The sequence below is a fragment of the Catharus ustulatus genome, chromosome 18 (genome assembly GCF_009819885.2).
Source record: "Catharus ustulatus isolate bCatUst1 chromosome 18, bCatUst1.pri.v2, whole genome shotgun sequence".
Lineage (NCBI taxonomy): Eukaryota > Metazoa > Chordata > Aves > Passeriformes > Turdidae > Catharus > Catharus ustulatus.
In genome coordinates this window covers 9,663,480-9,785,375 of record NC_046238.1, presented here as the reverse complement: position 1 = coordinate 9,785,375, position 121,896 = coordinate 9,663,480, and the positions used below count along the sequence as shown (strand labels likewise).

The 121,896-nt window shown below is 52.7% G+C and overlaps 1 protein-coding gene across 2 annotated transcripts; it reads right to left on the bottom strand.

Moving 5' to 3' along the window:
* Positions 1 to 8,333: 8,333 nt before the first annotated feature.
* RBM19 (RNA binding motif protein 19) lies at positions 8,334 to 59,186 on the bottom strand. Of its 2 annotated transcripts, none has more exons than XM_033075935.2 (25): positions 59,075 to 59,186; positions 58,260 to 58,442; positions 57,690 to 57,821; positions 57,455 to 57,493; positions 56,794 to 56,995; positions 55,602 to 55,861; positions 55,103 to 55,171; positions 54,784 to 54,862; positions 54,063 to 54,134; positions 52,832 to 53,032; positions 52,148 to 52,278; positions 51,667 to 51,791; positions 50,882 to 50,978; positions 50,345 to 50,455; positions 49,719 to 49,919; positions 49,208 to 49,325; positions 48,843 to 48,991; positions 47,837 to 47,897; positions 46,489 to 46,568; positions 45,704 to 45,759; positions 44,300 to 44,416; positions 26,083 to 26,188; positions 20,545 to 20,665; positions 15,303 to 15,416; positions 8,334 to 8,773 (listed from the first exon to the last, which is right to left on the bottom strand). In XM_033075935.2, the coding sequence occupies exons 1-24, from the start codon at positions 59,108 to 59,110 to the stop codon at positions 15,325 to 15,327; spliced, it is 2,838 nt and encodes a 945-aa protein (XP_032931826.1). In that variant the 5' UTR covers positions 59,111 to 59,186; the 3' UTR covers positions 8,334 to 8,773; positions 15,303 to 15,324. The 2 variants fall into 2 exon arrangements, with proteins under 2 accessions (XP_032931826.1, XP_032931827.1); XM_033075936.2 differs by having other exon boundaries at positions 15,308 to 15,416.
* Between the last annotated feature and the right edge of the window lie 62,710 nt (positions 59,187 to 121,896).

The following is a 121,896-nucleotide window of genomic DNA, read 5'->3' as shown; positions in this document are numbered from 1 at the left end:
AGAGCTATCGATGCCATTTTCCTCTGCCCCGGAGGCGTTTTGGGGATGGAAGATGCCTGCATCAGCACGAGGGGAAGTGGAAAATGTCTAGAGATAAAGAAAATATGTTTAGAAAAAAAAAAAGAAGATAAAAATCAGGCAGGTTCAGGAGGTGGATCCACAGAGGTTGGGGTGTGGGAAGGGTTAAGCACAGGCCTGCTTTGGGAAATGGACACCTGGAAGGGATCAGAAGAGCTTCAGTGATGAGAGGAGCTGCTCCCCTGAGTGTCCCAGCCTTGCTGGTGTGTGTCACCCCCTCCCTCATTCTGCCATTCAGCCAGAGCCAGGCTGTGACAAAGGGACATGTCCTGGTCACAAGGAGGTGACAGGCTGTGGTGCTCCAGGGATGGTCCAGGCACACAGAGGTGCTGCCAGCCACTGGCCCCAGCAGCAGCTCCTGGCTCTGTGCTTTGCTCAAAGCCTTCTCAGATGTTGAGCTGGGACCTCTCATCTCTGCCAGGGACGTTTGCAGATTGGAGGCTCAGAAATCATGGCATGGTTTGGGTTGGAAGGGACTTTCAAGCTCATCCCATCCCACCCCTGCCATGGCAGGGACAACTCCCACTGTCCCAGGCTGCTCCAAGCCCTGTCCAGCCTGGCCTTGTACACTTCCAGGGGTCCAGGGGCAGCCACAGCTTCTCTGGGCACCTGTGCCAGAGCCTCCCCACCTCACAGCAAGGAATTCCTTCCCAATATCCAACCTAACCCCATCCTGTCAGTTTAAGGCCATTCCCCCTTGTCCTGTCACTCCAGGCCTTTATCACCAGTTCCTCTCCAGGTTTCTCAACCAGTGTTTGCACCACCCCTGAACCAGCCATGACCCCTCCCAAGGATCAGCTTTTCCCAAGGCCACCACACCCAGAAGCACCCCTTCCCCTTCCCCTTGCCAGGAGGTTTGTGATAGAACCAAAGGCACTGACCATCCCAGATCCCTGCACAGGTATTTTCCCAGTGGGAAAACCCTCTCCACACCCAGCCAGGTGCTGCAGACCTCAGCTGAGCTGCAAACACAGCTCTTCCCAGGCAGGGAAAAGGGAGCAGCTGGTGCCAGGGAGGTGACAAGGGCTGCTTTCCCCTGTCCCTGTCCCTGTCCCCAGCCCTGGGTGCCTTTCCCACAGAAGGATGCACCAGTCCTGGGGGTATTTCAAACGTCAAACTGAAAAGCTGAAAGGAAATAAAGAGATGTTCCCAGGAGTGCTGAAGTGGCTGCTGTGCTACTCCTGCTGGAACATTAATATTTGCCAAAAATAATTTGTCTTTAATCAGACACAGCCATATATTGAGTTTTATGTCCGTTCTGCATCAGTCTTTATTACCTTGGGCCACTCCAGCTCCTTAATGGTGTGCCAGGGATCAGAATCCAGGAGGATGCAGGAGCTGCTGCAGGCATCCCCAGGGAGGTGCCCCCAGGCCTGTGTGTGCAGGGTGACCCCCAAAAGCAGAGTGCTGCTAGAGAACAGCCACAACAACAAGTAGTTTTGCATTTCTGTGAAGTGGCACAAAGCTTGCAGTTAATCAGGTGGAGGCTGTATTTAATTCCCTTCTGATCTGGAACAAACCCCGTTGCTTTTTCCTCCTGGCCCCACCCAGAAGTAACAAGTCCTGTCTGTGCTGAGCTGCAGGACACCTTCCCAGGCGATGACAAGCCCGTTCCTGCCCTGGCTTTGCACTTCCAGCTCGTGCCAATTAACGAGGTGTCACTGCCAGTGCCACAGTGGGGCCCTGAGCCAGCCCTGCATGGTGCCTCTGCCCACACCTCACCCCCCTGCAGGGCTCTCTCAGCCCCTCTCCCCAAACTGGGGGTGCCCAAATCCCAAAGGATGGGCTGCAGGAGGAAAATCCAGCCCCTAAACCCCCTCTGGCTTCACTGCCCAGCCTTCCTCCCAGAAGAGAAGCTCCAGAGCTGAGCAGAGCACCTTTAATTCAAATGCTGCTCCAGCACAGGGAGGATCAGCCCTGCTCTGGCCCTGGAAGCAGAGAGGGACCTCACCCAGGGAGTCTCTGCTCCAAAACCCATTTCCAGAGGCAGAGCTATGGAAGGAGGGCTCCAGTTGAGCAGGTTCCTGTGGTCCTGTGAGACCCCTGAGCTGGGCTGGCTCTGCAGCCACACACGAGCACAGGAGCAGCAACTTTGGGCTGGCAGAGCTTGCTGGGGTGGTTTGGGGAGCACTGCCCTGCCCAGACAAGAGCTGAGCTGCTCCCTGAAGGAAGAGCTCACACCGCTCCAAATACAACATCTGTCAGTAAATGTCAATTTATGTCAATAAATCCCAGTGCAGCACCCCAGACCTGGCTGGAGATAGCACAGATGTTCACCAGGGATTTTATAGTCATGGGGGTTGCCACCAAAACCACCTAGAGGTGTCCAGGAGCAGCTTCCAGCCCCTAGACCCAGCCCTGTGCATCCCAAAACACGTGCACATCCAGAACCTGCGTCACTCAAGGCTTCTCCTCCCACCCAGTTCATCCTGCAGACACTCAGAGTTCATTTGAAGTAAAAGACCATCAGCAGTGGGGAATTCTACAGCAAAGTTCAGAGTCTGCAAGACAAGGCCAGGCTGGATGGGCTTGGAGCAAACTGCTCTGGGGAAGGTGTCCTTGCCCACCACAGGGGATGGGATGGGATGGGATGGGATGGGATGGGATGGGATGGGATGGGATGGGATGAGCTTCCAGGTCCATCCCAGGACAAAACATTTAATGATTTTAAGATCCAGGCTCCCCTCGGCTGAATCCTTCCCCCAAACCCACACTTGAACCTACAGGGTGGTCACAACCATGAAACAAAACTCAAAATATTCATGACCAAGGCTCCTGACCAAAGCAGTCAGGAAAGGTTTGTTGAATACATTCACATAATTAATACATATGAGAACATTGCAATTCCCCTCTTTGCTGGTCCACAAACAGAAAGAAGCTAAATTCATTAGATTAATATTTGTTGAGACTTATTAGTTTAGCTCTAATTTCATGATCAGATGGCATTTTTGGGGAGCTGAAAAGCAAGCTCTAAAGGTTCATTGGATCTAAATAATGGTATTAAAGAGCAAGGAATTTTAAAATTTTCCAGGAAAAGAGCTTGTGCCCAGTTGCTGCTTTGCTTCTAACACTGTTCTCCCACCAGCTGGGGAATCAGGCATTTCTGCTCCTCACTCAGTCTCAGCCCTGCTGACCCTGATGTGTGAAATCCTCCAAGCCCCCAGAGCCTGGAGATATGTTTCATCCCAAGGAAAGCTTTGTACAGCAAAAAAGGGGCTTCACTGTGTGTTCCAGGGAGCTTGGAAAAGCAAGGAATGCTCAGGGGATTGTTGTCCAGCAAAATTCCTGCCCCCAAGCAGCTCTGGATGCTGGAGAGTTTCCCAGGCCTTGGTCTGGAGGTGCTGGGGAAAACCTGGGCACATCCCCAGAGGAACCTGGGGAAGGGCACTCTCCTTGGAGGGGACACCACGCTGCACTCCCTGCACATGAAGGAAACTTTCAGGGAAGCAGAACTCATTCTGAAGTGTCTTTATCTCAACTAAAGCACGGAAAAAGCCAAGGGTCTCAGCCGGCAGAACCAATGGTGGCTTTGCCCCAGCTAGGGAGAGACCAAGCTCAGGTGACACTGCCCAGATGCCAGGTGCATTCCAGAGTCACCTTGCTCCTCCCGTGCCCTGTGTGCCGTGTCCAGAGGCTTCCTCCGGTCCCTTGGAGGGGTCAGCAGCCTGGCAGGGGCAAGATCCATCCCAGGGTGACCCTGGGCATGGTCAGGATTCATCCCAGGGTGATCCTTGGCCCGGTCAGGATCCATCCCGGGGTGGTCCCAGCCCTGTCAGGATCCATCCTGGGTTGATCTTTGGCCCGGTCAGGATCCATCCCAGGATGATCCTTGGCCCTGTCAGGATCCATCCCAGGGTGATCTCAGTCCTGTCAGAATCCATCCTGGGGTGACCCCAGGCCTGGTCAGGATCCATCCTGGGGTGATCCTTGGCTCGGTCAGGATCCATCCCGGGGTGACCCCGGCCCTGTCAGGATCCATCCTGGGGTGACCCCGGCCCTGTCAGGATCCATCCCAGGTTGATCCTTGGCCCGGTCAGGATCCATCCCGGGGTGACCCCCGCGGGTCCCCGCGCTGACAAAAGGCCTATCTTCTCTCCGCCTAAATGATTTAAATTCTAATCAAACATCATTTATAGCACATCTCGGAGCCGTCTCCCGGGAGCTGGTCCCACGTGAGCCGTTGCCAGGGCAACCGGGGGGTCTCATTTCAGAAATGTCAGATTGCATTATTGTCTTCACACTTCTCTGATAACCCGGTGTCTCTCCCTCCCCTGCCGGCACCCCCTCCCCGGCAGCCAACCCCCACTGCCGTCCCTGCCCCGCTCCCCGGAGGAAATCACCGGCTCCGTTTCATCCCCTGCCCTGCCAGCACCACCCTCCCTCGGCAGGCTCCGTGTCCCGTTCCTCAGGATGGAAGGGAATATAGGGCTGGCTTTGTGCTGGGATGGAGGTGATGCTCCGTGCGGGGGGCTGCTTGCTGCCTCCCAAAACATGAAGGGGAGAAGGGTGGGCAGAGCTCTCAGAGCAAGATTTGGGTTTGTCCGGGTGAGCTGCACTCTCTGCAGCTTTCACAGGGCATCTCCCAGCACATCCAGCCCCGAGGGGACAGATCCTCCTGCCCCGTGGCAGGGAGAGCACCAGGGCCCAGCCAGGAGAGGGATTGATCCCATGGACACCTTCTAGAGCAGGGCTGCTCCTCTGCTCCGTGGTTTTCCCTTCCTCCCTCCTAGGGGAAGGTGTCCCTGCCCATGGCACGGAGTGGAACCCCCTGGTCTCGAAGGTCCTTTCCAACTCCAGCTTCTCCTCACTCCCCCATCTTCTGGAGCCACCCCGACTCACTGCAGCCAGCTGAGCTGCTCTGGCCCCCTCCATGACTCCAAGGACCCCCCAGAGATCCTTGTTCCCAGGTCCCAAAGGCCAGCCTGGAGTGGTGACACCACAGACGAACCTTCAGTGAGGTCATGCCCATCCCTGAGATGTCAAAACCCACAGAGCTGGGTCTGGCACAGCCATGCTCCTCACATGCTGCTGGGAATAATATCCTGGGGGAAAACAGTCCTGGCAAGGGTTTGGCCAGGAACCAGTGACCCCAGGAGAAAACTGAGGTGCTTTTATGATTATTCTGCCACAACTTAGGGGAGCTGGGGGCATAAACCGTGCCTGATGTTGTGTTCCAGGTGGTTTCCTGCAGGAGCTGTCCCTGCTCATCTCCCACACCATCCCAACAGCTCCAATTCCTCTGCTTTTAACCCTGTGTCCTGCTGGAAGGTGACAGGGCCGTGCTGGTGTCATCCCCCCAGTCCCCAGGCACCGTCAGGAGCCCACATGAGCTGTCCCACATCCTTCCATCCCTCCATCCATCCATCTGCCTGATAAACCCCTAATGAACCTCCCAACTCTGCCTCTTCCCAAAGAATAAACCAGCCCTGGCCCAGGCGGTTAATATTTAACTGAATAAGGGCCATAAATATGGAAAATGGGACTTTTAATTAAATAAGCAGCTTTTAAAAGGGCCCTTGGGCCGAAGAGGCTTTTGTTTAAATATGATTGATTTGACACGTCCTTTCCCTCCCGCTTTCTCCTGCTCTCTCCCTCTCCTGCTCGGTGCAGGGTGGGAAGCAGGCTGCAGCACAGTCCTGCTGCAGGACCCTCTGCCTGCCTGTGCCCCAAAAACCTGCCCACAGCCTCGGGCACCCAGCTCTGGGAGTGTGGGAGCACTTGGGTGGGCACCCAAGCAAGGGCAGCTCACTGCAGCTGCTGTGCTTTGAAGCTCTAAATGGAAGCAGAAGGTTTTCCCTGGCTGCTGAGCCACCCTGGGCCACCCCAGCTGCTGGATCCTGGGAACCTGGGGCAGGTCTTGTCCCCCATCACATAACCTGGGATTTCCCCCACGGAGGATGTGGTGGGTCCCTGACAGGGGGGATGGAAGGGAAACTGAGGCAGGCAGCAGATGGGCAGCACAGCCAGGGAAGGGATTTTCCCTGTGCTTTGGGGCTGGAGTCACCCCCCAAAATCCCTTCCCATACACACACACACTCTGGGAGCAAACACAGAGTAAAACCAGGTCTCAATAACTTTTTTTTTCCCCCTGACATTTGGGCATTGCCTGCTGGAGCAAGCGGCACTAATTACTTCTCCCTCAGCCAGGCATGACAGGAGCAGGGGGCTCATGGAGTGCCAGGGGCACGGGGGTGTTTCCAGCCTTGGGGACACCCTGGGGAGCTGTTGGGGTGTGGGTGGCCCTGCCCAGAGCAGCAGTGACACCCCTTGAGTGGGCTGGGCTGATGGATCCCCTGTGCTCCCCCAGCTGCCAGGAGCAGAGTCAGGCCTGGCTCTGCAAGGAACAGGAGTGGGGGGAAGCCATGGGAGCCTGAGGGGCAGGAATCCTCGGGGAAGGGTGGGAAAGGACCATGGATAGAGCAGAGCTGCACCCAGAGAAGCTGGAAAAGGGCACAAAGGATGTCCCCAGAACTGAATGGGGGACTGAGGGATGAGTACAGACCAAGAGGCAGCCCAGGGAGGGTCACTCCCAGCTGGTTCCTCCTGTGTGTTTTCCACCCGTGGTTCTCCCAGTCCATCCCCCAAGGATGGCACAGGGCTGGCTCAGTGCTGCCATGGCAGGTTTCAGCTGAGAACACACACTTAATTATCTCCACAAACAACTCAGGGCAAGCAAAGCCTTCCCTAGGCCCAGACCTGTTGCCTTGATGGGACTTCATGGGTGAAGAAGTGAAAATGGTGGGGGAGGAAGGAAAAATTTGGAAAAGAGCAGGTAAGGATTCACATCACTTCTGGGTGTCCTTGGGTGTGGAAATGCCCAGCACAAGGTGCCCAGAGCCAGGCTGTGCTGCTGAGGAATGATCCCACAGGAATGTCAGTGAAATCTCCTCAGCCTGGGTGGATCCAGGGCTTGAGTTTCTCCCTGGGTCTGAGCATCCTCAGCGGTGACAGCTCAGGAACATCCAAAGTCTGCTCAGAGCTGGGGTCCCCTGAGGGCTCTGGGAGCAGCCAGTGTCCATCAGTGGTGACTCCAGGTCTTAATCCTTCAAACCCACCACTAAACTTTTTGTGTTTCCCCTTTAAAGCAGCCAAGGCACTGCCTGGATGAGTTGTGATGAGCTGCCCCTCTCCCAGGGCTCCTCCCTTCCAAGCCCCCACTCTGGCACCCCCACTTTTGGGTGCCCATTCCAAGGCCCTGCAGTGTGATTTTCCTCCCTCTGAAATCTGGGCACGTCTCAGCCCTGGTGTGCAGCTTCTGAGCAGTGAAACATCCCTGAATCCTGGTGTTCCCTTCATCCCTGGTGCTTAACCCCACCTCCTCCCAGCCCTTCCCTCCAGGTGCCAGGGCTGCTGGGAGGACAAGGGATGATTTTTTTGGAAGGGGCAGCTCAGGGGACAGAGCCAGGGGACAAACCTGGGCAGGAGTTTCTCAGCTCTGCTGGTGCCACCTGAGGGTTCTAAGGTTTTCAATGCCTGATTTGAAAAGCAAATTGTAAACCTATCCCAGCTTGCATCCAGCTAGAGATGGGAGAAACCCTTGGCCCATGGGCTGGGAAGGGGTGTCCTGGATGTCCCTGAGCTGCTGAGCTGATCAAATGTTGTTCCCTGCCGTGGCTGTCAGGGTGACACTGGGAGCTTGGCCCTCAGCAGCACAGGGGCATCACTCTGAATCCCCCAGGGATGCTGTGGGTGCAGCATTTTTGGTCCTAAAATCTCTTGAGCCAGCCCACCTGAAGTGCTCAGCCCTGATGGAATCAGTGGCATTTTCATGGATTCAGGCTCAAATTAACCTCAGTGAGAAAACCAGTCTGGGCAGAGGCATCACGCAGGGGGGCTGGTGCCACCAGCAGATCCCAACACAGGGCTGCTCCTGGGGCTCCAGGCAAAAGGCACAGCTCCTCCTGGCACTGCAGAGATAGAGATTTATTTTTTTTAAAGGAAAAAAAAAAGGGGGGGAGGGGGGCAAAAAAAGGCCCTGTGTTTGCAGCCAACACGTGTAATCTGTTGCAGCCCTTGTCAGACAAAACAGTTTTGCCGTAAGACAGCGATTCCCAGAGGGGAAAGGGGCGAAGTGAAAATACTTTATCAGCTGCCTACATATGTAAAGCAGTACCCTGGTTGAAAAGCAAAGCCTCTTTCCCTTTGAAAGCTGGGAAGGGAGAGACGGGAGGCGACTGCCTGGGAGCGGGGACAGAAATGACACAGGCACAAAGCCCAGCGTGGCAAAGCCAGGCCTCCCTCCTAAAACGTCCTTATCTCCCCATCAGCCCCAAAAAACTACCTGGCTGTGGAGAGGAAACAAAGCCAAACAAAACCCAGATGTGGCTCAGTTTGGGAAACTAAAAATACGGTTTTTAATGTACAGAATGTGGTTTTTAATGTACAGGAATTATTTAATTCAGACATTAGGGGCAGGTTCTGTCAGAGTCCCCAGGTCAGCAGGGAAGTGTCCACTGCTCCAGGTTCCTCTTCCCTCAGGCTGGGCTGAGATGAAGGGAATCACTCCCTCCCTGGATTGAAGGTGATGCTCAGGAGCTGCCAGCACACAAGGAATTTAAAGTGTTCAAAGGCTGGGAATTCCAGGACCTGGACACAGCATAAATCAGCCCTTGGGTTCACCAGAGTGGATTCTTCTGGCAACAAGTGGGCTGGCTCCTCATGGAGGCTTCTCCTGCTCCATCCATCAGCCAGAGACCTGGAAAGGTGGGGGAAAAAAAAAAATCAATTCCATGTAGCAACTCCCTCAGTAAAACAGTGAAGGGACATGAAACTGGGCTGGAGGGGACACCGAGCTCCAGGAAGAGCTGAGATCCCAGGCACTCCCATGGATGGGGATGCACAGAGGCAGCAGGGAGATAAGGAATGGGATGGGGGAGGAAGGGGAGCAAGGAAAGGAGGGGAGCAGGAGGAGAAGGGGGAGAGGGAAGGAGCCGCGCGTGCCCATCTGCGCCATGCCTCACATTGAAATTGTCCCGCATTAAAAATTCACCAGCCAGGGAATTTTCAAGGGATTTGTAGTAATTAGATGACAAAATGCTGGCAAATCTCAGGCTTGCCAAAGATGTTACTCAGGGGTCAAAGACTCGACACTTTTGGCTGGGTAATTTGTAAGTGTCAATCACACTCAGCCATCAGAGGGAGAGGAGAGATCCAAGGGCTGAATCCTAACGAAGTGCAAGGCTCCTGCCTGCTGTGGCCCCTCCTGCTGCCACCCAGGCCTGCAGACCCCAGCTGAAACCAGCCTGGCCTGACTTGCTTTCTCATTTTTTACATGAAAAGAAGGAACTTGCCAGGTTTTGGTTTTCAGCACTGATTCTGGCAGAGGAGCTCCTGCCTGGGTGATGTGCCTGTGCTGTTTGTCTTGCGGGGGGGCACAATGGGCTGTGATGTCTCTGCAGCCCCTCCTCAGCTCTTCTGGTGGCTGGAACTGCTCCTGGGACAGCCCACCCCGCTGTTTCCTGGGGCTGAAAATGGAATTAAAGCAGCTCCTGCCTGCTCCTGCCTCCCCACTGGGTATCACAGAGAGTTTGGGGGTACCAAAGCAACCCCATGGTTGTCCCTGCCTGTGCTGGCTCTGCTGAAAACCCAGGGTAATTCAGATCCAGCAGGACACTCCCAGCCCTGGGCTGGAGGGGGGTCCTGCCTCAGGCTGAGCCCATGGCAGCAGCTCATCCCACACACCCACCCAGAGGCTGGGGGAGAAATTTCAAAGTTTTCTATGTCATCAGCTTAAAACCAGAACACAAAATGCAAAATTTATTACTTTTTACCAGGAGAGATCCCTGTCCCAGCCAGGTGCAAAGCTCCAGTGTGGGCTCAGCCTTGCTGAGGCTGAGGTTAAGCCTGGGCTTTGCTGCCAGATTTTGGGGACAGAGGATGGTTCTGAAGGCATGGCTGCCTAGCCCCAGATCTCTTCTGGACAGATTGTTTTGCCTTTTGTGGTCTGGTTTCTAAGCTGATGAAACAGAAAAGCCCTGGATTTCTCAGCTGTATCAGCACCAGTGGGATGGCTGCTAACAGGGGCTTATCTCCAAAAAGATTTGGGGTCACCAACTGTGGGACAGGCAGAAGCCTGCTTTTCTCTCTCCATCCCTCATGGCTTATAAAGCTGTCCCTGTAAACCCCACCTCCAGTTTTGGGCTGTGAGGGAGGACTGAAGCTGTAGGGAAGGGGTGGGGATCACACCCCAAGGAAAAGCAATCCCATCCCCAACCCCCTTCCACTTCAAGCAGCCAAGTCCCAGAGGAAAGGAAGCTAAGAGAGGTTGGTTTGCTCCATCCCTCCCCATGTGCTGAATTTCCTGAGTGTTCTTAACCCAGTGGTGTGGGGAAGGAAAGGGCAGGAGGGAAATGCCTCTGGACAGAGCTGCTGTGGTTGAGCTGAGTGCTGAGCCATTCCTTGCTGCAGAAGGAGGCAGCAGCAGAGTGGGGCTGTCCAGGCACTGTGCTGCCCTGACAGGGAGCTGAGGGCACTGGGAATGTGGCTGGAGGCTCCTCCTCAATTTCAAAAGTCATTTAGCAGCTGCAAAACACCTTGCAGGGGCAGCCTTCCTCCAGCTCCTCATCAGCTGCACTTCCAGCTCCTGCTCCACGTATTTAAACAGCCCAAATCATGGGCTGAGGGCTTTTCCCATGGTTTTATCTTCTCTTGATCTAACAGTGCCTTCAGATGCTGCTGGAAGAGTATTTGTTGGGAAGCAGCAGGGAAGGACTCTGCCTGTCACAGTGCTGGGGACTTGGGAGCCATTCCCTGCTCCCAGGGGGTGTCCATGGGATGTTTTCTCCCTGCCAGAACCTGCTGCTGGCAGATGAAGACCCCCAGCCCCACCCCATGCATCCCAACACAGCTCCTGCCTCTGCCCTGCTTGCTCTTGCAGGAGCAAATTAACCAGAAAACACCAAATTTTAGTTGAGAGAACACAAAGAAAATCTTTTTTTCCCCAGAACACCTCTCCTGACACAAACCACAGTGCTTACTGCCCTCCCAGTCTGTCCCAGCAGCTTTGCTAAACCCCGAGCTGGGGATGATGTCACATGTGGTGATGCTGGCTCTGCATCCCCCTGGTCCACACTCATCCCCAGCAGCCCACCATGGTCCTGGGGCTGCACCAGACACAAACCCAGTGACATGGCACTAATTATGGCCTGTGGAACACAGGGACTGTGCTCCTGCAGCTCCCAGGGGAGGAGAGACACTCCCTTCTCCAGGCTCCTTCCCACCTCCTGCTCCTGGGCTGGCACCACTTCCCCTTTGTCACCATTCAGGTCACACCCTGCACACCCCCAGCGCCTGCTGTGCTCTGCCTCCCTTCCCAGCTCCAGTTTGGGGTGAAAGCCTCCCTGATTAGCCAATTTGGATCCTTATTTACTGTGAATTACTCAGCCTGATTATTATTCATGGCTGGCGAAGGCTGAGATCTCAAGCCCGGCCATGCGATTGCTCTTCCTCTCCAATGCATATATTTAGGGAAAACAGGAGGCAGAGTGCCTCAGCCAGGGAAGCTGCACGCTGCCTCCTCCTCCTCCTGCTATTTCCTGCTGAGGAAGGTGCTGGTGGAAGCTGGAATGTGCCGGTAGAAGCTGGAATGTGGTGCCAAACACTGGTGGTGCTGTGAAGTCCAGATGTGTTGGAATATTGGTCCCTTCCAACTCAGCTTCTCCTGGGATTCTGTGATGAAGGAGAAGCACCCCAGATCTCCCAGCAGAATCCAAATCAACTCTCTCAATCTGCATTTGCAAATTCTTCCTGAACCTCTCTCTGGAGATTGCAGAGCTCCTGGAGTCAGCAGTGGGGAGCAGCAAGCAGGACACAGGGGATGGAAGATCTTCCTGCAGCCCTGGCAAAGGGTGGGTGAACAGCATCTCCAGGGCTTGCTTGGCCCTTAAGTGCTTCCCAGACCTCATTCCATGGGATAAACTTGGGAGGAAGATGGGACTGAAGGGATGAGAAGAGCTGGAATTCCTGGTGTGGGCAGGAGCAGTGCAGTGGTGATGAAGAAAGCACCAAGAGCTCACAGATGCTGCCTGCCTGTCCCTGCCAGCTCTCCTGTGGGACAGGGAGGAAAACCAAGAGTTTTCCAAAGGGGATGGGTCACCTGGGGCACCCACAGGGCACAGCAGAGGGGCTGGCAGTGCCCAGCCAGCCCAGGCTCCCTGCAGATGCTCTGTGCCTTGCCTTGCTTGGCTGGCTGTCCCCACAAGGAGATAAAAGCCCAACAGGCAGCAGTGAGGGAGAGCTGCTTCTACATTCAAACCCCTTAACCCTCTCATTCAGCAAAAAAGCTGCATTTGAATAATATCCTAATCCAATTGCAGAGCTGGCCCTGGGGAGGGGGATCTGCAGCTGCAGCAGCTCCTGCTCTTGTCCAGCTCGCCGGGGTCTCACCCTGGATGAAGCTGTCACAACCTGACAGAAACCCACAGAAAGGGCAGAGGGCTTCACCCCCAGGGCCCTGCAGTGTGTCCCAGCGGGCAGCAGTGAGGGCAGAGCACAGCTCTGAGCTCTCTGCAGAGCTGGGCACAGCCCAGAGCCCTCAGCCCATCGGGGGGCTGTACCCCAGCTCCCACCTGCACAGCCAGGCCTCATGGATGGCTCTGCATGGGAGCTGCTCATCTTCTGTGCCACCAGCACAGCCTGGCTGCAGCACTCACACCCCAAAAAGGACACTGAGATGGGCACCACACCCTCCCTGTGCCCAGCTGTGCCCTGGGAGCACGGGGGACAGGCACACAGGGTGACACTGACCCTGGAGTGTCAAGAGCCAGCAGAACGAGGGGGACAGGGCTGCAGCTCATCCCAGTTACAGCCATCACTGTGCAATCATTGGGGACAGACCAAACCTTCCTGAATAATAGAAAAGAAACGATTCCCCCTCCCAAAGCAAACCAGAGCATTGCAGCAGCAGTGCTGAGGTTAAGGAGCAGGGGAGGCTGTTCCCTGCTTTACTCTGTGGACAGGTAAGAGAGTTTGCATTATTTTATCATTAGGATTGCTTCAGATCAGGGGGAAAAAGGAGAACAGCCAGTGGGGAGTGCTGAATTTCTGCAGACCTACTCAAGTGATCATTTTAATCCAGGTGTATGCTCGTTTTTAGAAAATTCCTGCTGTAATTTTAGGGGTGCAATGGGTGGGATTCTCAATACGTAACAAAGAAGTGGAGCAGGAATTAACTCCAACTGCTCTCCAGAGCTGTGATCAGCACTTCCATAATTAATGTCCAGGCACATATATATCTGTGTACACATACACAGCCCCCCCCTGCTCACATCAAACAGATTTCCTTGATACCAAATTGCCTGAAAAATTAACCAATGTCAAACTGCTCCACAAGATAAGTATCATTAAGGGAAAAAGAAAATCTTCATTATGTTTGAAGGTACAGGAGAAAAAAAAAAAAAAAAACCCTCATGAATGTTTTCCCAGCTTGGGAAATAACATGTTTTAAAACATATCAAAGGGTTAAATTAATTTTCATTAAAATTTAAATTTGAGAAGGCTCCCTCTCTTCTTTCCTCCCTCCTCCCCCTTTGAACGTTTGACTGGCAACCATTTCATATTTCAATCTCGGCAGAACAAATTGAATTAGATGTTGAAACCAAACTCTGCTCTGTTCTCTAAAGCCTACATGCTCTGCTTGTGCTAATCCTTTTCGTCGCCGCTGCAGACCTCAGAGACACTCAGCAAGAAACCTGCCCTGCCACAAAAGACAATGAAGGGAAAGAGGGGAAAAAAAAAAAAAAAGAAAAAGGAAAAAAAAAAACCTCACAGGAAAATCCAAGCCCAACCTGCAAGGCTGCAGAGCTTTGCTGAAATCATGTGCTGGGTGATGCATGTGCTGGACATGGGCTGGTCCTGCACAGCCAGCATGGCCAAACATCCCTGCCAGACTGAAATCTCATTTAGCTGAGGCTGAGGTTTCCCTGCAGTGACCCCCTGGTCAGAGCTGTGACACTGCTGGGGCAGTGGGGAACAGGGACAGGGATGCCACTCACCAATGCCAAGCAAAAAAAGGAGAATAAAGCTTGTCACCCCCTCTGACAGCACTGCCTCCACACCCGTGCCTCAGTTTCCCCACAGGAAGAGGGTTTTACACCCCAGCCCTGAGACATCCCTGAGTTGTGGTCTGTCCCCAGGTCCTGGCAGGAGAGGCTGCTGTTGGGTTTGGGGAGCCTCTCAGTGGCAGCAGCAGGGCTCTGGAGCTGCAGCACAGTTTGGGGAAGCAGCAAGGGCTGTGACACCTCTGCTCCCTGAGCAGGAGCTCAGCCTGGCACTGCAGCCTCAGCTGAGCCCTGTTCTGGGCAGTTCTGCTGGGACTGGACACTCTGTAAGCACAGAGCTGTCCTGTCCCTCCAGGGCTGCTCCACCCTGGACAGGAGCTCACAGCACACACTCCTGGAGGATCCCCAAAGCACAGCTGGACAGATGTTACCCCAAAGCCCTGCAGGGAGCAGGCAGTGCTGCTTGCACCCAGCTCAGATCTGTGAGCAGGGCTCCCAGCACATCCCCAGGGTTTCCACTGGCCACAAACACACACAATGGACACACGAGCCCATCTCACCTCTCCTGAACCCACACAGGGTGAGATGAGCTCAAAAAGATGAGAAGGGCTCAGGAGTGCAGGGTGTGACCTCAGGGAGCCATTTCATCCTGGTTCCCTTCTGCCATCCCACATTTTGCAGCCTTGAGATGCTACCCCAAGACACAGCCAGGAGGAGTGATGGCAGCCAGGACTCACAGACCTCAGGGTGTGGTGCTGTTGGAGGGAGAGGAGCTGTGGGGTTTTTGGTGCTGGCAGGGAAAAGGCCTTTGCCAAACTATCTGTGACATGGTGGCAGCTGCAGGTTGGTGTCCAAACAGGATTTTTTGGGAGCCCATCTGTTCTCCCCAGCCACAGGGAGGGACAATTCAGCAGAAATTCTGCTGCCTTGTCCTGGGGGGATGCCAACAGCCAGGGGAGCACACAGAGCACACCCAGGGCATGCACTCGCTTCAACACAGGGCCCAAACTGAGCCCAAATCTGGGCTGTAACCCCTGGGACACAGCCAGGAGCCTCTGGGGTCACAGTGGGGAGAGACAAAGGGTGAGATCCTTGCTTGGAGGCTGCTGAGCCTTTGGAATTCCACTTTTTCTTATCCCTAGTGCTATCCAACCCTGCATCAAGCCAGGACACTGTGACCTTTAGGGCCAGCTGTCCTCACCCCAGCCCCACTGCCCCAGTACCCACCTCACCAGAGCCCAGGCAGCTGTTACATGTCCTCATCTTTGTTATTCTCCTCCTCTTCCAGGTGCTCCATGATTTCATCCAATATCTCCGATCGTTTTTTCTTCTTCGGGGAGTCTGTCCAGGCCCGGGTGGGAGCGAAGAGGGGAAGAAGAAAAGCAAAAATTACAACTTGGAGCCACCTTGGGAGGGGCTGGAGGTAGCAGGATACCCTTCCAGGGGAAGGTCATCAAGTACCATCTACATCTCCTGCCCTCCTGGGATTCCAAAACCTCCCAGCCGTGCTTTAGTTCACTGGCTGGGAGCAAACAGCATCCAAACAGGTGATGGTGATGCCAACCCTTCCTGCTGATCCCAATTCACTGAGGAATTCACCACTGCCCCATGGAAAAGTGGCTGCAAGCCTAACCAGGGGTTCATCAGAGCTCTTGGCAGGACACAGCCCCACCAAGAGCACCCCATCCCAGCAGCAAATCCCTCACCTCGGCAGGACATGTCCCTGCTTTGTCCCTGCTGTCCTGGCACTGCCCAGCTCCCTGGGACACAGCACCACGCACACATCCCTCCCTGGGGATCATCCCAAGCCCAGCACCTGAGGTGACAAAGCCATTTGGTCCCTGATCTGAGGCTGACCTCCTCCTTTATGCCGGGCAAGCAGTGCCCTCCCGGCAGGAGCCGTGGCACAGCCCCCTCTCCCCCCCTGGCTCCCCAGCCTGCTCACAGCACATGGAGAACAGCTGTTTAAATCCTGCTTTCAGACATCAAAAGCCTCGCTGGGTTTCTCAAACAAACAAACATACCATAGGACTAAAGAAAAGGTGTAAAATAAATAAATGGAACAAGCTGTGCATTTTCTTTTAGTATTACAGCTGCTGCGGGAGATAAACAACAAGTAAATGTCACAAAACATCAATACAGAAGAAATTAACCTGACAAAAGCTCACATCCCCCCCCCTCCGCCTCCCCCCAACTCCCAACAATTTTGCATTTCTGGAGTTCCCATCTAATGATTTTATTTTTCAATTAATTCCTTGACAGAGAGCCAGAGCCTGCCTCCCTTCTCCCTGGGGGCTGTGGGGACAGGAGGGGGATGAGGGTGCTACCACCGAGCTCAGGGGGGCTCAAGGTGCCACCCCAGACCCTCCAGCAGCTCTTCCCAGTTCAATCACCCAGAGGTACGAGGGATAACCCACCCTGGAGGAAGGTGCCAGCTCAGCACTTCTCCCCCTCCTTTACTCTGCTCCCAGCTCTCCTGCTTTGGAGAGGCACCAAACACGGTCTGATCTCCCAAAGCCACAGTGGGAAGCGTGTCCTGTACCTGGCAGCCCTTCCCAACCAGCTCCTCACAGAGACCCTGCAGTGCTGGGGCTGCACAGCACAGGAGGAGCTGGAGATGGGTGCTGGGTGCACAGGGAGCAGGATTGCTCAGGGCATGGCACAGGCAGGGACATTCCCCCTGCTGCACCCCCACATCCACCAGCTCAGCCACGGGGAGCACCAGGAACATCCCCCTCTGCTCTGAGGAGGGGAAAATAAAAACCCAGGAGGGTGGGGAAGCAAATTGGTTCCACTTCCTTCCGTTCTGCTGCTCCAAGCTGGTTAAGGTTTGCCCGCTAACGATCCCATTTGCTTCCTTTAAACAATGGGCAGAGCCAGCCCATGGGGTGGGCCGGGAGGGGGATTACCACGGGATTAGATCGTGGCAGGGCTGCGGATGCCACGCTAATCCTGCAGGGTTTTACTCTCCGGCTCCGGCATGTGTTTGCATTAGTTACAGATGCTCTCAAAAAAAAATTAAAAAAAAAAAGAAATAGGAAAGGACAAAGGAGAAAAAAAGGGAGCCCAGTGGTTGGGAGGTGAGGGAAAAGGAAACCTGGGGAGCTGTGGCTGAAGGAGGAGTGAGCTGGCAAAGGTGATGGAGGTGGGAGGAAACAGAAAGGTGATGGAGGCGGGAGCAAACTGGGAAAGGTGATGGAGGCAGGAGCAACAAACTGGAAAGGTGATGGAGGCAGGAAGACTTTCCCACCCTGCCAGCAGGATCAGGACCATGCCTTCTTTCCCTGGCAGCCCCCTGTTTCCAGCACCAACTGTAAATAAGCAGGATGAGCCACAGCAGGGCTGGGCTGCTTTCCACCCTCCCACAGCCCTCGAGCTGAACCCCCTCCTCACACACTCCTCATCCACCCTCCCCATCAAAGCCCCCCCACAAGTCATTCCTTCCCCTCCTGGCGTGGTAAAATTCCCCATCTGTCAATTTAATTCTTTGATGGATGGGAAGGAGCAGGAAAAGCAGCCCAGCACAGCTGGCTGCCTGCGTTAGGCCTGGCAGGAGAGCGGCTGAGCGCGGCTCTGCGCTGCGCACCGAGCACCAGCCTTTGGCATTTCCTGGGACTGGGAGCCAGAGCTTTCCCTGCACGGCCCCGGGCTCCTGGGGGACAGCAGGGCATGCCCAGGGTATGGAGCTGGGGAGGAAAGGGGATGGAGCTGCTCCCAGCCCCTTGGGCAGCTGTGGTTCCCTATTTGGGGATGCAGGGGGGAGCCTGGAGCGCTCCTCCTGCACAGGGTACAGCTGCTCCCTGCCCCAGGGCTGGCAAATCCAGCTAGGGCAGCAGGAGCCCTTGGTCCCAGAGCCACAAGAGCCACCCTGCTGGTTTCCAAAGCATCAGTGATCCTTGTTTCCCAAAGGGAGGATCCCCTGCCCAGCTGGGGCTGAGATGCTGCTGCTGGAGGGTTTGTCCACAGCAGCACACAGCCTGTCCCTCAGCAGCAGTGGGTGTCACAAATTAAAAGTGGGGTGCAAACACAACTCTAAGTGTCTTTTTATTTTCTAATGTAAGAGCCTCCTGGCCCAGGATGAGGAGCTGATGCTCTCAGAAATGAGCAGAAAGCCTTAAGGCTCTCCCAGACTGTGCTGGGAGCCAGCGTGGGGTGCAGGGCTGAGGTCCCAGGCCTCAGGGCTGGGCTGGGGCTGCACTCCCGACAGAATTACTGAAACCACCCCTGGCAGTCAATGACCACTCCTGGGCTCCTCACTTTCTCCTGGAACATTACAAAGCCTCAGAACAAGCCATAAAGAATGACCTGAAAACTACACAAAATGGAAGGAAGCCTATTCCATTTTATTGCATCTATTAGATCTATTGAAAAGACGGCTCAGAAGTGGCTTGATTGCCATGACAAACACCTGCATGGAGAAAAGATTTGGGAGACCAGACCTCTCCTTCACAAATGACAGCAGAGACCTGGAACTGGAAGCCCAATCTCTCTAAATGGTCTCTAGAAATGAGGTGTGTAATTGTAGCAGAGAGCAGTCAGAGGTAGGACACGTCTGCCACAGCCCGGGTCGGGACTTGGAAATACTAAGACAAAGATGATGGGGCTGATACTCGAGCTGGGGACACCACAGACCTTTGGTCTTGACTGTTTCCAGAGGCTTGAAGATCCAAAATCATCTTTTCTTTCCCATTCCCAGCTCGGGATAGGCACCTGGCCACTGCAGCTGTGGGAAGACCCTCACAATTCACCCACACTGTGCTGGGAGAGCAGAACTGATGGGACATTGATAAACAGCACAAGGATGTCTGAGCTGCTCCTGTGCCCTGTGGGGAGAGCAGAAGACTTGGGGAAATGGGGATCAGTAGGAAAATGCCTGGTTTCTGCTCTGTACCACCAGTGAAAAGAGATGGTGTCAGCCTGGCTGTTGGGTGCTGTGTGAGCTCTGCATTCTCTCCATCCCTGCTCCATGTGGGAAAAGCAGCCTCTAGCCACACCAGGGAGGAAAGCTGAAGGAGCATCCCCTTCCAGGGGGCTGCAGGCAGTGGTGACAGCCTTTTCCCTCACTCTTTATCACTGCCACCCTCTGCACACCCACAGCAGGGACAGGGTGCAAGTCCTGCCTTGCCTCAGAGCCACTGGCACCCCACAGTGCCTTGAAATCAGGAGCAGGCACTTCCCAAGGGAATAAAATCCCACCCATGACCCTCCAGCCTGCCAGCATGGTACAGAGAGGCTGAGACCTGGTCCCAGCACCAGTCAGATCCTGGTGCCCACAGCCAGCCCCAGCCTGGCTTTCCCTGCACAGATCCCCTGCTGGCACATCTGCTGCAGGATTAGCCACTGGCAGCTTTGCCAGGCCTGGAGTCACTGGATGCTCCTGAGACAGGATGGAGCAGAGCAGGGATGGTGCTCCCATCCTATTTCCCATCCCTAAAGATGAGGACTGGTAGCCTTGCTCCCTTTCCTCAGCTGAGACCCCAGAGCCACTTCAGCTCCAAGGCTGCATTCCTGCTGGGATGTGAAAATGCTCCTCCTGCTGCCTGACCCAGGGCCCAGCTCGGTGAGGAAGAGCCCAGACAAGGAGGCTGGAGCAAAGGCAGGCAAAAATCAGGAATAGGCAGAGCCTGGGGGAGGTGGCAGAGCTCACAGCCACATCTGTGAGAGTCTGCAAGAACCCTAAAGCCAAGACTTTATTTCCCCTTCACTGAGCACAGTGGAAAGGGGGGAAGGATATCCTGAAGATAAAACTGGGTCCCTGAAACATCTCACCTGCTCTTTTCTCCACCCAGGTGGAGCTTCATGTGCTCCACTCCAGTGCTGGGCTCTGGGTGGGCACATCCACCCTCAGCCCTGCCACCACCAAGCTGCAGCTGGGAATTCCCAGCCCTGCAGTATTCCAGGAACAGGGGGATCACTGATCAGTCAGGATCCCTCAGTACTGAGATGTGCAGCCCCACAACTGCTGCCAAACCCCGGGCCACAGGCACATGGTGATGGAGAGGGGAAGCTGGGAGGGGATGCAGGAGGAGAAGCATTGATCTCCAGCTTAGCCCTGCAGCCCAGGGGAGCCCTTCCTACATAAATATTTGCCAAGCATTGCATTTGTGCCTGTCGATGGCTGTCGATAGCAGCCTGCAGTGCTGTCATCTGCAGGGCTGTCACTCCCAGCAGCCTGAGCCAAGCAGCCCAGCCCATCCCCAGACAGTTGTCCCTTTTAAATCCCTGTGCTGCCTGCACAGAGCCTGTCCCCAGCCCAGGAGCACCCAGGGGAGGGAGCACAGGCAGTGTGGCTGGCAGGGGGCACGGCTGGCACACGCAGAGTTAAGGGCTCGCAGGCAGAGCTGTCAGACAAAGCCCTGGATGTCTCCAGGCTGCAGCACGTAGCTGGCAGCCCCCAGCTGTGCCAGGAGGGCAGTGCCAGCAGCAGGGCAGTGCCAGGAGGGCAGTGCCAGCAGCAGGGTGACCTTACCGTGGAAGTGCTGGGCGGTTTTGCGGCGCAGGGCTTCGAGCGTCTCCTCCGTGTCCGCCCACTCCAGCACCAGCCTGCGGCCGTACAGGTGAGTGCTGTGGCACAGGGCATTGAAGGCTTTCTGCAGAGTGGAATGAGAATAACAGAAATTAAAGGAGAAAATCAGAACAGGCTCACAGGAGGGAAGGCAAAATGTCCCTCCCTCTGCCCTGGAGGGAAAGGCCATGGAGAACACGGTGCTCAGAGTGCTTTGCTCTGATGGGGCAGGATCCATCTCCATCAGGGGCTCTGCCTTGGTCATTTATCTTCTCTGCTCTTGCAGCAGAGCACATTCCCATCACCATTGCTGCTGGCTGCTGCTCGTGGTGGGGCAGGCTGGAATCCAGCACAGGATGGCACCACCCTGGGCTGGGAATGCTGCAGCCTCTGGAGCTGTGGGTCAGCACCTCGTGACTGCCCAGCACCCTGTTCTGCTGAAAGCTCAGCTGGGAGAGACAAGTTCCTATCTGCTCTGGAAGCAAGCTGGAAAACTGCCTTTCTCCTGCCAACCATTTGGTGACTTGGCCATGCTGGCAGCAAATTTGGCAGAGCAGAAGCCAGCACAGAAGTCCTCTGTGCTCTGTGCCTGTGGTGGATTGCTCCACTCCAGAAATCCAGAGGTTTCCTGGGGTTCAGTAACACCCACACAGTTGTAATCTTGTGGTGATGTTGAACACAAATGTGCCAGCCAGCCCAGAGCTCAGATGGCTCTATCTGTCTGTAGGCAACCAGCAGAGACACCCAGAAAACACTGCCTCAATTTTGGAAGTTCAATTTTGTCTTTGCTTCCCACAGAATTTCAGGGAAACTCAGGAGTGAGCAGGATTGGGCCCACAATGCAAATACACAAACACACTGGCCAAATATTTTTATCCCCAGGGACCCACAAAGTGCTCCACAGTAAAGGCTGGGCACAGGGGGAGAGAAATGCCCCAAATGCTTTTTTAAAAACCCCAGCTGGGATTAGCTCAGGTTTTGAGCTCTGCAAATTCCCATCCCTGGAACAAAATGGCAGCTCTAGGATCAGACACACATCCTGCTGTCCAACAGGGAGCTGTGCTCCCATCTGGAGCCCCAAACCAGCTCCCAAGCTGTCCTGTAAAAGCCCACATCCCTCCTCTGAGCCACTGCAGCTGTCCCCAAATGCCACATCTCTGGGCAGAGGGGCTTGTCCTGCTTTGCTGCCCACAGGACCCTCCTTGAGCTGCTGGCTTATGAACTCATATAAAAACCTCATTTTCAGTAAGCAGCACCCAGTAAAAGCTGAGTTTTCCCCTTTTCCCAAAGTCCTTTCACCCATACAACCCCCATAACCACCAGCTCCACCTGCTCCATGGGGAAATTCCCATTATTCCAGCACCCCCTGCTGCCTGGGGTGATCCCAGCAGGGCAGAGTGCTCCCTTTTCCAGGGGCACATTCCTCCTGGAAGAGCTGCAAGCTCCAGCTGTTTTGATTTGCTGCTGCTGTGTTTTCAAGGCCTATCTCCCAATTAGCAGAGCAATGTGTTGGCTTAAACAAACACTGGGGGGAGGCAGCAGGAGGGAGCTGGGAGGGCTGTTTACATTGGCACCAGGAGCCTTTTCCAAGGCCTGGCACACAACCCACGGCTCCAAACACTGCATTTCCTTTGTTAATTCCTATTTTTTGGATTTCTCCTTCCCACAGCACGAGGAAGAGGAAGGTTGGGTGACAGCACACAGCCTGTCTGTGCTCCACAGGTCATGGAGGAGGGCAGATCATGATGAACGTGGCACTTTGGTGAGATTTGGTTCTCTGAGCCACTTCTCTGCCCCCACCTCCTCCTCCTCATAGGATTGCCATCCTCTAGTTTTGCTGGCAGCCCTGGGAGAGGTCATGGAGCAACAAGGAAGGCAGACATTGCCATCATGTGCAAGAAACCTGCTGGGTGAGACACACCTGCCACCAGCCTGGTGACATTGGCCCTTCCTGGCCAAAAACATTCCCAACATGAGTTGGTTTGCACCCAGGATGAAGGAAAGCTCCAGCCTGTACTGGGATCCCTGCTCCCTGTCATCCAGATGGGCTCCAGGAGCTGGGAATGCAGAAGAGAAGCTGCACATTTCAGGTGCCAAACACACGGATGTCACTTCTTTGGAAATGAGCTAAAAGACAAAAGCTGTTCATTGCTCTGAGAGGAATTAAGACTTTTACAGGGGGGTAAAAAAAAGAAAAGAGAAAGCACTGATGATTTAAAAGACAAAGGGATGAAGGGGAGAAATGCCATTCCCATACATCCACACTGCTGGATATCTTCCAGGGAGAGGAGGAAATCTGCTACTGCTGCTATTCCAAATGAAATGATAGGTAGGGAAAAATATATTTTAATTAGGTGACAAGTATGAAATGAGGAGAAGCAGGCTGGCTTTCACAGAAAGCAGGAGCTATTTTTGGGGTGCAGCTCCTTTATGTGAGCAGCTGCCTTCCCAGGACACCTCTTAGGAACAAAGAAGGGCCAGGGGTATGTGGAGTTGTACCCAAATGAGGGATAAAGGGAGGTGTGCTGTTTGCTCACCCAAAAGAGAGACTCACCACAAAACCCCTCTAATTTCCAGGGCTTCATATGTTTCTAAGCCTTTAAGGGGAGCCTTTGCCACAAAAAGCTCCCTCTGAAATGCCCAGACCTGATTCTGATACAGCTGCTGAATTTGGTAACACAGCCTCACCCCAAAGCCTGAAGATTCCTGGCAAACCTTCTCCCAGGCCTCATTTACTTTCCAGGTGCTTTAGGGGTTGCATGAAAACCCTACAGACTTCTCCTCCTCAAGAACAGGATGTGAGCATGCTTAAAAATGCCATTTCTGAGCATTTTTTGCAAAGTTTAGTTCAAGCTTAACGTTATGGCTCGGCATGGTGGGAAAAAGAGGGGAGAAGCTGGAGCAGCAGCTTTAAAGTATCTGTGGGATTCAGAAAGAGAATTTCCAAGTGAAGAGGTGGCTGACAAACCCCCAGGAAGGCCAGGCTGTGGGGATGAGACAGCCAGAGCTGTGGAGCAGAGCCTGCTGTGCTGGCAGGGCCGGGAGCAGCGTCTGTCACCCCGGGAGTGACAGTGCCAGCCCTGACTGCTGCACTCATTTGGAGGACAGTGCTGCTCTGCCTCCAGATTCCCCCCTGCCCTATTAAACACTCAAGCCAAAGAGCCTCCAGGCTGGAATCATTAGAGGGACAAAGGGTCAACAACATTAGGAGATTGATAAATATCCCTCCCTCGCAAGAGCCGGTCCCAACTGAGGATGCTCTCCGCGATGCCAGCTGCACACAAGGATTTTTCCTTCCGTGTGTGTGCATTTTGAAAGCCTTGGCTGTCTCTCCCAAATGGGCAATTTCTATTTGGAGACCAGATGTATTTTTATATCAACAGGGGGGAAAAGTGGGAACTCGGCTTCCCAGTTAATAGTTCAAAAACAAAAACAATTCCGCACCAATTGTGCGCAGGGAACGTCAGGAAACGGTTAGTGCTTCCTTAAGGGGAGCTAATTTGGTATTGGGGGTGCATGGGAGCTCCAGGGGAGGCTGAGGAGATCAAGGCAAGCCTGATGGGGCAGATCTGCAGGCACAGCATCGGGGAGTGGGAGGAGGAGCCCCCATCTCCGTGCTGGCTGTGGAAAATCTCCATGTGCGCTCCCACAGCAGCCGTGGCTGTTCAGAGAAAAAGACAAACACGGGAGGTCACAGGCTTTAAATGCCCAACAAAGGCAGCCTAACTATTCTATTACAAACCCATCATGTTTTATAAGATGCTTATAAGCAATTTCCAGATTACCACTCTGAGCAAAAGCGTCACTGACAGTCAGAGCTATTCAGCTCAGAGGTCTCCAGGCCCACTCCCCTCCTCTCTCATTTCACTCAGCAATAAACTCTAAGCCAATTATGAGCGTGTTTACAATATTCAGGATCCTATTCATCAATACACCGTGCATCCTTTTCCAGACGGCCAATGGAGTGTACTTGATGTGCCACTTGTGAGACAATTAAATCCCTCAAAGAGACGAGGGTGGAAAAAAAATATGAAGAAGGAAGAAGAGCTGCTTTGCTGGGAAAGAAGAAAACCCTGCTGAGAGCTCTTCCACAGGGCAGCTCTCTCTCTGCATGCTCCCCTCCATGAGCTTAGGGAGCAGTGCCCTGGGCCAGAGCCCTGCCTGGCTGTCTCCCCTATCACTGAGATCCCATTTGTCCAGTGCAGCTGGAATCAGCCCCTGAGGGGATGAAAAGGGATGGGAGGCAAACACTGAGCCTGTGCCTGTTTCCCCCAGAGAGCAGCAGGAAAGCAGGTGCTGCCTCACACCCCCCCAAAACTGAGCAGCAGTAAAGAACCAGTCAGGTCCCTCTACCTTTCCATCCAAAGCCTAAAATTTCCTTGTGAAAACATTAATTCAAACCCCAGGAACAAAGCCTGAATGACTGTGGAGTGAAGCAGAGGTGAAAGCAAAGCTGCTTTGAGCAGAGCCACAGGCACAGCTCAAGGTGCAGGGAGAGGAACCAGGCTCCTGGGGGAACCCTGCACCCCCAGCTGACCCCCAAAGGGAGGAGGGGAAGCTGAGCAGAGGGAAGTTTGAGTTAGGATCAATACAGGACTAACAAAGAAACTCCATGTACTGTGCTATACAGGAGGTCAGGCTGGAAGGGATGATCTAATAGTCCCTTGTGATCCTGGATCAATGAATGCTGTCTAAAAACATAAACACAGGCTCTGCCTGGCTCCCCCCTCCTCTCTCCTTCATCTCTGCTCACAAATCTGGAGTTTTGGGGGCTCATGTGGTCCCTTCCCTCCAGCAGTAACATCCTGTGGGTTGTGCTTACAGCCACTCCCTTCCAGAGCCTGCACAAAGCACCAGGAATCAGCAGCAGGATGAAATCCACCCTGCTCCAGAACCTCTGGCAAAGGATAAGAGCAGGATACCATCAGCCAGGCTGTAATCCCCTTGTTTCTGCTGAAAGCATGGAACTCGAAGGTGTAAGAAGAGCTTTCAAAAACAAATGAACTAGGCCAAGTCCTACCTACTGATCCTCTGGCACAGTCACTGGGAAAGCAGCAGGGTAAGGCTGCTCACAGGGGGCTCTCAAAACACACACAAGAACTGCTGAACACAAGCCTTGCACAGGTTACAAATTAGGGAACAGCCACAATATCCTAAAATCAGGGTGGTGGTGGGACATGTGCAAAGGTTTCCTGATGTGTTAATGTTGGGTCAAAACCACCTTGTCTCACCTTGCTGCTGACAAACCTGAAAAATAAGCTCCTGCCCTTCTGCATTGCAAGAATTTGGAGTTATTTTATCAGTTGCACCAAAATTATCCCCCATTAGGGTTTGGGTTGAGGGTTTTGTTGCTGCCCACAGAGGGGTTTGAGCCTGCGTGCAGCTTTCCTGGGGAATGCTACCAGCTGCCCCAAAGCTGGGCTAAGCCTCAGTGGGACAGAGGCTCCAGGGTCCCCTCCCAGCTGGGGCAGTGCCAGAAGGGCAGGGAGGAGCACAGCTCACCTTGGCATCCTGCTTGGTGACAAAATCCACGAAGCCAAAGCCCCGGTGGGATCCCGTTCCTGCCATCTTCTTGGGCAGCCGCACAGTCTTGAGCTCTCCAAAGGTGCTGTGGATGCAAGGAAAAGCAGGGACAGCATGAGAGGAAGGGAAAGGTTGATACAGCACCCAAAGGTCACCCCTGTCCCACAAACCTGGGCAGTGCCAGCTGCAGAGCTACACACTCACATCAGGTGCAGTGCCCTGCAGCCACCCTGCTTCCTGCAAGCCCCATTTCCAGCTAAAAACTCGGCTTGGATTTCAAGGATTGTTCTGGATATAAAACTTAACAATACAGAAAACTTCTTTAATGTAACTGCATTCCTCCCCCTTCCCTCAGGAGATCCAGCCACAATGCCATGCCCTGCTCAGGGAGGGCAAAGCAGGGCTGCTCCAGATCCCACCCAAACAGATTTATTTGCACCTTTAAAGAGGGGCTGGAGTGCACAGGGTGCACAGGAGACAGAGCATGGCCCCACAGGGAATTATTCTGTTTCCAGAATAGCTCCTCCATCCCCAGAGGTGTCATCCCTCCAACTCCAGGGATCCTGGGCATTTTTTCTGATGGGATTTCCTCGCTCTAACCCTTCAGCCTCTCCCATCCTGCAGCTTCTGTGCTGGAATAAACTGGTTTTATCTCAGCTTTCTGGATGTAGAAAGGGAAACAGGCGAATCCAGCAGACCACAACAACCTCCATATCCAACAGCATTTCAGACAAGTTTTGCAGTGCCAATAAAAAGCCAAGAATAGGGAGGCTTGTCCCACAGAAGGAACTTGAGCACCAAAGCATGCAGCCACCCCACTTGGTCCAAAACCCCTAAAAACAGCCCCAAATGCAGCCACCCCTCTCCAGTGCCATCCCCTGGAGAAATTCCAGGACAAAGCCGACGCTTTCCCTGCAGCCAAGCTCCTGCTTCCCCTTCTCCTCCCCTCACACCCATTTATCAAACACATATGCACAAACTGCAGGCAATAAATATTTAATGTGGCCCAGGTCTGAAGAGATGTGTTATTTTATTTGAAAATCTCCACACAGGCGTGCATACACAAAAGGAGCCTGGGATACAGCAGAGCCAAAGAGCACCTGGGAATAAACACAGTAAAGGCCATAAACGCTCTCGTGAAATGATATAAGCTAAATCCTGGGAGTTAACCTGCTGCACTGGCAGCATGACCAGGCATTCATCCACCCAATTTCCTTAGGCAACGTGGTGTGTAAATGCACCATTATGAAGCTTCAAAATGAATCCGCACGTCTCGCGCTCGGTGCTTTCCCTCCCTCTCCCTCCTGCCCCCTCCGAGCTGGAGCTACGCAAACAAACAAACAAACCCCAGCACAGGAGAGGGAGCAGCCTCAGCTGCTGGGAGTGCTCCCAGCCTGGGGGTTCCAGAGGTCCTCCTGCAATGGGGTGGGGGTGACAGGGACTCCCAAGATGCCTGGAGCATCTCAAACGCTGGGGTTGGGTGAAGGGAGAGGCGAGGAGAGAGCTCCTGAGCCATGGAGGTGCCCATCTAGCTAGGGAAAATGGGAGCTAAGAGCCATGGGCATGCTCTAGTCTCCCTCTCCATGAAAAATATCAAGGACATTGCCTGGGGGCAGCAGAACATTTGCTGAAGGAACAGGAGCAGAGATGTTGCTCAAAGGGAGTCTACAGACACCGAAACACCAACGTGCCCTTTTGACACCAGCGCCCAGGATGGGCCAGGAGGTGCCCACAGGAGCAGGATGGCTCTGGATTCAGGGCCCCAGGGAAGCTGTGCTGACCCACAGCAGCCTGGGCAGAGCTGGAGAAACTGGCTCTTCCCTCCTCCCCAGCTCAGAGCCGTCCAAGCCACCCGCACACAGAGAGGTGTGGAGGGAGCAGAGAGCTGAGCCAGACCCAGAGCAGGGCTGGCCATGAGCTCCTCCTGGGCACTGGGAGCTTCCAGAGGGATGGATGCAGGGAACAGGCGAGGTGGAGGGGTGAGGGAAGCCGAGGGGACAGGGCTGACCCCGGTGGGGCCGTGCAGGGGAACAGTGTCCCCCCCACTGCGTCGCTAATTAGAAAGCACAACACAGCAATTACCAGCCCGGGAGCTGCGAATGAAGCGCAGCGCTCCGGCCTTTAATGTTCTCCTCTCCGGTGCCAGGCACAGACTCACACCTCTCTATTCCAATTATTTCTCCTGGCTTTGGGGGGAGAGAGAGGCAGAGGCAGAAGGAAACCCAATTACCCCCGCAGTGCCAGGCTCCCGTACCCAGGGAAGGCAGAGGGAAGGCAGAGCTGACAGGTTTGCTGTCATGGCCATGCATGGATGGTGCTGTGGGGATGGGAGGAGGAAAAGCATGGAGCACATCACCCAAGTGACACCAGAGCATAATGGCAAGGGACGGCAGAAAGCAGCTTTTCCAGAGGATCTCTTGGAGCTGTTTGGAAAAGTGCTCCCAGGGGCTGGGATGGCTGTGCAGGCAGGGGGGTCACAGTAAGACAGACCTGGTGGCACTGCCAGCTCCTTCCCCTTCCAGCACAGATGGAGCCAAAATCCCCCCAGGCAGCCCAGGGTGGGGCTCCTCTCTCCTCTCCAAGTGGGTAGAATCAGCAATCCTGATGCCAGCACAGAGCACAGCACCAGGTCAGGCTCCTTCCCTCGAGCAGGATGGTTTACAGGGAAGTTTCCAGCATCAGAGAGTGTCAAATCAGAGTGGTTTCTGGATTTATACTCACCCACCCATCCATGCCTTCTCCAAGTGCTCCTGAGCCCCTGCAGCAGGGCTGAAGGACCTGCTGGTTGTGGGAGCAAAGCCCTTTCAGGTTTGAGACACTGTTTGCAGTCAGCCTGGCTTAACTTTGCACAAGACTTGAGCCTCAGTCCTGATGAGCCCTGTGCCTGGCCTGGAGCTGCATTTCTGGCAGGACACCCCCACAGCTCCCAGTGGCACCACATTGGGATGGGATTTCAGTGTGGCCAAGGTGTGCAGCAATCCCAAACCTCTTGTGAAACCCCCATGGAGCTGCTCACAATCAGTACAGGAAGGTTTGGGGGTGCCAAAAGTGAGTTTTGCTGCAGAGGCCGCAGGATGGCAGAGCCCCTGGTGACTGCCATGCACAAGGCTGCCCCAGCTCCTCCTGCCTTCCTTCCTGCAGATCCACGGAAAACAGTGTCCACCAGCTCTTCTCTGAACTCCCAGGTGCAATCAGGACCAGGAGGGGAGGGCAGAGGTGCAGAGGATGTGGCTCTGCCTGGGCTCCCCTGTCCCTGCAGGCCCTGCCAGCCAGGCTGGCAGATCTGTCCTCGCTCTCCAGGCTTGGCAGTTTTCCTGCTGTTGGCTGGGAGGGATGACAGCCTCCACAAACACTGCAACTCCTATTTCCTAAATGAGAACCTTTGTTTTGAACCCATCCAGATTTGCTGGGAAACCAGAAACAGCCTGTGCTGGCCCTGGCTGAGCCACAATCCACAGGGCTGCAGAACAGAGACAGCCCTGAGCTCTCCTTTGACAAGTCACCCATTCCCAGCTCAGCAGAAACACAGGGTGCACCCCAGAGATGCCAGCAGGGACATGCCCTCCCTCCCACCCACAGGAGCTGCAGCATTTCTCCATGGCAGTGCTGGCTATCAGCTGCTCTCTGCTGCTCTGGCAGCTCTTCCAGCTGCCATCCTGCTTCCCTGGCTGAACACAGGGAGGAAAAGGAGATTTCTCCTCCTCCTCACTGCAAGCTGGCTGCAGGTCAGAGGAACATCACTCCTTGGGATTGTAATTATATCCTTCTGGCACAGGCCAGCTGGGAGGCAAGTCCTTTGCCTGCTAATTATAGGACATTATATTGCTATTAAACAGCACATTCCAGCTCAGGAGACAACACACGGAGCACTTGGCTGTGCCTGGTCACCAGAAGGAGCCTGCACATCCTTCACAACACAGCCATGGGACAGAGGACAATGGGCATACAGGTGGGCTCCAGAAAACCTCTGCCCTCCCCTTCCTTCCTCCCTGGGATCCAGAAACCCCCAGCTTCAGGCAGCTGGTTCATGGGACAGATACCTCAGAGCAGGGTAAACGTGGAGTCACAGGTTGGAAGAACCCTTAAAGCCCACCTGGTTCCACCCCTGCCATGGCAGGGACACCTTCCAGTATCCCAGGGTGCTCCCAGCCCTGTCCAGCCTGGCCTTGGACACTCCCAGGGATCCAGGGGCTTCCCCACCCTCACAGGGAACAGTTTCTTCCAAAGAATTTCTTCCTAAGAAATTGTAAACATCTCTCCAGCTGCGAAGTTCTCCCTCCTTTTCAATCCCTTCCCTGTCTCAAAGAGCAGAATTTAAAGTGCAGAATCCTTGGGACAGGCCAGACCTGTCCATCCCTGATGGGTGTTTTCAAGTCCCAAACACACAGATGCGTTCATCTGACTCGATCCTGGTGCACCCCAGGCCATGAGCTGATCAAGGACTCTTGGCTGCCACGTTCTGAGGGAGAAAGCACAACTGACACCACGAATCTGTCCACTGCCAGAAACTCAGAACACCTTGGAAAACAACCACAAAAACCACCCTGAGTGTTCTGTACATGTGTACAGAGTTCTCATTGCACAGAGCAGCCCTAAATCCGCTTCTCTGGTTTATATTCCTTCAAGAAAAACAAAACAGCAAAACCACGCTGAAAAACTGAGTATGAAACCCTTTACCAAGGCTGCCAACCTTCTCCTGGGTTACCATTTACTGCCACCACCATCTCCTCCTCTCTGCTCTGGCTGTGCCAAGCCCTGCCCAGAGCCCCAGGCTGAGCTGGGGTGGCTGAGCCAGGCATTGTGACCGTGACCGCTCATCCCACATGGCTCTGGGCAGGGATGAGGAGCCCAAAAGAGACACAAGCCTTTCCTTCCTCCCCTTCCCTCCCTGCACAGCCTCAGCCCCAGGAGCAGGCTGCAGCACACACAATTCACTCAATCCCTTTGCAATGCTCCTCTTCCTTTTATTCCTTTTCCCCCCAAACAGGACCTTCCCCCCTTCAGAAAACCACGGCTCTGCCACTGCACCCATTTGCTGATTAAAAGGGGGAGGGAAAAAAAAATACAGTAATGGTCCTTTTTTTTCTTTCTTCCTCCTTGAGGAAGGCAGGACCCTGGCAAATGGTTTTGCCCCTGGGCTGAGCCATGGCCAGTTCCACCCCCTGCATGAGGGAGTTAATGGAATAGCAGCAGAAGGGCCCTCCCGCCTCCCTCCAGGACTTCAGCTGACTCCAGGACGGCTAATCCCATTACAAGAAAATAACGTGGATAATTCAAGCTAATGAAATCGTTACAAGAATGTGGACAGCCAGGGGTGGACATTCAGAGCCAATTTAACACTCCTTGGTGTTGTTATCCCCAGCACAGGAAATATCTGAAAAGGAGGAAGGGAAAGGGAAGGAGGGAGGAAAAAAAAGCCTTCCTCTCTTGTTAGCTTAAATCCTGTTAGAGAGTTCAGGAATTATCTGGCACCCATCTCCCCTATTACCATTATCAGCAGCAGCATCAATAATGTCTCCTTCACCTCTGAAAATCAGCAAATGAAGGCACAGAGAGACAAGGTGGGAGGGAAAGCTCTGGATCCCAGAGCCAAGTCAGCTCCAGCTCTGGTGGAGGGGTTTGGGCAGCAGAGCAGGGGTCCCAGTGTCCCCCGATGAAGTGACAGCAGGAGCCAGGTCCCCAGTGCTGATCCCTCAGTCCCTGGGTATTCCTGGATAATCAAAACCCAGCAGGAAAAGCCAGCAGGACACAGGACAGCCCTGGCTGTGCCTTGTTCTCCCCTCCCTGCAGCAGCAGCTTTTCCAGCTCCCTCTCCTCTTTGCCAGGAGCATCAGCTTTGTTTGGAGGCCCCTGGAGCTGCTGCTGCAGCACAACTGGGTTTTGCTTCATGGGATTCCTTTTTTCCTTGTGCTGCTGCCTTGGATCCCTGCCCAAGCCCAGTTTTCTGGGAAGACCTGGCCCTGCTGCCAGAGCCTCCTGGGGCAGTCAGAGCTGCAGCACCTCACACCCTCCCTGAATAACACTGCTGGGGCCAGCTCTGACCTCCCTCCTGCTGGAGGAATGAGATCCAGAAAACAGTCCTGGGGAAGCTGCTCCAGCTCCTGGGCTGCCCTCACTCTCTCAGTGCCTGTGGAAAACTCCAAGTTTAGCTCTTCCTGAATTTTGGCACACATCTTCAGAAATTATTTAGATCCCCAACAGCACAACTACTGCAAGTGCCAGGGATGACATGGACATAGATGTGCTTCTTCCAAGGAGCTGGGAATTGACCCACAAATGCCATTTTTAGGGGACAGTGGCAGCAGCCTCTCTTGGAGCTCGTGGCAAAGCAGCATCAGGAACACAACAGCTTTGGCCCCAGAGCAGGAGGCAGCCAGGGGCTCTTCCCTCTCCTCAAGATGCTGGATCAGGAGGCAGTGGCTGCTTCCCGTGGCTTAACTGGCTTGTTTAAAAACACAGCAAAACATTTTATCCCTTCTCGATTTATTTTCCTTAACAGTTGCTTATGAGAGACCTTATCAAAAGCGTTCTGAAATTCCAAGTAAATTAGTCATTAGGCAGGTTTTCAGAACAGTAATTAGGCCACTCCATGCCCCTGATGTATTATTTACCTGAGAAGATCTACATAATTAGGGCTCTTCTTTATAACTGGTATTACACACACTAAATTCTACTCCAGTCTATCGTGTAATTACGCAATTAGGCCGCACGCTAAACAGAAACCAATCCTGAAAACCAAGCAGAAAGGAAAAAAAACCAAACCCACAACAGTAATTATTATTTTTTTAAATCCTCCATCAGCAGCACAGCAGCAAGCCTTAAAATTTTAATATCCCTCCACTTAAGGCATCCCTAAGCAGGTGCTGCAACCAGGTTTGGTTTCTTAATTTTGCCGTGTTTAATCTGACTTTGGAGGTTTTAACATTGGGAGAGAACGATTTAAAGGCTGGTGGGAAAAGGGGCCTTTCCCTGGCCTGGATTTGCTGTGCTGGTGGGAGCAGTGTCCCTGCAGCCTCCCTCTGCAGCTCCTCCCTGGCCATGCAGAGGTTCCCAGCTCCTGGAGGCAGCCAGGTACAGTTGCTATGGTGTGACTGTCACTTCACCCTCCAGAGCCGGCTCCCACGCTGGAATGTGAGTGTGGAAGAAAGGAAGGAGAGCCCTGGAGCCCCTGCAGCAGCAGAGGAGATGTGCACAGACCCACCCAGCAGCCCCACAAGCCTTCAGGACAAAGGGATGGACATGGGCATCTCCTGATTTGTTCCCATCTTTCTTCTTGCAAAGCAAGAGCCCAGGATGGCCCTTCCCACCTGTGCCTGCCCCTGGGGCATTGCACAGCTCCTGCTTTGTTTCCTGCTCCACTGGGAAGTATTTTTTAAATCCACTTCTTGCCATAAATCTATTTTAGACGTGGTGACATCAAGGAAAAGCAGCCAGGACTCACTGACACCTCCTGGAGAAGACACCTGCCTATTCTCCACATTTATTTCCATGCTTTAAAGATGATGATTCACTGTTTAATGAAAGCAAGAACAGATTTCCTCCTGAAATTTTACACCTCAGTGCCCACAATTTCCAGTTCCTAAGGGCCAGGGGAAGGTGCAGAGCTGGCACAGAGAACACCACAAGCTTTAGGAAGCCCTAGGTTTAAGCAGCACTGCTGAACTTGAACACTGACACGAGTTTGGGAGGTCAAAGCCACCCCAAAAGAGTTTGAGCTGGTGACTCAGAGGATTTAAAGATAACTGGTGGATGTGTGATGGAAGAGGGCACCCCAAACCAGGATGGAGGGGGAAAATCCCACTTTCATATTATTCAGGTTTTATTGTTGCTTCTCTTGGGCCATCTCCTGGAGCTCTGAGCTGGTTCTGGTCACAGCAGGGCTCCTGTCCCCTCTGCTGTCATGGGCCAGCCATGTCCAAATTCACCCATCCAACATCTTCCTTCTTAATCCTACTAATAGTAATTACTATTAGGAGTAAGTAGTATTTTAGTTTTGGGTTTTTTGGTTTTTTTTTTTTTTTTTTTTTTTTGTTTGTTTTTGGTTTTTTTTGCTGGGGGAGACAAAAGGCATGCAAGCCTGGTGGAGAAAGGACCAGCTCTCTCAGGACATCTTGCCCCACATCCCCTCCCTGGAGCACACCAGGACCAATCCACACTCCCTGGCAGCTGCCCTGAGATGCACAAACACAGCAGCCACGACCCCTAAATCCCAACCCTCCTGCAATCTCAATCCTTGCACAGCCTTCAACAAGAGCCTCCCATGCCTGCAAAGCCTTTCTCAGAGCTCACACTCCTAAGCCACAATTCTCCCAGCACGCAGCACCTTGCAGGACCAGGGCTTAGGAGGCACCAAGTCACTGCCCTAATCACCAGAGGGTCAGGATTTCAAAGGACCCCGCAGCTCCCACAGCGCTGAGATTTGGGGATTTATCTCTCCTGGGCTCCTTTGAAAATCCTGATCAGAGTGCAGCTCTGGTCAAAAAAATAAGTTATGCTAAAAATAGTGCTCACAGGAGGGTCTGGTGCAAATCTCTGCTCCTGGAGGATTCTTCTGAGTCAGCTCCTTTCAAAGACAAGAGGAAATTTGTACAACTAGCAACTAGGAAACACAGAAGGAACCCAAAGGTGTACCCAGGGCATCCTTGCTGTTAAGATACCAGCTGCATCAACAACCCAAAAAAATAAAAATATATCTCATATTCAACTGTAGAACCTCCTGCACCGAGCTGAGAATAAATACAGAAGCAATGTGATATTTATAGGCACACAGCTATTTTAACACAGCTCTGCTTTAAAGAGAATCCTTATTTAAGTCTTGTCCCTGTAAAGCTGCAGGATGACTTAGAAAAAGAACCTGATTAATTATTTTCATCAGGAGAACAGAGAAACACAGAGGGGAGATCAAATGCACGCAAGCAGAGCGGGGACTGTGCTGGTGCCTCAAACACAGCCAGGCTGCCGAGCTCTCCTGGGCTCAGCTCGTCCCCAAGAGCCCAGCTGGCCACCAGTGACACCTGCCAGGGCTCAGAACATTAAAAGCAGGCACAGAGCAGCTCCTTGGGAGGCACTATGCTCCAGAGGGAACATCCCATTTTCTGCTCATGCTGGAAAAGCCCTGGGAGCAGAGCTGCGTTTCCAATTTGTCCATCCCAGACAGAAACTGGAGGTGTGGCTGCTGTCACCTGCCATGACCACAGCAAAGCTCAGAGGCCACTTTGCACAGTGGGATTTGTCTCTCCAGGTCACCTGGGAAAGGCCCAAAAGGCAGGACAGGGAGTGAGTGGTGCAAGCACTGCCTGAGGCACCGTGGGATTCAGGGATGTTCCTTTCCCATTTCATGGAAAGCTCATTGCTCTCCTGTCTCAGAAATGGATGAAGAGGACAGGGATTGCACAGGATCACTCAATGGTTTGAGATGGAGATCATCCTGCCAAGAGCTCCAAGAAGTGTGGCCACAATGAGAGAAAATGGGATCATCCTTCCAGCCACAACCCACAAAAAATGCAAAAACAAATGAGACACACTCGAGGGGTAATAGCAATCAAAATGGCAGGGGAAGAGCAGAATGCCTGCCATGGAGAGTGAGCTTCAGCCAGGCTGGGCTCAGCAAGGCTGAGCTTGTGTGGGAGCTGTCAGAGACCCAGCTGATGGCAGTAAGTCCCTGCAGAGGTGACAGCTCTGGCAGATGCAGTGAGCAAACAGCAGAAAAGGGAGAGAAATCAGACAGGAGGCAAAGGCAGCTCCATCCTCACAGGCAGAGCTGGGCTGTGCTGGCTGGCATTCAAAACGGGAGGCAAGTGGTTAAAAAGCAACTTTGAAGCAGCATCCTTGCTGAGCACAGGTAGGGCAGGGCAGGCTGGCAGCTCCCCTGCCTCCCTCCCTCCCTGCTGCAGCAGACCCAATTTCATGGGGCTTTTGCACAGGCAGCAGGGTGGAAAATGATGGTGGGGGAGGCAGTGCACGGATCCCCCTGCAAGGTGAGCAGCCCCAAACCCACCTGGGCAAGGAAAGGGGACACAGAGATCCCAAATGGCACCCATGGGGGGATGGGGGACAGCCACAGGGGGATGGGGGTACCCATGGAGGGGATGGGGGACAACCATGGTGGGGATGATGAGGAGGGGCACCCACAGTGGAGGATGATGATGAGGAGGGGCACCCACACTGGGGGATGATGATGAGGAGGGGCACCCACAATGTGGGGGGATGATGAGGAGGGGCACCCACACTGGGGGATGATGATGAGGAGGGGCACCCACACTGGGGGATGATGATCAGGAGGGGCACCCACACTGGGGGATGATGATGAGGAGGGGCACCCACAATGTGGGGGGATGATCAGGAGGGGCACCCACAGTGGGGAGGATGATGAGGAGGGGCACCCACAGTGGAGGATGATGATGAAGAGGAGCACCCACACTGGGGGATGATGAGGAGGGGCACCCACACTGAAGGATGATGAGGAGGGGCACCCACACTGGAGGATGTCAGGAGGGGCACCCACAGGGGGGTGAGGGGCAGCCACGCTCCCCCCAGCCCCGTCACCCTGGTGGCTGCTGACGGCACAGACAGCGCAGTCCTGCGTGACAGCGTGAAATTAATATGATTTTGGGGGAAGTTGGCAGTGAGTAATGAGCAGCTGAAGCACCTCGTCCCCACCCCCTCACCCCCCAGACTCTTTTAACCCCTCAGCTGCTGGCACAGGATCAAAGAGTGGGAAGAGCCAGAGCTGGGTTAAAGGGAAGCAGCCAAGGGCCATGCAGCCCCACCTGAAATGGGATTTACAGGGTGAATTCTGGCTCAGATCTCAGTGGTGCTGCTTGTGAGTAGCCTCAGCCTGTTCAGATACTGAGACTGGCTCGGAAAAGTCAACATTGCTGCTTTTCCAAGTGAGGTTTCACAAAGAGATGTCAAAAAAATGAAGAAGATGAGGGGCTGGAGGAGGTGCAGACCTGTCCTGCAAACTCCCCTGGGCAAGGCCATGAGGGGACAGATGATGTGCACAGACCTCTGGTGGGCAGCAGAACAAAAAGTGCTTTTCTGGCTTCCCTGGTAGCTAATAAATGGGAATGTGGGCAGAAAACCATCCCATCTTCACAGGCAGCTGATGTGAAGCCCTGGGTGCCTGGGAAGGGTCAGTCCCACAGCAGCACCTTCCTGAGAGGACAAGGCTCAGCAGCTTCCTCCTGGGCTTAACTGCAGCAAATTTAAGATCTCCTGTCCTCTGCCAGATGCCTGGAAGTGCTCAGGATACTGCTGGGGGAGGAGGAAAGAGAGGTGAGAAGACAGATGGTCATCCTGATCTGCCTTAACTTGATTTCTTCAGGACAAACAAGGCACAGGCAGAAATGGTGCTGGTGCCAGCAGCTGCAGAAGGCAGCACAGTTCAAAGGCCTTGGGCACAGGGACTGCCTCAGGGGAGCTGAGACACTCTGCAATGGAAGGGCTTTAATTGCAATCACATCCCAAGGCTGAAAATCTCCTGCATTGGGAGAGGGAGAGAGGCTGCAGCAGGCATGAGGTTAAAAAAATAATGATGCAAACAGAGATGCAAATAAAGGACACGATGTCACCGTGAGGAGAAAGCTGTGATTCATTAGAGGCTTGTTCAGGACCTTCTCGTGAAGTGAGACTGAAAAATACCCACACAAGTGAAAGACAGGGGGGTGGATGGATCAGCATCACCAGGGAAGAGCTGCAGTCAAGAAATCCAACAGACAGAGGAATTTTAAGAGCAAGGAAATAATCATCTTGACTGTACCTTGATGAAAGGCTGAGACACAAGCTCAGAAGTTAGTCTGGTGTAATTTCAACATTCTAGATTGTGCAATTCCCCAGCTGCCAGCCCCCAAAGGGCCAGTTCTGAGAATGAACAAGACCTGGCCACAATATGAGGCAAAAACAAAAGAAATCCCATGTTTTTCCTTTCTTAGACACACACACGCTTCTTAATTCAGACAAAAAGAGACCTCCTAACACTAAGAACCCCGAGTGGGTTATTTCCAGGAGCCAGCACAAGCAGGTTTTGCTTTTCCTCCCTATAGAGAACCACCTGCCCACATTTGAATTTTTTTTTGCACTGAAAAAACAGCAAAAAACCCCAAAGCAGAACCCCAGAGTGGCATTTGAACAAGACATTCCAAAAGCAGCCCCTTCCCCACCTGACTCCACCTCCCTGAGCCCCTCCACGCTGCTGAGCAGCGGAATTTGTGTGGAAAACTAATTAAAGTTCCCTGGGGAAGCTCGGCTGGATGCCCTGGAGAGAGGAGTCAGGAGAAAGCAGCCCAGAAATTCCCTTTTTGCACAGCAGAAATGCAGGATTTGGGTGAGCAGAAAAGAGTATGGAGTACGTGGAGAGCAGAAAAGGGGAAAAAATAAATATAAAAATCAAGTATGTAATGAATATTCAAACCCAGGAAAGAGATGTGCTAGGGAAAAAAAAAATCTTCCTTCTGCTCTTGGGAAGAGCCACCTTTTAAAGCAACTTTGCTAAGATAACACAGAGTTAAACATTTCCTTATCTATGTTAAACACCTTTATGATTCAAACTGAAAAACAGCACTGCAAACCCATTTCCCTCTCCCCCACCCCATGGCTTGCTTTGGAGAGTGGCCAAATTAAAGTGGCCAGTTCCATTTCTGGGCTCTGAATATCAACCCAATTCTGCTGTGTTTGGGTTTCCTGCACTCAGGGAGAAGACTTGAAGAGGGCAATAAAATAAAATGAGTTTAATTTATGCTGTTTGAAAGAGTGAGAGAAATAAAGCAGCCCAGCAGCTCATTCCTGCAAGCTGCTTCCCAAAAAGCTCCTGCACCTTGTATTTTCCTGTGCAACACCCCCTGGCACTGCAGTTTGGGCATGGAAACATCAGGATTGGTAAAAGGCTGAAGGATGCAGCTGGGAGCAGCTGTGCAGGGCACACAGTGCAGGTGTGGAGGCGCACAGGGCATGGGCTGCTTCAGGGGCACCCTGTGCCAGGGACTACCCACCCTCATGGGGGGAATTCCTTCCCAATATCCCATCCATCCCTGCCCTCTGGCAGTGGGAGCCATTCCCTGTGTCCTGTCCCTCCATCCCTTGTCCCCAGTCCCTCTCCAGCTCTCCTGGAGCCCCTTTAGGCCCTGGAAGGGGCTCTGAGCTCTCCCTGGAGCCTTCTCTTCTTCCCAGCCTGGCTCCAGCCCTTCCACCAACCCTGGGCCTCCTCTGGACTCCAAGAGCCCCACATCTGTCCTGTGCTCCCCCTGCAAACCAAAGGCACACTAAAGCAAACAGTGCAGCCAGGACAGAGGGAGCCACCAACCAGGCAGCTTCCTTTTCCCCAAAAACACAAACTCAACACATCCAAAGGTGCAATTCTTGTATAAACCTCCAAAGAGCGTGGCTGGGACCCCACAGCCAATGGGGACAGGGACAGAGGCATGCCAGGGAGGAAAACCTCAATCCAAACCTCAATCCAGAGGAGCATCCTGCAGCCCCCAGAGCCAGGCAGGCTCCTCCTCAGACACTGAGCAGCCCAGCACAGCCCCTGCATTGCAATGAGGAGCTGGAGCCTGGTGTTAATGCAGGCACCACATCCTGAGCCATCGCTGTCCTTTGTGCCACCACTGTCCCCTGAGCCATCACTGTCCCCTGTGCCATCACCAGTGCCTCAGGAGCAGCCCTGGCCCAGAGCTGCCAGCACAGGCTGCACCCTGGGAATGCAGCCCTCAATGCTGTTATCCCAGAGGAAAGGGCACAGCAAGGCTTGGGAATGCAGCCCCGTGCTGGGATGCCAAGCACCACCCTGCAGCAGGAGCCTGGGGAGGCTCTGGACAGCTCATGGCCCCTCCTGCTTGCTGGAGAAGGTGATGTGGAGATCCTCCTCACCACACATCCAGCTCAGAGCACTGAAACACCTTCTGCTCCCTGCTCTGGGGGGGACAGACTGCATCTGAGCTGTGCCTCCAGCCCAGGGCACATCCCAGAGTCCTTCCAGTCCTCAGGGGAGCCAGGACAGTGGGATCCAAGCCCTGGTGCTCAGCTGCTTCCCCAGGGCCTTTCTGCTTCCCCAAGACTCATTTTTGGGCTCTCCCTTCTTTCAAGCAGAGGTGCCAGCATTGCAGGGAGTTCAGTGATTTCCCTGCTCTGCCTGCTCCTTCTGCCAGCCCAGCACCTCAGCAGCTCCTCCCAAACATCATCCACGCCTCAGCTACTCCTCTGCTAGTCCCTCACTGCCCAGGGAGATGGTCCCAGCTGTCCCCAAGCTCTTGGGCCATCTGACAGCATGGAGACAAAATTCAAGCAGCTAAGGAGCAGCAGCAATTGGTTTTGAGCCATTTCTAGCACAACATCCAAGGTTTTAGAAGTGAAACCCAGCAATCCTGCCAGCACTGGACATTCTGTTTGCATGGAAGGCTCTAATTAACTCTGCCCAGCACTTGCTTAACAAACTCACATGTATTTCCTCAATTTTTTTTCTCCTCCTCTGTCTTTCACCAGCACAGATTTTCCACATCTTCAACAGGGGAAGGAGAAATTGTCTCCAGTCATGTAGACTCCATTACTGGGAGAAAGGTGTGAACAGCAAGCATGTCTGGCAGACGGATTCATTATCCCACCGTGTCCTTTATAATGGGAAATGAAAAGCCCATTCTGGTAACTACACTTTATTATAATAGGTCAGAAGAAGTGAAAGGCATCATCTTATAAAATTAACTTCATAAAGACTGCTTTAAAAAAAAAAAAACCTCTGCCAGTTTATCCACTGCATCTCCCTGCAGAGATTTTTTCCCTCTCCCAGAAGGGGCTGACTCTCAAGTCTTGTCCCACTTCACTTTTCCCCTCCATCAGAGGGAATAGTTCTTTTTCCTCCTAATCAGGCCCAGACACTTGCTTTGCCAGATGCAATAAATGCCATGTCTTTGTCAAGACAGAGAAAACAGTCAGCAAAGGAGTTAAAATTAAAAGAGACACGCACCCCCAAAGGTCTTTGCAAGAAGCAGTGCTACTTTCTCTGTAGGAAAGTCAGACTATGGAGATAAATGCACCTGATAACCTGTTCTTTGCTCTGCAATACCTTCCAATTGCTTTTCTGCTCACTGCTTCTTCAGTTAAACTAAAGTCCAGTCTCCCAGCTGATAATAATTTGTGATTTGACAGCTTTGTGCAACGTGTTTGAGTGCAGTTCCTACAGGTGCAAGGCAAGGGATGGCCAGAGGGACAACAAACACCTTCCACACCGAGTCCTGATCTCCCCTGAACCTTGTCCCCCACAGCTAATTGGCAGGGCAGGGCTGGAACTAACAATTGCTGCAAATTCCACAGAAATCAAAGACAAAACCAAAATGTTAAATTCAGATATATTCTACACAGAAAAGAAGAAACAACTTCATCCCCCAAACACACAACTCCAAGAACTGCATCCTTTGGAGGGATGAGCACCAAGAAGTGTTCTTCTAAATTTCTAAAACTTAAGAAGTGTTTTTCCAAATGTTATCATTCCCTGTTTGAGGAAAATGAAACCTCCATCTCCTAAAAACATTACAAACCACTTGCAAAACAGCCTGATTATCAATCTTCATGGAGCCAGAGGGAAGGAGGATGGAAGGGGCTGCTCTGAAACAAAGAGTTAATTGGAACTCCCAATGAAGGCTGCATGGATCTCATGTGATAGATTCTTAAAGGAGCCCAATTTTCAGAAATTGCCAGGGCTCCAATCTGTGAAAGTGTGGCCTTTCACAGACCTCCAATTCAGCTTGCCACATCTAGAGTTCCTTTTGAAAAAAAAAAAAAAAGTCTTGCCATAAAAGCCCCACAATTTGGTAGCAAAAATTAGCAGCCTTCATGGGATAGCAATCCCTTTGTCTCTCCTCCCCTAACTGTGGCTCTTTGCAAAGAACTAAGCACCATTTACCTTTTGTTATTTTTCCAGGTAGTAAAGAGAAGAGTAGGATCTAATCAAGAACAAAAATGGGTGAAAAAAACACACCCACAAAAGCTAAATCTTCACACCTCGCCCAAAAGCAGCCCCTATAATTGAACAGCATTTCTCCCTCTGAAGAAGATAACACCTATCTTAAAAAAAAAAAAAAAAGATAAATAAATCCCTTGAGGGTGCAAGAGAGGCCAGAACCTCCAGGAGAACGTGGCAGGACATGCTCTGAAGCAGTGTCACAGCCCAGCAAAGCCACTGGGGTGGGAGGAGGGCAGCACCTGAGGCTTGTGGAACTGCTAAAAGATTATTTTGCAGGCAAGGGACCTGAGCTGTTGATCAGAGCATTCCTGACTCCCCTCAAACACTTTAATTAGGCACCACCTTCCTCCAATCCAAGAAACACAAGCTGGTATCCCTAAATTCTGAAATTTGAAGTTCCTGCAGGCTGCTGTAGGAACACAGGAATGGTGCAGGGCAAGGCTGAGCATTCCAGTGATGGATCCATAAACAAGATCCCAAAGTGCAAAAGCAGCCAGGGCTGAAGTGGCAGTGCTGAGAAATGCACCCTGGGTCTGCTGTCCCAGTGTCATCAGCACCTTCTGTGGGGCCATTTCAGAAGGGATGAGGTCCTTGACAAAGCTCAAGACATGGAAATATTTGTTTGGGAGGAAAAATTAAATATATCTACACACATATAATGCGATCTAGGTATTTTTTGAACAATATTGGCATAATCTATGTATTTTTCTGGGGTAATACATACATATGTATAGATTATATGAGGATATATATGTGTGTGTACATAAAATAAATATTAATTTATGTGTGTATTTATTTCTAAATTAATATTTCTTTATTTTTAAATTAACATTTCTTTATTTTCCTCCTGCTGCAGAGCTGGAAGGAGGCTCTGGAGCAGGTGAAACAATAGGGAAGATGTAAAACCCGGGGGCTGTCACCCTGTGTGGTGATGCCTGGCTGAGTGGCCTGGTGCTCCCAGGCTGGCTGTCCCTTGCTGTCCCCAGGCTGGCTGTCCTGGGCAGGCTAAGAGTGCCCCCTGCAGCCCTGCCAGCCCTTCACTGCCAAAGGATTGGCTGCCATTCCCAATCAATCCCTAACAAAAGGCAAACTAAGGCAGAGCAAGCCCAGAGCTCCAGGCAAAGGCACAAACAAAGCAGTCCAGGAGGGTGAGGTGCTGGGCAGGTTCTCTTGTGCCTGTTCCAGAGGAAAGGAGGGGTGGCAGGAGTGAAAGGAATGTGTCCCCCAAGCTGCTGGTTTTTGTTCTGAGGATAAACCCCCAGCTCTGAACATCCCAGGTAAATGAAAGGGATGCTCTGAGAGCTGTCACCAGCTGGAAGCTGCACATTCCCTGCAACATTCATCAGATGTTCCCCTGCCCCTCCCCTCCACAGCTCTGAGGTGCTAGACAAGACAGGAGGAAAAAACCCACACCAAAAACCCCCCACAGGCTCTGTGCTTGTGATGTACAAACCCTCCCAGCACCTTGAACTTCACCTCAGTCCCAGCTTTGCTGGCTCCAGCTTTACAAGGGTCACATCTGCAGCTCAGAGTGTGGGGATTTAAATTAGCAGAGCTCCACGTGCTGAGGAAACTCAGCATGGGAACTGAGTCCAGGGGCTCTGCCTGGATTCTCAGGGTAGAACTGAAGCAAAAGCATCCAAAAACCTTTTGCTCTTCTAGAGGCATCTTCTTCTTGTGACCATCATCACACCCCTGTCCAAAAGCTAAATCATGCTTTGCCTTTGATTAAATCCCTGGAATTCATCCCAAATGAGTGGTGCAACACAGAGCTTTCCTCCCAGCCACACAGGAACCACATATTCACACAAATAATTCCATGAACACAGGGAAACACAAACAGATCACTGCCAGGGGCTCAGCACTGCATGGTCTGAGGAGGTTTTAAAGGGTTAAGCAACATCTCAAATTTCTCCTTTGGAAAGAAATGTCCCATCTGTGACAAAAGCACCCCAAGCTCTGCCAGGACAGGCCCCCAGAGGCCACCTGCCAACACAGCACCCTGTGCATGGGAGCTGGAGAAAAATCCCTCCTGCAAACCAACAGCAGAGCAGGGAGCACAAGGAAAACACTCCTGTCCTGGGAGCAGCACAGATGCTTTTCCTTTTACAAAGTCTCACTTGTTTCCAGGATGGAACAAGGTTTAAATCCCAGCATAAAAGAACAGAGGTGATCCCAAAATCCCAACAACAGAAAACCCCAACATTTACAATCTGAGAAAGACCCAAGAAAGCACTTTCCTACCTGAAGAGCTCCCTGATCTCCCTGGCAGTGGCCTGGAAGGGGATGTTTCTCACCAGGATCTTGGAAGTTTTCTGCTTCTTGGCAGTCTGCTTCTTTCGGGCTGATTTCACAGCAGGCCTGCAAGGGAAGGGCAGGTAAAGACCAGGGAGCAGCAAAGTCCCTCTCAACTGGGGCTCCCTCAGGATTTGGAATGTGGAAAATTGAGGCACCAGCTCACATTGGCACCCTTGGCTGTGACAGTGGCAGTGCCACACAGGACACCAAGAAGGATCAAATTCCAAACACCCTCAAACCCTGCATCTAAAAATTAAACAGCCCATCTTGCTCCAGCTGAGGTCCTCATCTCACATTTGCCACCAACTCCTGTTTTGTCAGCAAATCTTGCCCTTTAATTGTAAGGAGAATGCATTAATGAATATCTTTCTAAAAATTAGCTTATTGTAAGCTAATTTTGATTCTTGTGGCTTATAAAACAGTAAATGAAATGTTGTAAGAGAGTATTAAGCTTTTTTACCTCTGGAATTGCATTGCATTTAGACAAGGTCAGAATTTACCTAACACAAAAGACAGCAGCTTATTCCATAAAGCAAAGCACTCCCCATTGTGGTCTGGATACCTGCTGAAGGGATTTTCAAAATCAAACTGGATAAAAATGGTTCATGAAAGAACTGAAATACAAAGTGCAAGACACAGGGAGCTGTCACGACTGCTTGTGGTCCCCAGGAACCAGATTTTCAAACAAATTTTGACATTTAACAGATATCACTTCCAGCAGGGTTTCCAGAGTGTCTGAGGGACACTGTTTAGGTGCCAACATTCAAATACTTGGATTAATTTGCAACTTTGCAGTTAGAATATTCTGTGCTGAATAAGTAGGAAGGAATCCCTAAAATCAGAGGTTGACTCCAGGTAAATTCACCCACAAATAACCAACTCCTCTGTGCTGACTGCCCAGACAAAAGGAGGTAAATCCAAATTTTTTATCAAGCAAGAAACCTGTATTTGTCTTGATTTGATCAGATTATTCTGGAGCTCTTGTTCTCTCAGAAGAACAGGTAAAAAACTTCATTACCCAGAGATTTCTCTCCAATAATTTTTCAAACCCTTGGGAACCTGCAGTGCTGCCTGAATTGTCACCAAAGCAGAGAATTTTTCCTTGAGCAGGGAAGAAAATTCTGCCTGCTTCTCACTTTGGGCTCATTTTTTGGGCCCCACTTCAACTCATTCCTCATTTTATTTTTCCTTTTCAAGCAAAGCTGAGTACAGCAGAGCAAAGGCTGATGTGTTCAACAGCTGGAGCTCTCCTGGTCACATCCCCCAGGATGCAGATGCTGGGGAAGAAGGGGAGAAGCTCCCAAGGATGACTGCAGCTGAAATGTTCATGAGGTGAGAGGTGAGCCTTACCTGACAGCTCTCTCTGAGAGCTTCACTTCCAGCTTATGGCCATCCACAGAGCAGCCCTGGGAGTTCAAACAAAGAAACAGCAGGAAAAAAGCAGATAATTAATAGAAATAAATATATAAAAGCATTAGAAGTCAAAGCAGCACTAAATTAACATTAATCAGTATTTGTTCTGTGAGGGGACATCTGGGTCTCTGCCCCCTGCAAGGGGCACCTGACAGGAAAACCCATAAAAATTCAATCCTTGTGCATTTTCCTGGGATTTCCATGTTGGATCAACCACAAAAAACACACTTTTCCACAGTTCTGACCCTTTACAAAATCTCTCCTCTTCCCTCAAAATCCTGGCTCATTTTAGACAGTGCAGCCCCCAGCTCTGACATCCCCAGCTCCATTTGGAGCTGCCAGGCTCACCCAAGGCTGGGCTCAGCCCCAGGTTTAGGCTCACCCAAGGCTGGGCTCAGTCCCAGGCTCAGGCTCACCAAAGGCTGGGCTCAGTCCCAGCCTGGCAGGCCCAGGCTCAGGTTTAGGCTCAGGCTCACCCAAAGCTGGGCACAGCCCCAGGCTCAGGCTCAGGTTTAGGCTCAGGCTCAGGTTTAGGCTCAGGCTCACCCAAGGCTGGGCTCAGCCCCAGGCTCAGGCTCAGGCTCACCCAAGGCTGGGCACAGCCCCAGCCTGGCAGGCCCAGGCTCAGGTTTAGGCTCAGGCTCACCCAAGGCTGGGCACACCCCCAGGCTCAGGCTCAGGCTCAGGTTTAGGCTCAGGCTCAGGTTTAGGCTCAGGCTCACCTGCAGCTGGCGCAGGGCTTTCTGGGCACTCTCTGGCTTCTTGTACTCCACAAATCCAAAGCCCATGGAAAGCAAAGTGCCTGTCAGGACAGAAAGGGACTTGCTAAGAAAGCAGTAATAATAGAAAGAGATAAAAATAAACCAGGAGCAAGCACTGATTGCCAAAACTGGGGGGACAAAAACTTGATATCCCATGAAAAGGGCCAGCCTGCCCATGGCTGGGCTTGGATGCTCCTCATGAGCACCCCTGGCTGAGATTTTTGAGCAAGGCACTGCTCTGGATCAGCTGCTTTTGGTGCTGATGTGAAGAGGGATAACATCAGTTTGTGTGCAACATCTGTTTTCAGTGCAACTTCCTCAAACAAAACTCTGCAAAGCAGCTGCTGGTCACATCCAGGGGCAGTGATCCCCTTGTGGGGACACATCCCAAAAGCTGGGGTGGGGCAGCTGCCACTTCCACCACAGAGACATCACTTCCCCTCCTGCACAGCAAAGGTTTGCAGCACCTGCAGTCACACCACTCCCCTGAGGAACTCACTGCCTAATACAGGAGCCATAATTAAGGGATAATTAATAGTGAGGGGAGAAAACAACAGCCCATCTTCAACTTCAGAACCTCAGTGGTGGCAGAGTGTAGAGATCACCCCCAGTGCCAGAAGGGATTAGGTGCTACAAAATCAGCTCAGACTTGCTCAGACTCCAGTCAGACCCACCAGCAAAACTAAAGACTTCACTTTATTTCTTTATCTCCCAGGGGATCTGAGTTTTCAAATATCACCAAACAGGGGAGCTCTGTCAAGGGGACATGCCACAAAGCTGGGCACTCCCAGAGAGAAGCCTCCAACCAGCACTTGCCTTAATCCAACTCCTTGGGAAGCAGGAGCAGCCAACAACAGGCACAGCCACTCATCCCTGCAGCCTGGGGGGCTCAAGGCTGGCAGGGAGAAGGCAAACCAAGCCCACTCAGCACAGCTCTCACCAGGCATCCTTGAGGATCTGGCATTTCCAGGAAAACGCAGGGTTTAATCATCACGGGGCACCAGCTCCTCTCAGCCTGCATCCCACTCTCCTCTGTCCTCCTGAAGGAGTTTGGCTTCTCCCATCTCAAGATCTCAAGAGAAGGCCACATCTCCATAAACCCCACAATGGAGTTTAAGTTTCTAGACTGAACCCTGGGGGAAGGTTTGGGTGCTGCTTGCAGCCATTTCGATGGGAACACTTCTGGGAGCACTGAGGATTTTGCCAGCAGGAACACAAATGCTCAGCCAGATGAATGCTGAAGCAATGCCACACCTGAGCCCTCAGCAACCAGCTGAGGGAAAGAATTGAGCAGCAACATCTAGAGTACCTGCTTTGTCTTTCTTCTTGGATATTGTGCAGCTCTTCAGGGCTCCCACTTTGGAAAATGTCTGCAAGGAATTTGGACACGTGATTCAGCTCCCTTTGTCACAGGCTTGCAACTCAACTGCCAAGGTGGCCCTCTCCCCCAGCACACACCTGCCAGGCACTGCAGCTGAGCCTCTCCTCATCCAATTATTTCTGTGCAAATATACACACACACAGAGTCTTAAAGATATTCTCAGAAATCCTCCACCACCCTCAGGAACAGTGCACAGATCTGACTGGGCTCTGGAGGAACATTCTGGATTACAAGATGCCCTCAGCCAGGCAGGGGCCCTGAGGGTGGGTGGTGCCTGTGATGTCTCTAGAACACAGCTCTTCCCAAAAATGGGGGGCTAGAGGGTAGCCAACTGTTTATTTGACTCCCTTGTAAAGCCAGAAAAGGAAGAGGGGACAAGTGCCAGCCCTCCTCTGGATGTTTGCCCACAGCTGGACCTGAGTCTCTCCCCAGTCTCACAGGTCCAGGATCCTTGGCCATGGAATTGCATTTTACATGGCTATAACAAGTGCCAGAGATGGGAAATTCCAGCTGCCTTTCAATATTTTGGTATTAACACCCCACAGCTTCAGGAATGTCAGGCTCTCTCCCAAGTGCTTTGCTGAGGTGAAGCAGCACAATGTCAGCAGAAGCTGGGAGGAAAAGCACATCCAGAAATCATCATTTATTTATTCACTGCCTCTCACACATGAAGCAGTGACAGAGCTGCAGCAGTGCCTGTCCCAAGGAGGAGCATTACAGAAAACATGGGAAATCAGCAATGTTAGATTTCCTACTGCCTCCACCTGTCTCTAGGTGGAATTAAACCCCACCAAAACAGTTCCAGATGCATTTATCTTAACTGACACCTGGAGTGATGTTCCCAGTCCCAGCAGAACCCAGTGCTCTCTCATCTCCCACTAGGTCACACTGGCTGCAGCTGAAATCCTTTAAAGACTGTGTCCTTACTGCTCACCTCCTTCAGTGTGTCTTCTGTGGTGGCAAAGTTCAGGTTTTTGATGAATAAGGTACACCCAGGAGTATTTTCTTCTTCTTCCTCCTCCTCTTCCTCCTCCTCCTCTTCTTCCTGTGCTGCTGCTTCTTCTGAGTCTTTTATAGCTTCACCTGAAACAAGAATAAACCCAACTTTGTAAGATGCAACAAAGCCAAATTTTGGGGGAGTTGCCCATCCAAATAGTGGGAAAGAGGAGAAAGGTGATGTATTTAGGGAGGGAAGATCAGCCCTCACAGCAGAAAGTGACCCAGACCAAACATATCCTGCGGCTTGACACAACAGCAGAGAAACACAGAGACCCCCAGCAAGTCAGTCACAATTCTCACCTGGTTCCAGCCCTGCTTCATCCTCCTTTCCTGGAACCCCAGCTTTTCTTTTCTGAGGGGCTGGGCTGAGGAAAACTCCCATTGGAGCCCACTCCAGATACAAGGGGGCAGAATGGAACTGTGAAAAGACAGGAGAGAAATGAGGAGTGAAGGGGAAAGCCTGAAGGAAAAACTCTGCTCTCAGCTTCATTTTCACCTTGCTCTGTAATGGCAAACAGCAGTAGAAAAGCTGAGTAGTATTTTCAAGTGGCCAAACCCTGACACAAAAGGATCCAGCCTTACAGGACCAGAGCCTCCATGGGTCACTCCTGGATTATGAAAGGGAAAAGAAGCCCTCCAGCTGTGTCCCAGCCCCCTTCTCCAGCATCCTCTGCCCAGGCACCTCCCTAAATCCAAAGGGCACAGGCTGGAACACCAGAGGCTCTGGGATAAAACCCTTCCCACGCTCAGACTGAGCCCTTGTGCAGCTTCCCAACTCACCAAGATCCCACTCCCCAGGCAGTGCCCCCACCTTGGAGTAGGCCAGCCTGGTGAAGGCTTGCTTGGCCTCTGTGGGCTCCAGGAACTCCACGATGGCTGTGATGCCTCCCTCTGGCAGCAGCACCCTGCCCAGGCTGCCGTGTTTGCCAAACAGCTCCTCCAGCTCCATGGGGCTTGTGCTGGCTGGCAGGTTCTTCACCAGGATCACTGTCTTGCTCCTCTCACCAGCAGCCTGACACAGCCAGCAGGGAGAGAAAGAATATGGGATGTAAGAGAGAGAATCCAGCAATTTTCTAACTGGAGATTCCAGATCTAACAGGCTGTGCTCTCCCTCTCTCCGTGTCACCCCTGTCCAGGATCCAAAAGGATCAAGGGTTGTGTAGAAAACCCTCCCTGGAAATCACATCTCCTGGAAGGAGGTTTCAGCTGCAGATCCACAGGGCTTCTTTTCCCTGCCCACCATCCTAAAGCCATCACAGTATGGATTTCACCCATCCTGAGGGCAGCTGCACTTTCAAATGGACACATCCCTAACTCATCAGGGAGGGTTCAACCCTGCAAGATGCTGAGGATTCAATTACCAGTTCCCAAGAGAGCTGAGAACAGCAGGACTAGAAGAGGTGGATCCCTAGTGGTGCCTCCAGCTGAGCCTCTCACCTGGCTGAAGGAATCCAGGCTGACTCCGTTCTCCACGAGGAACCGGCGGATTTCCTGGACCAGCTCCGTTTCTCCCAGAGCCACTCTCACTGCCACGCTGTCTTTGCTCTCCTGCAAGCAAGAATTCAGTCACCTGCTGCTCCCAGAAGGACATACAAAGGGAATGTGGCAGGCAGCTTGAGGGTAAAATACTACAGCTCCTCTGGAGCTACTGGAAATTGTACTGTTGGAATTTGAACACATTTCAAAGTAAAATATAATTTCCAGGAAGGCTCTGAGCTTTAGGATGTAAATTCCCATCAACTTCTAGTTATGTGGAAATGCAAAACTCAGCCACAGGGAAGCAGAGTGGGAAGGAAGGCTGGGGACCAAGGCACCAACAGGCTCAGACCCCACAGAGGTGCCCCACAGCTGTGAGGTGCCAAGGACACACACAGACTTGTCCTGTACAAGACCAGGAAGGCCCTGGCCACAAAGAAACAGGCAGGAAAGTGATGTCCCACCCCAGCTGATCCATCCCAACCCAACCCAACTCACAGCATCCAGCACTTGGCTTTTGGAAGCATTGTACTTCTGGGCCATGGCATCAGCCACAGCGTTCGTCCCCACGAACAGCGAGTTCCAGTTGTGGGAGCTGGCAAGAGAAGACACAGCCAGGGTCAGTCATGGGCTCCCTCCAGTCAATAATCCTGGGGAAAAGCAGCTCTGAGCACCACCATGAGCAGGCAGGGTGAAGAGAGAGGGAAAGAAGGGTGGAAGATCCCTAGAGAAGGGAAAGGATGAGGGAGGTGTGACTGGAGAACAAACACAAAGCAGTGCAGCTGAGCTCTGCTTCCCCAGACCTGACTGGTCACAGCCCTGCAGCTGAAGTTCAGGAACTGCCTCACAGGAACAAACCTTTCCAACTGGTTTCCTAAACCCACAAACCCCATGCAAGCAAGGCTGCACCTTTTTCTTTTCAAGACAGAAAACATCAGCCACTTCTTGCAAACTGATTTGTCACCCAGTAAGAAAGCTGCTACAAGCTTTAGAATTACAGGTGGCCAAGCAGAGGAGAAAGGCCCAACTGATCTGAAATCACCCCCAGAAGAATTACAGACTTTTTTTAGAGAAGGAACTCATACCAAAGCCCTGCTGCTCTCAATTTCTGCTGCTCACTGAGCTACTGCAGCTACCTGGGCACAGGAGTCAGGTAGGTAAGAGAGAAAGGAAACAGAGCTGCACAGCACATGCTTCATCAACTCTGGGAATGTCTGCAGCTCCTGTGAAGATCCTACATGCATTCCTGACACTCCCTGGGCATCTGGCAGCTCGTGTTGTACCTGGCACTGGTGGCTTTGTCCTTGGCCTCTTTGCGCTTTTTGTAGGAGGAAGATTCCTCTGCATCCTCTCCATCTTCCACTTTGTCCTTTCTGATTGTGGAGGGTAAAAGATGCATCATTCTGCCCTGCAAGACAGGAAGAAGATATCCAGCAGCTCTGGAATAACCCACAGATGTCCACATGGAGAAAATTTCCTGGCACCTTTCCTAGTCAGACAGCCTTGGTGGAAGGAAGGAATTTTTCTTCCCAAAGGAGCCACAACTGCAAGTCAAAGTGGCCACACAGCATGAGAAACTCAGAGCTCCTTCCCCATCCCTTCCAGGATTTTGGTGTCTGCACCAAAATCTGTTCAAACCAAAACAACCTGCAGGAGAGCCTCAACATTTTGAACAAAGCCCACAAGCAAACTCTCAGCCCCATTCCCAACAAGCACTCCCACCAGCTGCAGCCCAAAGCACAGGGAAAGCATCAGCTGCTGTACCTGGAACACCTGCCCATCCAGCTCTGCCAGGGCCTTCACAGCGTGCTCAGGGATCATGTAGGTGATGAAAGCAAATCCTTTGGGTTTCTTGGTGAAGCTGTCTATGGGGAAGTGGATGTCCGACAGGGGTCCTGCAGGAGGCAAGGCCTGGTGCTCACACATCCCTGCACAGCTCTGAACTGGCAGCTCCCACTCACAGTCAGGGATGAGGGGAGCAGCTCTGGATGTGTGCTGAGCCACCAGCCTGGGCCAGGAGTGCACAGGGACAAGGCACAAATACCCCAAGTCAGGTGTGGCAGTTCACAGGCTCTGACAGGTGACACAAACCAGGCAAGCTCTGAGCAGCTGCCTTCACCTCCAGTCAGGGACACAGATTTCCACAACCTCACCTTTGCCCCAGGATGCCAAAATAACCCTAAATGTGTTGAATTTGGAGGTAGAAGAGGAAAATTTCAATTTACACCCCAAGTTTGGAATGCCAAGTGGATCTTAAGGGTTCACCTCTCACCTGCAGGCCTCCTGCCAAACAGGCTCACATTATCACACCAGAAAATGAACAGGATGGCAGCTGGGCCATGTCCAGATGTGGGACACAGAGCTTTGTCCATTCCCACCCAGCAGGAAAACCTCTGGACAAAGGAAAGATGTTGCCCTGCATGCTCCAGCCCCATGGCAAACACTCACCATACTTTGAAAAGATCTTCTCCAAGTCCTCCTCAGTGCTGGTGAAAGGCAGATTCCTGACAAAGAGTCTCCCTGACTCAGACAAGTCCTCTTCCTCCTCATCATCCCTCAGGGTCCTTTGCCAGGGCTGGTGCTCAGGTTTTGCTGGAGCAGTTTCTTTTGCAGTGCTCCTGTACCTGGACACTTCCACACAGCACCCACCTGACCCCAAACAACACAGAGGGACCTTGGACACCTCCACACAGCACCCACCTGACCCCAAACAGCACAGAGGGACCTTGGACACCTCCACACAGCACCCACCTGACCCCAAACAACACAGAGGGACCTTGGACACCTCCACACAAACAACACACAGGGACCTTGGACACCTCCCAAGGCCACGAGCAAACAGCACCCATGGGCAATGCTGCCCAGAGAGGCTGCCTAGAACACAGGCTGGCCAGAGCTAAAGGAATAAAGGATTTATTTATTCCAGTACAAGAGCCTGGCTGAGGCTACACCCAAGATGGATGATGGGTCACAAGTTTTCACACTTTTGGCAGTTTTGCTTCATTTATATATTGGGGTTAATTGCCCAATTACAGCTCCAGGTTATGAAGTCCCATCTCCCAGACTGCTCTCCTCAACTTGCTGTTATGTTTTTTTGGGCCTGAACTGGAAAAGGATTGTTTTGTCTAAGTTGTGAGGAGAACTTGCTAACACTTTATATGAAGTTCAGAGTTACATACTAATAATCTGGATAATGTAACAGCTAAAACTGAAGGCATCACAAAGAGCTCAGGGTTAGACACAATTACAGCCCCACAGGCTCTGAGCAGGACTCAAAATAAGGGGGAGGTGGGGGCTGTAAGAGTCAGGCCTCATAAAATTCTTCCCTTTCAGAGAGCCCCAGCCTGGCTGTGCCAGCCTACACTATATTTGCAAACAGCATTTCAGAAGTTACTCCAAGGGTTAGGCCAAGCCCAGGGCTCCAACCCAGCCTTGCAGCACTGTCTGTACAAAGCTGGACTCCAGCAGTGTTATTTTTATCCCAACAAGAACCACCTCGAGCACACAGCAAAACACGAGGGCCCCCAAACCCCACTGCTGCCACAGCACCTGGCTCATCCCAAGGAACAAACCCCCCATCTGCCAGGGAAAAACTCCAATCACAGGAGCTACTTGTGCAGGGAACACTCGAGCAGCTGAGCTCCCATGGCTGGAACAAGGAGGAACAAACAGCCCTTACCCAGGAATTCTTTTTTCCGCTTCAAGGCCCTTTGCATTTCTGCTTCACTCTTCAAGTCAACAAAGATGTAACCTTGGAGGAAGGGAAGGTTCAACTGAGCATCATGTGGGGAACACACACAGCCACTAATTGGGTAATTAAGGGTGAATTGGGCTTGCTTTAATATAGATTCCTATAGACAGAGCATTCAGCTCCCATGAAAAGTTTCAATCCAGCCTGGAAATGGCCATGTCAGACTGGAAGGCTGCCTTTTCAATGCTTATTCTCCATACACAAATCAAAAAAAACTTGACTTAGCAGCTGGAAGAGGCTTTCACAGGTGCCTCTGAGAGCAAATGAAAGCTGCATCCTTGTTGGACTATTAAAGTAAAGAGCACACAGCAAAGCTCCAAGGAGCTGCTCCCACAAATCAGCAGTGCCCTGGCTGCTGCAGCTATCCCAGAGGAACAGGCTTTTCCTTGGCATAGTTTGGGGTGTTTAGAAAAGTTCTGGATGCAGCTCAATAAAAAAACAGGCTCCTGCTGCTACTCCTAAGGGAGCCCAGCCAACATTCCTCTGCCCACGGCATCCTGTGGGCAGCAAGTAGGGCAGGAGAGCTGCAAAGTCACAGAAAGGTCCCAAAGAATCAGGCCACGAGCCAGGGATTTGGAACTGCAGACTCAAAGAGCAGAGGGGTGGTCAAGACTCCCAGAGCCCACCCCCTTCCACACACAGCTCTTACCTGAATTCTTCCCCTGGGCTTTTTTTCCCATCCGGACTGCCACTGGTTTCAGAGGGAAGAAAAATTCCCGAATTTTTTGCTGCAGGAGGAATTAGAACTGTTTGAATAAGTTCTCAGATAGAGGAAGCAGAAAGCTGCAGGCTTAGGTTTTTATATATAAAACACACTGCTCAACAAAACAGATCTCTGCACAAAGACAGCCCAGAAGGTCCTCTGATCACCCACACAACCCTCAAAAGAGTGAAAAGTGAAAAGTTCCTGCAGAGGTGCCCTGGGAGATTCCCCTGAGCCTCCCTCCCCAGCTGAAAAGCAAACTTGCCTCAGTGATGTTGGAGGGGGCCCCACGGAGTTTCACTGTGAAAGGAGTGCTGGCTTCCCCTGAGCTGCCCTGGGGGGAAGAAAAGGGAGAAAAAGCTGCATGAAAGAACAAAAATCACAGCACAACCTGGGCTCAGCCAACAAACAGGAGGCTGAGGATGGGAGGGAATATCAGGAGATCCCCACAGCTGCAGCAGCCTGGGGCAGGAGGTGCCAGCTGAAGGTGCACTGCCATGAAAAACTGAGTTCTGCTCTTTCCAGGACAGCATTTCCTGGAAAAAAGCCTCTGACAAGGGCACTAGCAGCACTCACCTGGAAGCCCCATCTTTGGGAATTTAGTCAGCCCTGAGGAGATTCAACGTTTGTAAATGGGTCATACCAAGAATGCCAAGAAAGCTGGTACCCAGTGGGGGCTGCAGCTTTCCCAGCCCCTGCAGGGACTGACAGACACCTGCTATCCATGGAGCTGCTGCAAAGACAGAAATCTAATTCAGCTGTACCTCCAGTGTGGATCCTTTTTTCTTCTTCCCCCCTGCTGTTTTTTGCTCTGTTTGTTGGGCTTTTGGCTTCCCCCTCTTCTCTGGGTGGGCTTCTGCAACGTCTGAATCCTCCTCAGTCTCACTGTCCTCTTCTTCCTCCTCAGCCTCTGTTTCCTCATCTGTACTGGATGAGGAGGAAGAATCCTTCACCACTTTAGATTTCAGGTAATCCATATCTGAGAGGTCTTTGCTGGTAGCTGCCTTCTTCCCTTCCTTCTTTCCTGGCAGAGAGGAGAGAGCAGAGAAGTTTTTCCACACAGATGATGCTGCTGCTCTCCCCCCAGGCCAGGAAAAAGCAGAGAACTGACACAATCATGACCATCACCTCCTTGTCCTCTACCTTTCCATGGCAAAGGCTTGGGAACAGCAGAGCAATTTTATCTCAGCACTTGCAGACTGACAGCCTGGATTTCAAAGCAACAGTTCACATATAAAGCATGTTAGAAAGGGGTTTGAGGTACTCCAGGATGAAGTATTTTGTCACAATTTTAACTCAATACCCCAAGCAGGCCTCAGAGAAGGGTTTCAAGTGTTTAGTTTTACAGGGAAAAGGACACAATCACATCTGCATTTGAGTTACCCAAGGAGAGATGAGGAGCAGCAGGGGAAACACCACTCACTCCATCAGGACAGCCTGAGGAAATCCCATGGAGGGAGGCAGAAAAGCTCCAAACACACACCCATCCCTGCTGCAGGGACACTGCATTCCAAAATACACACAGCAGTCTGCAGCCCAGACTGGCGAGTCTCCAGAATGAACCCACAACTCCAGATTTCCTCTCAGGAGCCAAGATACTGAACCCTGTCCCTTCCCATCAACCCTGGCAGGCCCAATTTCCAGAAATGTGCTTCAAAGGCAGAGCAGACAAGTTCACAGAGGTTCCCAAACCAACAGTAACCACATCCAGCCCTGGAAATGCTGGAGATGCAAGGGGCTGCAATAGGAAATAGGAAAGTTGCAGATGTTTGTTACTCCTCCCTAATGACACAGGGAAAGCACAAATGGCACCCCTCAATATCAGACACTGCATTTGCCACATCTCCCCAAATCTGGGGAAGCCACCAGACATTCCCAGCACACAGAGAGGTGACACTGAGTCCAATCCTGTCACTGTGACTGAGGCAAGCAAAGGGTGTCAGCTCCCTTGGGTACCTTTAATCTCCTCATCCTCAGAGGGGTCATCCCCAGCCTCACTCAGCTCCTCAGACTCATCTGAATCAAAGTTCAGGTAATCATCTGCTGCTGCTTTTTCCTTCTTGGGCTCCTCTGCCAAAGTGTCATTGGCCCAAGTGGCCACCTGGGACCGCTTCTGGTGAACCACCAAGAACTCCTGGAATGTTTTATCTTCCTCCAACTGTGGGGGAAAAATAAAAAAAAAAGAAAAAAAAGAAAAAGACAAGCTGTGAAGAGAGACTCAATGAATGTGAAATCCAAGTTGTCACCTCATTTCCAGCAGTGTAAAACCAAAAATCCCTTAAAGGGAGCCCAATTTACACTGACAAGGTGATTAAAAGCGTCTCATTCATACTCTTTTTTTAATGATTAATGTTTAGAAAGTACTTTAAGGAGGAAAACATAACAATAAAAAGAGAAAAAAACCAGACAAGTTAAATGTGACAAAACTCACATATGGTTAAGCCCCAGAACTGCTGAAGCAGAACTGACCTGGATGCAGTGTGTGCTCACAGGACACATTAAAAAGTTGAAGCCCCATGTTGGGGTTGTCCAACTTGAATTAACAGCATGAGGAGTAGGACAGAAAGGAACTACTCAGCAGCAAGAATGCAGGGACAGCAATCCAATCTCAACTCACCTTCTTTAAGTTATCCACTGGATCTTTCTTCTTTTTATCCTTGGGAAAAAAAGCCAGAAAAATTTATCAGAAGCACAGGCAATTCCAGGAAACCCAAGAGCACAGGGGCAGAGATCCTGAAGCAGAAAACAGCAGCATCTGATGTCCCAGCTGCTCTGTCCCCTCCCCACAGCCCAGGCCACCCTTCTGTGGCACTGACACACATCAGAGCCTCCAGCACTCAGGCAAGACTCACTTTCTTCGTGCCTGCAGGAGCTGCACTTGCCAAGGGCTCCTTGGTCTGCTTTTCTGAGGCAGGGGCTTTCTGAGAGTACTTGCTCCAGGCTTTGGGTTTTGTAGGATCACCAAAAGACTTGCATAGCTCCACCTGGAACAAGTCAGGTTTTAATCAAACACATGCTCAACACCCTAGGTTGTAACTGCTGGGTAACTTCACTCAGGAATTATTGTAACCCTGATGGGATGCAGGGCATGTGCAGGAACAACTTTTTACAGAAGATTATTTTAAAAGCACAGAGTCACACTTTCAATCTCCATGGGAAAGTCAGGAGTGGACAGGCACAGAATCCCAGAATGGCCTGGATTGCAAGGGGCCTTAAAGTGCCACCCCCTGCCATTGGCAGGGACACTTCCCACTATCCCAGGGTGCTCCCAGCCCCATCCAGCCCGGCCTTGGACACTTCAGGGATCCAGGGGCAGCCTCAGTTTCTCTGTGCCAGAGTCTCCCCACCCTCCCAAGGCAGAATCTCTTCCTAAGATCCCATTCCTTAAGAATCTCAGGGAGGTATTTGTGAGATCAGCTCACCGTGACTCTGGAAGTGTCTATGAAGCTTTTGTTGAAGTGGTTCAGGGCTGTTTGAGCTTCATCCTCAGATTTGTAGCCAATGAAGCCGAATTTGCGGAACCTTCCATCCTTGGTGTACTTCAGGCAGCAATCAGTGAGGGTGCCAAAGGCACCAAAGAGCTTCCTGAAGCGCTCCTCCTTCATCTGGGAAGGGAGGGAGGGCAGCAGGAAGGGACATCAGCCACAGGGAGGCTCTAAGCACAAGTCCAACCCAAACTATTCTGTCTCAAAGGACTTCTGGAAGGCTGCAGGAACCACTTTGTGAACCAAACCCCCACTTCAGCCACCAGAGCCACTCATCTGCCCCACGAATCCACACATGGGGACAGAGAACAGGCGGGATCCTGCCGGGCACAGCAGCACCGAGAGCACCTGCTCCCAACTCCCGGACAGCGAGAGAGGCACAGTGACCACAGCAAGACCCACTGTCCCCCTCGAGGGCCTGCTGCCTGCCCAGCCCGTGCCCCTCCTGCTGCTTCCTGCACCTTCCTGACTCCTCCAGGAGCTCTCGCACCATGCCAAGCGTCCCCATGTTCCCAATCCCAGCACTGACCATAACCCCTTGTCCCCTCACAGCCCCTTCCCCCGGGATATCTCACCGTCCCTCCTCCAAAACCTCATCCTCCCACCATTTCAAACTTCTCCGTGGGAGTCTCCCCGCTCCCCTCCCGGTGTTTCTCCCTTCCCGGTATCCCGCTTCCCCCCGCAGCGTCCCTTCAGACCCTTCCTAGGCCCGACACGCCCCCTGCACCCCCGACACCGCAGAGACTCCTCACCCCATTGGGGAGATTCTTCACGATAAGCCGCGACATGGCAGCGACAGACGCCAAGGAAGGAGCGCTCAGCACCGCGCACGCCGCCCCATGGGCGCCGCCATCTTCCCCGGGTCACGTGGCCTGTACGGGCACCGCGCATGCGCGGGGCAGGACCCGGATGTTGGTCCTTAGCAACGGCCCCTTAGCAACGGGGCCTGGGGGCATCGCGGGGACACCGCGGGCAGGGAGCGGCGGGGCCGGGAGGGAGCAGGGACACCGTGAGGAGGGGTGACAACCGCCGGGTTACCCCGCAGAGCGCGGCTGCAGCTCCCGGCCCGGCCGCGCTGCTCGGCGGGGCCGCAGGAGGGAGCTCCGCGCCCGCCGCTCCCGGCTCCGGCCGCCCGCTGAGCCAAAGGGCTGCCAGAGATACGGAGTTTGTGTGGGGACATGGCGCACTGGGGCTCCATGGCACGGCTTAAAGTCGTGCGGGAGCGAGGAGGGAATGGGGACAGAGGGTTTGGTCCAGGGAAAGTCTGGACACCTGAATCTATTCAAGGTGCCAGGTTGGACATTGGGGCTTGGAGCAAGCTGGGAGAGTGGAAGGTGTCCCTGTCCATGGCAGGGGATGGAATGAGATGATCTTCAAGGTCCTTTCAATTCCAAACCATTCTACGATTCTATGAATAAAAGCAGCTTCCCTCCAAGGAATGGTTAAATAACCCACAGCCAGAGCATGTTGTGTTGTGAGAGCTCCAAAGGATAAAAGAGCAAAAACCACAGAATAAAAACAAACCCCTTGAAGGTTACTAAATACTGCAGGTCCTTTCCTAGCTGAACATCCATCTCCAGCTTCCTCATGAGGGGCAGCTCCAATCTGCTGTGGCCCGAGGAACATCTGGAGCTGTGCCAAGGAAAATTAGCCTGGGCATCAGAGAAAGACTCTTCCTCCCCGAGAAGGACCAGGACTCTGGGATCCTCACAGCTGCCTTCCAACTCAGGATATTTTATGCTTCCATGATCCATTGCTGGAGGCTGAGCATACCTGGGGGTTCTTCAAGTGTCTGCTCCTGCTTGCAGCCCCTCAGCCCTGCTCTGCCTGTCTCCCACGAACTGGAAATCTGATTTTACACCGTTATTCCCAGAGGAAGATGCTCGGGGCAGCTCTGAGCTTCAGCACCAGCCCTCACCCACTCTCCCCACAGTTTGGAGTTACCCCAGGGATAACTTGGAGCAATTCCACCCCCTCACACCATCTCCTAATGCCCCTCTGAGGCTGGTCCAGCTGGCTGAGCCCATCCCAAAGGCAGGAAGGAGACAGGACAGGAACTGCCTGGGGGAGGCAACCCCAACCCAGGCACATCCCAGCGTCCTGGCAGGACTGGGGTGCAGCCCCTCTGTCCCCTGGGTGAACAGCGAGGGAAATGCATTGTCCCGGGAGGGAGGGCAGAGCCAGTGGCCAGGGGGAGCAGGAGAGAGTGGAATGCTCTGGGAATGCCATCAGTGCCCTGCTCCGAGGGAAGGTGCACAGCACAGCCCCCTCTCAGCCCTGACTGGGGGCTCCCAGGGGAGCTGCTCCTCTGTCCCTACAGGAGTCTCCATGAGGTGTCACACACGGGGACTGAGCTCCCTCCCCCCCTCGCCCTCTGCTCCTGCCTTGTCCTTGTCAGGGCTGTCACTCGGGATGAAGGCTGGCACTGACAGCACCCTCACGCCATCACTAATGCATCCAGACCTTGCCCTTGTCACTCCTGTCCTCTCTGAGACACTTGTCCCCCTGTCTCCCTGCCCATGTCCCCCTCACCCTCTGTGTGCAGCTGGCAGCAGTGTCCAGCTCCTGCCCACGCCAGCCCTGACCCTGCCTGCTCCTGCCTCCTGAGGCTGCCCAGGGATGGAGCCTGCCTGTGTCCAGCCCTTCTGCTCCCTGGGTGTCCTCACCTCCCAGCACAGCTCAATTTGCCTCCTCATTGCCTTTTCTGCACTCAGGGGTGATTTTGCCCAGGTGGGAGCATGGCCCCAGCTCTCAGTTGCTACAGGAGTGACCCCTAAGGATGCCTGGGATCAGACAGAGCCTCTTCTCCAGGGGAGCTTGGGGGGCAGTGCTTAACTGAGACCAGGCCAGGCACCCAGCTGACTCTTGATTCCAGTGGCCATGCAGGAACGTGGGTTTGGCAAAGTCCATGGAGATGTTCAGCTCTGCTGGTCTCACTTAATTGAAAACAACTGATTTTATCCCTCCCTGGATGCAAAGCTTCACTACAGAAGCACAAGATTTACACACACTGATTCAGATTTGATTTCCTTTGTGGGTTCTGCTCCTCAGGGTGGGTCAAGATTTTAAGTTTGCAAATGTAAGACTGGGAACATCATTTTTTCTGGAAATCTGGGGATTTTAAGGGGATCAGAGAGATAAGAGAGCTGCCTCTTCAGCAGGTGGTTGTGCTGCACCATGGAAGGCCCTTCCTCAAGGCAGGCTCAGTTCCACCCTGAGATCCCAGCCTTGAGGAGATGAGGGAAACTGAGGCCTTGTCCTGAGTAGGCTCACAGGACATTTTGGAAAGCTCCCAGTGCTTGAATGGCTGCTCTGAAAATCGTCCTTAACCCCTCTGCTGCTGGCACAGAGCAGGCACTGCAGAGCCAGTGAGGAGGGTTCACTGGGGACAGGTCACCCAGCACATACTTCGAAACAGAGGCAGGGGAAGATACATATAAAATAAACAAAATCAATCCTTTGGGATGTTTTCCCCATGGAACCGATTGTCTTTGATGGTAGCAGTATGAGACACTCCGTGTCCCAGTGTCACTGTGTGTCACCTGTCCCCACTGCAGTGCTGGGCTGGATGCAGGTGGGGCAGGAAAGGAAAAGGTTTTGTTTCCTGAACTGCCTTAGAGCAGCAGGAGGCAGAGGGTGACGGGGAGGTGACAGGCCCAGCAAAGGTGACACATCCCCCCCAGCCAGGTGCTGTCCAGAGAGCCCCACGTTTGTCTGCTGTCCCCCCACTCCATGTTGGGGTGCTCACAGACTGGTGGCAGGGTCCAGGTGATAACTGTCCCTTCTTCCTCACCCTCCAGATCCATGCTGGGCACAGAGGGACACCCATCAGCCAGGAGGGGGACAGGACGAGGTCCCCGTGAGCTCCAGCCAGGGAAGCTGTCGGAGCGCGTTACTGCCCAGCCCCTCAGCCGGCCGGACAGGGCCGAGCCCAGCCAAAGAGCAGGGGTCAGCTGGCTGTAAGGTGGTATTATGGGCTGCCTGCAGCCAAGGAACTGAACTTTGGAAAGCAGGGGACCACGGTGTCAGGGTCATCTCTCTGTGGGGAGAGGCAGGTGTGGGCAGAGGGACAAAGGGATTTTGTGCTCCAGGGTGTGAGGGCAGCGGGGCAAAAAGTGCTACAGAGGAGGAGAGAAAGAAAAGAAAGAAGCTGCTGCAGAGCCTGTGTGCCCCTGGGTATGAGAAGGCAGAGGTCAGATGCAAAGGCTGCTGTGGTGTTTGGAGAGGTGCTGCTCTTGCTCTGTGGCACTCACAGAGTCCAGAGGGACACTGGAGGTTTCCCTGACTTCTCCAGGTGCCACTCAGGATGCCAGGCAGGCAGAGCTGTGACCCTGAGCCAGAGCAGCTGCTGTGCTGTGGTGTCCTGCCCTGGACAGCCCAGCCCAGAAGGACGAGCACAGCCCCGGGGTGCCCTTCATGCCTGTCGGATCGGGAGAGCCTCAGCCACCGCTGGACGCTCCTGGAGATGGACAGGGAAGGTAAAAGATCCCTCTGAGCCAGGGTCACCTTGGCTGTGACAGATTCCCCCACGCCAGGCAGCCTCTCTGGTGCTCACAGGATGCTGCTGAGCAGCTCTGGGAGCTGGGGGGGTTCTGAGTGTACCCACACCCCTCCATGGCAGAAAGCACGGGAGGGGCTCGGTTTCCTTGGCACCCCGACCTTGAGTCCTTCTCTTTTCTTTTAGATGTGGGAAATGAGCGCAATTCAGCCTCGGGGGTTGCTGCAGAGAGCTGTCACCTGGCTGAGGACCTTCTACTGACTAGATTAACTCATAGATAGCAGTGAGGACAGGGGTGAATGGGACCCAGCAACACTCAGAGCCTGCTTTTGGGGTGCAGACCCTGCTACAGTGGCTAACATTACTTTAATAACAGCACCATAGGAAATGCTGCCTGAACCTCCTTGGTTTTGCTGCTGGAGACATTAAATTTTGGGAGGGGAGATGGCCAGAGCCTCCTTGTATGAGCAAATTGTCCTGACACTCCTGAAGGAGATAAAAGGCTGCTTTTAATGGTACAGCTGGTGCTTGGAAAAGCAGTGCCCAGGACACTTGTCCCTACTGCACAATGGGATGGAGCCAAGGGAGGGGGAGAAGAATTGCCCTTCTGAAGGGCTTCATCCCTGGGACTCTGCCCAGCCTGGCCTGCCAGACCCTCTGCTAGAGGGACAGGCTGCAGCAAGGATCCTGTCCTTGCCTGGGGGTGTGACTGCGTCACTGTGGGCAGCACGATTTGGCTCCCAACCACACCTACCCTCACCTGAACCTGCAGCTGAGGGACAGGCTGGACGTGTGGCCATGCTCTCTGCCCTCTTTTTACCTGCAGGCTTTTGTGGAGATTGTGTCTTTTCAAAACCTTCCAGCTAAACTGCAATGCTGAATGTCAGCAGATGGGGGAGAGGATGAGGAAGGGCAAGAGGGATTTTCCCCCTCACATGGGGCACAAACAAGCTGCCTTGCCATGGAGGAGGATTCACAAAGGACTTGGAAATCCAGATAATCCAAGTGCTTTGCATTACAGCAGCTGGGGAGCAGGGGTTTAACCCTGTCCATGAGCAATAATTCATTCACCTGCCAGAAGAGTTAATGGGACCACACCTGCCTGGGAGAGCAGGGTTCAGACCTTCCTCCTGTCCCTCTGGAGCAGTGGATGGTGGCTGCCAGAGCTGAAGGGGATGATCCATGAGGTCAAATCCCTCCTGGCATCACTCCACCCATCACAGCCCATGTGTCTCCCGGCCTTCCATGGTTGTCCAGAGGGGATGGGCAGGCCTTTGGCACTGAGCACATGCAGACTGCCAGGATTGGGGTGGGATTACAGGAAAGGTGGATCCAGGCTCTCTCCTGACCCCACCTAAAGCTGGGGGAGATGTTGGCTGTGTTCTGCCACAGCTGCAGCTGGCCCAGGCTGCTGTCACCCACCCAGCACACTGTTTCCTCCAGGTGACACATAAGGTCCAACTCATTTTCCACGCTGCCCCAAGCAGCATTTCCCTTCAGACCTTGACAGATTCCCCACCAGCCTTCCTGCTGGGTGTGGATGGGACCCTCCATGAGGAGACCAGGGAGAGGGATTTTCCTGCTGCTGCCCTTGCCCGGTCTCCCCTTCATCCATCACCCCTTCCACCGCCTTGAGTTTCCTTTATTTCTGTATTTTCGGGTGTGTGTGTGTGTGCAAATGGGCTCAGGGGAGGGTCCAGACAACAGCTGCCTTTGATCAGTGCAACATGTGGGAGATGGAGCACTTCAGGAATGCCGACTCCTGATCAAAGGTGGGAACACAGTGACAGCCGGGACTTGGCAAAAACCCATCCTGGCTAATCCCGGCTGGGGGGTCGCTCAGGGACCCACACAGGCAGAGCCCCCCGCCCATCAGAGGGATGGATCCGTGCCCCGGCAGGGTGAGGGCTGCTCCGTCTGAGCAGGGCTCTGTCCTCTCTGCAACAACAAACGGGATTCCCAGCTCTTCCTCGGTTCTCCCTCCAAATCCTGCAGCTCTCCTGGAGAGGGAGCTGAAGGAAAAGAGGGGCAGTGATGCCCTGAGACTTTTATCACCTCCCAAAAGATGGATGGAAAGGTCATTTGCTGTAAAAACAGCTGGGAGGAAAAGGGAAGACAAATCGGCTCCTCCTGACAGCCAGCCGGGTTTGGGGACAGCGGGACACAGCTCGCAGCCCCGGCTGCACCCCAGGTGTGTGGGTGGCGGTGCAGGACAGCCCCGATGTGTGGGCTGGACCCCGGTGCCAAAATGTCCCGTGTCACCTTCCCCCCGGCCGCGCTTATCTCCCGGCGCGCTGTCTCCCGATAATCCCGGTGGGAAGGGGGGCTGCAGGAGCAGGTGGAGCCAGGCAAGGTCTGTCAGCTCAGCCCCCCGAGCTACACCCAGCCCTTCTCCATGCGGCACTTCCCAGCCTCAGGAACCCTCCATCCCCAGCGGGAATAATCCCGGACCATGTGCCTGATGCTTCCTGCACCCCGGACACACCTTCCTCCTCCCCGTGCCCATGCAGGCTGGGCCAGGCTCCTCTGTCATGTTGGGAAGGGAAGCTTTTAGGAAGGGCCGATAAGGGCGGCTCCCCCGGGTCACCCCGTGTCCCCAGGCAGGGTCACAGGTCGCTTCCTCGCCGTGCGGTGCCTGATAATGAGCCCATCACGGCCGGGGGGACGGAGACAGCATTTATCAGCAAAGCCTGGGAAAATAAAGACATGAAAATGCTCCTGCACCAGGCTGGAGTCTGGCTGGGATGAGCCTTTTTTTGGCGGGGGGTGGATGGAGAGGTGCTGATGGGGGTGGCAGAGAGGGAATGGTGGGGGAAATTGGGGAGCAGGGGGTGGGAACAGAGCAGCTGAGGGCTGGGATCCCACATAACCCCAGAGTGCTGCTCCAGCCCTGGCTGAGGCTGCCAGGGTGAATGGGGATGGCTGAGCTCATGGGATCATGAAAAACTGCAAGATTATCCAACCCTATCCTTCAGTGCCACATTCCCCCATCTTTTAAATTCCTCCAGCTTTGGTGACTCCACCAGTGCCCTGAGCCAGTGCTTGACAGCTCATCCCATGAAGAAATTTTCCTCAATAGCCAATCTAAATCTCCTCCAGTGCAACTTGAGGCTGTTTCTTCTCTGTCAGTTATTACCTGGGAGAAAAGACCAACCTCCACCTGGCTCCAGCCTCTGCTCTGGGGGTTGTGGAGAGTAGGGAGCTCCTCCTGAGGCTCCTTTTCTCCAGGCTGTAGGTGGCACATTCCAGACCAGGATAGGCAGCAGGCAGGGAATGAATGGGGTGCCCCTGTGCCAGACCCACAGAACATGGGACTGAGGAGGTGCTGGGTCTTCCCAGGGAGCAAATGGACTTGAAGACTCCTTGGAACGATTTGCTGGTAAAATGAGGTCCCAGAAGTGTCCATAAGGCAGGAGAGACAGTGTGATCAGCACTGCCACGTCATACAAGTCCCTAAGGGTTCACCTGCCAAAATATCCCCCACAAACCAAGATCCTCTACAAGCCATGTCCTGCAGCAGAGCAGGGAAGGAAACTGAGGCACAGAGAAAAGCCTGGTGACACAGCCAGGGCACCACCACAGCCTCCTTTACCATACCTGGACTATTTGTGCTCCAGCACTAAGGACAGCCCAAGGAACCTCACTTTTGTGGGGATTATGGAAGTGGCCAGAGGCTTCCCGAGCTGTGAAATCAACCCTGAGCACAGGGACCAGCTGCTCCATCCCATCCCCATCCCCATCCCCATCCCCATCCCCATCCCCATCCCCATCCCATCCCAGCTGACACCCAGGCTGCAGGGGAATTTGGGAGAGGCAGCAGTGAGGGACAGACAGCTGTGGGAGGGGAGGGGACAACACTGGGCACTGCTCTGAGGCAGCACAGGGTGACAGGGCACCACTGACACCTCGGCAGGGCCACACTTGGTGACAGCAGCACGGGGAGGGCCCGATGTGACAGGGGATGGCTGTGACATGAGGCCACAGGGCAGCCCCACCAAGGACTTGCCTCCTACCCCGGCTGAACTCTCTCCTCCACCTCCCCTACACCAGATTCACCTTGCAAATGCTTGGAGAGGCCGAGCAGGGGAATGTTGGAAGCACCTGCCTGCCTTGGCCAGGAATCAAAGGGTGCTGGGATCCCTGCACGGCACAATTATCCCTGGGGAAATGCCACGTGTGGGAATGTAGGGCACCCTCTCTCCTCAGTGACCCTCCCTGGGAGCAGCACACAATTAAAACAAGCAAGGCCAGATGGTTTATTAGCAATTACAAAGCTGGGAGCTGCCACTTTTCTCGTTCCAGCTCTGAGGCATCAGGAATGGGTTCATCTCAGAGTGTTTCACACACACTCCCTGCCAGTGAGGCAGGAGAGTTTGGATTTGTTTGGGAATGCAGCACTCTGGTACCACAGCAGTGAGTTTGGTGAGTGGAGAGATGGGATTGGAGCAGATTGTGGCATTTAAGAGGCAGATCAAGGAGAAATGGAAATTGTCACCTGGCTTAATAGTCATTTGTTTGGAATTATGGAGTCATTAAGGTGGGAAAAGACCTCCAAGATCATCAAAGCCAGCCTTCAATCAAGCAAATTCTGGAATTTCAGCACTGGGGGCCTCTGTTCTCTTTGGCCACACCAGCGTGGCTGGGCACCCCATTGCATCTCCTTTAGCATGGGGCTGGTGAGAGCAACCAGGACCTAGCAGCATCCAGGGGAGGGGAAACCTTCATTAGTGCCTGAAAATGTGCAAACCTAAAGCTGCTGTGTCACCTGGAGGATGGTGAGGAAGTCCAGCTCTGCAGAGGGATTTGCCACATTTACAAACAGAGCTGAATTCTCTGCATGTTTTTGCCTGTTCCTCTCAGATCTTTGCACCAGCACCGGGAGGTGACCTTGGACTTGACCAGGATCCACACAAGGATCCAGCCTCCAAGCTGGAGAGCACAGCAGGACCCACAGAGGACTCCCAGTCCTCAGCTGATCTGGTGTCAGCCAAACCCCTCCTGGGCACAATGCAGCATCCAGGGAGGAGCAGCCAGCCAGCACCTCCAGAACAGAGTCCCTTCCCCTGCTGTACCCTCCACACCTGCAGGCATAGTCTGGTTGCAAGGGGACCCTCTGGGCAGAGTGGAACATCACTTTTCTCCCTCTCCTTCCCTTTGCCTTCAGCATCCCCCATACCAGAGCACCCAGCTGAGCTGGTGGGGCTGCCCCCACAGTGCTCCATCCTCCCCAGGGTTTGTATTCTCCACATGAGCCTCTCCCTGGGCTCCTCTGGCAGTTTACAGCCCATGCTGGGCTTCCTCACCACGGGGAGGGGGAATTGGAGTCCTTTTGTGTTGGGTGAAGCATTGCAGCAGGGCGAGCTGTTCCAGCAGGGGACAGAGCTCTGACCCCTTCTCCTCCTCCCACCCCAAAAAGAGACTCAAACCAGGGGCCTTGTGCCACCAAACTCACACACAGAGCAGGGGAGGGACCTGCCAGGGAAGGGATGTCTGAGCCAAAGGACAGGAGCCCTGTGACCTCCAGGCACCAAACCCCCCAGGCCTCTTTATTCCTGGACTGCTGCTGGAATTCTCTGCAGCTGCAGGGATGGACAACCAGGAATTGCTCCCTCAGCGTCCCAGAGGAGGCAGGTCCCTGTCACTCCAGGGACCAGGACAGTGGCAGGAAGGTGCTGGGAGCCAGGAGCCAAAGCACACTCAAGGGGAATAAGAAAATCCCAATCCCAATGCCAACCATGCTCAGGGATGAACCTTTTCCTGCTCAGGACAAGCACCCCACACTTCCAAATCTGCTCCATCCCCAGCTGCTGACAAGAGGCACCAAGCTCCCTGCCCAGCCCAGCACTCAGGGGGCTGCAGAGGAGGCTCCCCACACTGCCCTGGGCAGAACAAAGGTGTTGATTTGGTGAGGTTTGGTTTGCTCCAAGGTGGAAAAGATGCTCCCCACAGGTGGATCAGCCTGCAGGGAGAAGCTCCTGTGATCCCTTTCTGCCTAGAAAGGGTTTTTTAGAATTCCTCGAAGCAAAGGCTGGCTGTGGGAGAGCACAGTGTGTTCTGTGCTCCCTAAACAAATCCTTTCATTCCAGCAGTGGTGGGCAGGCACCACGTTGCACCTCACTTCCATGTGTTTGGCAGGATAAAGAGCCTTCTCCAAGCCCAGATCCCCCTGCAGGAGGAGCCTCTGTGGCTGCAGTAAAGCCTGGCCAGGAAACGAGCAGAGACACCGAACCTCACTTTTTAATTTTAACTTTATTTTACTTAAGGGTGGTGCTGCAACTGCAACTTTGCCTCCTGCAAAGGTTTATTTTTCTGCTGGCAAGGCTGGATGCTGGAAGCTGCCAGGCAAGGGGCTCTCCAAGCAAGGAACTACAAAGCAGGCTGACACCTCTAATGAATTAGAGTAATACCAGCTCGGGGTGAACTCTAAAGTGCCTGTTTACACAATCACTGACCTCCCCTCACCCCCTCTCTGGGGCCAGCCCCCCCTCCTTGATGGATCACAGCTGAATGGAGGCAGCCCCCGGTGTTTATCATCTCCCAGCTCTGGGAAGGGAAGGGATAGCAGCATTTCCTGGCCACCACTGACAATTCCATACCCAACCAACCCTTGCTCTGAGAAATACCCCTGAATCTGCCTTTGAAAATCCCATTTTTGGTGGGAGGGCTCTGCACACACAGAGGAGGCTTTTGCAGCATCAGGCACTGGGACATACATGGAAGGACACTCATGGAGCAGGGCCCAGGGAGCAAGGACAGCCCCTGAGCTCCCCAGGCCCCAGTGCCCTGCAGGGATGCTGCTCTTGGCCAGGAAATCCTCTTTGAGGTGTTACTCTGAGCTTTTGCCATTTTGGCACAGGATTTTTTTCCGTTTTCCCCAGTGTCCTGGTGCTCAAAAGCTTTCAGCTCCTGGATCTCATGGGTCAGGGATTGCTCCCTCTGACAGGAGGGATCTGCCAGGATCAGTGCCAAGCTGGAGGCAGCAGGTTCTTCAAGGAGCCCTGAGTTCCTGAAGGCAGGAAATGGGGGTTTAGATCAAGTGGGGTGGGACAGAAAAAAAAAGCCAATAAAGCAGCAGGTTCCTCCTTTGCCACCTGCAACATTTCCAGTCAGATCACCACAGGCATCTCCCTCTGTCCAAATCAAACCCTGCTCTGGGAGGGGGCTGCAGATGTGTCCCCAGCCCTCAGAAGTCCTCAGATGTCCCCAGAGGTCCCCAGCCCTCAGAGATCCTCAGAGGTTCCCAATGATCAGATGTCCTCAGAGATCCCCAGAGGTTCCCAATGCCCAGATGTCTTCAGAGATTCCCAGCCCTCAGATGTCCCCAGAGGTCCCCAGCCCTCAGATTTCCTCAGCTCTGCTTGTGTCTGTGCCCAGCCCTTGCTCCCTCCCACAGCCCTTCCCAGCCATCCTCCATCCCCAGCACACACACCCACGGGTGAGGGACCACAGGAGCCCCTCAGTCCCCTCCTTTTCCCTGTGCCAGCAGTGCTGGGGCTGGGCAGCAGCTGCAGCATCACCAGAAACAGGGCAAGGAGAGGTGCCATGGCCATTCCCAGGGTGTCCAGCCCGAAAAGAAGAGTTTGTTGGGAGGATGTGGAGGAAGGGCAGCTCGGTGCCCCCGTGCCACCGTCCCTGCTGCTCTCACACGTGCCTGTTTTAGCTCTGCACCTGGGGACTGTCTTTAATACAGCCAAGCTTTCCTGCTCCGAGGATGAGAACTCCAGGGCTGCTCCCTGGAGAAGGCACTTCTCCGTTTCCCTGCTTGCCCTCCGCCCCCTTCGTTTTGTTCTGGAGTTATTTTTGGAAGTAAAAGCTTTTTTCTTTGCCCTTCCTCTGGCCCCCATCTCTCTGCCAGCCAAAGTGGCATTTTAAGCCTGCTGCCCACCCGACCAGAAAAATGGTGGCTGAGGCAGGGTGGAGTTAAACCTTTCCATCCTTCTCGAATCATTAACTGCCCATCAACTCAGCTGCCCAGAGAGGAGCTCTCAAAAGCCTCTGTGGGGACAGCCCACCCCCACCAGGGGGTCAGGAGGGCAAGGAGAACCACGAGCCCCAAAGTGGGGTCTCACTGCAGCACTACAAAATCCACTTGATTAATTCAGCACTGAAGTACCTCCAGCTGCAGCCCCATGGAGTACAAAATCCCAGCTGCACTCCAAGTCCTGCTCCCATCCCGAGCTGGGTGAACAAGAAGGTCTCACCCCAAAAAGAGACTCAAACCAGGGACCTTGTGCCACCAAACACTCACAGGGCAGGGGAGGGACCTGCTGGCAGCCAGGGAAGGGATGTCTGAGCCAAAGGACAGGAGCCCTGTGACCTCCAGGCACCAAACCCCCCCAGGCCTCTTTATTCCTGGACTGCTGCTGGAATTCTCTGCAGCTGCAGGGATGGACAACTAGGAATTGCTCCCTCAGCATCCCAGAGGAGGCAGGTCCCTGTCACTGCAGGGACCAGGACAGTGGCAGGAAGGTGCTGGGAGACAGGAGCCAAAGCACACTCAAGGGGAATAAGAAAATCCCAATCCCAACCATGCTCCCTGCCCAGGGATGGACCTTTTCCTGCACCCCAAAAACCCATACACTTCCAAACCTCCCCATTTCCCAGGAAAGCAGGGTGTTTGTCACTCCTCCCTGTGCTGGAGCACAGGGAAGAGAATTCCCTGCAGTCTCAGGAATTTTCAGACCTCAAATGTTTTATCTCAACATCTGGGAATGAAAGAGATTCCCAAAAGACACAAAGCCCATGAACACCAGCAGCAAGGGGCAGTGTGGGCACGGAGAGAGCTCAGCATCCTCCTCCCACCAGCCAGCATCAGGCATTCAACAGGAGCTGCACAGAGTTATTCCAGCCTGGCTGGTGACCCAGGGACATCTCATCCCGAGTCATCTCCAAGCCCTGGTGTTTAACACCCCCTGACACACAGCCCTGTGCCTCCTGAGGGTTCCCAGAGCCTGGATTTGTGACTTCCCTGCATCCCACAGCAGTGAGTTCACACTGAATCCCAGAGCCTCCACCAGGTTTGGATCCACTGAGCACCCCAAGAAAACCCATCCACAGCTGTGCTGCTCAGGGTGCCTGAAATGTTCACTCCCTGGCACAGATCCTGACTGGCACAAGGAGATAAAACCTGCCTTTTAGCCTCCTGCAGGACACCTGCCTTAACTCCATCCTCCCACCGAGCTGTGCAGGTGCCTGGGGTGGGAAAACTCCCCGGGAGTGTCTGCCCATCCCATTCCATCCCATCCCATCCGGCTCTGCTCTGGCGGCACAGCCCCGGCAGGAGCCACCACCACAAGGTGTCACCCGGCCCCTTCGCCCCGAGAGCCTGCGGGGCCATCGCTCCAGAGGGGTCCCCGGCCACGTCCCCTCCATCCCAGCATCGCTGGGGACCAAACCGCATCCCAGGCTCGCTGTTGTCCCGTCTCCATGGCAACCACCGGCTGCAGCATCCCCCAGGGACCAGCGCTGGAGCACGGGATGCTCGGTGAGCCCAGCCCTGAAGTCCCTGTCCCAGTCCTGAACCTCGTGGTGAAGGGGAATTATTGCTCCTTAAATCTTCTTATGCACAGAGAACGGCCACCCAGGCTTTTTAGGTAAAAAAAAAAGTTGTTTTCAGACTTATAATTTTAAGTTTTCTACCTCAGGAGTGCAACAGAGGGTTGGAAAGAACCTTAAATATCTCATTCCCCTGCCATGGACAGGGACACTTCCACTGTCCCAGTGTGCTCCAAGCCCTGTCCAGCCTGGCCTTGGATACTTCCAGGGGTGGGACAATAGCAGGTACCTGTTCAGGAAAATGTGCAGCTCAATTACCACAATTATCACATTTAAATCAGAACACCCTGGGCTTGCAAGTAAATGAATAATAAATTTATTTACAGCACTGACTCAAGATATTTTGCTCCAAAGAAATCCAACTGATTTAAACAAAAATCACAAAATCAAAGATAAAAAACAGTTAAATTACAAAATTGCTCCAAAGCAGACAAATGACAGGACAATTCTGCAAGCACTAGAGGTGAACAGTTTGGATTCAGGTGGAATTTACTTTTCTCCACCAACATGCTGCAGCCTGGAGCTCCCACAGCATTCCCAGATTATCAGATCTCTGTTTTTTCTGACCAAAAACACTGGTGAAAACTAAAACTGCAGCTTGGGGTTAGCCCAGAGTCCTTGGGCATTGTCTAACAACTCCTTTCCCTCCCCCAGACCTGTCAGGGAGAAGAGGAGCTGCCAACAGGTAAAAGGCTCCAAGTGAGACCCTGAAAGCACTGGGGGAAGGACAAGAAGCCACAGGTCCCCTGCAGATGACACCAAGATGTTCAGCTCAAGTGACAGCAGCTGAGAACCAAGGGCAGCCCCTGCAGAGGAAGGACACCAGAGGGTTCAGCCAGGCCAAATTTAATGTGAAAAGCAGTGGTTTGTTTGTTTTTTCTGCCCCCCACTAAGTCCCCATCAGTTTAGTCCCAGCCAGGTGATCTCTAAGCACGGCATGCAGCAGGCTCAGCCCCGCAGGATTTCCACAGTGCTGCCAAGCTGAGGGAAGAATTTCAGTGGTCTGGGTGGCTGTTTCTCAGGAAAACACCAGCAAATCTAGCAAGTGAACAAAGCAGGGAGTGCCTGTGCCCTTGGCACACAGGGAGGGTGGCTGGGGGCTGTAAAATCCAAGTGCTCAATCCTTTGTCTCCCCTTTTTCCCTGTACCACCCCCTCTCACAGCACCAACAGCCCCACGGAGTGAGACCCCCTCACTTGATGCTGGGAGGCAACAGCCCTTCCTTCTGCAGCCCAAAAGTGAAAGAACAGATCCCCAAACTGAGGCTGGCTTTGTTTGAGGCAGATGTTGGTGTTCTTGGCTGTCCAGGGCCAGCCCAGCCACGCCATGGCCAGGGAAAGGTGGGTCCATGGGAGCCAGGGGCTGGGGACATTGCCCAGCACACACAGAATATCCTGAGTGCAAAGGGACTTGCAAAAGTCACCAAACCCAGCTGGCCCTGCACAGAACAGACACCCAACAGCCCCACGCTGTCCCTGGGTGTCCCAGTGCTCCCAGAGCTCTGGCAGCTTTGGGGCCGTGCCCATTCCTGGGGAGCCTGGGCAGTGCCCAGCAGAACCTCTCCTGAAATCCATCCCAAACCTCTCTGACACAGCTCCAGCCCTTCCCTGGCTCCTGCCACACCTCCTGGACTGCACACCAACACAACATCCACAAGATCTCAGAAACAGAAACCTCAACAAGGACCCAAAGTCACACACAGGGCTTGGCTCATTATCAGAACCAGCAGCGCTTTGGCCAACTGCTCCTGCAGCAACAACCAAACCCCGTGGGATGATCCCAGCCCCGGCTCTTTTCACACCTGACCTTCCCTTCAGCCATACATTAGCCTCTGTGCCCGGGCTGTTTGCTGCTGGAATTCTGAGAGGGATGCTGCTGAGTTTATTGCAGGAGCACAGGGCTGGGCTCAGCAGGACCCCCGGGGGCTCCGTCCCCCGCCGCTCTTTAGCTCTGCTTGCCGTGTTTAATGGACTGGGCTACAAAAAGCTCGGCTGTTGGGAGCCCCCACTGTGGCTTGTAAAAGCCAGCCCCAACAATGAGCTGCAAACTGGGCCGTGTGGTTCCCTGCTCTGCTTCCCAAACAGGTTATTGCTTGTAAAAGCTCCTCGCTGGAAGCAGCAGCGCTCCGAGGGCGAGGCAGTGAAGGCTTTGGAGATGTTCAATAAAAAGGCCCCCACACTTGATTCCTTTCCCAAGGAATATTTGGTATTTGTTGCTCTGGGGTGCCTAGAAAGGAAGAAAATTACTGGCCCATTAACAACTGCCCCTTGGCCTGTTTTCCCAGATTTAAAACAATGCACTCAAAATTGGCAGTTGAGGCAGCCTTAAACATTTGTTTTGCCTCGGATTATTTGCAACACCCTGTAAACTCGGGGGCTTTTCGCTCCCTGGCTGAGGGGATTGCTCCTATGCATTTTTCCATGTGTCTCCAACATATGGAACAATTAAAAAAAAAAAAAAAAGAAAGAAAAATCAAGCTCATAGCCAGTGTCACAAAATATTTTGGGGGTGGGGAGGCCTTGGGGAGGTGGTGTGGGACTTGGATTAGTGTGACCTGGCAGAGACCTGGGCCTGAAGGAAGCTCATGTTTTTATGAGCCAGGAAATTGCAGGCTCAGCTTGGGCTGTGCCAGTTGTCCAGAAGTGTTCAAGTTTCACATCATAACGTGGGTCTCAGTGGAGGTGAGGAGGTGGAGGGAGATGTGGCAGCTGTGTGGGAAGGTGGGCACCAAGAGATGCAGGGATGGCTACAGGACACCCAGTTGGTGCTTGGGGAAACATCTATGAGCCTGTAAAGGGAGGAAAAATTCCTCCCATTTCCACTCCTGCCCACAATTGCCCAAAAGCTGATGGGTTGGGGATGAGTTGCTGAGAGCTCCATTTGCCAGGGGCACAAAGGAGCCTGGAGCACTTTCCTGGGCCAGCTGGGAGCACAGACACCCCCAGTACCCCAGGGTACCCCCTCTCCATGCAGCTGCTCCACCCTGAACAACAGCCAAAGGGGGTTTGTTCCCTTCCAGCTTCTGATATTCTTTATGAGCATTTTTTAAAGGGGTGAGAGGGCTGGCAGAGGAGAAGGGGTGTGGGACCAAACTATGGAGAGCCAGAGGAGCAGGGAAGAGAGGAACATCAACCCACAGAGCAGAGACAGTGGCTGAGGAGGTGCCTGAGGAGCACTGAAATCCTTTTCCATCAGCAGAAGAGTGCAGCTATGCACAAGTTACCCCAAAAAATATTTCTTTTTCTACTTCTGCCTGAAAATTTTCCATGCTCAGGGGTTTTGGGAGGAGTCCCTGGCTGCCTTGAGGTGTGCAATGCCCAGCTGGGCACTGCCCATGAGCCACAGTGAGGAGCCAAACACACTGAGGAGTGCAGGACATGCTGGATTTTGGGCAAAGCTGGTGTTTCCCAGAGCACAGCATTCACACACTCAGCCACATCTTGTTCTCTAGGAAATCCTGCTGGGAATAATATGGGAAGCTTTGGGGAGATGCTCAGAAGCCACAGAAAAGAGTGAAGACCCCAAGGAGCTCTGCTGCCAGCCAGGTGCTCCCTCTGCTCCCACCCACAGCCTGCTCCCTCTGAGTCCCAGGGCTGAGTTCATTTTCCAGCTGTGGGTGGGCATCCCACAGTGCAGGCAAGTGGCCAGAAAAGCCCAGCTGCTCACAGCACCCCTCAGCCAGGGGCTGTGAGTGGCCAGCTCACACCAAACACAGCACAAACATCACTGCAGCACCCCCAGGCATCTGTCAGAGAAATCCTCAGCAGGGCACCACCATCCAAGAGAGTGAATGTACTTAACCTCCTAGTTAAATAAAAGGCAGAAAATTAATCAAGCAACCCCCCAAATTGTGGTGTTTCCCAGCTTTCTTCATTTGTCACTTCAGCTGTGCTGTTTCAGTGCAGCTTTTAGTGGTGACTTGGACAGGCCAGCAACAGCACAAGGGCTCCTGGCAGGCTCAGCAGAGCAGGGGGGCAATGCTCAGCTCTGGGGTGTCCCAGCCCTGTGTCCCCTTCCCCAGGCTGCCCCATGGAGCCAGGCAAGTCCCTCTGGCCACCAGAGCAAAGCACATCCAGGGGCAGCTTTGGACCTGGAGCCTCATCCAGAAACTTCCAGCTCAAACCTTGCTGTGAAGGAGATGAGGGGGTTTCTGCCTGGCTCCACTCCTTGCTCTGGGCAGACAGAGGTGACAAAACCCCACTGTTCTTTTGGGAAAATTCCCATTTAGCTTCTCTGCCTGCCTTCAGCTGCCCCATTTGATGATGCTCTGTGCTGCTGGAGGGATCCAGGACCCATCCCATGGGGACAGCCCATACCCAGGGTCCAGACAGGCCCTGGATCATGGCTGGGGGCTCAGGGTGGGCACCACATCCAAATAACTCAGAGCCAAGGGGAGCACAGCTCTCCCCCCTCACCCTGTGTGAGCTGGGCTGCAGTTTGTAATGTCCAGCTGTCATCACTGGCATTTGTCAAATGAAGTGACCACTCTCGGGACAGGTACTATTTCAAAAGTGGACATCACTTTAAAAAAGTGCTAATGCACAAGGCTGTCAGGTCCTGGCCTCAGGAGTGAGATCAGGTCTCTGATGTTTGGGGGAGAGATAAGGAGCCAGCACGAGGGCCTGGGCTCTTTCTGAGAGTCTCTTGAAGTGCACACCAAGCTGCTCCTTCCCAGATTTTGGAGCAGCAGCCTCATGCTCAGCTGCTGGGAGGGAGCCCCAGGCTGCTCAGCTGATCCCCAGCATCTCCCAGAGCTTCACCACCTGAAAATGAGGGGCAGCAAAGCCTCAGTCAGATTCAGGGAGTTAAAACCTCCCAGGGTTCAAGTCACTTCCCAAGAAATCTGTGCTAGAGGATTTCTTTTATAGAGCAGGAGTGGCTTCCACTGCTGCTGAGTGCTCTGCTCACCGAGAGCTGCTCCACCCAGGGTTGAGGGATTTTCCCAGAACCAAGAGGCCTCTGAAGGTGGGGAGGGAAGGCAGAAACCTTCACAGTGGTGTCTGTCACCCCTTGTCCCCAGCAGGGCTCAGGGACCAGACCCAGACTCAGCTGAGCCTCGCTGGAACCTGCTTCTCCACCTCAATTCAGAGGAACAAGAAAACAAATGTCCCAAACCCAGAACTCAACACATCCATTACCTCCCTACTTGGGGTTCTGGAGCCAGCCAAGCCCCAGTCTCAGGATTTTCAGGGGTTACCCAGCTGGTTTCATGTGTTATCTCCTGCCCCAGCTGGAGCACAAACCTTGGAAAAGCACAAAGCAGCCTCTGCCTGGGGAAGGGACTCCATGGAATCAACTCCACAGGACAGGGAATGACTTCACTCTGTCCCCTGGTTCACGCCAGGGCATTTCCTCTAAATGCTGCTCCCCAAACACAGCAGCACCCAGGGCAGGACATTTCTATCCCCAAAATAACACAAACAAGCAAACAACCCCCCCAGCCCTTCTCCCTACAGGAAAGGATCCCTGCCACCCCAGGAAACACTCACCCTGCAGCAGCCAGGGCAGTCCCAGGGCTTTATACAGGATTTACCAGCCCAGGGAGGGAAAGTCCTGCCCTCTCTCTAATTACTGGCAGCTTGTCCAGCTAATCAATCCTCTCTCCTTCCCTCCTGGGTGTTTTACCAGTTGTGCTCATTGGGACATCCCATTCTTTGTCAACATCAGAGTGGAGATCAACTTCCTTGTGTCTCTCCAGTGTGTGGAATCCTGCAGTTGGTCTGTGGTGCATGGCTGGAAATGAAATAACTTTAAATACTTTAAAAAGTATTTTCCCTAAATGATGTAGTATTTACCATGGAAACATGGACAAGTGAAACCCAAAGAACTAAAATGATGCCCCAGAAACAATCACCTCCCTGATTGTTCATTGTTGGGTGGGTTTTTTTGCAAATGATAGTTTTAGGGAAATCTATTTAAAACAGAACTTTTTATCTATTTATTTTTTAATGCCAAAATTGCTATTCATGGGTAAGGAAATATATCTAAATATATCTATTTAAATCAGAATGACAATTCTTTATTCCTCATCAATAAAAGGAGGTCATGATGGGAGGACAGAGTTTTGCATTGAGCTGTAGGGAAAAAAAAAAAAAGTGAATTAATCAAGCATCCAAGATAAGCAGCCCAGAAAAACTCTCCAAGCCCAGGGTGTCAGGCCAGGAAGGTTCTGTGGTTCTGCAAGGAAAACTGAAATCAAAAGCTGCAAATTCCAAGCAGAGCCAAGGCACGCATATCTGAGTGAGGGTGATTAACGCTGGCACAGCTCTCCATGGGAAGTGATGGATTTGCCATCTCTGGATGTCTTCAAAGCACATCTGGATGATTCCAGGGGCTGCATGTGACCTTCCCTGGCACTGGAATTGCTACTGTTCACCTTGCAGCTCCACAAAAAAATACTTGGAGAGACTCAATTTCTCCTCCCAGCTCTGCTTCCGATCTGCTCTGGGCCCCTATGGGAGTTATTTCTTCTCCTTGGGATTTTTGCTATCAGATTTTCAGGGTTAAGGGCAGGAATGCCCAGCACGGTGCTCAGCAGGATCAGTGAGGCTGATTTTAGGGTTTTATAACATTGGTGATGTAGGAATTTTTGAGTTTTTGGTGATGATAAGAAGTCTGGGGGGATTTCACTGCCAGCAGGTTCCATGAGCTGTACAAAAATCCTTAAAATTCTTCCATGCAAAAACTTCCTTTCATAGGTAGCAGAAATAGGGAAATGCACAAAGAAAAGGATCAGAGGACAGAGGATTTTGCAAAAGGGAGTGGATGAGGGAGCTCTGTATTGATGCAAACACCTTAAAATACAGATTACCAAAGGTGGAGCATCCATTTTCACGTTATAATCTTCTGGAAAAAGATGAGTTCATTTAGGGCCAAAGAACCCAAAGGGAGAGATTGCCATGGCTGAGACTTCTCCAGGGGATGGGAAATCAGGAATGACAGCACCAAAGGCATGAAGAAATGGAGAGGGGGAACATCTGACCAAGCTGGGCAGGATCTGTGACTCCAGAATCAGAAATGCCCTGTATTTCACAGGCATTTGTAGGAGAATGGGTAATATTAAATGTGATGTAGAGCAGAGGTTCTAACCAGCTGGGCTGTTAAAGCTTTTTTTTTAAAGGACTTTTTATCAACCCAGTGCTCAAGGCACTGTGTGAATTTTGGTTTTGGGTTGTAGGAAATGGGGGATGCATCAAGCCAAGGATCTGAGGAGCGCCAGGGCAGGGGATGGAGCAGCAGGGATGTGTCCAGGGAGGTTGTTCCATCTGAGAGCTTTTTCCAGCCTGGACCACAGGATTTTGTTGCCTCTGGAGATGCAGAGGAGGGGTGGGGGTTTGCAGCAGGCCCATGGAGTGGTTTTGATATCAAGACAAAAATTCAGGTTTTGAAAGGACATCTTCACCTGGGCACTGAGAGCTCCTGGAGTCATTCCCTTCTGCTCACTTTTTCCATGAGTTGGGCCTGAATTTCAGAGCTGAGCTGAGCCTAAGGCGCAGGAAAACAATATTTTGGTGTTTCTCCTTGCAGGGATCATCCCAGTGGAGGAGGATGAATCCCAGCACATCCCATCCCTGCTCCCCACCCATCCCTCAGCAGGCTCTTCCACCACCCCAACCCCTCTCTGCTGCTCCCAAACCCCACCTTTATCCCTTCCCTGCTGCAGGGAAATATCAGAGGCACCCATGTGGCTCAGAAAGGAGGCACTGGCCGTGGAAGAAACACCCAATTATTTACCAGCTGTCAGGGTTAAGCTGAATAACCCCGGCGTGGGGAAGGCTGGGCTTTGGGAGAGGCACAAAAGCGTCTCCCCGGGGATGCTGAGGCACACGGGGCCAACAGCAATGAAAGGAGCCGGGATGTCCTGGCAGACAGCGCTGGGCAGAGAGCTCTGCCCATCCATCAGCGCCCATCAGCGCCGGGGGGGATAAATCAAACCCGGGGGGGAAGGGGAAAAGCGCCCGGGGGGAGCTGGGGGGGAGAGGGAACGCAAAGGCAGCGCGAGGGAGAGGAAAAGCCAGATCAAAGGCAGAAATTCATCAGAGATAACGGAATTATTTATTTTTCCTGCTGCTAGTGGGGATTTTTTTTTTTTTTTTCCCCTTTGAGGCCCCCCAGGCCTTCTGGGCTGCTCCGTCTCCAGGCAGTCTGTTATTCTCAGGGTCCCATCACCCCGGGCAGGCACAAAGCACCACGCTCACTCCATCACACGGCTCTGCTCGGCACAGCCAGACCTTTTGATCTCCTTCTCTGCTGTGTTTATACGTGACAGTGCAAGAAATGTATTTACAGTACACGGGGCTCTGTTAGACACTGCCTGCCTTCATTTGAACATTAATATTGGCAGCAGGGGAGAGGGGGGGAGCAGCTCTCCTTTAATTCCCCCCTCATTTATTAAAATGTTTATTTGGAAATCCGCAGGCCCATTTATCTGGTTATTACTCAGAGCAGGATCAAATAATAACTCAGGTTCTCTGTGTCACACAAGACAAACCAAATATACGCTGGATGAGGGCTCTCAGTGGCCCCTGGATCCATCCTCATGCTGGCACTGGGCCGGCTGGAGGGCCCTGGGTGGGCTCCTGGACCTGTAGTGCAGCTTTGCATCCCTAATTCCACAGCTCAGACCCAGCTGCTACTGCTGCACCCCGAGAGCAGGGGGTGCTGCTCAAGGGGCATTTCAGCAGAACCTCCCCCAGCCCTCATTTCCAGTTTCTCATTCCATCTCCATCACCTTCCCCAGGAGGAGATGGGTGTGGGCAGGACCACATGAAAGCAGTCAGAGAGAGCAGAGTCAGCACGAAGATCCTGTCCTTAGACCCGACCTCTGGGGTGTTCTGGGCTCAGTCTGGCAGTGATGCTCTCCTTCCTCTCTGCCTACCCCACAACCACCTTCACTCCCCATCTCATCTCCTATTTCACTTTGGGTGAACCATATTTTGAAAAATCATTTCAAGCTCTCAGCAGGCCTAGGCTGTGTTCAGAGGGTGTAGGAACTCCTGGCACATCTCTGGTGACCAGCTCTTGGTCTTCAGAGGCTCAGAAAACATTGAAGCCACTTCTGAGTGGGGCTTGGTGGGAATTTTTGAGCCAACAGCCTTTGGCATGGGGGTGGCAAAGGGGAGGTGGATGTGGCTCATTTCAGGTGATCACAGTGGGATGAGGAGCCAGCAGAGCTGGGCAGGAGCATCCCCACGTGGGAAAAGAGAGGCTGGAGGTGCCACCTGCAAAACACTTGGGAAAACAGCAGTGCTTGAGGAAAGGAAGAATTCCAGACACTGCCTGGTGCCAGGACTGGTAAATTCAGTAAAAGAGAGTGGGAATTTTGCATTTCAATCCCTCTTACTCTTGACTGCAGAGGCTGAGCAACCATCACATCTCAGCTCTTCTCAGCATCCTGAAGGGCTTCCCGTCAGCAGCTGCTTGCAAATTTGGGGTTAAAACCTCCTAATTTGTGCTCTGAGAGCTTCTGCATCCCACCCACCTCCTGAGCCCCAGCTCCACCACAGCTCTGCTGCCCCACAGTCCTGCTGTGGGGGTTTGTGCCATCCCTGGAGGCGTCAAAGCCAGCTTGGATGGGGCTTGGAGCACAGGGTGCCCCTGCCATGGCAGGGGAGGAAGGAGATGGTTTTAAAGTCCATTTAAATCCAAACAATTCTGTGGTTTAACCACAAGGTGACTCTGCCTTGGTGGGTCCCAGTGCAGGGTGATCCCAGTGGGATTTTCCAAACACAAACATCTGTGGGATTCACCTCATCTCCACGTCCCAAAGCCTGCAGGGAGCTGGGACTGGCCCATCCTGCAGTGGGATATTCTGGAATAAGGCACTGGAAGCAGCATGCCATCCCTGAGCCCTTGGGAACCTCCCCTGCTGGAATCCTCCTGCCCAGAGCCATCCCCATGCTCACCAGGCTTTACAAATGTCACTTTTTAATGCCTCCTTCCCCCACACCTGGTTTAAGGTGCCCAGAAAACCCCGAGCTGCTGCTCAGCCTCTCCCCTAATACCATCTGGAGACCTGGCTTGGGCAAATCCTGGGATTCTGGGACAGAGGGCACTGGTGGCAGGAGCACAGAGCCACTGTCACCTCAGGGAGCCCCCACAGCCCTGGAGGCCCAGCAAACACAGCTCCACTCCCAGGGCGATCACACTGATGAAAATGGCATTTTAGGTCAATTGACATAAACACATTTTTAATTTGCTTTTAAAAAAAAATTCATATTCACCTTTTCAGAGTCAGTTTCTGGGTTCAAGTCCAACATGTCCTTTGAGTCTGAGAGTGGGTTTATTTTAGTTATTTAGATTTATGGTTATGTATTTCTCCATTAGATATGGATTTATTTAGTTATTTATACAGTAATTGCAGGGAGGGAAAAGGCAGTTTCAGTTCCAAGCTTTTGCTACATGAGTTTATCTACATTAAACTCAAATACAATGTTTTGACTACATATTAAACTATTACCATGACTTCCTCTTTCCTGCCTTATCCTTTGTTAAAAAATTTTGAATTTTGGCCTTTCATTTACAATCATTTAATTTCTTCCAACCTCCTCTTTCCAAGGCCAACCATTCATTTTGTAGCCCTTGCTACTGAAATCTTTTAGTGCTTTTAATCCTTCCTGAGCACACACACCCAAAACTCCCTGATACAGAGGCTCAAAAATAAAAAACTCAGTAATTGACCACTTGGAAAACGTTTATTTTTAATTTTTATTACCTTTTTTTTTTTTTTTTAAACTTCTAACTCTACAAAAAGGGGTGAGTCACAGCTTTGAAATCTGCACTGGATGCCAGCTGAAAACAGAGGCTTTACACGATCAAATTGACAGATGATTCCAAGGCAGCCCCGCTCTGCACAGACCCATCCATATTCCCAGTTAAAAGAAATATTGCATTTTTAAGGGTAAAGAAACATATTTAAGAGATAAAGGAAAAGAAAAGTTTGCTGGTCATCAATTATCATAATAAAACAGAGGAGTGGTGGGGGGGATGAAATTCACTTTAAAGACATGGTAAAGCCCCCTAATCTTCAAAGAGATAAAGGCTGCCCCCAGAGAGCCACTTGGGCAGGAGGCAGCCACGGGCCTGGCCTCAGGGGAGGCTGATCCAGCTCCAAAATAAACTTGGGCTCACCTTGAACCCGGAGTGGTGGGCTCAGGGGGTGACAGGGGAGGGACACGGTGGGGCAGGGCTGGGTGTGGCTGTGGGGACACAGAGCCTCCAACCAGCCTTGAACCAGCTCCAAATGTGACAAAAATCCTGAGTGGTGAATTCCATCCCCAGCTGGGACAGAGCTGAGCCCCAGGGCTGCTCCCCATGCACCCCTCTGGGATTTCCCTGCCTGGGGAACACAGAGCAGGCTGGGATGAGCCAGGACAGCTGGGCTGGGACTTGAGCACAGTTCTGAGCTCCAAATGGGTGAGCAAAGCCCGTGGGTGTGCCACAGACTGGGAGGGGCTCTCCTGTCCTTGGGCCCTTCCCCTGTGGTCACTCACAGGACAAGCAGGGCAGAAAGTCCTGCCCTTTCCAAATTTTGGAAATTCAAACTCCACCCTTTAAGCAGCCCCCCACAAAAGCTTCAGCTTATCCAAAGGGGAGGCTCCATCTGCAAACTGCATTCACAGTCCACCAGGTGGAACAGGCTTCTGTTCCCCATCATGAAACATTTCTTTGTAAACAATTTGAGAAAGCAAAGTTCAAATATCCAGAAGAGAAAACACCAAAAAGATGAAAAATGGCAAGGCCAGGTGAGTGGGGATTTCTTCTGGAAAAGTTTAATCATTAATCATTACAGCCCTTAGAAAGTAGAAAATCAACCATGGAAGCAAAAATGAGATTGAGTTTTGCCAGGTTTTGACCACTGTGGAAGAATTAGGATTTGGGTCCATATGCTGGGGTAAAGATTTGGAGAAGGAGGATCCTAAACCTTGGTGAAAGGAGTGTCCCCCTGAGAGGGTACACTGCAAATTTTGCAAATTCAAGCTCCCCCTTTAAACAGCCCCCCACAAAGGCTTCAGCTTATCCAACATGGACCAAAGGGGAGGCTCCATCTCCCAACTGCATTTCACAGTTCACCCAGTGGAAGAAGGAGCAGGAATTGTCAGGGGGTAAAAAGGACCACCAGGAAATAAACCCCTGGATCCAGAAAAGGAGGTAATTCCAGCTCTGAGTTCTGAAGTGCAGGGAGCTGAGCACATCCAGGTGCTCACTCTTCCCCGTGCCATCAGAGGGGCTGCCTGGGCACAGGGCACTCCAGAAAAATGGGGATTTGCTGCAGCATGCATGGATTAGGGATCCTGCATTGGAACTGCATTATTGGATCATTCCTTCTAACACAGAAATGCTTCCCATCCATCCATCATCCATCCATCATCCATCCATCCATCCATCCATCATCCATCCATCCATCCATCCATCCATCCATCCATCCATCCATCCATCATCCATCCATCCATCATCCATCCATCCATCCATCTGGACTGTGTCTCACTAACCAGCAGCTCCTCAGGTTTTTCCAGAGTATCTTCCCCCAGCCAGAAGAAAACTGGCCCAGCTCCACCCAGGAGCCATCCAGACCCACGTCAAAGCTTGGCAAACCACACCAGGCTCTCTGCAGCCCCTGCAGCTGTGGCAGAGTCAGAGCACGAAGCTGATTTATACCCACGAGCTCAAGCAGGGATCTGAGAGTAAGTCTGGAAGGGAACCTGCCAAGGACAATGCAAGGTGACCTGCCACCAGGTGTGGAGAAACCCCAAAGCATCCCAGTGAGTTTTGGCACTCAGAGCATGGAAATAGCTGCATTCTTACAGGTTTGGTCAGCTCACTTTGCTCCTCCAGCATTCTCCTCCTCAAGAAGGAAAATGGAGAGCTTGGATCCTCCTCGTGCCCCAAAACACACCCACGCCTCTTATCTCAGCCCTAATGTTCACTCAGCTCGTGCTGAGCCAGCCTCTCACCCTCCTGGGTCTTGGGGGCTTTAAAAAGTTGTTTCCCACCTCAGATGGAGGAGAGCTTATCACCAAGTTCAGTACCAGACCTTTTCTGCAGCTTGCAAGCCAAAACTAACACAAACAGCAGGCTCCTCATTCATTATTCTAATTCCACCATAAAACATTCCCAAGCCAGCTCTGACTGAGGGGCTTAGCTGATTTACTGCCTTTTCAACAGGCAGTGTCTATGAACTGAGCTCGTGGTCAGATTTACACCGAGGAGTAGCTCACCCTCAGCACAGCCTCTCTGTGCCCAGGGCAGCAGGAACTCTGATGGCTGCTGAAAATTTCCCAAAATGTTCCTGTTTCTCGCCTCACAGAAGTGGCTTCCTCCAAAATTTTTCTCAAAAAGAAAGGGAAAGGAGAGCATAGGGGTTGGAGGTGTTGCTGGCTTGGGCTCAGGAGTTTGCTTTGAGGTGGGGATTACAGAGTGCTGCCCACTGACTGCTCATCCCATGCCTGGAAATGTCCAGGCCAGCCTGGATGGGGCTCTGGGGTTGAAGATAACCCTGCCCATGGCAGGGGATTGGATTTAATGACTTTTAAAAGTCCCTTCCAGCCTTAATTCTTTTATCCAAGACACCCTGCATAGAACAAGTGGCACTCAGTGAGGACACCCGTGCCATGGTGGGTCTTGGGTGGCCAGGGAGGTGTCAGTGACAGCCACTCCTTGTGCTTCTGGCCACTGCAGAGAGCTGGAGCCAACACTCAGCCTGGATGTGCTTCCACAAATCCACTGCTCCTCCTGGATCCCCTTTTTCCTCCTTCTGATGGAGGGAGGCATCCCCAGCTTCAGCTTTGGCAGGTGTCACACATTGCTGTGAGAAGTTTCATCTGACCAGGTGCTTTACAACATGTGCTTTATCAGAAAGATTCCCAGCCAGCTCTGCTCCCAGTGGCTCCAAAATCCCCTTGCAAGGTCTGTTCCAATGGCTGGGATAGCAGTGCCATGTGTATCCCACAGCCTGGTTTGCCTCCAGCTGTCCCCAGCAGAGCCCCCTGAGGAAAGGTGCTGGCTCTGGATGCTCCTGGTTCCTCCAGATCAAATAGAAAACCTTTGCCATTTCCCCATTTTTATGTATCAGGTTAAAAACCAGGGAAGCTGGTGCATGGGAAGAGGAGTTCAGTTAAGCATTAACCTTTTGCCATCCCACAGTATTTTGGAGTTCTTTCAGGAAACCTTTTTATCTTTGAGATGTTCCAATTTTAATCATGGCCAAACTCACAGGTAAAGCCTCCTGAGCAGCGTTTTCCAAGTAACATCAGCAATGAATCCAGCAGCATTGCAGGGACACCAATCCAGCAGTGCCTGGGGATCTCTTGGGGGCAAACAGGAGCTCCCAGATCAGCAGATCCTGGTTCAAGGCACAGGGCAGTGATGCCTCGTTGCTCTCTCAGCCACAACCAGCCCTGACACCAGCCAGATGCTTTTCCCTCCTCGAGCTGAGCCAGCTGAGTGAGCCACATCCCTGGGGAGTTTGGGAATTGGATAAACCCCTGCTCAAGCTGCTGGGGATGAAGCCACTCCAGCCATGCTGCAACAATGCAGCTCTCAGCGAGAGCATCCCTCACAGGCTCCCCAGGCAGGCTGTGCACCCCAGCCTTCCTCCCTGCCAGCCCCCCAGGCCTTGGCACCACGCTGGGCAGGACACAGCTGGCAGGGCTGGTGGCTGCCCTGTCTGTCCCTGGAGGCACCAGGAGCTGCAGATGTGTGCAGGGGAGGCAGCCTGGCTTTCACATCAGGGCTGTGTGAGGAGGGAATTTTGGTGTTTCAGCTCGCTTTGGCACAGGGGAAAATGTATTTCCCCTCCTTCTGTGGGCTGGGCTCTAAGAGCACAGCCACTTTCATGTTTCAGCTGGGATTTTTCGTATTCCTGCTGCACAGAACAAAACCAGTCTAACACTAGACAAGGTAACATTAACACCAGGAATTTGGGTCCTCCTTGACTCTCTGGAGCTCTGGAAGATGCAGCTTTCCCCAATCATCTCCAGGCTGCTTGGGAGGAGATGCAAAGAAGAGAAGGAAAACAAGGCTTTATCAAAGTGTCAGCATTGTTCAGGTTTGGCTAAAATCAGATCTAAAACCTGCTGAAGGCTTGGAGTGAGCAGCTCCTGTGGATTTAGCTGCTGGAGTCAGGAGCAGCCACACTGTCAGCCTTGCTGCTGGCACCATGTCTCTGCATGGTGGCTCTTCAGTTGCCCAAGCCATTTTCACATCAGCCAAGAGCAGGAAAAAGCCTGGGAAGCCTTTCCTCCCATCCTCCAGCCAGCCAGAAAACCACCATTCACTTGGATGCCAGCACTCCCAAACCTTCCTCTGGCATCAAGCAGCTTTGGGGTATCTGCCCAGGCAGCCACACTTTTCACTAAGAAAAATATCTGATGATGATTCCTTGTCTATCTATGGCAACAATGGGCTGTGTTAGAGCAGGATTTGCATTTTTCTGTAGGTTAAGGGTAAGGACACACCTCTGTGCCAGGAAGGGACCATTCTGCATTGCTGTGCACAGAAATTCAGCATGAGACAGGCCCTGGGTTTTCTCTGCCTTCCCCCTTATCAGAGGTGAGAGTTGCCAGCAGCTCAGCACGGTGCTCCCCCAGGAGGTGGGGAGAGCTGCAAGCCCTGCCTGCAGCCATCACCCCAGCTCCACCAGCTCTGTGTTCTACCAGCCACAGCCCAGGGATCAGCTCTGGGGCAGCAGGGCTCATGCAGCCCCTCCATCCCTGCCCTGAGAAGGGATCGCGGTGCGCTCGTTAACCAGGTGACATTCAAATCCAGCCTCCCCTAGGCACAGCCCCTGCAATTTGAATTACATGGAGGGCCAGGATTTAGAGGGCTGCTGGGAGCAGACTTGGCGCCCAGATTCCCAGATCTGGAAGAGCTGTGTCCTTTGTGAGTTGTGTTATGAGACAAAGGCGGAAGAAAACACCTGGAACGCTGAGGCCGGGGTGGGGGTGAGATGTGGCTGCTTGTGAGGTTTGGGCCAGATTTGTAGAGTCCTTGGAGATCAGAGGGACCCCTGGTAACTTAATGCCCAGAGATCTGGGTCAGGGCTTGCTCTGGATGGCCAGAAATCCTGGACCATCCTCCTGCATCCTGGGGGCACCGACCTGCCCCAGCTGTCAAGCAGAGCCCAGCTCTGCCTGGGATGTGTTGGATTTGCTGCACACACTCAGGCAGGACCACCTCGTTTGCCATGTGTTGACAGGGCTGTACTCAAGCACCTAAAGATATAAAAATGTGCCTGGTGGGATGGAGCTGACTCCTCCTGAACTCGCAGCTTGCACCTTCCCGAGCTGCTCCCTGCACCTCTCATCCTCCAAAAAACGTGGCACTCTTTTTTGGAACTCTAGCAACGAGCTGGAACGAACTTCAGCTCTTCTCCAGGCAGGGGACACTGCACAAACAACGTTTGGCAGCCAAGAGAGGGGAGGAAAGGCAGATAAAGCCTCTCCCTCAGCTTTCCAGGGAAATCCTCCTCTGTGAAGAGAGGCATGAGAGATGCAGGATGCTGATTGCGATCTCTTCAGAGTCTGGAGCATCGCAGATGGTGAAGGGGAAAGCTGGAGATACCAAGTGCCACCACAGTGTCACTGCAGTGTCCCCTGCACCCCTGGCAGTGTCACCCCCAGCACCCCGGGCTGGGAGCAGCGGAGGATGAGCTGCAGAGCTCTGAGACAGCCCAGCGGGAGGAAGGGAAAGGCCCATAAATAAATGGCAATAGCAAGGAGATCGCAGGTCCTGCAGCAGCGCCTGGGAGCCGCCTCGGAGGCGAGGAGGGGGAGCAGGGGAGCCGGACCGACAGCCTGATTTAAGACCTGCCTGGAAAGCAAACAAAAGCAATTGAAAACTGCATCATCTAGGAAAACTTAGTAGGTTGTATTTTCACAAGTGAGGACTGATGGTAAGACCAGCTTAATCCCCCGGTGGACTTTCCACACCTCGGCAGGGGCCAGCTGGTTTGTCTTGCAGCTGATTGCTGAAACCAGAGCGCAGGGCTGGGGCTGGAGCGGGTCGGGCTGCGGGAGCGGCACAGCAGCGCTGGGAGAAGGGAGCTGGTGTTCCAAAATGTTCCAAAGCCTGCCCCTCCCTGTCAGAGCCGGGGGCACCTCCTGGGCTCTGCAGCAGGGAGAATTGGGCTGGTTTTCCAAACCTGCCCCTCCCTGTCAGAGCCAGGGGCACCTCCTGGGCTCTGGGTGAGGATGCTCCAGCCTGGCACAGTCTCTGCTCGCAGGAAAATCCCTGGGGAATCTTCATCCCTCTTTCCAGCTAGTTTGGGGGGAGCAGGAAACACAGCCAAGAGGTAAAGACACAGCTTAGGGCCTTATCTTTGCTTCCCAGGGGCTGAGCTGGGGACACAACGAGCTGAGCATGAGCTGCAGAGCAGCGCTGGGGCCGCCGAGGGCAGATAGGGGCCTGACACAAACAAGTGTTAAAAGGTGACATCATGTGCAGGCAGACAGAAAAACCCCAATCCACAGCATTCTGAAGTCTTCTATAGATAATATTTCCATTTAGGTTTGGCTTGAACAAGGCTGCAGTTTCCTTCTGCAGAATCCAAATGAAGTCCAGGGAAAAAAAAGAGAAAAATGCCCCTTTGCCCAAGCCAGGTGATGTTCTGTGCCCTGATTCCCTTCCATCCCCTCCTGAAATGATGAGCCAGGATGACATTTCCTTTCCCAACATCAGCCCTGTTAACAGGGCAGAAAACCACAGGTTTAACTGGCCCAACACAGCCCTGAGCAGGTCAGACACACAAGCAGCAGATGTACTCAGAGTGAGACTTTCTGTCAGCCTGTGGTTTCAAACCCAGACCTGATGGTTGGAGAACAAAAGGCAAAGCAAACTCTCCTCCATCCATCTTTTCCAAGCCATCTATTTTCCCCTACAAGCCGGGACACTGGATCTGTGTGTAGGAGTGGAGACAGATAATTAAATGAAGATGGGAGGTGCCTCACCTGGGATATTGGAACATTTAGGGCTGACAGCCTAACAAGTTCCTGCAGGGGAATAACCCCAAGCCTGGCATCTGGGAGCTCAGGGGATGTCCAGATGATTCAAAGCAGCTGAGGTAGATTTGGTAGCTGGATTTTAATGACCATGGTGTGATGTTCTGTCCATCAGCTTTTGGCCAGAGAAAGAATTTAAACAACGCTTGGTGTTTGCAGAGGGCTGGAGTCGGTGATGGGTGGTGACTGCACCGGGAGGTGGAGCAGGATGCTCCGGAGGGTGGAGCAGCTCTGGGTGTCCCCAGGGAGGAGCTGCTGTCACCAGCAGTGCCCGGAGCTCTGCTGAGACTCAGCATCCCAGGAACTGCCACACATCTGGAATCCAGACCAGGCAGGGAATTCGCTCTCTCCTTGCCTGAAGGACACGAATGAAGCTGCCTGGCTGCCCTGGGGCTGTTCAGAGGGACAGATGATGTATCAAGGGCTCTCCCTCTGCCAGCACCCATGCAGGGATATGGACCTGTGGTCTCAAGGCCATCAGTCCCCTGCTTTGTCCCCTTCCTGCCCTCGCTGTGGCACTTCCCTTCCTCATTATTTGGGCTGAATTACTCTGTTTGCTGACCAAAGTCACCATTTAAGACCTGATACTTTGGCTCAGACAGTTTTTGTTTCATGAAAACATGACATTACAGCCCAGACCACTGGGTATTCTGATATTTTCGAAGCAGAAAGCTTTTTGAAATCCAGTTTCTTGGTGTTTGATCTCTGAAACTTGTCTCCATTCTTTGGCCCTTCCTGATGAAGCCAATGCCATCTCTCCTCCCATGCCCAGGTCTCTGTGCAGCAGCAGTGGAAAGGGTTGGGCAGTTTTGATTTTGGGGGATAAAATGAGGAGCAAGGCAAGCAAGGTCCCAAACCACCAAGGACAAGTGACAGAGGATACAAAGAGCAGAGATTTGGTCTCAGAGCTGGGTCACCCTCAAATCCCAGATCCAGAGCCCTGGCTAGGTCTGCTCCCAAAACCAGCCAGCCCTGCTGAATCCATCCAGCCTGAGCCATCAATTTTCTGCTCCCCTGTGGCCAAACCCCTCGTGCTGCCCTTTCACTTCCAGTGGTTGTCCCAGACTAACCAGGGTTTAAGCCCTTTCCCAGCCTTTTCTCATCTGTGATCAAATCCAGAGCCTGAAAAACCTCCACACCTTGCTCTGGGTCTTGCAGGTTAGGATCAACTCCAAGGCTAATGCAGCTCCTTTGGGATGCAAACAGCTCGAAGGTGTGACCCTGGTGACCTTCCCAGCTCCAGCCCCAGCTTCTCAGTGGATGGGGGGACAGGGAGAAGCACAAAGCCCTGGGCTGTGAGCAGGGAACAGAAAGCAGCTGCCTGGAGAAGAGATCACTGCCACAACCCTCACCTTAGACACTTGCCTGGAAAATGGAACAGGGGAGGGGAAGAGAGGAGGGGAAACAGGGGAAAAGCCAAGCTCAAGGCCCCTCATTTAACTGATTTCCTGATGGAAAGGGCTGGGTTCTCACCTGCTGTTAATTGAGTGTTCCTGCCTGGGTCCCCCTCCCAGCCTGCAGGGATGGGATGGGATCCATGGGATGGGATGGGGTGGGATCCATGGGATGAGATGGGATGGGATGGGATCCATGGGATGAGATCCATGGGATGGGATGGATCCATGGGATGGGATGGGATCCATGGGGTGGGATGGCCCCATTCCATTTGTACCCCCAGCCCTGCTGCAGATAGATCAGTGGGTTCAGTCCCACGTGGTCCTGCCCTGCTCCAGGGCTAAGCACCAAAACAGGCAGATTTCCCCCCAAGAGTGTTGGTTTTCCCTAACTCTGTCACCTGTCCATTGGAAACTGAAAACCTCTCATCCAGAAGCTAAAAGTGCATTTGTTTTTAAATTAATTATTCATTTTCAGCTTTCCAGTTAAAGGAAAAAAGCAGAATTTTTCCTCTGTGATGGACATCAGGAAAAGAGATTTTTTTCCCCTACCACAGCTGTAATGTGACACATTTTTCCCAGTGTTGTGAGTTTCCCAAAGCTGTTATTTTGTCCAGGTTTTCCCAGTGTTGTGATTATCCCAAAGCTGTGATTTTTTCCAGGTTTTCTGGGTGTTGTGAGTGTCCCAAGCCAGTGCTCCCAAGGGGAGCTGTCCCTTGTCCCCCAGTGCTCCCAAGGGGACAGCAAGCAGCACGAGGTCCCCAGCAGCCCCTCTGACCTGGCCTTGTGAGAAAGGAAATATCCCCAGAGCCATTAACTCTCCCATTTTCTCCCAGCAACCATCCTGCTCCCCAGATCCATGCCTGTAATCCCTGGACAAAAATTAATGCTAGAACACGGCTTTCAAGCTGGGCTGCTCCCAAGGAGGACAGCATTCCATGAAATGGGATTTGGGCTGAATTATCCTGTATCAGCTCCTGGAATCATTCAGCTACACCTGGAGCTCCATGGCAATCTCATCCTCTCTGAGATCCATGAAGGAGGAATTCCTTTTCCTCCCAATCCCATTCACAGGGCAGCTATAAACTGCTCCAGTACACAAAAATAACTCCAAGAAACTCCCCTGCAAGCATTGCAATCAGCCTGTTCAATGCATTTTCACACCCCGGGGGCAGTTCTGTGTGGCTCAGGGTCTCCTCCCCACCTCCAGCAATTCCCCTGACATCCCAGGAAATGATTTCCTGGTCGTGTCCCAGCGCTGGAATCCTGGAATCCTGCCACAAGTAACGATCACTGCAAACGGTTCCCTTTGTTTGGGCATCTCTCCCTCGGAGCAGACTGGGCAAGAGCCACTGCAGCACTTCAAAAGGAGAGTTCATGCATGGCTAAAGGTCCTTTAAAATGGGATTAAAAATTCACTTTTTTGTCCCGCATTTTTTTGACGTTTCTAATCAAACCTATCCTGAGACAGAGACGAGGACGAGCTGAACTCGCTGTTTTTCGGTGATAGGACATGGGGAGGTTTTGATGGGTATTTTTATTGAGTTTTATTAATATATATATATATTTAATTTCTAAAAATAAAACCCCTTCTCTGAAGCACTTATCTGAAATCCAAAAACTTAGTTTTCAATTTAAAAAAAATTCTAAACGAGATGTATGTGCATTTCTCCACAACATTTAGCTAGCTACACTGGCTACACCAAAAATTTTTCTCTTTCCACCAAATCCTGACCCAAACCTGGCCAGGTTTAACACTCCAAAATCCCATTTTCGATCTGGCCACGACACCCAAAAGCTCAGGGGCTCCTCTCTGCCTCGCTGCCCTGTGGAAGCAGAGCCTTGGGTGGCTGTGCCTGCTGGAATTGTTGTTTCCAGCAGGGCAGAGCCATCATTCCAGCGGGATCCCGAGGATTTGGGGCTCAGCAGCAGGTAAGTGGCCTTTGATCCCAGGGGCAGCAGGGCTGCTGGATGAGGCTCCGGGGAGACAGACTCCCCAGCCATCCCTGCTTCCCTAATTCCCTTCTGAAGTGCTGGAGCCACTGTCAGCTCTCATTAAAAGGAGGGAATGCCCTTGGTTGAATTCCCAACCAGAGCCCACTGGATAATGATATTAACCCCGGCAGGGGGTGGCAGGAGAAGGCACCTCCTCGCTTCAAATGTTTGGACAAAAAATTTGCTCTCATTAGGGCACAAGGCCAGGAGATGTCGCCTCTGTAGGGTGGGGGACTGGGCTTTGTTGGGTTTGATTGTCCCCTCTGAGAGAGCCCCGGGCTGTAATTGGGGCCGGGCCAAGCTGGGGGAAGAGAGGGAGAGACAAAAAAAGGGCAAGGAAAGAGCCAGATCTCCTCTGCAATTCCATATTCCACTGCAAAATGCGCTCCTGGAATGGGATCCCCGAAATCAGGAGCGATGTGGTGAGCACAGGGGTGGGCAGATCCTGCAGGGATGGTCCCACTGCTCTGGAGAAGGGCTGAGGAAAGGCCAGTCCTGAGGGCAAAGAGATTTTAATATTTTAATTCAGCTGGAAAGGGGAGATCCACGGGAGGGACCCAGAGGGGTCCTTGCTGCCAAACCCTGGCTGAGCACAGCGCTCCTGTTCCTCCTGGGCACAGGAACATTGCTCCAGCATTCTCAGCAGGTTTCCCTGTTTGCTGCAAACCGGGGAGGAGCAGGACTGGGGAATTCCAGGCACACCAAAAGGGGAGGAATAAAATCTCATTTTCCCACAGCTGCAGGTATTTTTCTGTAGCTGGACACATGCCCTGGGAAAAGGAGGCTCACTCACAATTTACCTGATCACACCTCTCTGAGGTGCAGCATCCAAAAGTACAAGCAGGGATGTGATGGGAAATGCTCCTAAATCCATGGTCCAGCCCATGCTCTGCAGGTGCTGCACAGGATGTGGCACCAAGGAGTTGAATTGAGAATTGAGGAGTTGAATTGTGGCTGGCCCTGGGTCCCTGGGAGTGTCCAAGGCCAGGCTGGACGGGCTTGGAGCAGCCTGGGGTAGTGCAAACCAGCAGGGGGGTGGGACAAGGTGAGTTCTGAGATCCCTTCCCACCCAAATTCCATCCTGGAATTCTGGGATTGATTAAATATTGTCACTCCCTGATACTATGGACATCTTTTCCTCAAGGCAGCATCCCAAATCTTCCTCCCAGCTCACCACACTCGGAAAAAGAGAAGAGTTGGTGGGAAAAGAGGAAAAAGAACAGGCAGAAAAGGGCCTCAATCAAGCAGAAAATGCTGGAAACCCCAACCAAGAGGGGAAATTTGTCAGCACACCCCTTTCCTCCAGTGCCAGAGGGATCTGAGTTTGGCTCAGCCTTGGGTAAGGAGGGGGGGAAATGAAAAGCAAGTGTTCAATTAATTCCTCATTACTCAGTTTATTGCTTCCCCCATTCCCCCTCAGGCACTGTCAGTGCCTTTGGAACTGGCTGGAAATGAGGCTGTCCCTGTCACAGGACACCAGGGATCTCCTGCAGGGTCACCTCTCCAGGATTCTGCTGTAATTCCAGACCTCAGAGGTGCCCTGGTCATTCCCATTTCTGGAAGCTGTGGGGTCGGATCCTCCTCAGGACAGGGCTGGGATGCTGAAGGTTTGGGAAGGGACAGATTCCCCCTCCTCAGCAATGGGAACACAACTCCAGCTGCACACAGCAGCAGCAAAGGTGCTTGGGAAAGGACAAAAAATGCAGAAATATTTAAATTCACCTGACCTTGTGGAGATTTGCTCCTGTTGGCTTCTCCAAGGAGAGGAGCAGACCCTGGAATGCAGAAGGTGTAACCTTAATCTGCTCCAGGGACTTTAATCCCAGCTCATCTCAAACCTCCAGCAAAGTTTTGGGTCTGAGGGCCTCGTGCAGCAAGGGCAAAGCTGCTGGGATTACCTGTCATTTGGAAATTATATTTATTATCAATTTAAGCTAAAGCTGGCTCATTGGAGACCTGTAACATGCAGAGAGTCACACATCAATATCTTGGTTATTAAAACTTGTTTCCATGGAAGAAAACCCTGATGGATGCTAATCCATAAGGTTATTTATTTGTTTTTAATAGGAATTTGGGGGGAAAAAAGAAATTAATCATGTTCCTAATGTTCCCTTTCAGCCTGAACCAGTTTTTAACACTTCAATATTAAAAAATAAAAATTTATTCAGTCACTCTTGAGTCTTCTCAAGGACTCCAGAGATCTCCCCCAGGGGAAACCAGGCACTTTAAAAATAAAAAAGGAACAGGTTTTAACTCTCAAATCTGGTTGCAGATGCGTTGAAGGTGATTTGATGGGACAAAGGCTGGGTGTGACGGGACAAATGACACTTGTCATGTTGTTTGCAGGAAGCTTCTCCTAAAATCAGGATCAAGGAGAGCCTGAGGAAAGGGGACACAACCTTCATTCAACCCTGAGCAGCCTCCCCTGGCTGAGCAAACAAACAGAAAATTGGGGAATAGTCTGGGAATTCTTGGTGGGGGCAGCTCCTTGCCAGGGAAATGGCAAAATGAAATCAGGAAATGGCAAAAATTCAATTGGGAAATGGCAAAATTAAATCAGGAGATGGCAAAACCAAATCAGGAAATGGCAAATTAAATCAGGAAATGGCAAAAATTCAACTGGGAAGCAGCAAAATCATACTGGGAAATGGCAAAATCAAATTTGGAAATGGTAAAAATACAATTAAGAAATGGTAAAATTCAGTTGGGAAGTGGCAAAAATTCAATCAGGAAATGACAAAAATACAATCCAGAAATTGTAAAATTCAACTGGGAAATGGCAAAATTCAATCCAGAAATGGCAAAATTCAATTGGGAAATGGCAAAATCAAACTGAGAAATGGTAAAATTAAATCAGGAAATGGCAACATTAAATCCAGAAATTGCAAAATTCAACCGGGAAGTGGCAAAATGAAATGAGGAAATGGCAAAAATACAATCAGGAAATGGCAAAATTCAACTGGGAAGTGGCAAATTCAGCTGGGAGATGTCCCTAAGCTGAAGAGAGAAGCCCAGCTCAGTAAATCCCAGCTCATTTGGGATCCCAAAGCCCAGCAGTGGGTTTAGCAGGGAGCTGGATTCCCACAGTCCTGCCCCATCCCTGGCCCCTCCTCCTTGGCTTCCCCTCCAGATCTCCCTCCAAGTTCTCAAAACTTGGCGTTCTGGGCACTAAAATGAGGATAATGACCAATCCTGCCTTTTCTTCTGGAGGGATGAGATAATTTGATTTAAGGAAATGACAAAAAAAGCACATTTTGCTGTTCCAATTGCAGTTAGAGAGCCATGGATCCAAAGGAGTTGATCAAAGAGTTCCTGGAGGTGAAATTCTTGCTCCTTCCAAACCCACATTTGGATTAAAACCAGAACATTTTGCAAGAGCTTCTCCATTTCTCTGAATTTTTTGAAGAGGGACAAAGCTTTTCCTCAGTTTTGCAGAGGCACTGCTGGAATATTTCATTTCACTTTGGGCATTATTTCCCTGGACCATTTTGTTGAAAGGATATTAAAATATATCATGACATATTATTATATATTAAATGTCACAATGCATTTTGATGTTGGTAGATTTCAACTATGTATACAAAAATCCAAACAAAACAATTTCTCCTATTAAAATGTCAAGGCTTTTATTGAAACAAATTAATTAAAAAAAAAAAATCCCAGAGTCAGGAAGCATTTTAGACTTCCTCCACACTTCACTGCTTTTCTCCAGTTTTTCTGCATGAAAAATGCTTTGCAGAAGGGGAAAATTTCATTTTGTTGTTTTCAAACTGAAAAACCTGCAGTTTTCAGTCAGCTCTCAAGGCACTGCAATTCCTCAGCTTGTATTTTTCCCACAGAAGGAAAAGAGGAGCAAAAGCCCCTCATTTCCACCAACATTTTTGAGTTGTCTCTTAAACAAAAACTTGACAGAAAAGACTCCACTCCTGGCAAGCTGAAGAAATCAAGATGGTGAGAAAGGTTTTTTCCTGAAAAACCCCAAATTTGCAAACAGACCTGGAGCTGTGAATACTGAAGCCATTTTACCTTCCTGGGGTGGCATTTGGCACTTCTTGGTCCTCCCTCGTTATTTGGCAAATCCAAATTATGTGAGAAGGGAGGGGAAAAAAGAAGTTTTGTTTGTTTGGTGTTTTTCTTCACCTTGGGGAAAACAAAAAGAGGAAAAAGAGGAAAAAAGAGGAAAAAAGAGGAAAAAAAGAGGAAGAAGAGGAAAAAGAAGGAAGAAATAAAGTTGTGTTGTAATTTCCAGCATCTTCTTCTGTTTCTGCTGGGAGAGCAGGGGCAGGTGACATTCCTGGGCTCACCGTGGGTAGCTGGAATTCTCTGCACAGAATTTATTACAGAAATGATTGTTGCTGTCACACACGTGGTGGTGACATCCTCCCCCAACCCCCAAACCTCTGCTGTGGCTCAGTCCCTTATTTAGTGCTGAGAAAAGAGAGAAAAGCCCAGGGAACAAGCTCTGCCTTGTGCTGCTGGGAGGGGTTTTCCTTTTGGTGGAGAAGAGGCAACTTGTGCTCCTGAACACCCCAAAAGGCCCCGAATTCCTCTGGAATTTCCACAGAAATACCAGCTCAGAAGGAGCCCTGGGAGGTTTCAGCTTGACCTCGTGCTCAAGGTGCAGGCTGAGCTCAGACTGGGTCACTCCTGGCTGTGTCCTAAGGGCAGGGCAGTCCTGTCCCTGTGCTTCCCAACCTGCTCTGGAAAGAAACCCTGGAAAAGGAGGAATGAAGGTGTGGAGACCAGGAGAAAACCAAGGAAAAGCCAGGTGCCAGCCTCTCCATTCTGAGATTCCACATCTCTCATTCCTGGAGCCTGGTTAGCAAAGCAGAGATCATTATTATCACTATTACTGTTATTATTATTATTACTGTTATCCCAAATAATTCACAAGATGCTCCACCTTAAATGCAGGGAATAAAAGAGGAATCAGCATCTCCTGAGCTGGAGGGGACTCGGTTGGACCATCCAAACCCAGCTCACTCCACAGGGAGGTTTGCTGAATGGGTTTAGGGTGCAGAGCTCTCCAGTTCCCCAGGACCTGAAAATGCCCCAGGAGAGCTGGGGGTGAGCAGAGTGCAGGTGAACCCTCACACCAAGGAAAATCTGCTTTTCCCAGGATCCTGGAGGCAGAAACTGCAGCACCCAGGGTGGGAGAGTGGGTGCTGACACTGGCTCTGAATAATCCCCAAGTTTGGGGCTGGAGGATTGATCCCCTGGCAGTCCTGCCCCGCCTATGGCTCGAGTTCTTGACTGTTTTCATTATTTCCCCATTTGTAATTTTATTTCAGAACGGTAACAGGACACCTTGGGGCAATGTGTTTCCAGGGGATTATTGCCTCCAGCTCTTTGCTTTATGACACATGCCATAATCACCACGAAATGTACAGCCTGTCACAACTCATTACTTAAGCCTGGCTTATACAGCCACGTATTAGGCGTGATGGATAGACCAGAGCCACACAATTATAGGGACATTTGGTGGCAAAAGTGAGTTTGTCCTGAGAATGGCTTGCAGCTGGGCCAGCTGTGCTTGGACCATCCTCAATCCAGAGCTCTCACCAGTTGGTTTTGCTCTTGCTCTGCCCACAGAAGGTGCCTGAGCTGATTCCATGGTTTCACCTCCTCTGCTGCTCCTCTTAGCTTGGTAAGGCTCACCCACTGCAGCCAGCAGCAAGAAACACCTTCCAGGCAAGCTGAGCCTCTCAAAACTCCCCTGAGGCCTTGCAAAGCAAGTCCCAAGTCAGGCTCCTTCCCCCTTTACTGCCCATAAATCACCAGTCATGGGGTTTCCTGGAGAGCAGTGAGGAGGAGGAGGGAGAGCACGGAACATGGGGCACGAGCTGCTTTCCTCAGGGAATGGCATTGTGCTGGGTTTGCTTCACAGCTCCAGGCAGGCTGGGAGCTGCACAGGAGGCCAAATGGCTGAAAGGAAGGGGCAAAGGGACACTGGGTTTGGGGACAAAGGGACACCTTGGGTATGGGGGCAAAGAGACACTCTGGGTTTGGGGACAAAAGGACACCTTGGGTATGGGGGCAAAGGGACACTCTGGGTTTGGGGACAAAGGGAATTTGGGCAGCAGGCAAGGGCCAGGAGAGCAGCAGGGAGTAGGTGACCCCCAGGGAATGTTCTTGGCCAGCAAGGCTGGGGAGATGGGCTGCACCCATGTCCAAAGCAGCCCCACAGGGTCCCCCAGCACTGCAGGAGGTTTGAGCAGAGCTGTTCCATGGCCAGCTGGTGTTCCAGGCTTTCCCTGGAGCTCCAGGGACTCAGACAGGAGCCCTTTCATGGGGTTCCATCATCCCCAGCTGCTGGGCTGGCTCTGGCTCCCAGAGCTGTGTCACTGCAGGGCTGAGGATGGACAGGCTGGGATTGCTTCCCCCACAGAGCCCAGGGCTGAGGATGGACAGGCTGGGATTGCTTCCTCCCCAGAGCCCAGGGCTGAGGATGGACAGGCTGGGATTCCTTCCCCCACAGAGCCCAGGGCTGAGGATGGACAGGCTGGGATTGCTTCCTCCCCAGAGCCCAGGGCTGAGGATGGACAGGCTGGGATTCCTTCCTCCCCAGAGCCCAGGGCTGAGGATGGACAGGCTGGGATTGCTTCCCCCACAGAGCCCAGGGCTGAGGATGGACAGGCTGGGATTCCTTCCCCCCCAGAGCCCAGGGCTGAGGTTACAGCTGGAGAACGTCAGCACTCGGCCAGGCAGGGAGTGAGGCAGAAGAAGAGCACTTTTGTACAGCTCCAGCACACAAACACTCTTCAGAGCACAGCTTCCTGAGCCACCACCTTGAAGAAGCACCAGGATGGAGCTGAAGATTGTGGAGAGACAGCAGGACAGAGAGAATCTTCATTATGAGAGGCTCCAGCACCCACTGGAGTTGTTCATTTACCCTTTGCTGCTATAGTTGGGCAAAGGAGAGGGAAACAAATTATTGAGTTGAGATCAGGACAGGGGAAAAAAACTCTCTAAGGGCAAAGCAGGTTCAAATGTAAAGGTATAAAGCCTCAGCAAGAAGGAGAATCCCCACAGATCTGTCAGAGGAGTTACAAGATGCTGTAGGAAACCCTCCTCAGCCTTTCCTGTAGCACTGCATGTGCCTTTCTGTGCCTGGGAGTGCTCACAATGGGGCTCTGAGAGCTGGACCACCAGGACAGGCATTCCCCAGAGGGCAGCTGAGATCCAGGGATTGCCTGGCAGGCTCCTGGCTCTCAAAGCCAGGTCTGTGCTAGCCTGGTCAGCACACAGCACCACCCTGCTGGCCATGTCCCAGCCCCAGAGCAGGCTCAGGCCCCGCTCAGCCAGGCCAGGCTGGAGATGGATTTTGTTCTTTGGCTGGGGACAGCCTGCCCTTAACCACAAAGCCTACAGGAACCCTTTGCAGGGAATAAATTCACAGCAAGGCTTTTCATCCCCAGGGAAGTTCATCTTGCCCGAGTCCTGGGACAATGTCACAGGGACAGAGCCTTCCTTTCTCCAGGGTTTTCCATGTTCTGTGCCTCAAAGCTCACTCGACTCCTGCCCCTCTTCCCAAACAGGCACCTTTTTGTTCTCCAGCTCTGCAACCCAGGTACATGCCGCATGCCCTCTTTCCCAGGGATTTTTGGGATTTTTCTTGCTCTTCTCCACAATCTAAAGACATTCATGTTAAAAATACGTGGCTGAGGTGTTTTTTTCCAGACCCCCTCAGAAACCAAAGGTGTTTTCTCAGTCGAGCAGGATCAGCCTGCTGCAGGTGACAAAGGCAATTTGGGAGGACAAACTGCAGTTGTGCACAGTGAATGGCTCCTCCTGGACACATGGAGACAAATCCCCTTTGCCCACATCCCTTCTGCCATACCTGCTCCCACTCAAGATTCCCTTTATTCCTGAGAGCAGCTTAATGTAAATCCCAGCCATCCCAGGAGCTTCTAAAGGCTTTTTTCTCCCTGCCAAGTTTCCTCCAGCTCTCGGAGGGCAAACAGCAGCCACACAGCCCCTTCTGTGCTCCAGCCTTGGCTCCTGCTCCCCCCAGGCTGGTGGGCAGGAGAGGTGCCCTGAGCTGTGCTCCGAGGGCTGGCACAGCATCACAGCAGGCTTTGAGCAGCAGGAAAGGGCACCTCAGCCAGGCCAGGACTGCAGAGGAGGAGGGATGTGCAGGGCAGAGCTGGGTTTGGGGGCTGGAAGCCTCCAGGGAGGATGGTGCTGCTCAGGGAGTGAGAGATCAGCCTGGGAGGGGGAGCTGGGTTATCCACACTCACTTTGGAAGGCACAAAATACAGCACCAAGTGTCACTGGGTTCACTGAGGGGCAAAAACCAGAGCCTGCAGCTTCAGAAATGAGACTTCCTCACCCCTGTTCTCCCTGGGAGACAAAGATTCCAGTGCAGGCACAGGGTGTGGACAGGACTCAGCTGGAGATGTCCCTGTCCCAGCTCCTCAGCAGCTCACCAGCACCTCCTCATTCCCTCCCCTCTGCCTGTGGGAAAGGACACGAGATTCTGCATGGCAGAATCAGCTTTAAGGGATGTTCCTGTGCCCTGGTTCTGCTCTGAAGGAGCAGCAGCTTCCAGGGGAGGAATGGAAACACCAGCCAGGACCCCACAAGCACCTCTGAAGGTGCCCTGCAGCCTGGAGACGCACGGTGGGCCCCTGTGCTGCTGGGGCTTGGGGACATCTGTGGCTGCTGAACACTGGCTCTGAGTGGTGATGGCCACGGGGGTCTGTCCTGAGCCATAAAACCCCTGAGGGGGTCACACAGTGAGTTCATGAAACCCTGAAGTCACCCAGGGAGAGACTCAGGTGATGGAGGATATAAAACTCCCCAGGTGAGAGCAATAAACCCTCTGCAATGGCTTCACTTCCCTTTGCTTTCTCCCAACTGTTTCCTCTCCCCCATTATTGCTCTGGGGTTGGGTTTTTTCCCCACGTGGTTTTCTGACTTTCTACATCACTTTCTCAGCCTCCTTTTGCTTTTCCCCCTGCCCTCGTGTTTTCCTCTGCAATCCACAGCTCAGGTTTGGTTTGTCCCTCACCTGGCCCTGTGGCTGCAGTTTGTGCAGTGTCCCAGTCGAGGCTGTGTTTGCAAGCATTGGTGATGTGCTCCCATATCTTCTCTTCCCTTGTTTTGTGGAGAAAAAAAGATTTTCTACGATTTTCCTTAGTGGCACCTTCATTGTAAAAAATTCCACACACTCTAAAGTCTCATGTTATGCCCTCTCCCTTTCCCATGGCAGGCAGTGGGACACACCAGGATCATCAATCCCTGTCCTACAGAAACCGGGCCTGGAGGAAGAGCCCCAAACCTCAAAGCTCTCCAGAAACACCTGCAGAGGATGGGATGAGGGCACATTTCAGCCTCTCCTGCAGCACCTTCTCCCCTTGCCCAGCCCTCTGGGACCACCTCAGGGGAGATCACACCAGTTCCTTTTGACTTCCCTCACGTTTCCAGCCCTGCCAGGACCGTTTTTATTTAGAAACGAGAAATGAGGCTGTGATCTCATGTCTGGGGTGAAGCAGGTCCTGACAAGTCACGCAAAGGGTTCCTGTTACTGCAGGGACCAGAATAGCAACATCCAGCTCCACTAGAGGATGGATTAGTTCAGAACAACACTTTGGGAACAGAACTCTGGGAAGAGCAGGGTATTTTTGCTCTCTCTTATGTATTAAGATAAAGGGGAGGATGAATATGGGCAAAACGTGCCGTGCATGGCTCTTCCAGCACTCTTGGAAAGCCGTGGTGATTCTCCAGCCTCTCTCTCCCTGCATTCACACAGCTCTCCACCAGTCCCAGGAGTTACACAAAGTCCATTCCCTCTGCAAACTTCCCTCCTTGCCCGAGTTTACCTCTTCATTCCCTGTTTCTGGTGTTGGGAGGCTCGTGTGGGAGCTGGGGATTCCTCTTGGCCAGTCAGGAGCAGCAGCCGTTTTCTTATCTTAAATTAATTAAAATATTGCTCCCTTTTCCCAGCTAACAATCATCAGGAGGAGAAGGAACAGCCTCAGCTTGTGCTAGGGAGGTTCAGGTTGGATAGAAAGGAAAATTTCTTCACCAGCAGGATTATCAAGGCCAGGGAAGGTGTGGAGCCACCATGACCTGGGCAGTGCTGGGGGAATGCTTGGCCTCAATGATCCTAAAGGGTTTTTCCAGCCCAAATGAATCTGTGATTCTACAAAAATACATTTCAAATAAAGCTGGGGAGGACTCCAAACTGAATTCCCTGTTCCAACCACCCTCCAAAACGTCAGCTCTGAGATTCCCTGCTCGGGGGAACCACCCTGGCTGGGAAACATCCCAGAGGGCACAACAGCCACGTGTGCTGCACCAAATGCTGGGAACAGCCCAGACCCCAAAAGTGCCTGCTCCTGGCACAGCTGGGGGACACGCAGGGGACAGGGGGTGTGTGGTGGGACAGGGACAGGGGTGGGTGTGTGCTGGTGACACAGGGGACAGGGTGTGTGTGTGTGTGCTCGTGACACAGAGGACAGGACCAGGTGCTGCCGCCGGTCCGGGCGGGGATCCCGGCTGGGGGGACAGGGGGTGGTGGCAGCGGGACCCCGCAGCCCCAGGGCCGGGGCCACTAGAGGGCAATGGTGGAGTGTCCGGAGTGTCCGGAGTGTCCGGAGTGTCCCGGGATGCGCGGGGAGCTACAGGGGCTGCCCCATGGCTGTAAGGGCACCTGTCCATCCTGAAGCTAAATAAAAAAATTGAGTATTTTCTGTCTCTGCCGGGTTTAAATGCTGCAGGAGGATTGGGATGCAGGATGTACCGTGAGGATTCCTGCAGACACTCACAAGTTGCTGCAGCTCACAAAGCAGAGGGTGCAGCCCCAGCTAAGCCGCGTTTTACCCCAGCTGATTGAGCTAATTTAGGGAAAACCTGTTCCTAAGGCAGGCAGGTGTCAGCACTTGAGTTCCTCGATAGAATTATCCTCACTGTGCTGAGGTCAGACTCATCCCCCAGGTAACAGGAAACATCCTCAGGTTGCACCGGGGCAGGTTTAGATTGTATAAAAGGGACAATTTCTCCACCAAGGGTGGAGTCCCCCTCCCCGGCGGGATTTAAAGCCATGTGGATGTGGCACTTGGGGACAGGGGTCGTGGTGGCCGTGGCAGCGCTGGGATAACTTGATGCTCCCACACAAATTATCCGTGATTCCATGGCATCCTCCAATTTTCCCAGGGATGCATTTCCGTGCCCCCTCCCCGGGATGTTCCCTCTGCCCCAGCCCTGCCCGCTGCTCTTCCCAAATTGCTGGGAGGATCTTTGGGAAAGGATCTCTGCTCCTTCTCTCCACCACATCCTGGTGACACAGAGGGGCTCCCTGGAAAGGTCCCGCAGCCCTGCTTGGCCAGTCCCCAGCTCCATCCCCTGCTTCCCCCGGGTGCCAGCAGCCCCTCCCTTTATCAGCCCGGGGCGGGGGGAGATAGGCAGCGAGGCTGATAAGCGCTCAAGTGGCAGCGTGCTGTAAACATTCCCACTGGTGCTGTTAGATTAGAGCGCTGGGAAAATGCTCCAGCCCCCCGGGCCACCAGCGCAGCCGGGCTGGGGGCTGCAGGGAGCCTGGGGAGGGCTCTGTGCTCCAGGCAGGCTGATGTGCTCCCAGGGAAGCAGGGCTGGCCAGGACTCCTAGCAGGGCTGATTTGGCATCCCAGCCTGCAGTTGGTTCTGCAGCCACAGGCTTTGCTGCCTTTTTTGTCCAGGTGGATGGAAAAGTCACTTCTGCCTCTCCCATCTCCCAGGCTGCTGGTGTGCAGAGGCCTCAGCTGGCTGCCAGTTCTGGCTGGGGGTTTTCACAGGGTTAAAGGTTGTGTTCCTCCTTCCTCAGTAACCTGGATCCATTTTAAACCCATTTCCCACCAGCAAAACCACCCCATCCCCAGAAGCTTCAGAAGATTCCTTCCTCTAACTTGGAGTGCAGTGAGGAGGGCAAACCCTTGGAGCCACTTTGTCCTGGAGGCCAAGGGGCTCTTTCCTTGCAGGAGTTCCTGTGCATGGGCCCAGCTGGACTGGGACCTGCCAGCCACCCAAACGTGCCAGGGTGCAGGTTTGGGAGTGCTGCTGCTGGCCTGGGCTCCTTGTACAGCTCTGCAAGGTGAGCTGTGGCAGCAGGTGAGGCCTGGTGGGGTTCAGGGGCAGTCCCTGGGATGGAGGGATGTGGTTCCAGCATTGCCACAAGAGCTGGGCACAGCAGGAGCAGCAATCCCTCCCTCCTGCCCCCGCTCCTGTGTGTCCCTGCTGCCCTGCTCAGCATCACCCTGCACCTCCAAGGGGAGAACTCCTTGCCTGGTGAAAGCTCTCCATCCTCCTTCTCCCATTAACCTGAGGAGGAAATCTTCAATTTCTTGGGACTATCCACAGCTCTGGGAGCCCAGAGCAGCTGCAGCTGCTGCCCAGAGCCGCTCGGAGGCATCCTTCCCTTCCCTTCCCTTTTCCCTTCCCTTCCCTTTTCCCTTCCCTTCCCTTTTCCCTTCCCTTCCCTCACAGCCAGGCAGTGCCGACCCTGTGAACCTCCCACTCCCACTTTCTCCCTGATATTTCCACAGTGAGTAAATCTCCATCCTTTTAGGGCTCTCAAATCTATTATTTTTACATTTGCAGCGGATTCCCTGGCCCTGTTATTAATGAAAACCTCCAGGAAAGCTCCTCAAATACAGCTTTGACTTTCTGCCCAGGACCTGTGGACAAGGGAAAAAAAAATCAGGCAACATTAATAAAGCAGGAGGTTTCTATTAAGTCTGAGGGACTGGACTCTCTGGCTTTCTTGGATGCTGAAATCCTCTAGTGCAGGATAAATCTTATACACTTCATTTTCCCAATCTCTCCTTCAATATATTTTAAGAGAACGCTGCAATATCAGGGTAAATAATGTCCCAACTGCAGCGTGGGGTCTGCAGCGTGGCCTGGGGTCAGGCTGTGGGCTGGGGCATCTTCCAGCATCCTCCACTGTGGCTGCCTGTGGGCTCAGCCTTCTCTCCCTAATCAGCGGGCCGAGCTCGGGGAGGCTTTAATTACCTGTGAAAACAAATAACGAGCAGTCCCTGCGAGGCTGGGGAAGGAAGTGGGTGAGTGGATGTGCATGAAGTCACTAAATATGCAAATCTCTGCAGCCAGCACCTCCTTGGTGGGAGCAAACCTCCCCCAGGTCTCTTCCCTCGCAGCAGGACTCGTTTCCCATCTGCCTGAGAGGGAGTTTTCCATCTGTGGGCTCTCCCCTGTCTTTGCACAGCACCTGCTCCTCCTAAAGATGCTGGATTTTCTTGGGAATAGCTGTTACCTGGAGGCGTGCACGCCAGCCCTGCTGCAGCAGGAAAGGGAGCGAGTCCACGGGGTGCTGCGAGCCCCAGGTCAGGCTGGGAGAGGATTTCCCTGGCAGTGCTTTTATCCCTGGCAGTGCTTTGCAGAGCCCTGAACGTGAGTGAAGGCAGCACCTGCAGCAGGGCAGGGCAGGGCAGAGCGCCTTGGGGCCGGTTCTGGCACCCAGAGCTCGCACGCAGCACCAGGCAGCCATGCATGCTGCCAGCAGGGCTTTTACTGGATCCTCCTTCCCCTGCATTGCTGGGATGGGGCTGCTGTGCTGGCACAATGCACAAGGAGCAGGCTGGGGCTTCGGGCCACTTTGGGGAATAGACACAAAGGAAAATTCTCTCCTTCCCTGCTCAGAGCTGCTCGTGCTGATGGGTTTAACCCAGCACTGCTCTGAGGGGTTGTTACAGTGATGTGCCAGAGCAGCAGAACAACCTTTTCCTGCCTGGAAATAAAAAAGCCAGGCCAATCCTGAAGTGCAGAGGCTGCAGAGTTCAGCCAGGATAAGGCAGGAGCCTTGAACTCCCAGCACCCTGGGGCTGACACACCCAGCAGCAAAGCCCTCAGGCAGTGGTGATTGAGAGCAGGGGGTGGCACGGGTTCAAATTAATAACTGGTTCAAATTAATAAGGTCCAGTGCAGCTCACAAGGCAGTTCTGGGGCTTGGGAAGCCAGCAGTGAAGGGCTGTGGCCCAGAGCTGGGAATGCAGGGCTGGAAAGCACCATTTGGGTTACAGAATAGAAAATACAATATCCTGAGCTGGAAGGGACCCTCAAGGATCATTGATCCTGATCCTGCACAGACACCCCAGCAATCCCACCCTGTTCCTGGGAGCATCCTGCTGCTCTGGCAGCCTTGGGGCTCTCCTGTTCCCTGGGGAGCCTGGGCAGTGCCCAGCACCCTCTGGGGGAAGGAACTTCTCCTGAAATCCATCCCAAAAGTGCCCTGACACAGCTGCAGCTGCTCCTTGGTGTGCAGAGAGCAGAGATCAGTGCCTGGCTGACAGGCTCAATCCACTGGTTCTGTTTTCATCCAGCCTGAGAAATCTGAATTTGTCCTCCTGTCAATGAAGTGCATCTTCACAGTGCTCATCCTCTTTGCCCTGCACCTTTGTGATCATCACAGGGCAAACTCAGCCCTGCCTGGGGGAAATCCATGTCCTGCTTCTGCTGGAGATACAGCTCTGAGGGGGGTGACAGGCTGACAGCTGGGCTGGAGGAGAGAAGGTTGAATGGAGACCTCAGAACAGCCTTCCAGGATCTGCAGGGCTGCAAGGAGAGGGACTGTTCATCAGCAACTGGAGTGGCAGGACAAGGGGGAATGGCTTCAAAGTGACAGAAAATAGCTTTAGATGGGATATTGGGAAGGAATTGTTCCCTGGGAGGGTGGGCAGGCCCCGGCACAGGGTGCCCAGAGAAGCTGTAGCTGTCCCTGGATCCCTGGAAGTGCCCAAGGCCAGGCTGGACAGGGCTTGGAGCAGCCTGGGACAGTGGGAAGTGTCCCTGCCATGGCAGGGTGGCTCTGGATGGGCTTTAAGGTCCCTCCCAAACCACTCTGGGGTGCTGTGAGCAGCTCCCATCCGTGGCAGGTCAGGCATGAAATGAGTCCCTGAACAGAGGACAGACCTGCAGGTGTCTCCCCCCTGCAGGCTGTGCTCATGGAAGCCCTGCAAGGAGCTGGGGACTGGATCCCCCTGGTCTGTGGTTTTACAGGTCCTGGCAGCACTCAGGGCAAACTCAGTCCTGTGAATTTAGGGGAGGGGGCAGAGACAAAACCCCCTGAGTGGCCAAGTGTAACAAACACAGTCACCAAGCACTGGTCAGGATACACACAGAATAATGTGGGAGAGTTAGAATTTTACCAGCCTGGTGAGACTTTGGCAAGTAAATCAGATTTCCCTACCCTGACCCAAATAAATGTCCTGGAGTGAAATACCTGATTGCCTTTGCCTGAAATCACCATGTGCTCATTCCCAGGGGATGTCAGTGAGCAATCCTCACTTCTCTGGGCCACTTACAGCTTCCTCCTCTGCTCCCTCAGCTCTGTAAGGACCCACTCCCATTGGGCCTAATCCAAATTCCACCAAAGCTGGGGGTAAATCTCCCTCTGGTTCACGAGTTTTCAACAATTCCTCAGCCATTAAAGTGGTGAAAAAGATGGGGTGGGCAGAGTCCAAACTTTTCTGACCCTCCTCAGAAAAATCCTTGCCCACATCCAGACCCCATTCCTGAAATGTCCCTCCATTAGGAAGACACAGAGGAGCAATCCCCAGGAAAGGAATCCTCACCCCACACACATCAATCCCCAACCTCTTCCTCCTCTTCCTCCCATGGTAGGGTACATTTAGGGCCACGTTCTCATCAGGATTTTCCCTCTTGCTCCTTTCCATGCTGTCTGGAGCCATAAAGCTGCAGCAGAATTATTTTTTATCCTGTCCTATTTGACCAACCAAGATCTTCCCTGGTGCTTCTGGAGGGGACATTTCATTTCTCTCCAGGATATGGGTTTAGAAGGATGACCAATGGCTGTTTAAAATGATAAGTGAGGTCCCAGGGATAAAAGTTGCCTCCTGTTGTTCCCCCAGGCCTCCTCTGAAACCTTGAGGAGCTCTCTGGGTTTCACCCACCCTCGGCGTGCTCAGAGGCCAAGGATTAAAGAACCAACGTGGTTTCCTGTGTGCTGCTGGAGAGCTGAGCTGGCTCATGCTGGGCTGTGTCCCCTGGCTGTGCCAGGGCTCTGAGGGGTCATTGTCTCAGTTCAGGCTCCGTGACGCTGACACCACCAACAGCTGTCGTGCCCCTGATCAATAACGGCCCAATCTCGGCGCTCCATGGCATCAATTATTTATCTCTAATTGGATTGGATTCCTCCCTGCTCCTGGTGAATCAATTAATGAGGATTTGCCACCAGAGCTGCTGGTGCCCTCCAGAGAGACTTGTCACAGCAGCACGGGTGGAAAGTGGGGCGGGGAAAGTTGGAGGAGCGGCAGGGGAATCTCCTGGGGGCTCCTTTCTTGGCAGGACAGGCTGAGCAGCTGAGCTGGGAGAGCGGCTGCACAAAACCTTTGTTCTCACTGCAAAACCTCTCCTGGAAAACTAGAGCTCCTTGAGGTCCATGTGGAATGGGGGCAAGTCTGAAGTCACACAATCCCAGAATGGTTTGGGATGGGTGGGACCTTAAAGCTCATCTCATCCCACCCCTGCCATGGCAGGGACACCTCCCACTGTCCCAGGTTGCTCAGGACCCAATGTCCAGCCTGGCCTTGGACACTGCCAGAGATCCAGGGGCAGCCACAGCTTCTCTGGGCACCCTGTGCCAGGGCCTCACCCCCCTCACAGTGAACAATTCCTCCCCAACATCCCACCTATCCCTCTGGCACTGGGAAACCATTCCCTGTGTCCTTGGAAAAATCCCCTCCCCATCTTTTCTCTGTAGACTCCCTTCAAGTCCTCAAGTCAGCATTGTCCACTCTGCATTTCCACCACTTTCCTCTCCTACCTGTGAACAATTCTCACCCCTGCTATCATAACCTCCAGCCCCTTTTCCCTTTGTTCCACGACTGAAGGATCCCTGCCAGGATACTCTCCCATGGAAGCACAGTTGGGCAGCAGGGATCCACTGCACGCCAGCAGCTGCCTTTGATAATGAAGGATCTTTGGGAACTTAAACGTTCTCCTTCTGAGCTCTGACAATATTTAAGCATGTGTTAACAGTTTAAAGAAGCAACCCACTAGAGGAAGTCTCATTTGTCAGGAGCAGTTGCTCGAAATTTCATCATAACTGAATTAAGGCAGCCCAGAATGGAGCGGGTTAGAGCGAAGACAGGAGCACTGATGGATGGTTCACACCAGCTGCTGAAACGGTCCTTTGAAAGCTCCTCGAGCTGAGGTTCTGCAGATCAGCAGCCCTGGCTCCTGAGGGATGCAGGGCAGCTCCAGGAAGGCAGGATGGGATTTCTGGAGCCTCGTGCAGAGCCACACATCAGCACAATGCCTGCCAGCAGCGCTCCTCATCCTCCTCACCATCCTTGGGAAAGCAAAGAGTGCCTGCCATGTGCTGGGGAGGCTCAGAAATCACCTTCAGACTTTGGAGAGAAGAAAATCCACCATGGCAGGTCCAGGAGATCCTCACAGTTCAGAGCCTGCTCTGCATTTTTACCCACAAGGCCATGAAACACCTTTGGAGCCTGAATGTTCCTGGTCCCTTGTTCTCTGGGTGGCTGAAGTTGTTTGGAAAAGTCAAGGAGTGGTCCTAAAGAGTGATTTAAATCTTGCTGCAAGTGCTGAACCTCAGAATCAGCAAATTTTGCTGCAAGGAGGTTTTCCTCCAGCCTCTGAACAAGGAGGGCCATGGAGTTTGGCTGCTCAGCAGGAAACAAAATCAGGAAGTCACTCCTGAAGTTATCCACGAGTTTAGTTCACCTGTCAGAGGAATATGAGAGAGGTGAGGGCTTTCGGGGGCAGCTAGGGCAGGGCAGGTCTCAGTGCTAATGGCACAAAGTTCCTTTATCACTCTGGATTTGTTATGAATCCAAACTTTTTTTGCACGCCTGCATCCGAGAATCTCAAAATGCAGGAAACAGGATCTTCATCCCACGGCGTGGCAGTGAAGTGCTGCCGTGGGTTAAACCTGCTGTGCCATGCAAAGAGCTGGGCCAGGATGGGAAGAGACCACTTGGAACAGGCAGGGGAAAGGGAAGAGCCTCAGGCAAGCCCTGCTGCTGCTGCCAGGGCCCCCTGTCCTCCCCAGCTCAGTGCAGGGCTGCCCTGGTCTGCAGCTCATCAGCACCGAGCGCCCCAGCAGGGCAGGGACATCCTCCTCCTTTTGGGGGAGTATCCTCCCTGTGCCATCCTGAAGCTTTTTAGCACCCTCAGCAGCCTTGGCCACGCTGATTTCCAGCAGATGTGGTGCTAATGAATAACACTGTAATCTCAGTGCCTTAATATAGTGCTGGGGGGTGATAAGTCACAAATTGCTGTCATCATTGAGGCGAGGACGATCTGGTCATTGTTCAGAACTGTCCTCCTCTGATGATTACATCAAGGGCAATGCATTTTCTCCCATCTACTCCCACTCTGCTTCCAAATTTAAAGCTATTCAGGCATCAGACACTTGTATTTTTCTAAGGGCTTAATAAGAGGCCGGGATGCAGATGTTCAGATAAAGGCCTGACAAATTGCAAGTGGAGGAGCTGCATTAAACTTGCCCAAGTACAGAAGGCAGGGCAGGAAAGGGCCCCAGCAGCTCTGCTAAACCAGCTGCCACCTCAGTGCCCCGCGGTGGAGAGGGCACAGGAGATGGCTCAGAGCCCAACAAATATTGCCACTCAAAGCTGAGAGCTGGAGGTTAAATACAGGGCTTGGGGAGGGAGCAGCTGCTGAGGGGATGTCCTGGTTCCTACACTGGCATTTGGGATATAACCACACTGAGATCACAGCACTGCACCAGCAGAGTCCAGCCAGAGCAGGCAAGAGGCAGGAGAAGCTCCCTGGGTGAGCAGGGTGGGCACCACGATGGGGTTTTGGAGCTCCCACCTTTGGAAGGGTGGGAAGGGATGCTCCAGGCATCTCCCTGCCAGCACTGCCAGGCTGGGCCTGGGGACACCACAAAGCCCAGCTGAGGGTTCTAACTCCATCCTGCTTTAAAGGGTCTAAGGAACATTCCACACAGCCCACAGAACCACGGGATTTTTGTGATCCTGAAGCCCTTGGAGATCGTCACATCCAACCATCTCCCAGCACTAATGCCACCACTGATCCTTGTCCCCAAGTGCCACATCCACTCAGCTTTTAAATCCCTCCCTTCCTTTTAAATCCTGGTGACCCCAGCACTGCCCTGGGCAGCCTGGCCAGTGCCTGACCACCCTTTCAGGGCAGAAATGTTCCCTAATATCCAACCTGAGTGTGCTCAGGAAGGGAATAGTGGAGCTGAAATAGGACAGTGAGTGACAGCCCCAGTGTGGGGAGGGGAGAAGGGATGAGACACAAGGGGAAGCCTTTTGGGAGCAACAAAACTTCTCACAGTTCTGCTTTGGAGGAAGAGTGGCCAAGTTGGGGGCAGAGCAGGAGAGAGGGCAGGGGTGAAGAGCCAGGTGTGAAATCATTCAAGCAAAAGGAAACATCCCAACACCAGTCTTGGTGACTGCAGGCAGCTGCACCTCTCAGGCCATTTAATTCCAGTATCTGGAGAAGCACACAGGCTGGGAGGGACTCTGGAGATCTCCAGAGGCAGCTTCCAACAACCGCATTCCCAACAGGAAGAGGAAATCCTGCAAGGAGCTTGAAGGGACATCCCCTCTCTTGTGCATCTTCATTTCTACATCACCACCCCAATCCTGAGCCCAGGTTCATCCTCTCTCCAAACTGCAGAGGGATTCTGGAAGCCAGCTGTCAGAGTGTCCCTGTCCAGGCTGCCCAGGGAATGCTCACAGCCCCACATCTGGCAGAGGCCAACAAGTGTTGGGACACACTCAGGGACACGGTGGGATTGTTGGGCTGTCCTGTGCAGAGCCAGGAGCTGGATTTCAGAGATCCTCGTGGGTCCCTTCCCATTTGGGCCATTCCATGATCCCATGCTGGCAAAGCTGGTGAAGGCAGGATGATGGAGCAGCCAGCAAACACAGCTTAAAAATGCCTCTATTACCTGGGGACAGGAGCACAGTGGAGATCCAGCACACTGCCCCGGTCCTGGGGAAATGCTGGTTGTGCTGCTTTGTCCCGGGCTCTGCAGGACAGCTAAATCCCATCCTAAGCTTGTGAAATATCGCCTGCTCCTTGTGCCTGCATCTGCTGGATTTGCTGACGGCCGGAGCCGGCATCTCCGGGGCTCCTCTTCCCAACCCCGCGGTCTTTGGAGCTGCAAACCCTGCTGGAAAGGCGGGGGTAAATCAATCCCGCTTGCTTGGTGTCAAATGTAATAAAAAGGGGGCCCAGAGCCCGAGCCTGAGGCTGTAAATTTTCCAGCAGCACCGAGCCTGACGTCCTGCTCAGGCATTTCTGCTGCATCCCTCCCCTCTGTGCTGCTCCCACAGGGCTGTCACTGTGCCTCGCTGAGCCAGGCCTTTCAGAGGAGCTGATTCAACGAGCTCTAATCCCTCAGACAGTCTGGCAAGGACGAGATGGCTGAAGGGCAAGGCAGGGGAAATAGGAGAGTCTTTGCTTTTGCCCGAGAAAAAGGGAGGGAGGGATGTTTGATATGGAGAGAGAGGGAAGAGCCTGGCAGCTCTCACCCCTGCCTTGGAACAGCTTGGGAAACACCACCCAAAGCAGAGAATTATTTCAATTTAGCAAATGGCTTCATTCTAGACCAGGGAATAAAGAGCCAGACGTGTCACACGCTGTCCCAGCTTGTGTCTCACTCCCAGGGCTGCTTTTCCAGCAGGGATGTGAATTCCAAGCCTTACCTGCTGCCAGCTCCAAGCTCTTCCTCTGCTGCCCATTTCCACCTCCCTGGTCCAGGAACAAATCCATCCCAGCTCAGGAGTCGCCGGTGGCCAGCAGGGAGGGAGCTGTGGAGCTCAGACAGGGTTTGGGATGTCCCAGCCCCATTCCCTGGGCTCCCACAGCACCTGCTGCAGGCTGGGAGGGCTCCAGCAGCTCCAGGCTGGGGGTGGCATCCACGGGGTGAACCCAGCTCCATGGCTGGAGGCTCAGTACATCTCAGCATCCACAGGGGACAAAAAGGCTCCTCCCTGGGGACAGAGGCTGCAGCTCCAGCTGGGATGCAGGTTTTGCTGCAAGCTCTCCCAAAATGAGTTGTTGCAGCAAAGATTTTCGTCTCCAGCTAGAAAGAGAAAAAAAGAAAATCTTGTGGAAAGCCCCAGGATTTTTATCTAGAAGAGATTTTTTTTGTTGTTTGAAGTTTTCCTGGCTGACTCACCCAGGGAAGGGGGTGCCACTGCCCAGTTCAGTCCCCCCAGTTACACAGCGGAGGAGTTCAGGGCTGGGGGACCCTGGATGGATAAAGGGGCAGAGACACAGACCCCAGAGCTCCTCTGCACAAGCACTCCCTCCCCAGCTCCCTCAGAGCTCCCTCACCTGCTTGTGCTGCCTGAAACCCTCCAGGCAGAGCTTCCCAGGCACCCCCTCTCCCAGGGACCCATCCTGCACCCCAGAGGAGCCAGAGCCAAGGGGGACACCTCTCCCTCCCCTCCCTCCTCACCATCCTGTGCTGGCTCCAGAGCTCAGACTCCTGCCTTGGGTTACCCAAATCCTGCATCACCCAAATCCTGCATTTCCCTTTCTGCAAATGGTGCTCAGAGCCAGGAGCTGCCCCATCTCCAGCCCAGCAAGAGGAGGAAACACAGCCCTCCTCATCCTCATGCTCCTCCTCCTGCTGCTCTCCCTTTTCACTCCCTTTCCCCCATCCCAGCCCTCCTGCAGCCGTGGCACAGCTCCAGGGCTGGGGTGCTCCACACTTGCCTCTGGCATCCTCCCATCATTATCCTCCCTGCAATTAGGGAGGGATTGGATGTCCCAAATCACATCATCTCTATTGCTTTGTGCTAAAACATCCCATGGCAGGCTGCAATACACAGACAGACAAAAAGCTGGGTTAAAACGTGATCCCCACAAGCTGCTTAGGGCAGGAATTATCTCAGCAGAGCTCTCCCTGATACCCACCCCTCCCTCTGCTTCCCTGGAAGAAAAAGGAAAAGCCCTGAGCCAGCAGCTCCTGATTCATGGTGCTCAAGGACAGAGATCATGAGGGGAGCTGCTGGGAAACCCCTCCTTAACAGAGACACGGGGGCAACGTGGGCTCAGCCCCAGGAAATGATATTCCAGGGTACAACATCATCTTGCAGAGCCTGGACACCTGTGAGCACCTGGAGGTGCACAGGCTGCTGATGAGGAGGGATAAACATTCCAGCTCCTCCTGCTGCAGTGCCCAGAGATGAGCACCTGTGCTGCCTCCACCAGGTTCCCTGCTCTCAGATATCGGCACAGCCTTGAATTCCTAAAAGCAACGCTGCTTTGTCAGCCAGAGGGCTGGGGAGAAGGAATTTGACTTCCAAAGGGATGCTAAAACAGGAGTTTGACATCCAAGGGCTTGGTAAAACAGGAGTTGGATTTGATCTCTGTTGTTCCTCAGTCAAATCCTTGAGTCTCAATCAATCAATGTAAATGAGGATTATTTCTGAAATATTTACAGCTTCATGTTATGATGTCAGAAGTCCTTTTGTAGCCAAAATTCTGGCTGAAAACCAATATTTCCAAAATATAAACATTTGAGATGTTTTCCTCACCATCTTTCTTATTCTTCCCACCAGGGAGAAACTCTTCTCTAGAATTAAAACCCAACCCTGCTGTCTTGGTGAGGAGTGAGCATTCTCACTTGATGCTGATTTTCAGGATTTTCATTTCATGGCATTCAATTTTATTGTAAGAGCATTTTTTGGAGTTTTCAGCTGGCTCCAGAATGAAAACCTTGAGCTCATCCTGAGCCACTCTGTGTCCTCCAGCCCAAACTTTTATAACCATTCAGTGGAGGCTGAAATTCCTGCCCTGAAGTTCCCCTCCCTCCATCCTACCCCAAGCTGTCCAGCTCGTCCAAGGTAGATTCCCATGCCTGTATGCATGAACCTAGAGGGTATTGGGGGAAAAAAACATCCTACAAAATCATTCTTCAACCCCTCTTATTCTCACCACACCCTTTTCCTGCTGCAACACCTGTTTCAGCTTCTGGCTGCACGTGCTCCAAATATTTTCCTATTGATTTTTTAATGAAAATTAATGGAAACTATGACATTCACCCCACTTGTCTTTTGTTTATATTTTTTGTTTTTTGGGTTGGGTTTTTTTTGTCTGTTTGGTTTTTTGTTTGTTTTGCTTTTTGGGGTTTTTTTGGGGGGTGGGTTTTTGTTTTCATTTTTTGGGGGGTTTTGGGGTTTTTTGGGGTTTTTTTGCTTTCTTTTGTTTTTTGGGGTTTTTTTTTGTTTTATTCTGGTTTTGGTTTTTTGGGAGTTTTTTTGGTTTTGGTTTGGTTTTTTGTTTTGTTTGTTTTTGTTTGTTTAGGGCTTTTTTTTTTTTGTTGGTTTTTTTATGCTTCCCACTAAAACTGCCCTGAGTGGTGACACCCTGGGCTGCACCAATGCCCACCAGCAGCAGCAATGCCAACACCTGGGACTCCCTCCATCCCTGCCCTCCATCCCCTTCTCCCAGTGAGCCTGGAAATGGGTGCACAGCACCAGGGGCTGCTCGGGGCCGGCCTCTGGAAGCCCATTACTGTTTTATGGAGGTCACCCTCACCTAATTATGCCACTGTTGCTCCCAGCCCCGGCTGACCCCGCTGATCCTGGAGCGGATTAACATGTGCTGGGCACTTGAGCGTGTGCTGTGTGTGCAGGGCCAGGGCAGCCCCAGCCCTGTTCTGCTGACCTGGGCCGGGCCCTGCCATGCCCAGCCCTCGCAGGACCTGTTGAATGGGGCTTTCATTTGCCTGACCCCCGGGTCAGCTCTTTTCTGAGCATGAAATATGGCTGTGGCTGGGCAGGAGGGAAGAGATAAACTCTGCTGAGGAGCCTTAACAGGCCAATGAGCCGTGACTAATGATGATTGGGGTTTGTCTTTCCAGCCCATAATTTATTGGGCTGCTGACCACTTAGTGCACTCCTCGGGGAATTAACTCCTTCAGGGCAGCAGCTCTGCCCGTGGGGTTTATCTGCTCCTGCTCATCCTTCCCACTTTGGTGGGGTGAGCAAACATTTCTCCCTGCATCTTTCCCTGCTGTTACACATCCTGGTTGTTTTCTGGTCTTTTTACCCCAAAAAATGCTTCTTGAAGCTTTTCTCTGGGCAGATTTTCTATTGCCCCAGCTTTTTTTTTGTAGGCAGGAAAAGGAGCACGAGTGCCAGTGACCCTTTGGGCAGGAGCGTGGTGGCTCCCGCGTGGCAGGCGGGTGGCACGAGCCACCAGCGCCCCAACAAAAGAGCTGGCGTGTCAAACACGGCTCTTACATCTTCATCAGGGCTCCTAAAGCCTGCAGCTTTCTCCTGGGAGCACAGCCCCAGCCTGAGAGCACGTTCCCAGCAGCAGCACCATCCATCTCTGTCACTGCTGGGCAGATGGAGATGGACAGGGGCTCTCTGGCTCAGCACTCTGACATCCAAGCAGCAGTGTTGACTTTTGGTCTCCTCAACTTTCAATTTTTGCCAAAATTTGGATTTCTTGCTGTTTAGCTGTTCAGGAGGAAATGTTGACAGCACAAGGAACTCCTTGGCAATGTTGTTTCATTTTGTGGAGGGACCTGTGTCTACTCCAACATCCTAAAAACTGGGTGCTAGAAATCAGAGTTATTTTAATGGCTAAATTCTGCCTTTGCCTGCAATGCCCTGGCTGTGGTTAAGGAGGCTCATTCCATTTTCAAGTGTCTCAGTTTCCCCACCTGAAAATAAGATTTGGAGGGAGGGAGGATGCTGCCACTGCCACCCCATGGGGTGTGTCTGGGGACCAGCAGGGTGAACAAGATCCAGCAGGTGCTGGGGGAGGGATTTGGAGCAGGGAATGCTGCTCACCTTTCCTGCTGTCACCCCACACGTGCCTGGGTGCTGACTGGGGTGCTGCAGGGTTTTGGGGTGCTCAGAGCCATCAGTGCTGGGGCAGTGCAGAGGAGAAAGCACAGCTTTGGGGAGAGCCCTGAAAGAGCCATTTGCAAACCAGCCAGAAACTGAATCAATTAATTGAATTATCAGTCAAGCCGTATTTAAAGGCTGATCCCATAAATTGAAAGGAGAGTGGCCTCCTTTGGATAATTCCCCTTAAAAGCACAGAATAAAAGATATCAGCAGAGCTAGAGGGAGATTGGAAGAGCTCCCCAGGGGCTTGCATGGGTCCAAATCTATTCCTGCCTTTAAAAAGCTGTAATTATTCCCACATTAAGAGCCATTCTGCCAGAGCAATTCCACAGGAAGGAGAAATTCCCAGCAGTGGGGTCCTCCAGGGCAGAGGGGCTCCAGCAGGAGCAGAAGCCACCAGATGTCCCAGGAGCTGCCCAGCAGGTGCAGCTGGCAGGAGGTGGGATGGGAGCACAGCACAGGTGCCTCTGCATCCCTCAGCCCTCCCTGCCCTTCAGGAATGACTCTCTGGGTGTTTGGGGCTGGCTTTGTGCTGATTTACAAGGACAAGCCATAAACCTGAGCTCTGGAATTGCAGAGGGAGCGGTGGCACAGCCCTGAGCGTGTCAGTGCCCCACAGTGACCTCGCTCACCTTGGAACTCATGAATGCAAATTAAAGCAGAGCCCCTCAGCCCTGCAGGGCTCGCTCAGCTATCCTGGGCAGGCACCGCAGTCTGCAGCTCCTCCAGTCGTCACCTGGGGCAGGATTTCACTGGAAATCCAGGGGTGGTTGCTCAGGTGAGGGGTTTGTGTTGGGGCTTTGCAGCAGCTGAAGCCAGTCCTGTAAATAAATGGGTTTGGCAGAAGGGTTCTGAGGAAGGTGAGTGTTTTACATTAATATTTGTGGGAGAAACTAATAATTAAAAGAAATTGCAGGCAGGGTGTGTTCATACCTGTGTTCTGTGTGTTCATACCTTCACATTTCCAGATTTGTTTCTAACTACTTCTCAATAACTTAAAAAATAGCAGGGTTGTTTATTTCTGGTTTTTGTTTGGCAGAATGAATAGATTTTTGGAAAGAAAGGAAGCAATTCCTCTTTCCCTGCCCAGACAGCACACTGGCACCTCCTGGGCTGCCCTCCCAGCATCATCCCAGCCAAAATTCCACCTCCTGTCTGATCTGCCCTGGCCAGAGCCCTTCCTGTCACTGCTGTTGTTATCCCGGGCAGGAGAGCCAGAAGGACTGTGCTGGCCCAGGTGGACACAGCAGCCAGTCCGGGATGGACAGGGACAGAAAGGATGCACGGGATGGGCTGGTAACGATGTGAGAAATGTGAGACTGAGCCAGCAGAGAGGAGAGGAGGAAAATACAGAAAGAAGAAGGGAAAAAAGAGGAAGGCAGGCTGAGAAAGTGAGCTGTGCCTGCCAGGCTGGGGGCACCGCTGTGATTAGCCAAGACATGATCCAGCCTTGGCTGCAGGGTGAGAGGTCAGCAGCAGGCTGATAAAGCAGAGCATCTCCAGCTCCTCCTGGGGGGTGAGGTGGCTCAGACTGCACTGCAGAGGGCTCTGGGCAAACAGCCCCTAAAAAACAGCAGTGGCCACCGGGCCCAGCCCTGCTGCTGACCCCAAACTGGGCCTTTTGCAGAGAGATGGGGCACTGCCTCTTCCTCTGCTGTGCCTGAGTGTGGCTGTCAGAGCTGCGTTTGGGAGGGGAGATGGGGAGCGTGGTCCTTTTGAAGTGATCCCCTCACCTGCTGTCACAGCCCTTAATGGATGGGGAGATGGCTCTGGGCTGCTGAAATTCCGAGCCTGGCCTTGTAAAAGAGGAGCTGAACGTAAAAGAGAGGGGGAGATGTTTAACAGAGACAAGAGCTGGGGATCAAGAGGAGAGAGGAACATCCCAGCACATCAGCTTAACCCTTACAGTACCAATTTCTGTGCCTCCAGAAAGAAATCCCAGCACGGAGTAGAGCAGGAAGAAAATACTTCTCACAAACATCCCAGCTTGGGGTTTGGGAGGGGAAATGCAGGTTCTCCTACCCTGAAGGCTCTGCTTTCCTCTCCCATGCTCTGGGCAGCAGCTCCCAGCCCACAGCTGGGGTGTGAGTGCCTGGGAAATCATTAACTCAGCTACAGATGCTTTGGTGAGTTTGGATAAACAGCCTGCTGTTGTTCTGCACATGGGACTTACTGTAGGAGCTGCTGAAAGGCTCGGGATTTATAGCCTTGCAAAATGATTTATTTTGTTAAGCTCACAGCTGATACAGCTGGGGAAATACCAGAGTGGGATCTCCCTGCACTGCTGCTCCCCTGAGCGCTGCATCAGAGCCACCAGGATCCTGTAAGGAAGGGGGGACAAAAAACAAGCCCCAAAACCTGCTGCTCACCACGGTGGTGAATACTGTGTGTGCAGATCAATACTGTGTGTGCAGATCTGTGCCCACATCCATCCCTGGAAGTGTCCAGGGCCAGCTTGGCCAGGGCTTGGAGCCACCTGGGATGGTGGAAGGAGGAGATTTAAGGTCCCTTCCCACCCAAACCATTCCACAATTCAGGGATGCATTTGGGCACAGACCCAGGCAATCCTTCATTTCCAGGATGAGCACAAGCAGGCTGGGGACCAACAACCTAATCCCAAAATCACATCCTCAGCACACAGCCAGCAGCAACCACTGCCTCTCAAAGCTGCCCCAGATCTTTCAGGATCATTCCTTTGATCCTTTTGCTCCTGGGCAAAGTGCTGGGGTGGAGCAGCTCTCCCCTCCCACATCAGCCACTGCACCCCGGGTCCTTCACACCTTCCCCATCCCAGCAGGAAATCCCATCCCAGTTCTGCCCAGGAGGAGGTTCTGTGGTGTCACCCTCCCACCTGTCAGGGCTGGTATTTATTTCTTCATCCACAGCATCATGTTGGGGTCTGGAACCCTTGGAACTGAGGCTCAGCCTCGCCTAAAATCCATCCCTACCTACAGATGCCTTTGCCACAGGATTTCTCCAAGTTTGCCTCACTGGAGGTCACAGCCATGCAAAATCTCAATTAACACCAAATCTTCCTACCTGCAGCATTTCCCCTGTGCCCCTGGGGAGCTTGGGGAGGTGTCAGCAATTAGTGCCAATCATTTCACACAGCCCAGGGCTCAGCACTCACGTTCAGGTGGGAAGGTGCTGCTGCTGCCTCTGGAATTATCTCTGACTGTCACTCGTGGGATGGGCTGCAGTAAATCAGCACAGGGGCTGTCCTGTCATCTCTGACACACAGAAACACTTCCTAGAGGAAGCATCTACTCCCTCCACCCT

What these genes read in the sequence shown, in the direction of transcription:
- RBM19 (XM_033075935.2), bottom strand. Translation starts at nt 59,110, where the DNA reads ATGTCGCGGCTTATCGTGAAGAATCTCCCCAATGGG. An exon ending in AAAAAGGATCCACACTGGAG is followed by an intron (nt 55,172 to 55,601) that starts GTACAGCTGAAT and finishes TCTTCCCCCCAG; the next exon opens with GGCAGCTCAGGGGAAGCCAG. An exon ending in AAGCCCTGCGCCAGCTGCAG is followed by an intron (nt 45,760 to 46,488) that starts GTGAGCCTGAGC and finishes TTGAACTCCCAG; the next exon opens with GGCTGCTCTGTGGATGGCCA.